The sequence below is a fragment of the Meriones unguiculatus genome, chromosome 14 (assembly GCF_030254825.1).
Source record: "Meriones unguiculatus strain TT.TT164.6M chromosome 14, Bangor_MerUng_6.1, whole genome shotgun sequence".
Classification (NCBI taxonomy): domain Eukaryota; kingdom Metazoa; phylum Chordata; class Mammalia; order Rodentia; family Muridae; genus Meriones; species Meriones unguiculatus.
Genome location: NC_083361.1, coordinates 44,364,900 through 44,479,688, shown reverse-complemented (window position 1 = coordinate 44,479,688; position 114,789 = coordinate 44,364,900). Strand labels below are relative to the sequence as shown.

General features: G+C 41.6%; 2 protein-coding genes across 5 annotated transcripts; one reads left to right on the top strand and one right to left on the bottom strand.

The window, feature by feature from the left end:
- The first annotated feature begins 6,318 nt into the window (after window positions 1–6,318).
- Window positions 6,319–29,616, top strand: Nipa2 (NIPA magnesium transporter 2). 3 transcript variants are annotated; one of them, XM_021652636.2, is made up of 7 exons: window positions 6,319–6,987; window positions 7,642–7,762; window positions 19,723–19,953; window positions 21,338–21,394; window positions 22,763–22,853; window positions 24,926–25,086; window positions 27,382–29,616. In XM_021652636.2, the coding sequence occupies exons 3-7, from the start codon at window positions 19,815–19,817 to the stop codon at window positions 28,011–28,013; spliced, it is 1,080 nt and encodes a 359-aa protein (XP_021508311.1). In that variant the 5' UTR covers window positions 6,319–6,987; window positions 7,642–7,762; window positions 19,723–19,814; the 3' UTR covers window positions 28,014–29,616. The 3 variants fall into 3 exon arrangements, with proteins under 3 accessions (XP_021508311.1, XP_021508312.1, XP_060223215.1); XM_021652637.2 differs by having other exon boundaries at window positions 6,319–7,138; XM_060367232.1 differs by lacking the exons at window positions 6,319–6,987; window positions 7,642–7,762 and adding an exon at window positions 8,647–8,665.
- A 758-nt stretch (window positions 29,617–30,374) lies between these two features.
- On the bottom strand, window positions 30,375–109,633 carry Cyfip1 (cytoplasmic FMR1 interacting protein 1). Of its 2 annotated transcripts, XM_021652631.2 has the most exons (31): window positions 109,480–109,633; window positions 79,384–79,501; window positions 79,217–79,306; window positions 77,982–78,059; window positions 77,746–77,847; window positions 76,477–76,658; window positions 74,385–74,481; window positions 74,164–74,292; window positions 72,989–73,093; window positions 70,160–70,251; window positions 68,866–68,983; window positions 64,811–64,933; window positions 63,975–64,100; window positions 60,430–60,596; window positions 58,793–58,940; window positions 57,239–57,392; window positions 55,615–55,771; window positions 55,137–55,233; window positions 53,086–53,162; window positions 52,869–52,977; window positions 49,583–49,702; window positions 48,789–48,988; window positions 46,395–46,482; window positions 39,279–39,422; window positions 38,070–38,160; window positions 35,756–35,886; window positions 35,321–35,393; window positions 34,273–34,367; window positions 33,332–33,570; window positions 32,721–32,868; window positions 30,375–31,102 (listed from the first exon to the last, which is right to left on the bottom strand). In XM_021652631.2, exons 2-31 carry the CDS (start codon window positions 79,498–79,500, stop codon window positions 30,938–30,940), a joined length of 3,762 nt encoding a protein of 1,253 aa, XP_021508306.1. In that variant the 5' UTR covers window position 79,501; window positions 109,480–109,633; the 3' UTR covers window positions 30,375–30,937. The 2 variants fall into 2 exon arrangements, with proteins under 2 accessions (XP_021508306.1, XP_021508308.1); XM_021652633.2 differs by lacking the exons at window positions 57,239–57,392; window positions 109,480–109,633 and adding an exon at window positions 57,657–57,804.
- Between the last annotated feature and the right edge of the window lie 5,156 nt (window positions 109,634–114,789).

The following is a 114,789-nucleotide window of genomic DNA, read 5'->3' as shown; positions in this document are numbered from 1 at the left end:
TCTCTCTCTCTCTCTCTCTCTCTCTCTCTCTCTCTCTCCCTCTCTCCCTCTCTCTCAATAGGGCTTCTCTGTGTAGTCCTGGCTGTCCTGGAACTAGCTCTGTAGACCAGGCTGGCCTTGAACTCAGAAATCCACCTGCTTCTTCCTCCCAAGTGCTGGGATTAAAGGCATGGGCCACTACCTCCTGGCAGGAACTTAATAATGGATAGAAACCCTAACTAGCAAGGACTTAACATAGAACAAACAGGAACTTATTCTTAACTGTCTTAACTGCAAACATAACCATTAACCTGCAAAGATATATTTTTTCTTGTTTTGGCCTCCCATTAATGTGCAAAGTATATTGTTTCCTGTTTTGTTCTCATAATACCAGTTTAGGATGGAATCTTCCCCACCTTGTACTACAGTAACAGAAGTTTTTGTATGCTGATGCTTTCAAGGAAGCTTGCCCAGAGGGAACCATTCTTATTCTAATGATGAGTAGCAGACTTTTCTCTAATGGCACTAGTCTCTTAACTATTACAGCCACCTTTTTAACACAGGACTTGGTAGTAGCTTTAAGCTTTCTAGTGCTCCTTTCCTCTCCAAGGCGCACACTTTTCATTTCATTCTGCTCTGCTTCTTGCTCCTTTTCACAGTAGGTGTGCATAAGAGTGTTAGAAATTGGGTTGGCGTTGTAAAGGAAGAAACTATGACTCAAATTGAAGTGTCCCCATAAGGCAAAACTTTATTCTTAATCAAGTACAGAGAAGAGAAAGCACACACGAGAAGAAAGTGTATTTAGATTTTATTCTAAAGCAGGTGATTACTGTCTTTTCCCTCATTGGAAGGTCCAACCTCACTGTGGAGATTGGCTAGTTCAAAAAGAATTGACACAAAAGAAATGAAGGAAATGAAGATGAGCCTGATGCCTTTGCACAATCCCAGAGGATTAAAACCGTTGCATTAAAAAGTCTTACAAAGTAGGGGAGATACAAAGGTTTGAATCTTCTTAAATAGAAATTTTACAGTGTTTTTTAGAAAAGACTTTCTTTATAAGAGTAATTACCAATAACTCTATCACAATGTTATATTGTCTTGAAATAAAAATAGTCAATTACTTAATTCAGCCTCATCATGAAAATTCTCAGGAAACAGGCAGAATACAGTCAGACTCCTTACAAACATATCACAAAAATGGCCTTTAGCCCAGTTGCTAATAAAGTCCTTGTTCCCCTCTGAAGCCTCCTAAGCTGTCCTTTCACTTTCTGCATTACTCTTAGAACTGGTGTACTGCAGATTCCAATGACAAAGGTCCATTAAATTCTGCTTACATAAGCAGTTAACCTGTTTCCTAGTCTAAATCTCCAAGTCTCCCACATTCCTCCAAAAACTAACACAGGTTCTTCAGAGCAACAACCTTACTTACCTCATCCAAATTTCTGTATTGCTTACTTTTCTGTTGCTGTGATAAATTCCCATGACCAAAAGCAATTTAAGAGAGAGAACGTCAGCTTTTTGTTTCAGAGGGATAGAAACTCCATCATGGTAGGTAAGACAGGGCATGGCAGGAGAAGAAAGATACTGGTTGATCACATTTTTTCTCTATGCACACGAAGCGGAGTAGAATCAGGAAGTGATGCTGCTGTCACCAGTAACGAATTTTCTCCAGCAGCTCCACCTTCTAAAGGTTACATAGCCTGTCTAACCAAACACTGCCACCAACTCCAGCCAAGTGTTCAAATCCATGGGTTGGTTGGCATTTCTCATTCAAACCACAGCAGGAGGCATATCTATGATACGTAAAGGAATTCATCCTGTGAATTAATCTCCTTGTTCACAGAAATGAACAACTTACAGAAAACTAGTTCTATTATTCTAATACTTTTTCATATTTTGAGTTGTATATTTTATATTTTAAGCTCAGAAAATTACAGAACCAGTCCAGGTGCATTGGCCCATCCTTGTAATCCCAACACTTGGGGAGGCAGAGGCAGGCAGATTTCTGTGAGTTCAAGGCCAGCCTGGTCTACAAAGTGAGTCCAGGACAGACAAGGCTATAAAGAGAAACTCTGTCTCAAAAAACCAAAAGAAGAAGAAAATGAGGAGAAGGAGGAGGAGAAAATGAGAGAATAAAGCACATTTTAGTACTCAAAGCATCACTAGGAATTTTGCCATTAAAATCTTTCTTACTGTTCTATACAATTTTTGCTCTGTGTGTGTGCATACACGTATGTGTGAAAGATAAAACCAAGCCTTTTACACACATTGCATTTCTGTCACCAGTGTGCTTCACCTCCAATCTGTTATTTTAGTTAATGGGGAAAATAAATATCTATTCACCTCAAATAAGAAGGATGCAGAACAATCAAAGAAAGATTACAACAGTGGATTATGGTTACTTACAGGACTATGGACACATGACCATTTCCATCACCCAACCGTCACAGTCTCCCACACACTAAGCTATTTTATATGGCTGTAAGTTTAGAGCTGAACAAATATAAACCTGCATGCAAGACCCTTACCCAGTGTTAAAAGCAGTAGAGATGACTATACACTAAGACAACTTAAAGCATAACCAAAATCATACTTTGCCCTAATCAGATTCTGTTGGTCTAGGAAAACACTGTTCAGCTTTGGGAAGAATGACTTGTTTTGATTCAGGGTGCCATACAGAATAGCTTTAAGATGGTGTTACTCTGGCCAGGATTTGGACAAGTCCCGCTATAGACTTATATACTACTATTGTTTATTCTTATCATTGTTGTTATTATTATCATTATTCTTTGTGGTGGTGGTGGTACTTGGTACTGAACACACAGCCTTGGACATGCTACACCAGCATTCTACAACTGAGCTACATACTCAGCCTATCATTTTGAACCTTGACAGGGCTTTTTAGTTGGAAGGGTAGAGGGAAGAGTCAAGAAACAGTTTGAAACTGGGTGAATTCCTGTAATCATAGCATTCAGAAAGGATTAGGAGTTCAAAATTTCCTTCAGCTACACACTAAATTCAAGGACAGCCTAGAGGAGAAATTCTGTGTCAGTCATAAAACATCTTTGTATTTCCAAGAGAGAGGTTTTCAGCCAAGGATGTGAAAAGGGGCTCAGATTGGAACTGACTGTATCAATGGGTGACAAGGCAACCAAGTAACAAAATACAGGTAATCTAAGTAAAATAACAATGGACCAGAGGTAGAGGAAAGATCCAAATAACTTGCCTGTGTATAAAATTGTACCTTCTTATGTTTAGTTATTTGGGGATCTTGCTACCTTCTCTTCCCCTGAATTTGACATTTTGTTTGCAATAATAGTATGACTGTTTCCAATTACTACAGATTTTGGGGTTTATAGTAACATAGGTTGGTTACTATGCTCTGGAACTGAAAGCCCAATTCAGGTTTTATTCTGATTATGGGAGGATTAAATCATTTCTAAGGCTCAGGGAGTATCCATTCCTTGCCCCTTTCATATTTTAGAGCGTGCCTGCATTCTGTTATTCCTGCCTCTTTCCTTCATCTGTGACCACTTGTGACCATTCTCCCATTGTCATTGCACATTACATAAAGTTTGTCATTCTTACCCTTCTCTTAGACCTTTTTGATGTTGGACCTACTAGAAAAAAAATCAGAATCAATTTTCCATTTTAAGATGTTTAACTGTATCTGCATAACATGCCCTGTGATATTGCAGTTACAGATTGTGAGGACTCTAATAGGGACATAGTCAAATAGGCATAATTTTACTTTCTATTTTACCAAGTGAGACACTTACTAAAAGCCAATTCCTATCTTACAGGATGCACTAGTGGTATAGCAAAGTTTACTTGAGTTATTCCTACTTTCTTTTTTTCCCCACTGCAGCAAATGTTTTAGAAAAAATTCCTACTACATTTGAGGTTATCTCTGGCTTTGAGTAAACTAATATTAACTGAAAACATTGATATAATACTAATGTTTTAAATACTTAACAAAGCCTGTGGTTCACTTCCCCAACAGCTCCTAAAAAAGCAAATTAGAGAAAGGGAAACTCTGGTGATAGGTGTTGCTGGTGGAAAAGAATGTGTCTATTTATTAGACATACTTTTTTGTTTTTTTGAGAGAAACTCCATCTCTATGTAACAGTCCTGGCTGTCCTGGAACTTACTATGTAGACTAGGATGGCCTTAAACTCACAGATATCTGCCTGCCCCAGCTTCCTGAGTACTGGGATTAAAGGCATGAACCACCATGCCTGGCTTATACACACTTAAAAAAATAATATTTTAAGTCTGGATGTGGTGGTACATGCCTTTAATTCCAGCACTCAGGAGGCAAAGACAGTTGTGTCCCTGTGAGTTTGAGGCCAGCCTTGTCCACAGAGTGATTTTTCAGGACAGGCAGGGCTACACAGAGAAACCTTGACTCAAAAAACAAAACAAACAAACAAAAATTACTATTTGCTGAGTGTGGTGATGCACACCTTTTATCCCAGCACTAGGAGGCAGAGGCAGGTGGATTTCTGTGAGTTTGAGGCTAGCCTGGTCTATGTGGTGAGTTCTAGAATGGCTAGAGCAACCTAGTGAGAAGCTAAAAAACAAATAAACAAACAAAAAAACCAAATGCAAAACCAAAAATCTTTAATGAGTCTTGACTGTTTTTGTAGCAGTGACAAATAAGAGGTAATTGCTTTATTGAGGCCTAATTGGCACATAATTGGTTATAAACATATAGAGCATATAATTAATATGGTACATATGATGAAAATATCATCATGAGCAAAACTGTAAACAGTCATCATTTACTTTTGACACTTGAAACCTGCGTTTCTTGCCCATCCACTCCCACTTCTGCTGCTGTGTGCTACTTACCACTCCCTAGACTTAATGCTGGGTCATATAATTGGAGCATATTTAATCTTTTTTTTTTTTGAGACATGGCCTCTCTATGTATCTTAGGCTGTCCTAGAACTTGTTATGTAGAGCAAGCTGGGTTGAACTACGCCTCTACCTTCTCCGTGTTGGAATTAAAGGAATCTGCCACCACACCTAACTATATTTAATTCTTATAGAAGTTGTCAGCCTATTTTTCAAGGTTGTGCTACTTTAAATTCCATCAACAACATATAAGAATTACAATTTTACTAAAGTTTGTTACACTGTAACCATGCTGCCTTGAAACTCAGGCTAGTCTTGAACTGGTGGTAATCTTACTGTTTCTGCCTCTTAAGAGCCTTGAAAAATTAGCTTTTAGAATCTTAAAAGTATCCCATAATCACTGGATCAACATTCACAGAATAAGATATGGAGCATTATGCATTGGAAAAATGGTCTGGGCATTTAAGGAGCCTACATCATACTAAGTAGGCATGTGCATGTGTGTGTGAATGTGAGAGTAGTTCAAGGATTACAATGATGTAAGTAGATAGATGACATAGAGCAGTTCCTGGGATTGGGGCAGTGGGGGGAAAAAAGGTGCCATGAGTCAGTTCTTTTGGTTAAATTACAATGTTGATCCTACACACTCCCATTCAAGTGATCAACCAGTATTTTCATGCTAACCACCAGCTCTCTGGAGCTGTCTGTTGGTATCTTTATTAGTTAGTTATTGCTGCCTATCAATCCAAACCAAAATGAGACGGCAATCATTTATTCTTTCTCATATGCCTTGCTGATGTGGACCAACCTGACCCTTGCCTGCAGCTGTGAGTTAGCCAGGAAGTCAGGAGGGTAGCTTTGTTCCTGACCTTTTTCTTCATTGTTACCTCCTGCCCACCAGTCCAGGCTTCTTACCAAGGTTCATTCTAATAACTGGCATTATTCTTTGGTCAACACCATTCTCTAGGACAATGCAGATTCAGGGAGAATGGAGATGCAGTCACTGTAAAATGTGTGGACACAGGGAAAGGTGGAGAAAACTGGAGTCATTTTTCATTAATCTAAAAGATCATCAAAGTCCAACTTGCCAGTCATGATTCTCTACCTTCTATGTCATCTAGAAATTAGCTGAACCAGAGAAGTGAGCAAAATAGGACCCAGTTCCAAGACACTTGCGTGCCTGCTTGTCAAGTCCTCAGCATAGGAGCTTATTTAAATCAGCCGATTAGCAACTCCGGCTGTGTTTTAGGACATCACTTCCATAACATTAGAATAGGAAACAGGAAAACTATACTTGCTGTTTTTCTCTTTCAATAAACATATAATTCGTCTTTACAAGGATTTTCTCTCTTCCTCCCACACAGGCAAACAAGTGTTCTTGAGATTAGTCACATCCTGCAGTAACGTGTTCAAGAGACCTTCACACCTGTAACCGAGGATTTTCAGCAGGCCTCAATAAATTTTTCAAATTAGAAGCAGCCGAAGAAAGGCTAGTACTGGGTTTCCTGTGCATCCCGTGGAAAAGAACGCATGTCCAAGTGTAGCAAGACGGGCTCTTACCAAATCACAAGCCTTACCAAACCACAAACCTTTCCAAATTAACAGCTCCCTTTCCCCTGGAAACCTGCGTAAGGAGGTTCCCGCCCACTTCCGCCCTTTGCAGTCAGACCGACGGCCTTAGTCCCAAAGCTCCCACGTGAACGCGCCCAGAAAAATCAGATACCAGAGATACCAGAGGCACAGGGCTTGGTTTTTGATCAGCTGGTGGGCAAAGGCCTCCTTGGAAGATAACACTCCCCTCGTGAGGGCAAAGCGAAGCGCCGGGAGAGGCCTGCGGGGTGGGGCCTGAGCTGTGCCCGCCCCACGCGCGCGCGCTTGCGTCACTAAGCTGCGTCCAGGTTCTCGGCGGCTGCTCTGGTGCGGGCGGAGGTGCTGCCGAAGGCTGTCCCGAGGTAGACTCCTCTTGGCTCTCCCGAGGAGGAGGCGGCGCCCACTGCAGTCCCGGATGCACGAACTTCCCGCGGGACGTCGCCGGAGGCGGTGGCCGTGTGCGCGCAGGAGCGAGCTGCCCGCGTGCGGGTGTGAGCCGGCCCCCGGGTCGCGTCCCGGAGGGAGCCGCGTCGCCCGCCGGCCTGCGGCTGCTCGAAGGTAGCTACTTCCTGTAAGCGAGCTCGGGAGCTGAGCTGCGAGCAGTCTTGGCCGTGTTGGACGGAGACGGGCCCCAGGGGCGACTTTCTTTTTCGCGTTGTTCCGAGGTGGACGCAGCTTCCCTTAGTGAGCCGCAGTGAGGAAGTCCATGGTGAGACGGATTGCCATTCAATCCGGCAGAAGTCTGGCTGGTTGGCCCTGTCCGGTCTCGATAAGTTCTGTATATCAGTTTTATTTGCCCTCCTGAGTTTTTAGAAGATGGTTTCGGCTTGCTGTAACCTTTTGAGCATGCTTGTTTTAATTTTCCAGCACTTAAGAGGGTCGGCGAATCATCTTTTTCGTGCAGTTACACAAAACGCAATGTTTCGGGTTCATGCCTCTTTCATTTCTCTACTATTAGGTTGGGACTACGTCTTAAGTTCTGTTCCTTGAGCTATATCCCATGTGCCCTTCTGATACTTTATTATTGTATTTAAACCTAAAAGAGGAAGTCTGAAAGTAGAGAGGTCTTTTATTCCAGAACTGTGTGTAGGATCTCAGTTGACTAGATTTATAGTACTTGCTAAGCAGAACATAGACGCCAGTAACTATATTTCTGAAAGTATTTAGTAATTTTCATTTCTTTCACCTACTTCCGTATTTTCTTCTTTCTAGGGTGGAACTACTCTGCCATGGTTAAATACTTTAAATGGGAATAAAGGATAGCATTTCCAAGAAAATGAGAATGAATAAGTCGTCTCTATTTTTTAAAAGAAAGACCACATTAAGCTCACATGTAAGTTAAAACTTTAATTTCTAACAGTGTTGTTAAGTAAGGTTGGAGATTAGGTTCTGTAGTATTTATAAGTGTGAGTTTAAAGTTAATAGCCAAGGAACTGCGATGGCTCCCTTGGTAAAGTGCTTATAAAAAGTCAGGCATGTAGTAGCATGCATCTGTCCAGTAAGCTCCAGGTTCATTTAGAGCTTCTGTCTGGAAAAATTAGGTAGAGAGTGACTGAGAACGCTGGGTTTTCTTCAGTTGCCCACAGATGTGGTCTCACAAGGGAAGTCCCCTCTTCCTCCCATAAACCTACACCCTATGTGCTGGTTTGTACACACAGGAAAAATTAGCTAAGTGTAAAGTTAAGACTACTAAAAGCTTTAGATGTCAGTAAAAACCATACAAAAATAAAGACTTAAGAAGAGAACTTTTAGAACCAGCTCTGGTGGCACAGCACTCAGGAAACTGGAGTAGGAGAGTTTCAAGATGAAAGAGGCCAGCCTGGACTACATAGGGAGAGCCTTCAGCTTTAAAATGTTAAGATGATATGGCAGTCTGGAGAAGAGTCAGTCTGTTTGCTGAGTGGCCCTCTCCCGAGTGCCTGCATTGTGAGATGTGGTTTCTGTAACTGTAAAGGAGAAGTAGTCATATCTTCTGATATTTTGTAAAGTAAGTGGGAGCCCTTGTTACAGAGATAAGGAAAATGGTTCCACTTGCTTTGAAGCTATGTGAAGATATAAAATAATTTTCACGTGACCAAATGGTACCCCTTTTTCTATAGAAATAAAAAAGAATGTCACCTAAACTCTGACTAATTCATCAATATATGTTGTGGTATATCCAAGAACTTCTCCGTAGAGTGTGATCTGGTGATGGTGATGGGGTAAAAGACTTAGGTCAAAAGATGCAAGGTAACAGGTATGTAGAATAAGTTGTGAGATTTAATGTATAACATGAAGGTGAAGGTTATTGTTAATAAAAATTGTATTAGAGATTTTAAAAGTCCTTACTTGACAAACTACAAAGAATTCTATATACTTCTGTATTGTAGAACTAAACACATATTTCAGATTAAAACATACCCAGCTATAACATTTTAATTACCTAATTGTATTAATTTTGTGTAAATAAGTTAGAAGTTAATACTTATGTGATGTTCTTTGGTGACTGTCGGTAAAAATAACTTGTGGCCTGGCAAAACAAATGGATTGCAAGTGTGTTTTTGTCTCTTGGCTTTGGGTCTTGCATATAGGGCTTCCACATGGTCTGATTCGTGACGCTTTTCTATTGTGCTAGCTCACCTAACTTAGGATCAACCCTAGTACCCAGTAGTCTTTCCTTTCCCAGAAAACAGCATATTTCCTTTTATGTCAGAGCTTGCATTTGTATTGCTGCTTTGTTCTTTTTCCATCCCTTTCAAGTCTGCTGAGTGTGTTACCTCAAGGCCTTCTCCTTAACCCCTTAATGTACTTTATTTTTCACCACAGCATTTACCACTTTGCAGTGTCCTTTTATTTATTGTTTATCACTAACTCCAACTAGGAGGCAACTTTCATGAAGACGGGAGTTTTGGTCTGGGTTTTTTCTTTTCTTTCTTTTTTTTTTTTTTCCCATGGCTTTAACCCCTATTCATAATTACATGATGTACTTAGAACATTTTTGTTAGCTTAAGTAAATGTGACAGGAAAGCCAGTTCTTCACTGAGAGCCACAGTGAAGAAGGTTATGATCTGTATAATCTTAATACAGGTTAGAAAATACAGAGTGGAGCAGGCTGAAGACTAGAGAATTCATGAAACGACATTACTTTTGCTCCTGGAATTCAAACAGGTCTTTCTTACAAGACTGCTTTTTGATTGGGCCCTTTGCAATGGAGACAAGGTAAATAAACAAGGATACGTAGGAGTAGGTTAGAGTGGCAATACCCTGACCCTGGTAAGAATGCAGTGTATGTGAAATATTATGAAATAAGTTTCCAAAGTTAGGTATGAAACAAGTGAAGGGTCTTAGTTATTGGATTACAAAAGTAAGACTGGTAAATAGTGGGTAATCATTTTTTTTTTAAGTTTTATTTCATGTTTTTGCACATGTTAACAATTACTAAACCCTAAGTTTTTAAGCAGGAGAATACGATCAGCAGAGATGTTTTCTGTCCCAGCTGACAGCACTTATGGTTTAAATTGGAATAGTGCCAGGAGATATGGAGATACAGATCTGATTAATCAGAGCAGATGCAAGACCATGTTGTAAAAGTGGAATACATGTGGCATAGTTGTCTCTTTTGTCCACTTTGGGTCATGGTAATGGTGATGACATTGTCAGACCAGTAGGAAAATACATGGGGTAGAGAAGTTACCTACACTGGAACCCTGGTTTTAGCTGCCAGGTATCTGTTGTGACTACGAGACAGCCACTGGGAACAGGAGAGAACGAAAGATAAAAACCTGCATTGCATCCTGGTTCTGCTCCCTGTTGGTGCATGACAAGTTATTTAATGTCTCTGCCCGTTTTCTCATTCCTGACCTCTTTTACATATTTTCTCAAGTTTTTATGGAAATGGAATGTGAGAAATTGTCAATTTTAGATATATATTTGAGTTGGTGTAATTTTGATGGTAGTTTCTTCTTTGTCAGTTTGTAAAGAAAGTCTTAGTGTAGAGTTCATATATTAGAATACTACTATACCCACTGCCCATTCCTTACATGTTCTCTATAGTATAAGTAAATACAGATCAAATTTGTTAACTTTTCGAAACATATTGCACTTTGAACGTACATATACTGAAAGTTTACATGTTAAGTATGTAGAACCATACATACTTAAGAAATACATACATAATATGTAAAAATCACATACATAAATTGTGAAAATTTAGTTTGTTAAAATTTAGAGCAAGATTGAAATTACAAGTTTTAAAATGTCCTTAAGATTTGAATCGTGGCTAGTCACTTTAATTCCAGAACTTGGAAGGCAGAGGCAGACGTTTCTCTGAGTGTGAGGCCAGTCTCTACATAGCAAATGTCAGGATACCCACTGCTACATAGAGCGATCTTGTCTCAAGCAAAACAAAAGAAAAAGATCTGAATTTATTGAGCTAGGTGTGGTGGTGGTGTTGTACTGCTTTAATTCCTGCACTTTGAGGTAGAAGTAGGCACATTTCTGTGAGTTCAAGGCCAGCCTGGTTAATAAATCAAGTTCCAGGCCAGCCAGGGCCATACATTGAGACCATGTCTCACCACAAAAATTAAATTTATTATTTTCCCTATTTTTCATTTTCTGCTGTGTTGTCTTTGAACACGGAAACCTTTGGTGGAAGTTTCCATGGGCTTTTGAACTTCGCCTGGTACCTAATAGCTGCTCAGTACATTTACTGGAGAATCTCGTGTAAATGATAGTAACAGTTGGTGGCCATTGGCAGGTTACCAACTGGAGCCTAGATTTGCTTGGAAATCTAGTTGAAGTTAAATTTAGCAAGTTTTCTTTTTTCTTTCTACCTAGGCTGTGCAAAGGCTGTTGAGTCTCATTACCAGCTTTGAGATGTACCAGATTTGCACTGTGTAAGAAGGTACACATGTTAAAGCTTGAGGAAGGTGTTAAGTGTCCTGCTCTGTTAATCTCTGTCTTATGTCTTGATACAGGGTCTCTCACTGAACCTGTAGCTGTGCTGGCAACAAGCAAGCCTGAGCAAGCCTGTTTCTTTGCCTTCTCCCTCCTGTTCCCAGTGCTGACATTATAGGCATTGATGACTTTTTTAAACATGGATACTAGGGTTTGAACTTGGATCCTCATTTTTGCTAAGCTATCTTACATACCTCCTATGTTGTTCTCATTCAGCTGTCAATAAGCTTGGCCCTGTCTTATAAAAAATATCTCCATGGCATCCGCTCAACTGCAGGTGGTAGACCTTCAGTTACAGAGAGTAGTAATAGGGTGTGACCAGATCAGAGACTAGCAAAGCAACTCATTTATTTCAGGATTTTCACACATACATCCTGCTACTGAACAGTAAGTCCAGATGAGATAATCCATTTTCATAGTTTAGTGGCCGGTTGCTGCCTTAGAATTTTAAGACAAGCCTCCCATTCCTCCCCCAAGTGGTATATTTCCAGAAGTAAGCAAACTGAAAAAGCAACCTTAATTCTAGAAAGCCTTTTAAATCAAATTTGTTACCACAAATGAGTGTTTTTCTGGGAAGCCACCACAGATAACTGTACAGAAATTTTAATTTTGAACATGGCTGCCTTGGCTAGAGATCATATCTAAAGACCTAGGTTCGTGTAATTTGGCTGAAATACAAATACACCTTCAAATCCGGAGACATGCAAGCAGATCTAAGTTCAAGGCCAGCCTGGTATAGAGCAAATTTCTGGTAAAGAAAAGCTTAGGTGCAGGAGTAGTGGTACATGCCTTTAATCCTGAACAATGAAGGTACAGTTAGTTTGTAGAAGGAAGGACCCATGTTTGAAAGTGATGTTTAATTGAATGGCAGAAATAAAGATAAATCAGAGAAAGATTTGACAGAATAGGATATGCCCAACTCTCACAAGAAGAGAGGAAAGGGAAGGTACTTAAGGGACAATGCAAAGAGAGAAGAGGCAGTTTTACCGGTATAGTAATAGTCAGGTTGCAGAGAGAGGTTGAATTTGAGAACAAGCTAGGTCAACACAGAATGAGCCAGAGAATGAAAAGAAGCCAGGAGATTAGAAAAGACTGCTAAGCAGAGCAATTCAGAGGCAGAGAGAAAAAGCCAGATTTACTAAGTTAGTTGGGAGAGGAGTTTGAGCCAAAATAGTTGAGTTGTACCAGCCATCCCAGTGCTCAATAAGAACCTGAAAAGAGTGGATTTATTAAACAGTAAATCTCAGAGGCAAGAAACATTCTAGGCCTAGAGTAGATTGTATGGTAGCTAGAAGCTTTCAGGACTAGGCCTAGGTTAGCAGAAGGAGGCAGTAAGCCCCCAAGACAACAACTGAATCAGATGAATAAAAGTTACTTTTACAGGTAACCAAAGTAATTGTCTGTAAGGAGCTTAGTGGTTTTGAAGATGAAGAGGTTTGTGTTGTTTTTTTTGTTTTGTTTTGTTTTGTTTTTGTTTTTTCAGGGAACTTAGACTTGGCTCAGTGGTTAAGAGCACTGTTGCTCTTGCAGAGGACCAGCATCACAACCATCTGTAACTCTTATTGCCGGAGACCTGACACCCTCTTGGGTACTGGCGACACACATGGATATATGCATGTAGGGAAAACACTTACACAAAATAATTCTTTTAACATTTTTTTAAAAGTTTGTCTTCAAAGACAGATCAGTATTTGAGATTTTCTAAAACCACATATACATGATTGAGTCATCTTGCCCCCCAAAACCCTCTTAGCTTTGCTTGTATAGTATACAGATAAAAATAAAAAGAAAAGGGAAAATAGATTTTAAGCAGTGTCATGAAACTTTAAATTGTGAAGGAAATTTTTATATAAGGCATAATAGATGAAGGAGCAATTAACTTTTTTTTTTTTTTACCCCCTTGAGACAGGGCTTTTCTGTGTAGCCTTGGCTGTCATGGTCTCACAGTGATCTGCCTGTTTCTGTCTCCCCGAGTGATGGGGTAAAGGCATGAGCCACCACACCCTGCTAGGAATTAGCTTTCGTTGACTTTAGAATAAAATGAAAGGCTTTCTAGAATTAAGGTTGCTTTTTCAGTTTGTTTACTTCTGCAGATATACCAGTTGGGGGAGGAGTGGCAGGCTTATTTTCAAATTCTAAGGCAGCAACCAGCCGCTAAGCTAAGAAAATGAATTATCTCATTTGAACTTAAATGCATAAAAGCATTATTTTAATCATCCCTTAATCTTACTGGGTAGGGGGAGTCAGTTCTCATTTCACCACCCTGACACTGGGCATATAAGATAAACAGTTTCTTAGTTTCTTTTACTCAAACCAGAGAAAGAGAACATTGTACACACCATGCAAAGCCTCATGGGTGTGGTATTAGAATAGGATAAAGAATTTGGGAAGCAGTCTTTTTAATCAGAGGAGTATCTTGTGGTTCCTTAAAGAGTTGGGATGGTTTGATTTGGTTAAGTTCTTAGGCTGGCAAAGTACTGAAGCTCACTATGGGTTATAGACAAAACAGTGCCTGGTTACTGTGATAAAGAAATAGTTTAAATTTGGGATTTTTATCAACAGAAGCTGAGTGTGGAGAGGACTTTGTGGTCAGACAGTTCAAGGTTTTTCTAGCTGAATCAGACAAGGCAGGAAATATTGGTGGTGTTTGTATTCATTTTTTTTCATACTGTGGCTGGCTAATTTTATGTCAGTTTGGCACAAGCTAGAACATTTTGCAAGAGAAAACCTCAGTTGAGAAAATGCCCTTCCTAGATTGGCCAGTGGGCAAGATGGTGGTCCATTTTCTTATTTGTGATAGATATGGAGGGCCCAGTTGGCTGTAGGCCATGAACCCCCGGGGCTGGTGGTCCTGTAAGAAAGCAAGCTGAGCAAGCTAGTTAGCAGCACTTCTCCAGGCCTCTGCATCAGTTTGCGCCTGTTGAGTTCCTGCCCTGACTTTGTTTAATAATGGACTGTGAAATGGAACTGTAAGCGAAATAAACCCTTTCCTTCCCAAAACCTTTGTGGCTGTAGTGGTTTATCACAGCATGAGAAAGCTTAAGATATATAATACATTTTGATCATATTCTTTCCCCTCCTACCACTCCTCTTAGATTCCCCCAACTTCATATTCTTGTTGTCTGTCTCTGTCTGTCTCCCATAGCAACAACCAAAACCAATTTTAAAAAATCAGAAAGACAAAACAACAAAAAAACACATACAAAAAAAGTCCATTTTACATTGGCTAACTGCTCCTAGAGTGTGTTTGATATACATACTGTAACTCCATTGGAGAAATCTGACTTTCTTCCCCTTCTCAGTGCTGGGATTTTGTCTGGTTTGAACTTATGAAGTCTTGTGTGTGTTATTACAGTTTGGAAGTTCATATCAGTATCAGCCCTGTTATGTCTAAAGATGCTTTTTCCTTGGAGTCATCCACCACTTCTGGCTCTTAAAACTCTTTGGAGCCTAGGTGTGAGCTAAGTGTAACAGCTGTGAGGGCAGCCCTTATGTGAGGGGAGTCACAGAGGCTTGTCTTTTTTTTTTTTTTGAGACATGGTCTTACTATCCCAGGTTAAACACAGAACTTGCAATGATAATGATTTTTTTCTATTTGATATTTAAACACATTATAGCCGATCACAGCCCCCCCTTCCTCCCAGGCCTACCCTTATGTCCCCCCAGCCCTCATTTCTCTGCTCCCTTTCTCCTCAGAGATTGGAAGAACCCACCCTGGCACATCAAGTCAAAGCAGGACTAGAGCATCTTCTCCCGCTGAGGCCAGCCGGGCAGCCCAGCCGTGGGAAAGGGATCCAAAGGCAGGCAACAGAGACAGCCCCCACTACAGTTGTTAGAACCCACATGAAGAACAAGCTGCACATCTGTTACATATGTGTAGCATGCTCTTTGGTTGGTGGTTCAGTCTCTGGGCCTCCATGGGCCCAGGTTAATTTGCTCTATAGGTCTTCTTGTGGGGTATTAATCTGCTAAGCACATTAATTTTATAAAATCATGTTCTTGATTAGAACTTTTTCATACAGGGTCTGATGATTTCACACCCCTTATTCCAGTCTTGCCTCTTATCAGTCTTGCCTCTTATCACCCTTCCCAATGGTATCATCAAATAATCCCCTGTCTCCTTTCATGTCAATTATTTTATTATTACTAGCTTTTGTTAGTTTGTACAAGAATAAGTTTCATTATCACATTTTCATATAAATATATTTTGACTTTCTATTACTCTATAGTTATCCTTCCTCTTGCCTTTTGATCACTCCTCTTCCAAGTAGTTCTGTTTTCATCACACACATGTACACAAAAAATAGATTCTACATACAAGAGAAAATGTCTTATTTTTCTCAGTACCCTTTTTTGCTCCCCATTTCCTTGTCTTTTTTTTTTTCCAGGTAGTCCTCTCTAAAAAAATTTTTGTCACACATGTGCCTGTGTGTGTGTGTGTGTGTGTGTGTGTGTGTGTATGTGTATGTATGTATGTATGTGGAAATTAGAGGACAGCAGCTGTCCACCTTGTTATGTGACAGGAGTGTTTTCATAATGTGTGTGTTTTGGTTTTCTTCCAGAAACAGGATTTTTTTTGTGTGTGTAGCTCTAGCTCTCATCAAACTCAGTTTGTTAACCAGGCTAACCAGGCTGACCTTGAAATCAGAGATTCATCTGCCTCCACTTCCAAAGTGCTGGAATTAAAGGTGTTTGCCGCCACTGCCTTCCCAGACTCTGACCATTGTCATTGCATTTTGCTCATATCTAGTGTTACTACTTCCTGGCTTAACTTTGATATTTTTCAGTTCTCAAGTTTATAGGCTCTGATGATTGGGTTCCATATTACAATACTGATCTACATGATGAAACTATTTATTACATATTAATGGCCACTTCAGAATAGATAGTTTTTTAGGGGCAATTAATATTCATTCTATTCATCTGTATTGATCTAAAAAACATGAAGCATACTTGGAAGTTGCCAGAGAGCTGTGGGCATAAAAGGCCAATAATTTGCTTTAGGTGGCTTGCTTATAAACAAGTAAACCAGGCATGCTGAGTGTGATGGGAACAGTGTAAGCAGAGTTCTTTTTTAAGAAATTCTGATAGTGTATAGAAATCATTTTCCATCTTGATCAGAAATCCTACATCCTTCCCTGCATGTGTTTCTGTATGCATGCATCTCTGTAGCTAGTGGTTATGTCAGATTGGGCATAAGGAAGTTATGTTTAAACTTGAGGTGAGAGGTGTTTGAGCACATAGAGCAGTACCTTATATTGTTTAGTGTTTTTCTTTTCTTACATGTATCTGTTGTAATTGGAGCCTGACAGTCTCCAAACTCTTTACCTAGGACTTTATTTTTACATCTTGCCTTAGGAGCTGCAGAGGGAGAACTAGAATGCCCTTGGAAGAGCAATCCAGGAAGTGTTTTGTATAGGTGGCAGCTGTTCATTGAATAGATGAATGTTATACTGATGCTGCTGCCTTACCTGTTCTCCTTCAGAGGATGGACATTATCTTACACTATTGGGGCAACTTTGCTTTTGGGACCTGATAATGATTTTTGCCCTGATATTCCCGCAGCTTTTCAGTATTGAAGGTGTGTTTTAAAACATTTAATGTGGAAATACTAAGTCATGCACAAAAGTTTCTACATGCACATCTTTATTTTTCAGAAGTCAGGTGAATACTGGGTATGGTGGCTCTCTCATACCTTATAATCCCAATATTTGAAATGCTAACACAAGAGCTGTAATGCAGTTTTGAGGACAACCTGGGATATAGAATAAAAGCCTCAAAAATTAATAAAGTTCTAAAAAATTAAAATAAGTAAAAAATGTTGGTGGGTTTTATTTGATTTTGTGCAGTACTGGGTCTCAAACCTAGGGCTTTACAGCTAAGCCCTATTCTCAGCTCCCATGCTGGAAATTTTATATTTATTGTACAAAGTCTGTTGAAGTATTTAAGTCAGTTATCTTAGGGGATACATAGGAATAAACATCATTATAGCTCACAGGTTGAATCAGCTGTGATAATTTTGTATATTTCCCTGTGTGACATCAATGGGCTCTGTGTGGTATGCTCTTCACAAGGTGTATTGGTCAAGATTCTCTAAAAGAACAGAACTGTTTGAATGAGTGCATCTATTAAAAGAGGATTATTATTATTATTAGTTTTTCTTTTTATGGGTATTTTGCATGTATGTATATGCACTGCATGTGCTTCTGGTGCCCATGGAAGTTAGAGGAGGGTACCTAATTTCCTGAAGGCTGTGAGCCACCATATTGATGCTTGGAATCAAACATGGGTATTCTTTTGCAAGATGTCTCCGTTTGAGAGGGAGGGTCTCATGGGAGGGCTAGAGGGGAAAAAGGGAAGTTCAGAAGAAGTGATGTAGTTATGTATCAGTTAAAAAATACATTAAGGTAGGCAGTGGTGGTGCACACTTTTAGTCTTATTTCTCAGGAGGCAGAGGCAGGTGGCTCTCTTCAAGTTTGAGGCCAGCCTGATCTATAGAGCTAGTGTCATGACAGCCAGGGCTACACAAAGAAACTCTGCCTTAGACAAACAAACAAAAAGGAAAAAAGAAAAGAAAAATAGGAGAGGGGGAACCCCAAACAAAACTGAAATCCAGAGTCAGACAGACAGACAGATGGATGGGGGTGGGGGGTGGGGCGGGACACAAACAAAACCAGCTGGTTCCAATGTCAGTGAAAGAATGGCAACACTCAGATGCATGAACTTGCCAGAACAGATGAAGGCAAGCAGATGAAAAGCAGTTTCTTCCTTCTATGTTCTTTGATTTAGGCTGCCACCTTAAGATGTCACCCATGTTTATGGTGGGTCTTCCTGGTTCACATAGTCTGATCAAAGAAATCCCTTACAGGAGAGCCTGGAAGCTTGCATTTTCTTGATTTTAGATGCAGTAAAGTTGACAACTGAGATTAGCCACCACATGTGGCAGGATATAAAGGAACAAGCAAAGTGTGTGGGATTTTTGGTCCATATACAGAACTAGAAATGTGCCACATACATTTTCTCCCCATTTACCAGAGCAGGCCTTGTAGCCAAATCCAAAATAAGTGGGATGAGAGGTATCTTATTGAAGTGTATGGGAGTCATAATGAACCTCTACTGGTCTTTTTCCTTTTTTGGAGTGCTACTAACTCAGTGTGGTAATATTGTTTATTGTTACTATAGTACTATTTTGTCCTGTTTGCCTCCCTGTTGAAGACTAATCGATATCAATTTTGTTTTGTATGTGCATTTGCATGGGTGTATCTTTTGCTGGGGAATTAAACCTAAGGCTTAATTAGGCATGTGTTTGGCCCTGAGCGCCTTAGCCCTTACCATTTTATTCAGAGGGTTAAGATAATATTTAATGCCTGCAGCATACATGTAATAAATACTATTTGAACAGAGGTATTATGGGGCCAAGTATGGTGGCATAGATCTGTGATCTTGTACTCACGAGGGTGAGGGAGGAATATTTTTACTTCAAATCCAACCTGGGCTGCATTAGTCTGGGATGCAGAAAACTGGGAAAAAGTATGTTTGGGTTTTTTTTCCCTTCTGCTTATATATTTTAGTTTTTACACTAGTGAGATTCATGAGTTGGCTCACTGGAAAAATAAATGTTCCATCTGTCAGCTGTGGGCTGAGCGTTCTGGTGCCATGGTCCTTATGTTTTCTAAAGACCAACAATATTACACTCCATAGACATCTTTGTTAACATTGTTATCCTTTACTAACAAAATAGTGTGAAAACTGCCTTTTCTCAGCATGTTTCCAGATAGGCTAAGTAGATAGATTATCATATACTTTATATGTCCTTAGAGATCCTTTTCCATGCCCCTCTAGGGGTTTCTCCCTATGTTGTCAAAGCTGGCCTCAAACTTCCTCCTACATCTACCTCCTGAGTGCTAGTATTACAGGTGTGTATTACACACCTAACCTTATGCATATTTCTTAAAGTATAGTATATGTAGGAGAAAAATTTTAGTATCTCTATATAGAGATAAGTATATAGATAAGTATATTGGTAACCTAGATTCATGTATTGTTACATTTAATTTTTTTTGGTTCTTTTCCTAACAGCAGAATTATATTATGGACTATCAGTTCAAGTAGAAAAAAGTTAAAACAATACAAAGCCAGAGTTTATAAAATTAATCCAAACTTGACTTTGTATTACATTACAATTTACCATAATTAGAAGAAACATAATTAGGTTAGTGCTAAGTTTAGATAGTATATTTGTTTCTAATTGATAGCAGTAAATACTGTTTTTCCTTTATAAGGAGAGAAATATTTGAATTGTATTTGGGCTGTCATGATCATTTTGTGAAAATCTCACTTTATTTTTTTATCATTTAGATTTGAAGACTGTATCATCCTGTCTCCAGTACAAGCAGTTTTTCTCTGTTCTGTGATCAATGTCACTCACAGGAACTTAAGTAACAAACGAAATGAGCCTGGGGCGTGGAAAATATGACTTTTATATTGGTCTGGGGTTAGCTATGACCTCCAGCATTTTCATTGGAGGGAGTTTCATTTTGAAGAAAAAAGGCCTTCTGCGACTTGCCAGAAAAGGTTCCATGAGAGCAGGTAAGTTTGTCCTTAATAGGTATCAGAAAGTACATGTATATTCATACACTCAAGTTCTTTTGAGTATAGAAGACTGTTCATTCTTTGCCAATATATTTGAACTGTTCAAGAGATTTCTAAACATTAATGAGAAAAATAAGTTGTCAAAATCCTTAACTGCTTACTTCTATAGTTACTGTCAAAACAGGAACAGGACAAGTGCAGTGCCAGATGAGTCTCCAGAGCTTAAATTTTGTCGTGTTTGTTCAAGAGGAAATGGGATCTGTGAATAGAACTAGGCTTTTATTAGAGACTTCTACGTTAAACTTTTTTCTTGAAGATTTTAAATTGCACGAAGGAAAAAATAGTTTTGCTTGGTTTGAGTATTCCACTAATTGACCTGAATGGTGAAGGTTGTTTCCCCCAAATTGCTGATATGTTATTAGACTAGAGGATACTCAATGTAACTGAACTTGAGTTCAATCTATGGACATCCACTACATTTCCCAGCATTATGAGATATTTGTGCTTAAATTCTGTAGTCCTGAATATGTTTCATTTTAGATCTTATTGGACCACATCTTTGGCAGTCAAATGGGTCACTTTTCTTCCTGTGCTGTCTTTGTGGCCAGATCTAATTTAGGAATGTTAAAACATAAAACAGTCTTAAGTTTTAATGGATAAGGGAGAAACATACTAGCTTTTTTTCAATAGTCTTTTAACCTTGTTCTTAAGGTATCCCCTGTTATATTCCTAAAGCATAGGCTTGTAAAATTCATTCACTTTGGTTTTCATTGACAATGGCTGAAGTACCAATTGCTTCCTGACTTAGTTTGGTCAAGGGGAAAGCCAAGGAAAAAGTAGTTTTTTTCCTGGTAGCCTAGATTATGAGTAGTTCTCTGTTTTTGTAGGACCATAGTGTCTTCTCAAGTGGGGCTACATCTAAATAGCTTTCCTCTTTGCAGACTAACTCATTTGAAGTTGATCTACTTCTGCAATCCCCTCCTTTCAAAAAGAATCTTATTCTAATTCAGTCTCTCCTTGAACTTACTCTGTAGCCCAGGCTGGCTTCAGGCTTGTAGATGCATCTTGCTGGAGACTTCTAGGTGCTGGGATTGCTGGTGTGCACCATTCTGCCCAGCTTTGTTACTTTTTGTTGGTTCATTTTCTTATTTATTAAAGCTGCCTTTTAAAAAGGAACTAACTACAAGAGTTAAATTCTTTAACTCAAGAGGATAGTACAAATGTAAACATTTTTGAAGAATCTCCTGATCCTGGCAACCATGAAATACCAGAGAAATCTTATAATCAGATATTTTAAGATCTGTGATTATGTAATAATTTTTACAGGCTTTACAAGAGAATGATAATCTTTCAAAGAAATAAAATATTTCTTTGTTTACAGGTCAAGGTGGCCATGCATATCTTAAAGAATGGTTGTGGTGGGCTGGACTGCTGTCAAGTATGTATAGAGAACATTTCAAGAAAGCTATATGTTAAAATATTTACATATATTGTTGCAGTTCATATTTGCAAATTTTAAAACTTAATATTTTTGTTTTTATAAGTTAACTTCAAAGTAGATTTAAGACTATAAACGTAACTTAGTTAATTGCTTATTTATTTTGAATGATAAGATCTTAAGAAAAACTAATCTGCTTAAAACATTTTTGATAAATATTGCCTTTAAAAACACTTCCAGGATCAGTACGTTAAAAAGTGTGTGTGTGTGTGTGTGTGTGTGTGTGTGTCCGGGGAGGAAAGAATAGAGTACTTGCCTAACATGTAAAATACCCAGGGTTTGATTTCCCAGCACTGTGAAAAAGAAAAATAAATTGGCAAATGAAAGTTTGTAGGAAAAACCAATCTGATTTTTAGTTTTTTTCTTTATTAGCTAGCTCTCATTCCAAATTGAAAAGGAGGTATTTATTTGATAAGATTGTTCATGCTTATTTTGGACACTACCTTTATGAAGATGAGTAAAGGTGGCTGGAAAGGTGGCTCAGTGGTTAAGAACACTTGTGCTGCTTTTGTAGGCAACTGGATTCGATTCCCAGCACCCATCTGGTGGTTTACAACCACCCATAATTCCAGTTCCAGGGTCTTTAACACCCTTTTCTATCCTCCATAGGCACCAAGCATGCTTATGGTATACATACATACAGTCAGGTAAAACTCTCAAATACAAAATTAATCTTTTAAAAATGTGAAATAGGCTAGCAGTGGTGGCACACACATTTAATTCCAGCACTTAGGAGGCAGAGGCAAGCAGATCTCTGTAAGTTAAAGTCCAGCCTGGTCTACAAAGCTAGTCCAGGGCAGCCAAGGCTACAAAACAGAAGGAAGGAAGGAAGGAAGGAAGGAAGGAAGGAAGGAAGGAAGGAAGGAAGGAAGGAAGGAAGGAAGGAAGGCAGAGGAGAGAAGAAAAGAAATGGGTAGGGAAGCTGAGAGTGTGCACTTGGACTGGCAACACACCTCAAAAAAGAAAAAAAAAGTTGGGTTTTTAAAAAGAAGGATCCTGTAAAAACTTGTGAAGTTTACCTCTATACTGATGTCAGCTTCTTTTAGTTATATTTGTTGTCTTGGTTTACAAATATGTTTATTACCTTTACACTTAATTATATTTAAAATTAAAACTATAGATCTGTTTCTTACTGAGTTGGATACCAGATGTTGGTGATTTAAAGTCCTCATGCATACATTAAAGAAGATAAAGAAGTTATTGGACAACAGTGTAGCTGAGATAATATGTAGGGTTATATAAAATGCAGGCATATTCAGATTGAGTACATTCATGTCTGAGAGGGGTTTTTATTGTCCATTTCTTTAGTGGGAGCTGGTGAAGTGGCCAACTTTGCTGCATATGCATTTGCTCCGGCCACGCTAGTGACCCCACTAGGCGCACTCAGTGTCCTCGTAAGGTAAGACTCTGCATTTCACCTAAAAATGGTATTTTAGTTTATAAATTACTAAAGTGCTGATTATATGTCAAAACACTTGAATAACCTTGAGGACTTTTTAACACTCTGCAGTAATGTTTTTTCAGAGTTGCATTCTTTGCACAGTTATTGATTTGTGGGACAAAATCACTTTATACTTCTGCTTGTATTTAGGACCAGCATGTTAGTGATTTCAACTTTAGAAAACTCCAAGTTGCAGGCTGTAGAAATGGCTCAGAGGTTAAGAGTGCCAGCTCTTCTTCCAAAGGTCCTGAGTTCAATTCCCAGCAAACACATGGTGGCTCACAATCATCTGTAATGAGATCTGGTGCAGGCAGAATATGTATAAATAATAAATAAATAAATCTTAAAAAAAAATCCCAAGTTGCAACTTGCCCAACATTTACCATTCAGTATGCACATACTGTGGTTAGTAGGCTTCATTAACTATTATAAAACATCAGGTCTCGGTTTGGGTGGTGCAGCATGCCTCTAAAAACTGGCCTGAGGTACTTGTTTTGCAAGACCAACTTAAAACTTGTCCTGTTTTGTTATTGTAATGATTAGTACAAAATAGCTAAGCCTATTTGAAGTCTGGATTTTTATTACTATTTTGAAAGTTGAGAACTTTTAATGCCCTTACTAGTAAATTATATATAAAATGTGATTAGGCTAGAGAGATGGCTTAAAGGTTAAGAGCACTGGCTGTTCTTCCAGAGGACCTGAGTTCAATTCTCAGCACCTACATTGCAGTTCACAACTGTCTGTAACTCCAGTTCTAGAGGACCTGGCACCCTCACACAGACATGCAGGCAGAACACCAATTCACATAAAAATAAATAAATCTTTTAAAAAATTCTTTCTTTAAAAAAGTATGGTTATTTTTTTTATCCTTAACTTTTCTTGTATTACACTATGATCTTCTTTGTTTATTTTGTACTTTTTAGGATTGGGTTAAAAACCCTAAGACCTAAGATATAAAAACTTGTAGTTTATAGGTAAATTAATAATTAGATGGTCCCAGTCCATAGTTTATTGACTCTGTATTTCCAAGTAACTTAAAATGATTGTAGGCAAATCATAAACAATTAAATCAAAATAGAGGGGCTAGCAAGATGGATCAGCAGGTAAAAACACTTGCTGCCAAGCTTAATGATGAGTTCAATCCCCAGGATTTACATTGTGGAAAGAAGAGAACCTACTTGTGCAAGTTGTGTTCTACTCTTCACAAAGATAAGCAGAAGAGAGACAGATGGGGTGAAGGGGCCTAAATGAAATTTTAAGAAGGCTAATGTTAGTACAACAAAGTGTGTAAACTTGAAGCATTGGTTTAGATAGGTATTTTATTAAGACCTAAATTTTATAAATTAAAGTTCTTTATATTGCCTATTTCATATAGAGTCTTAATAGTAAAAGGATGGTAAATGCAGGTTCAGTGTATGTAAAGCAGGTGGTTCATTTTGCTTCAGGAGATTTAGGACAAAAGTCTGACAGGTGTAGACTAGATTCTGTGGTTCATACCAAAATGACAGTCTTAAGAGAAAAGCAGTAGAGAAGGCAAGACAGGAACTTTAATCAATATGCTTGAAAGGCAAGGGGCCAGTGTCTTCTGGGGTTACAGATATGAACTCCCAGGAAGCCAGAGTATTCACAGCCAAGCCATCTCAGTCAGTCTCTGATCAGGCTGATTGATTAGAACAGTACTTGCTTCTGTGGATTGTTTGGAAGATTGTTCACACCTAACCATGTTTATTGATCAGATTTGATCCTTCAGTCCAAGGTGATTGATTACAAGTTGTATTCACTGAGCAAAAGAGACAGGCGTAAAATGGAAGCAGAGGTCACATTGCAGCATAACAATTGGATGCTCACAAGTTCAGGTGAAGAGTCAGTGCATGCTAGCAAAGCAATGCTTAAGTCCTTGTTACAGTCTTACTTTCGAATGTACATTTTCTTTGTTAAAGCAAGAAGTATTTTTGTGTGAGCTCACAAGTCTTTAATTTTAAAAGTTTGAAAAATAATTTAAATGTTCAACTTATTATTCTTCCTTTTAGTGCCATTCTGTCTTCATATTTCCTAAATGAAAGACTTAATCTTCATGGGAAAATTGGGTGTTTGCTAAGTATCCTAGGGTCTACAGTTATGGTCATTCATGCTCCAAAGGAAGAGGAGATTGAGACCTTAAATGAAATGTCACATAAGTTAGGTGACCCAGGTAAGAAAGGCTTCATTAGTGTTACTGTACTTAATATTTTAACTTAATTTTTATTTTAATATATATTTTTTGTGTACATATATGAATTATTTTGCACAGGTTATAAGAAAGTTCTCTCTCATGTGTCCCTAGCCTCTTGTCTTTTTTGTTGTTTAATTATGTTTTAAATATCCAAATAATATGCTTATATTACTGTTTCTTTGACTGTAGTCATTATCTGGAACCTATTATATTATACCTAAATAGATTTAGTTCATTTCTTCATGTTGCCCTTACAATAAAAATTTTATTCTTAAACATTATGATTATTTCTTTTTTTGCTGCCCCCCCCTCCCCGACAGAGTTTGTCTGTTTGTCTGTGTAGTCTTGGCTATCCTAGACTCACTTTGTAAACCAGACTGGCTTCACACTCACAGAGATCCGCCTGCCTCCGCTTCCCAACATGCTGGTATTAAAGGTGCGCACTACCACTCTCAGCTTTTCCCTCTTCTTTTATTTCCACAAAATTTCACTTTATAGCCCAGGCTAGTGCCTAGTGTCTCAAATGCTAGGATTTTAGGTGTACATTACTACTCTATCTTGAAATTTGCCTCAACTGATAGTTATCTTACTTGCTTAGTTATTTAGAACTCTTTCTGGTTGTCTGGTTCTGCCCTAAGTTATCTTGAGGCAGCCTGGATAGACTATAACCCAGTTGTCTGGTTCCCGCTCACCTTTCTATTGTTCCACAAGGTTGTAGCATGAGTGTTCTCTGCTCCTGAGCCATATTCTGATGCAGTATGTAGAATCCACCTTTGTTTGTTTGGAGACACACAACTCTGTTCTGCCTGGAACTCTGTACACACTAATATGGCCTCAGACTCAGAGACCCACCCACCTCTGTCTTACAGGTGATTAATGGCGTGCACCATTCTTTCTTTCCTTGTTTCTGTCTGCTTTAATAGCCAACCTCCATTTGTGGAGTTTGAAGAAGCAGAATGATTTTTCGTAGTCTTGGTATGTTTTCTGTTTTTTGTTTTGTTTTGTTTTTGTGTGTGTGTGTGTGTGTTTTCCTTTCTTTTTGGCACAACCTCTGATAGCCCAGGCCAGCCTTCAACTTTTTATATAGCCAAAAATAATCATGAGTTCCTCCTGCTTCTGCCTCCACTTCCAGAACGCTAGGGTTACTGGTATGTGTTCCCATTCTCTGTCCTTTCCCCTTTTTCATCTTAAAATTTATGTATTAGCTGCTGTGGAGTACAAATTGTTGGGAACTGTGCCTGGCCCACATGAATTTACAGTTGTCAGGTAGGATGATTAACCTCTAGTCTCTGTAGTCAACCAGGACCCCAACAGTATTTTTATGTCTCTTAATGACTTGTTAATTATTCTGATACTAGTTTTGTTTTCAGATGTGTCCTTTTGAGGGAAAACAATTCACAACTACAGCTTTTAAATTTCTTTGGTTGTTTGAGACAGGATTTCACTGTGTGGTCCTGTCTGTGCTGGAACTCACTCTGTAGACCAGGCTGGTTTTGAACTCATAGAGATCCGTCCTCTACTACCACCTTGCTATATAACTCCTGATTTTTGCAGATGCAAATTGTTGAACATTCAAGGGTACTTCCTTAGTTTACACTGACATCTGCTTCCCTGGTCTGATTATCATTTTCCTGTCCTTTGTGATTTAGAATACTTAGTACGTTTAAGAGACTACTTTTAAAATGGTGGCGGTGCAAACCTTTATTCCCAATGCATGCAAGGCAGAGGCAGGCAGATCTCTTGAGTGCTAGGCCATCTGGTGAACAGAGTGAGTTCCAGGATAGCCAGGGCTACACAGAGAAACCCTATCTCAATAAACCAAATAAAGATGTAGTGGTGTATGGTTTTGTTTTAACTATGAAGCATATTTTAATTTCATACTATATAGTTTTAAAGTGTTACTAAGGACTGAACCCAGGGCTTTGCACATTCCAGGAAAGCACTCTGCCCCCAGCCTCCAATGTGTACTTCCGATGTATTTGTTCAGGTGTGATTTTGCTAGAGGAATAAGAGAAAAAAACTAATTTTTGTTCTGGGTGACAAGTCACCACCTGAGTGACTTTCTTGGAGTCACGGTACCTCTCTTTGTTGTGAATGAGCTATTTTCAATTAGCAACTTGCAAATTTCTTAAAATAATATTTCAAAATTAAGTCATCAAATAGTCAATTTAATAGGCAAATCTAAGGATACAGCACTGGAAGATAGTAAGAAAGGTATATATGAGTTTGTGTGTGCATTATGTTTCAGTGTAGCTTTTTCTTTGCTTCCTCCAGGTTTCGTGGTTTTTGCGACATTTGTGGTCATTGTTGCCTTGATATTCATCTTTATAGTGGGACCTCGACACGGACAGACGAACATTCTTGTCTATATAACAATCTGCTCTGTGATTGGAGCGTTTTCAGTCTCCTGTGTGAAGGGTTTAGGCATCACCATCAAAGAGTTGTTGGCTGGAAAGCCTGTTCTGCGGCACCCCCTTGCCTGGATTTTGCTGCTTAGCCTTGTGGTCTGTGTGAGCACACAGATTAATTACCTAAACCGGGCTCTGGACATCTTCAACACTTCCATTGTGACTCCAATCTATTATGTGTTCTTTACAACTTCAGTTTTGACTTGTTCAGCTATTCTTTTTAAAGAATGGCAAGATATGCCTGTTGATGATGTCATTGGGACTTTGAGTGGCTTCTTCACAATCATTGTGGGGATATTTTTGTTGCATGCTTTTAAAGATGTCAACTTTAGTCTAGCAAGTCTGCCTGTATCTCTTCGAAAAGATGAAAAGGCAGTGAATGGCAATCTCTCTAATATGTATGAAGTTCTTAATAATAATGAAGAAGGCTTACTCTGTGGAATTGAGCATAATGGTGAAAATATCTCCCGTAGAAATGGAAATCTGACATCTTTTTAAGGCTATGATTGAAAAGCTAACCTATAATTCTGTTATAAAGTGATTTAAAATGAGTATCAGAATGTATCTGAAAAAAACTGTCCTCAAATAATGTCCTCTAAAGACAATCTTTTTTAAGTTTCCACTAATTTGGATCAAGAAATTACTTTTCTTATATTTAAACAATGGTAGCTCACTAAAATGACCTCAGTACATGGCTAATTTCTAATAACATTGTATTATTATAAAGGTATTTTTATTCATTCTCCAGAAATCGAAATGCACTAATGACAAATTTAAACCTATAAAAATGTTTTATTTTTTTCATTGGTGATGAACATTAAAATGTATATTGTAATCCCATCCCATCAATCCCTCCTCATACTAAGGCTTGTTGACTATAAATATATATGTGTGCGTATGAGATTCCAAGAAAATAATTCTCAGGTGGTGTTTTGTACCCAAACATCTGGTTTCCCACTCAAACTTGATGGCCTCCTTTTTGGAAAACACCACTGTGCTGTAGTCAGTACTTGCTATGTCCATAGTGACTAGAGCTCTGCATCATCTAGCGTGAGCTCTTGGACCCTTCCAGTGTATGTTTATAGTGGGTTAGTTGTTATTCAGCCTTTAACAACTCTGGGATGTCAAGACAACTTCTGTGGTTTGTTTAGAAACTTGGCTTGAATGAAATGACATTAGAACAAAGTCCTGATTCTGATTCCAAATGCTTAAATTTAAAATGTTTGTAAAATGCGGTCTCTGAACCAAGAGGTTTATTTTGCTTAAGAGTTTGAACCTTACACATTTGGTTTTTTAGAAACTGTGAAAAGTGTTTATAAAAAAATGCAAATAGTACAAATGCAAAAAGTACAAAAAGCAAGGCCAGTGTAAGGAGTACTCTCCAGCTTCAGACCTGCCTACTTCCGAGTCATGTGTTGGTCTAAAAAAAAAAAAAATCACTCTCCATCTGACCAGCAAATGACAGAACTGAGGTTTGGGCCTATACCTATTTCCTGTTCCTTCCTATGATTGCATAGTGACTTTGTACTGGTTTTGTGGGGGAAAATTTTTTTTTTGGGGTAGCTTTATTATCACCACTCTAAAGAGCCCTTACCTTTTTTTTCTCTGACTGCCTCTTTCTGTGTAACTCCTTTTTGGCCAAATACTGAGCTACATTTCCAACCTTCTTATATAACTTAAATGCCAGAGATAATAGGACCTCTCCCACCCCCAGATATATTGTATCTGTTTTATGTACTGTTATCTATCTTATTTTGCACATAAAAAGCCAATGTTCATTCCCTTGGGGATGAAACATTTCCTCTTTGAGAATGTGGGTGTGTACGTACAACACTTTATATATATATATAATCTTGTAGGTAAACATTTTATTTGGCCTATCAATTGGTAATACAGTTATTGACTTTTAAAATCTACACTTCATAGGTTCAGTACAGATGCCATTATGACTGACTATTCATATCAACAAAAATATTTTAGGTAACTTTTTGATAAATAGGCTTGTTAAAGATGTAATTCAGGTTTACAGTACAGCAGAATAGTACTTGTGTTTTATTTTCTGTGTAAAATAAAGCTCAAAGCTTTTAGACTTTGTTTCCCAGCCAACTTTGTATATTTGTTTTTAAGACAGGGATTTTGCTATGTTCCTCAAGCTGTCCTTGAACTCCTGGGCTCCAGTAATCTTCATTCTGCAGCTTTTCCCAAATAGATGGGATGTCATTTGCACATTACTGTACCTGATTCTCAATTCCCATCTATTTTCATATTGATATGAAAACAGGGTTCTTGTTTTTCACTTGAAAGGTCCCACGGACCAACTGGAGTTGGTATTACCTGAGTGAGATAATTCCTACAGCAGTTGAACAGCCCAGGAATGCCAAGGGCTGTTGAAGACAGCACTCAAGTTCTTCCCAGACCCTTTTTTGAAGTAGCCACTATCCCATGTCATTTTTCCTCCCAAACTGTTGTCCTTGCAGAATAGAAGCACATACCAGAGACGTGCTGGTGTCCCTTTCATGTTCTTTATGGACAGCACAGCTGCTGTCTTACATCTTAACTGCCCAAACCTGACTGTAGAGTTAAATGTGTACTAGTTGTAGTTGAAAGATACCATGAGCTGGGTGTGGTGGTGCATGCCTTTAAACCCAGCACTTGAGAGACAGAAGCAGGAGGATCTTTCACAGCCAGGACTTGGACAGCCAGGACTTGTTACACAGAGAAACCCTGTCTCAAAAAAACAAAAACTCCCAACAACAAAAACAACCCCAAAAGATGTCATGATCTTGCCCTACTTACTGAACTCACTTTGTGAAACGTATTTAAGGAACTATCCTGCCCATGTCAATGAATAAACAAAAATAGGTTGCATTAATTTTTATTTCTCTAATCTTTTAAGTCCTTTCTTACAAATCAAACTTGTCACTATTAGACTTAGTGGAAACAGGAAACAATTTCACTATCTTGGCATAAAAGGTAACAATGACTTAGAAAAGATTTCCTAAAAGACCATCAAAAATCTCTAAACAGAATAAACTGTAATTAAAAAAAAAAATCCCTAAACAAAGCTAGTTGTTAAATTTAATTGATAGGAAATTTTCATTTTAATACAGTTAGTTGGTATGATGCTTCTTATGGGATAATGAATGAATTCTCCATTTTATAACTAGCTACTGGAACATTCAACATGAAAATATTTGTTAAGACCATAATGGCAACAACTAGTAACCATTACTTTCAGACTTTGCAATTCCAAAGGCATATACAATTTTAGTATAGAAAAATAAGTTTTATAAAGTTAAGCTTTCAGATCAAAAAGCACCCTCTCAAGTAGGTTCAGACATAATGGAAAATAGCCCCTAAGATTTAATACAGTTTACGTAAACACAAACATGCCTCATTACTGGATGCTGTGAGCTTGGCCCTTAGCTGCTGGCTAGGGATTGGTGGATGGGCGGCTGGAAGCACCGCACATGTTCCACAGGTGTGCTCTCCCCATCGCCAGATTTCAAGTACTTGTCCAGGATAGTGATGATTTCATCATTGAGAATCTGGAACTTGCGGATCCTCTCCACCATCTTCTTCAATGGCTACAAGTAGATCAGCCTGTTATTTATTGTGCTTTAAAATGCACGGATTCTACTTCAGCAAATTTTATTGACCCCTACCATCTTTCTAGTATCGCTACTGGAATAATGAATATTTCCAACTTAAATTCACTTTGTGATTTGGAACTGCTAAGTTTAGGCCTGTAAAAATTAAAGTTATGTCCATTCAATTATCAGTTGTCTATTGGCCAAGAGTGGTAGCTTATATCAGTTTTCTATTATTCAGGATGAAGCAGGTTTACTGTGAGTTCAAGGCCAGCCTGAGGTACATGGTGAGTTCCAGGTCATGCTGGGTGACCCTTTTCTCCAAAATTCAAAACCAAAAAGAACCTAATGAGCCAAAACCCAGAATATTAACATAAGCACAATATTTTTAGTATACAAAGACTAATAAAATATAAGTTGTATATTTCCAGTTTAACAGTTCTAGGGAGAAGATGCTTTGAATCTTCTCTGTAAGACTGGATACAGATCAGACATAGAACTTGAAAGCATTGCTGGTTCTGCTTGGTAAGAAGAGTAGACTGGAATGAAGAGACAGCCTGGTCTATACCCAGGGTGCTAACAACTAACAGTAAACAACTGCAGTATAGAAGCTTGTCACGGAGCACAAGATGCAAGAGTTACACACCTGCGTCCAAGGCCTTCCAATAGAACTAGAATTAGAATATAAAATAACAAGAGGGGAGCATTCCAATTTAAATATACCTGTCAAGATTTTAAGAACCAAATTGAAACTGAGAAAAAGAAATACGAGTAAAAAATCCCAGCTAACTTAACTGGAAATGAATTAGTTACCTTCCAAGACACAGAAGAAGGAAAATACTCTGGCTATATTCCAGAGAAGTATGGAGGGTGGCATTACCTATCAGACATACCCACACTGAATTCCTTTGCACCTATGGATATTCTCTTTAAGGACTTCAAGAGAGCTGGATTGTCTAGGCAGACCCAGTTCAATAATCTAAGCAGAAGAGTTTCCTAAATTGTTGACAGGAAAGATGTGGCAAAAGTGGGTGGTCCCTGTTGCTTGAAGGGGCCATGAGGAAAGCATGTGAGGAAATGAACTGACAGCAGGAAACGGATCTGGTTTCTACACTTAAAAGAAACTGAATTCAACCAGTGACTAAGGAGACTGAAAGCACATTCATCCTTTAGGGCCTCAGGGGAAATGCATTCCTTTTAGTGAGACTAGGTAGGGGAATCAGCTGAACTATGTAGACACTGAAAAATACTGGTGATATTTCTGTCAATAAGCCTATTGTAATTAGTCTGGGAACAACTGAAAATTAATACAACGGAGTAAGTCATGTGGAAAGAGAAAAATGGCCAAGAACATAATGAGTATTTTCTATAATGTAGTTGTGGGGAACATCCTAAGATGACAAAAAGCGTGTCAAGATTTGGAAGCTCGAAGACTAGAATAGTATGCCAATCTGAAAATGTAGATCTAATTACCTGGAAAAAGGAAATAGAACAGATTTTAAAAACTTTCTCGGTTGCTTTTTGTACAGATTGCTTTATGTTTAACTTAAATTTTATGTTAGGATAAAAAGCATTCCTCCGCAAAACAAATGTATAAAAGATTTTGTCCACATACCACATTTTTGATAATCTCATCTTTGCCATCATGTTTCTGAACTTTGAGAAGATGGTAGCAGAAATCCAACACTGCAAAGCGCCGCTGCTGTCCAAGCAGCACAATGATCATGCAGCCAGCCCAGTGCAGCCCATCTCCAAAACACTGCCTATAAGCACCAAGCAACAAAGAATGAATAAACAGACAAACTCTCATGAGTCTGTCTACAAAGGTCAGTGATCCAGCTACATCCTTTTGTTCACAGATTCTCAGACATGAGGATAACGGGCACGAGCAATTTGCCAGTTTTTGATAATGCCACTTTTGGGTTCCTCTAGCATGGTGTTTTGTAGGTCATAGACCTATGAAGAATGATTTACGGACCTCCCATTTAGAAACAGGAATGGCCAATTTGCCTTCAATTGCTCTGGATTCAGATAATTCCCAGATAATAATCCTGAGGCATTTCTTTGGCATCAAAAAAGGAACAACACTTCAGTGGCATTAAACCAGTGCAACGTTTGTGCATTTTCTAAAAAAGCTTTGTCATTTGTGCTGCCTTTGCTTCTTTCAGGAGCCACCTCTCCGCCAGTTCTCCCACTCTTACAAAGAGTCACAGAACACACACTTACTCCACTGTAAACTCGTGTGTCCCTACAGGGATGCAGTAAACAAACTGCATGGCACTCCATAGTCTGTGAAACTCCACACACTCATCCACATGCATGACCCCATTGCTGGGCAGAGGCCCACGCCAGATGGGATCATCCAGAAAGGTCCGGATCCGTGTCAGGATGACTTCAAACATGGACAGACCACAGCAGAGCCGCTCCTTGGTCAGCAAGTCCCCCTCTCTTGCGATTGCAATTTGCTGCAGGAAGTATATGGAGTCTTTCTTATAAATCATGACAGAGTACTAAAGGGCTAAAACAAACTACCATCAGGTCTACTTATGGTGGGCTAGGTAGAAAATGCTAAGCTGGCAGAAGAGGGTTTTGCAAGCATCAACAGATTATCAGCAACTACCCATGTCCTAAAGATTAAAAAAAGAAAAAAAAAAAAAAAAGGCAAGAGTGAAGTACGGTTATTCATAACTGCAAGCAATTTAGCCTCCAGGTCATATGGCAATTTCACCCAAGATCTAGGGTAAATTTCATTCTGATATCTTGCCTTTTGTCATTTCATCTAAGAAACCCTATTTAAAAAGCTTTGTTCAGCTGGATAGTGTGGTGTACACTATTAATCCCAGTACTTTGGGAGGCAGAGGCAGGCAGATCTCTGAATTCTAGGACAGCCTGGTCTACAGAGGGAGTTACAGGCCAGCCAAGGCTACACAGAGAAACAAAAAGCTTTGTTTATGAAAGGGTGGCCACATCTGAGTATACCTTTGCTCCTGAGGTAGAGGTTAAGCCCTTTCCACAAACCATTTCTAATCCTCCCAACCTCCAGCTGATGGGAGATCTGAGCAGTCTTTTTGACCTCACAATAACTTTTGGCTGCTTCCAACCCATACACTGGTCCGATGTGGATTTCCACCCAGTTCGCAATCTATAGCAACTACAGCACCCCTTACCTGTGGGGTCCCCAGCCTTTCAATCAGTGGAACAAGATGCAATGGAGCATACTTGGATTCTAGTCTTTTCATTTTGGCTTCAACTCTCTCGCCCTCTGGATTGGAAAATAATCTATTATGCTCTGTCCTTATGCACAATTAAACAATTGCAAAAGTTTAATTTTTAAAAGAAATTTAAATATTCAGTTAACTCCATGGATGCAGATTCTCTTGCAGAAGAGTCTATTATAGTATACTAAAATACATTTTTTTTTCTGGTCTTTTTGAAACAGGGTTTCTTTGTGTAGCCTTGGCTGTCCTGGAACCAGGATGGCTTCAATCGAGATCCACCTGTCTCACAAATGCTGAGATTAAAGGTGTGCACCACCACTGCCAGACATTTTATTGGAATGGAGGGGGGGGATATACAATATAGTAAAAAAGCTCATTTGTAGCTTTAATTCAAGTTGACAGATTAACTTATGCAATGTAACCATTTAGAATCTACTTTCAGCTTGGACTAGTGTAACTCTTTCATGAAGTTATCAGCCAACAGAATAGGGGTAACATGGAAGAGTGTATTTAATGAACAGTTTTCAAAATTCACTAAAAATTCTAAATGTGATCTAAAGCAAAACAGTACAATGATGGAAAGGGAGCTCCCCTTTTCTGAAGAAGAAGTGAGGGGGCAAGAGGGTAGAGGGAGGATAAATAGGAGGAGAGGAGGAACTGGGGCTACAACCAGGATGTAAATAAAAAAAAGTAAATAAATAAAAACATATATGAACCTCTTTACTCATCATCCACTGTGACAACTATCAACTTAATGGTCATTCTTTATTATCTCCACTTTCCCATTTCTGTGTTATTTTAAAACATCCCGTGACATCACTATAGTCATAAGTACTTGTGTTAATGAATACTAAACAGGTCAGACACTCCCCACAGGGACCCCCTGTCTATGACTGAACAGGCATCAACACTGAACACTGGCCTTTTGCCCTGGTTGCACAGTGTAAGTACGAGTCCTCAAGCGCAATGGGAACTCTGGTTTACAATGCAGACTCACCTTTTACATGGACTCGTGGCAAGATGTTCTGGAAAGGGGCTGCATGTAACAGGTCACAGACTTCCTCTAAAGACTAAAACAGAGTAGAGGAAGTCATCCCAGGAAGGGGAACAGAGTGAAAAAGATTACAAAGGTCTGGTGTAGAAAAGTTACACCTTTCCCATTTAGAATAAAATAGAACACTAAACAGTCTGTCCACACAATTCCCTGGAATAGCAGTAATGTCCCATTGAGCTACTTCTCTGGCCCACTAGAAAAAGTCTTGAAACAAACAGTACCACCCCCCCAAAAAAACCAATAAACAGCTGTGGGAAAACGATGATACTTTACAACACTTCCCATCTCATACCCTTACTAAAGAGCTCCCAAAGGGGGAAAGAAAACAAACCCTCTGTCACCAGCAGGCCCAACTAGGGTGGGCAGACCTGAACTCACCAGGCTCTGCTCGATGAGCAGGCAGAAGAGGACAGCATTCCCCACCTCCCGCAGGTTCTGGAAGCACACTGTTTTCAGCTCTGCGTACTCCACAATGTCCTTCAGCTGGTGGTGGAAGAACTCTAGGATGCCTGTGGCAGGGGAAAGAAGTTGCAGGAACAGCACTAGCACCTGTCATTCTGACACTGCCTGGTCATGGAGATTGCCACACCTTCTAGCAACAACGGTTTCTATCACCTGGCACATCCTTGACAGACCACAGGGCCTAGCCTCTGACACCCTCTCAGTCAACTCAATATGTTCAGAGACAATGACGACAGAGAATGCCACCATACTAGAAAAATAAAGTCCAGAGCAACATCTCTAGTGGCTTTCGATAAGGCATTGATAAACTCAATGTATCTCTACAAGCATAGAAAGTAGTGTGCCTAATTTGATAAAGAGTATAAAAAACCCTGCAGCTAACTTCATATTGGTGCGAACACGTGGCATACTAGGCATCTTTGCTAATGCCTAGTCAGTGTAACATGGCACAAGGATACACAAGCCAATACGGCTAACCCAAGTCACCCACACAATGCTAATCTGGTCAAATTTGGACAGGTCACTCAGACAACCTAGTAAGCACTCAAAATACCCTAAGAACAAAGTTGGATTTAACACACTTCAAACCATGTAACAGGCCAGCCCTAAATGTTTTCTCAGGGATCCACCCTCCTGCCACCTCCTGCCATCTCCCACTTGTGAGTACCACCATCTAGCCATGCACTGTCGAGAAGACCCTTTCATCTGGGTCATCCCTTAACAGCACGAACAAAAGCTAATGCTGTGAACTATGTGTGGCTCTGTGGTCAGCCAAGACTCATCTGACCTAATGGCTTTCCCTTCAGCACTTAATTTTCCGTCTGTAGTTTTATTACCTTCAAATTTTTTACTGCTTTCTGTCAATGAACTGAAATAGGATTCTTCTAAGCCAGTGTCACACTGATGGCTACTTTCTTTACTGATGGTAGAATAGTTAAATGGCAAGCATATCTTGGTGCTCAGCCACATGAGCAGGCTACTCATCAGGATGGCAGCATGAGTTACTCATGCAGAGGCTCAAGTACATTATCAAGACCAGAGGAGCATGAGGGGAACAATAGTGAAGCATTCCCCTATGCGGACATGGTGTGATCGCTACATTATTATGATCTAATGAACAAAGCCATCTCCTAATAATGGCATTACTTGGAGGTTAGGTAAGATGGTGCCTGGCTGGAGGAAGCAGGTCACTGGGAGGATGTCGTGGGGTGCTGTATTTTGCCATGGATCTTACATATGCCCTTTTTCTGCTTCCTGTATGCCAGAAGGCAAACAGCCTCTTCAGTATGATTCCGCTATCATGTTTTTGTTAAAACATGGAGCTAAGTGTTCATGAACAGAATCATCTGAAACTGAGCTGAAATAAACCTCTGTTCCCTTAAGTTGCTTCTCAGACGTATTTGGTCACAGTGATACAGAAGTAACTAACTGATGGCATTTTGGGAGAGAATACTTTCAGAAGGAGTTTATAAAGTGCACTCTTTTTGTTTCCCCCTGAGACAGAGTTCTCTATGTAGTTCTAGAACTCGCTGTGTAGACCAGTCTGGCATCCAACTCACAGAGATCTGCCTGGCTCTGCCTCCCAAGTGCAGTGATTAAAAGTGTGCACCACCACTGCCCAGCCACCACTGTCACTCTTAAGTGACAAAGGTTCATAGAGCAACACTGCAATCGTTACGGGTATTTACTTGGATGGCCTCATACGAGCCTGCAGCAAGGCATGTAGGCTTATCCCTAAGTATACATCTCAGGACTGTGGGTGAAGTTCTTACAGTCCATGAGCCAGAAAGGGCAGAATATTTTCCAGGCGAACAAGACTATCTAATGGGTAAGAAGCCAGAGGGAAGGTACAGGGAGCCAGGCCTTGTGGCAGCTTTGAATGCTTTTTTCCATTAAGTTCTAGAGAGCAAGAGGACCTGGGGGTTAAGCTCCCTCTGCCTTTTTTGGTAGGTGATTCTTTTCAGGATCTGGGATAGCAATGTGTTCAACACCCCAATATCAAAACCTTTGCTAGGTGATAAGCTGGGTCCCTCAATTCTTTAGCTGCACACAGTGACCCCAAGGTAACTTCTTACTCCCCAATTGTAAGGTGCATTTCTTTGTTCTACTCTAAATGGGCAAACTCTGGTTTGGGCTTCTTTCCAATCTGATTCTTTTCAGCAGCTTCTAACTTGATTCCCTTCTCTTGGGGGATGCGCCCATGATGGGTAGTCCAGAAACCCTTGCTCACCAGGAGAGCCGTACTCATGTCGGGGAAGGCGGCAGATCTTGGGCATCACTTCCATCAGAGTTTTCACATACTGCAGGATTGTGCCTTGCAGCTGCATGAGACAGAGGCTGGGTTAGCTATCACCCCCATTCTCATAGAAGGCCCTGGTATGTGACCCACTGCCAACACCAAGAGTGCCAGCAGCACCGGGAGCAGCAGCCCTCACAGGACAGTTTCTCCTTCCTCTGACAGCTTGGGTTGGCTTCCAGGGAAGACCACGTCAACTTTGTGTTCAACCATAACAAGTGTGCATTCCTAATTTTTTTTCCATCTTTCAAGTATTTTGGGCAGGTCAGTCCGTAACTTATGAGTGGTTCATAAAGTCATAGCTGTGCAAATGACATACTCTTCTACATTATAGTTAAGCATGGTGGTTTGGGTAAGAATGGTCCCCTTCGGCTCATCTATTTGAATGCTTAGTTACTAGGGAGTTGGACTATCTGAAAAAGATTAGAAGAATTAGGAGGTGTGGCCTTGTTGAGAGAAATGTGTTGTTGGGGTAGGCTTTGAGTTTCCAAGCCCATACTCCATGACCAGTGCTGTTCTCTCTGCCTGCTACCTGCAGATCAGTATGTAAAGCTCTCAGCCAATTCTCCAGCCCCATGCCTACCCATTTACTGCTTCACTCCCTGCCATGATAATATCAGATTAACCCTCTAAAAGTTTAAGCAAGCCCCCAATATAATGCTTTATTTTATAAGAATTGCCTTGGTCATGGCGTCTCCTCTTGGCAACATAAAAGTAAGTCATTAATCTTTAATATAACCTGTATCTTACAGCTCTATAACTTCTCAAAGTTCTGTCAGCCTTTGCTATGTGCTAAGTTCAAGACAATGTCATGTATTTGATGGATTGAGCCTGTACTCAGGTGACCCCAAATTCAGATTCACACTTTCTTTTCACTAGTGGGCTGAAAAGCATAGTTTGATGTCAACTTAAAATGAGCTAGAATCATTTAGGAAGAAAAGACTCAACTGAGACAATGCTCCCATTAAGTTTGGCCTGTAGGCAAGTCTATAGGGCATTTCCTTGATTGATGACTGATATGGGAGGGCCCAGCTCACTGTGGGCAGTACCATCCCCTAGCCAGAAAGAGAAGATCCCCATGGCTGGCTTTGTCTACCCCACTGAATCCATGCTACAGAGAAAACTAGCTCCAGAGCAACTCACCAGGCTCTTGACAACCTTCAGCAGCTCCTCCATGACCACTGCAATGCCTTGGTAGCCAAGCAGCCGACAGATCACTTGGAAGTGAGGAGGCCCCACAAAGTTCCGGTAGCTGCCATAAATGCTGGAGTAGGCTAGGTTCAAAGCCTGGGGAAAACATGACAAAGTTTTCCACATGGTTCACGTGCATACATGCATGCAGATGGCATCCAGATGCACATGGAGATGTGCTCCTATATACCCCATCTTAGATCAAGAGAACCAGCAGATTTCCTTGTAACATAGACTGTCCTTACTGACATATGGAAGTTTTCACCCTTTCTGAGTGCAAACTGTAAGCAGAGAACCTACCGGGACAGTGGAGGTGGTCCTCTTAGGGAGGCAAAAGGCATTTTGGAGCTGACAGCAGCAGTCCCCAAGAGTAGGTGATGAAAGATTTTCACACAGAAAGGGCATCTAATCTTGTGGAAGGACCATATGGAGAGCAGGGGGATCCCTAATGAAAGGATTTCCTTTCCTTCAGTGCATCTTATAAATTTCCCTTAAAACTTCTTTGATCTGCCAGTTTTCTTCACAAAACATTGTGGCAACAGCTGCTCTATGCCCGTGTTATAGGATGGCTGCTGGGGACTTGAACTCAGATACTCATGTTTGTACAAGAAGCACTCTTAACCTGGAGCCACTTCTACACCCTGCCTTAAGTTTTAAAAATTAATTTCTAGTTTGAATTTGCTTTGTGTATGATTTCAACTCCAGATTTAAGTTTTGTTTATTTTGTAGCTCAGGACATGGTCCAGCCTGGTAAACTTCCACATCCATTTGAAAAAGTACCCTGCTGCTGTGCAGTGTTATGGTTCGGTTCTTCATTGTTGCTAGTTTTGTTTCAACACCACATCTATTAATTACTAACAAAAGAGTTGATGTTCTTGTGTAGATCCTCTGAAGTATCTTTTTTTTTAAATTAGTTTTTGTAGCCGGACTTGGTGGCACATGCCTATAATCCCAGCCCTTGGGAAGGCACAGGCAAGCGGATCTCTGTGAGTTCAAGGCCAGCCTAGTCTACAAAGCGAGTCCAAGACAGCCAGGCCTACACAGAGAAACCCTGTCTCAAAAAACAAAACCAAATTTAAAAAAAATAGTTTTTATTTCTGTATAGAAGCGCTCACTGGCATATAAGCATGCAGGATTGGTATAAGTATCTTGCATGGTAATGTCCTTTGCTCTGAAGTCTGACTTATCTTGGATTAATATAGCCACACCTGTTTTGTTCTGATTGATACTTTGATACTTGTATCACACGCCTTTTTCTATTCTCACCTTTACCTTCTGATATCATTGATAGAATCTGATGCAAGTTGAGCATATTGTTGAGCTAAGGATTTCTGTTTATTTCCTGAGAATCAAGCCCAGGACCTCATACATACGAAGCACACATATACTATAGGATACACACTGGTCCCAATTGTCTTTTAATCCATTCGGCCAACTTTTATCTTTTAAATGTATTTAGGCAAAATAGTTAGACATATAAAAATCTTTAAATACAAATATAAGTTGCAAGAAAGAAATGATTATGACATTCAACCTAAGTTATGAAGAGAAAAGACACAGAGAAACATGTAATAAAAATAGATGAGAAAACCTGTGGTGAAAAAGTCAGTAACAAGGAACGGAAATTCTGAAAGAAAACAGACTGAAAAGAAAATAAGAGTATTGGAAACCAAAAAACTCAATGACTCATAAAAACAAACAAACAAAAATCCCAGAGAGGTCAGGATCATAATCAGAGTAGCACAGAAAGAATACAGGGATGAATACAAGGTCAACAAAACCATTCAAACATTAATACAGAAAAGAAAGAGTAATAAACATGACCACAATGTCTAAACTTCAAAACATGTTTAAGAGGCCAAAACACCAGACAGAAATAGCTGCGGTAAGCACTAAAGGCATGAAGAACCTACTCAATGAGATAATACCAAAGTTAGAGAAAGACTTCTAAACACAAGAGCTTTAGAATTCTACAAACACAAGACCAGAGAAGAACCTCTCCTTGGCACATTTACACACAAACTTTAATTAATTAAAATAAAGGCTATAAAAGAAAAAGACCAACCAACCAGAACCTCAGCAACCATATAAGTAAGAAAAGCAGGAGAAAGCCCTGGAAATAACTGCCAGCCACAATGGCTACGTTGGGCAAAGCTGTCTTTGTGAACAGAAATAAAGACAATCATCTTCTAAGGTGATCCATTACCAAGCCAGCACTGCAGAAGATACTTAAAGGAATACTATACACAGAGAGTAGAAAGAGCCCATAGCAATCACAAAAGCACAGGAAACAACAAATTTAACGAGCAAAACAGACAAATGACCTAGAGCTAGAAAGGAATTTGTCACATCGAACACAATAAAACACAAACCTCTAACACAGGGGAGAAATAACAATAATCCACCCCAAAGGAAAACTAACCAACAAAATTACAACAATTAGTAAACATCTTTCAATTATCTTAAATGTAAGTGGTTTCAACTTACCAATTAAAAAACATAGAGTGGATTTAAAAAGCTACAACCAAGAAGCATACTTTGGGCTCAGAGGCTAAGAACACTGGTTGTGTTTCCAGAGGTCCTGGATCCAATTCCTAGCTCCCACATGATGGCTCACAACCAAAAAATTCCATTCCCAAGTGATCTGACTCACTTTCTGGTCTCTGGACATATGTACAGGCGAAACACCCATGCATATAAAATAAAAATGATGAAAAAAAAAAAAAGCACACCTTTCTGGTTAAAAACAGAATCAAAAGACAAAAACCAATCTATTAAACAAATGTAAACTGAAAACAAGCTGGTGTAGTTAATTCTATTAATGTAGACTTCAACGCAAAATTAGCTAGAAGTAACAGAGGTGACTACATATTAGTAAAAGAACAATTAATAAAGCAGATACAACAGTTGTCAAACTCTCAGGGCTGGAGCAATAACTCAGTGGTTAAAAGCGAACCTGCACAGAGGCTCACAACATCTGTTATCCTAGCTCTAGGGCATCAGATGCCTCCTTCCGGCCTCCACAGCCATCAGACACACACATGGTGCACATGGACACACACGGGCAAAACACACATGCCCATTGAGTATATCTTTTCAGTAAAATCAGGAAGATCTCAAGTAACCCCAAGACCTAAGAAAAACAAGACAAGTCCAATCCCCAAATCAGTAAAAAGCAAGAAATAATAAAAAAATCAGGTAGAAATTATTTAATGAGGATTAAAGGAACAATGCACAGAACCCATCAAACTGTGGGTTCACTGAAAGAACTAGATCAAACTAACTAAAAAAAGAGAAATCCCGAATTAATAAGATTACAGATGAAAAGGGAGGGAGGTTACAGTAGGTCCTAGTGAAATCTAGTGCTGTGAGTGAATTATGTGAAAATTTATATTACACAAAACTGAAAACTCTGGAAGAAACAAAAACTGCTGTGAGATGTACAGGCTAAGAGAATTAAGCTAAAAGTATACACATAACCAAGACACACCGGTAACAATCACTGAGAGACAAAGCAAGGAAAAATTCCAACGCAGAAAAGCCCAGACATACAGATTCACTGCTCAAGCTACCAAAACTGAAGAAGCCAAAAGCTATTCACTGCCCCATAAAATACAAGAGGAAGGGAGTCCAGCCTCATTGCGAGATGCACGGAAATGCAAATGGCCACAATAACCAAAACTAAAGACCAATTTCCTTGGTGAAAAGAAAAGTAAATCATTTCAAAAGAATTATTACAATCCAAATTTAAGAACATATTATGAAATATATATCGCGAACAAGAAGATTTCATTTCAGAAACGCAAATCTGGTTTAACATATGCAAATCAGCAAATGTAACCTAGGACAGAACTAGATCTAAGGACAGAAATTAGAGTGATAATCTTTTTTTTTCAATGCAGTTTATTCAGGAACATTGAACAATCCTCGGACCCCGGGGAAAGCCAGCCCACAGCTTAAATAGCCTCTGGGTAGCCAACCCAGGCGTGCCACGGGGGCAATGCAGATAGGTCCACATACATGGAAGCAAGCCAGATCCTCAGCCTTAGCCAAATGTGGAATTGTTCATGACAGAGAGCACTCACCATCGGGAAGGTGGAAGGCGGAAACCAGCTCCATCTTTAAGGCATAGCATTCCGCAGCTCTCTACAGTTCCCCCTTTTTGTTTTAGACACATCAGGCAAGAGTAGAGGTCTGATCTCTGATATTAGAAATAAATTGGGACTTTGTACAGATGTTCATTTAGGTGTCATCCACCCAAAGAGCATCAGACCCGTCCGATACCTTTTTCTCAGAGGCGGGACCTGGGGCATCAACCCGCATGCAATCAGACATGCTCTTCTCTGGGTCCAAAGTGGCTGACCCTGAGTGCAGTGCTTAGCCTCGCATCCTGAGCGTATCATTTTAGCTTTTTATGGTATCCAACCATGCTTGGGGAGAATGTCCTGCTTCAATGGCTGTAAAGGCTAGAGTGATAATCTTAACTGATGTAATGTAATTCCCTTCAAAATCACAATGAGTCTTCACAAAACTAGAAACAACAAATAAAAATTCAAAATAATGTAAAATTCATATGGAAGAAAACATAACTCAAATAGCCAAAGCAATTCTTAATAGAAAGAGCAATGCTGGAGGTATCACAATCCCTGGTCTCAAATTGTATTACAGTGCCATATTAACAAAGACAGCATGATATTTGCTCCAACAGAACAGAACAGAGTAGAGGAGTAGAGCAGAGTGGAGAAGAGCAGAATCGAATTGAATAGAACAGAACAGAGCAGAGTAGAATAGAACAGAGCAAAACAAAGACGGAATGCAAAAATATAGCCCGCATAGCTCCAGCCATCTAATTTTGAACAAAGCTATCAAAAACATACATGTAAAACTGGATATGCATGTGTAGAGGAATGAAAGTGGATCCGTCTCTCTATGCAGAACTCAACTCAAACTTGGATCAAGTCTTGATATAAGATCTAAAATTCTGAAAGTACTTGAGGGAAACAAGTTAAACATTCTAAAATACAGACCTAGGTAATTCTTTTTGAAAAGGTCTTCAAAGACACAGGAAATAACAAATGGGATTAGACAAAATGTCTCTGCACAACAAAACAAGACATAATCAGTATGAAGAGACAGGCTATAGCACTTTTGCCAACTATACCTCACGTAGGGGATTAATATCTAGATTACACATAGAACTGAAGAAAGTAAAATTTAAAATAAACTAATCGATATATAAAGTAATAAAATGACAACAAATGCTGGTGAGCAGGTTTGGAAAGAGCCCTCATCTAATGTATGTCTATAACGTGGTACCAGCTACTGTGAAACTTTATCAGAACGGGAACACAGCTATATGATCCACCTCTACCACTCCTAACTAAAGACCCAAAGGACTCTAGGTCATTTCATGTTCATTTCTGCATTATTCTTAAGAGCTTATGGAGTTGGTCCTGCAGTCAATCAATAGATGGGACAGACAGAGAATGTGGTGTGTGTGTGTATATATATATATATAGAATTTAAAGAAAAATGGGTAGAATTGGAAACCATTATATTAAATCAAGTAAAACTGACTTAGAATCACAATTACTGTGTTTTTTTTAAACATGGACTCTGTATTTAAGGTTATCAGTCTGCCAGTCTGCACGACCCCCCCCTTGTGTGTGTGTGCATGTGTGTGTCAGTGTCATGCTATGGGAAATGTATTCTTTCTACTAAACCTTACTTCAAAAAGCAACAGAGAAGTCATTTAGCGGAAATTAAAATTCCTCCAAAATCAGCACTTCTTGAAAATAAAATACGTGCTTTAGCTTTCACTCAGTGCTAAGAACTGCATTCTCAGGGCTGGAAAGATGGCTCAGTGGTTAAGAGCATTGTCTGTTCTTCTAGAGGTCCTGAGTTCAATTCTCAGGAACCATACTGCTCAAAACCATCTATACTGGGATCTGATGCCCTCTTCTGGCATGCAGGTGTACATGCAGATAGAGCACTCATATATGTAAAATTAATAAATAAATCTTAAAAATTAAATAAATAAAAAAGCATTTTCTTTACCAAGCATGCTACTTAAAATTGGCTAATGTGAGAGCATGAAGCTGAGCCCTGACCACTCAGAGTGAGACATCAGACCCTTTAGCACTAGGAATAACACCAGGCTGGACTCTTGCCTTCTTGATTTGACATGCCTATGCAGCCCCCTGCAGAAGTGAAGCCTTGCCCAAATACTTTCGAATGTGTAGCTATTTTCTTTGGGCCCCAGACCCATCTCTCACATGACCAGAAAGGAGATCATGAAATAGAGGATGAGATCTAAGTTTTGTTGGGGGTGGGGGGAAGCATGTCCCAGAATATATGTGATATGAAAACAGACAGGGCAAGGAAAGGTACTAAGCAGAGAGGTAGGGGGCACCAGAGAGAGCAGCAAATCAGATCAAAGTATAATGACAACAAACGTATGATAATGCTATAACAAATTCTATTATTTGTATGCTATGTTAAAACAATTAAAAATAATTCTTTTTCTGGATAGGTATTAAATGTTAGTGGTCCTTGTTTTTGTCTTTCTGCTTTTTTGTACTTCTACCAAGGAAATAAGAAAAGGATACTTCTGAAAAATGTAAAGCTAGATTTCCTCCGGAAGTCTAGCTAGCCAATTAAACTATAATCCAAGATTCTTCAGAGAACTCAAAACTAAAAAGGAATACTTTTCTGTCTCAGTTTCCTGTCAACTTGAGACAAGCTAGAGTTAATATGGGAAGAGAAACCTCAACTAAGAAGACAGTTTGTGGGTTAATGATTAATGACTGATGTGGTAGGGTCCAGCCCACTGGGGACAGTACCACGCCTAAGCGGGTGGCCTTGGGTGAACAAAGAAACAGCTGAACAAGCCAATAAGCAGTGTTTCTCCATGGCCTCTCCATCAATTCTTGCCTCCAGGTTCCTGCTCTGACTTCCCTTCACGATGGACTACAACTGTAAACTGAAATAAACCCTTTCCTTCATGATTTTGGTCAGGTGCTTACCACAGCAACAGAAATCTATCATTACACAAACAAAACAACCCACCTTGGATCCATGCAAATACTGGGGCTGTGCGTTAGGTTGTTTGTCTCTCTGAAATTCCTGAGAAAATGGTAATACTGTCCGAACAAACCTAAATGAGAAAAGTAGAAGGGAAGTAAAGAAAACCAAATGTAATAGCCTTTCTTTAGCTACAATTTTTTTTTATAATAGATCTTTAATCTTTTCCCTGTTAAATGGTAGCATCAACTGGGAAAATTCTAGTAAATCAAAATTCACAGAATTAAATATATACAAATACTCTAAAATACCACAGATAATAGTAAGTCCAAGCCAGAGCAGGAACTTGTTGTCCTCCTACCTATAAACACAGTCTTCTAGTTCACAAAGATTCTAGCCTGGTAGCATCAAAACCATCTGGGGTCTAATGCAGTCCTCGATAACTACAATGAACACACATTGGCTTTGCTGCATCCCAGAAACAGGGTGAAGACACTAGTCTACAACATGAGCTGTATAGAAATAAAATACATACAAGCACACATGAGTACTATGAGTTAGAGTCTGGCCATCCAGAAGATATTTTCAAATTCCTTGTCCACTGCATAGAAGGTACAAATAGGGTCATTATAGATGTACTTGCGATGACAAGATCAAGAGCCGGGAGTAAAGCCCCTGATCCATATAGCTATTGTCCTTATAAGAACGAAACAAGGGTCAGAGAAAGAGATTCAGAAGAAGAATACCACGTCATGGCAAATACAAAACCTGGAATGCTACTGCTATAAGCCAGGAAGTGTCAGGAACTGACAGCTGCTACCATAAGCTAGCACGAGGCAAGCAGGGATTCCACCCGGAGTTTAAAAAGGAAGTGTGGCTTGCTGACAATTGATCTGAACTGTAAGAGAACACTTTTCCACTTAACAGCAGCCATAGAAATCTAAAATGGTGAGCATACAAGTACACCCTACTGTTATTAACGAAGCAGTCTAGAAACAGTGACATCCTAGTATCCTAGTATCAGTGAGCACACCAATTACCAGACGCCCCATCTTGTGGTACAGAAGATAAAGTGGTACTTAACAAAGTGGTGGGAATACAAAAGCACACAGACGCCATTGTAAAGGGTGCTCACTACCCAAAGATGATTACAAATACCTGAGACGGAATCCCCGATTATACTTATAACCATCAACAAAGGAGAGAATGGTAGCATATAGAATATCCATTAATATTTGCAGAGAAAAGAAGGAATTAGAAAAATCACTGCTCTTCAACTATCCAGGGACAAATGAGATTAAGCTAAGCATTTGTCATAGATGCTAAAACCAAGTGGGTCAGATTCCAACAAGGTATGACTATTTCTGTAGTCTCAGTTGATCCCTTATGAGTGACTTACAAACTTTAAAGAGAAAAGTGGTAACATGACAGTGGGGAGACTTGGGAACAACCGCCTTAATCAGACACAGAAGTCAAGCTTGGATCTATCTTAAAGGCACCTCTTATTGCTGGTAGTCTTCTTACAAAGAGACCAGACTGAATCTAAGGAAATTACACTACACTGATCAGTGTAGACATTATGATACCCCCAAATTCGCTACTTCTTTCTCATTTACACAGCAGCAAAATAGTAAGTGGGAAGCAAGCCATTCCTACACTCTCACAGTCCTCAATATTTCAGACAGAAACATGGGATGTAGAATCACCTGCCATAGTCAGACAACAGGGAGACTTAAAGTAGTCAGAACAGTTCCAGCTGCCATTCCAATACACATGAGATTCTGCCCATGGTCACAACCAAGTGTGCTGGCAGGACCGTGGCTCTTCTGCCTCTGGTTCCAGCCTTTGGCTAGTCATTCTATCTCTATGTGCAAAGCAACAACCATCCGCCCAAGTGCTGGCCCAGGGCTATCCTTGTAAAATAGAAGAAACAAGGAAATCCTGAGAGACCAGAACATGAGAAATTATGGGAGAACTACGATGGAAAGTCTGTGCCTACGATCACCCACTGTACATGCACCTCAACAGAGAGGAGAGAAAGAACCGAGGGGGGAGAGAGAGAGAGAGAGAGAGAGAGAGAGAGAGAGAGAGATATCCTTAAATCTAATTTCTTTCTTCTGGTTTCTTCTTTGAGCACAGCTTTTAATAAACCACAACCAACCCCCCTGAATGGCCCCAGCATTTATATGCCTTCTGAAAAATTCCCAGAATTCCAAACATCATACAATTGCAGAAACTATCTGCAGCTGGCAAAACTACACTCTCTCCTGGAGCATGAGGCAAATCACAGTCAGCTGCTGCAAAGCAGCCCCATAGCCCCACACCTGGGATTAAAATGGACACATAGTCTTATAATATTTGTTTTTTAAAGAAACCAGAATTCCAGAATTCTTACTACAGGGTCTGCAGTCATGTCTGTGATGCTAATGGCATGCTTACCGGTTGGTGGAGCCGTTATAGCAGTAGTTGGGCAAGAAGTCATAGTTTAGTTCCCAGAAGACATGAAGGGTGATTCTTCCATAAGGAGCAGACACGTTGTGGTTGGCTTCCCGGAACATGGCATCAAAGCTGTCTAGCGTGAGGTACCTGCTCAGCAGCTTATGTGTCATACGGTTGATTTCCAAAAGCCCATCTAGCTCCTACAGGACCAGGGACAAGGGCGTTGAGAACAGAGGTGGGCCACAAAGGAAGTAGGTATTTACCTGCGGTCTGTAACCCCACCTACGCTATGTGGTCTCTGAGAGGTCTAGCATATGAGGAGATACAGACAGTGAAAGATTGCACTGAGGTGGCCACCAACATGTGGGTCAGAACCACATGAAATAGGACTTTGGTAGGTGACCAGAATTTGTTACTGAATTTGAACCCCTGGGCCCTGGTCTTTCCTCCTCTGTGGTCACTTCTACCTCAAGCCACCACCTACCTTGTACAAAGGCCATTTGGACAAATTACTACCTAACACTACTACCTGTCAATGTACCAAGGTCTGTCTCCTAAGTCCTAAGGCCTGTCTCCATCATCTGCACATAATTACTTGGGTCAGTTTTCCCAAGTAATAAACTTATATGGACAAACACAGGAAATAAATAAATATATATATATATAAATGAATTTACTATATTCAACCTCTTGAATATTACCATTGTGTAGGCCAACTATTGTCTATACAAGAAATGACCTACTATTATTTCAACTTATCAATAGAAAAAATACAAATTAGTTCTAGTACTTACAACTACTGATGTCAAATCTTCACTTTCAAATCGTCCAATTGCCAGTTCTAGAGATTTGTACATGGCTGCTGAAACACGCTGCGTAATCAGACGATTGAGGTCAATGGATCTCCCAAGCAGCTAGAGGAAGAGAGAGGGCAAGGGGTATCAAGGTAAAGAATAAACACAAGGCCTGGAGGGATGGGTCAATAGGTAAAGACACCTAAGGCCAAGCCTGACATCTTCAGCTCAATCCATGGGATCCAAATAATAGAAATAAGAGACTCATTCAAGTTTTCTTCTGATCTCCACATACTCCTTGAAGCCTTCACCAAATACAAAAATATACTTTAAAAAAAAAGGAAATGCAAATATCTCTAAAACAACAAACAAGCAACAACATAAGACACCTATTTCAAAGGAGAATACAAAAAACTCTGTGTGTGTGAGAGAGAGAAAGAATGCATAGACACATGTTCTCTCACAAGCATACACACAAGCAATCCTGAAGATGGCACCAAGTCTTCATAGATGCTGGGCAAGGACTCTAGCGTTGAGCTAGATCCTCTAACCAAATGGTACTGGGACTACTGCTGCAACCAAGCAAGACATTACTTAGCACACTACTATTTATTGTTTTTAAAGATAGAAAACATAAGCACTGCCCATCTTTTTTTAAAAAATAATTTATTTTTTATTTTTTTATTTTATGCACATTGGTGTTTTGCCTGCATGTGTGAGGGAGACAGATCCCTTGGAACAGGAATTACAGACAGTTATGAAGGTACTGAGAATTGAACCCAGGTCCTCTGGAAGATCAGCTAGTACTCTTAACTACTGAGCTATCTCTCCAGCCCTTAGCATGGTCTATCTTAATAAAGTCCTTTGCTTAGGCCAAGAAAAACTTCACCTCCGATTTCTGTGATACAAGTCTTCTCACCTCATTCTATTTGTTTACACAGTTTAAATTTATTTTTAATTAAAATTTTGTATCACAAAATAAGTCTCCTAACACTTCCATACATGTATATCCTTTGTTTACAGTCATCCCCCTCCCAACTGATCTGTTCTTATCCTCCCTTATGGTGGTCCCTCTTTTGCTTTCCCATCAGTCATATACAAAAATAGGAAATATAGATTCTGTATATGGAAGAAAACATGCAATGCTGTTCTTTTTTAATCTGCCTTATTTAGCTCATATGATTTCCATTTCTATCCATTTCCCTGTAAATGACAGGATTTCATTCTTACTCTCAGTTCAATAAATTTCTATTTTATATAAATACCATTTTCTTCAGGTCACAGGCTGGTTCTCTATCTTGGCTATTTGAATAGTGCTGCAATGAACATAAATGTACAAGTGTTTCTGTGGTTGTGCTCGTTTAAGATTCCCAGCTTCATCTTTATCACGTAAACGTCTGAATTTGGGGCTCTTGGAGAAGGAGCAATTCTTCCAGAAAGGGTCTGTTTCCTAGAAGCCAATCAGGGTTCAAAGAGCTCTAATTTCACCCCTGTGGTTAAGGTTGTCCAATATAAAATGTAACCCTTTTATACGAAACATGAGCATAGACCTAAAATCTCAGGCTAAGGGAGAAAGGTTGTTCAAGCCCAGTGGTGAAAGACTAGTCTAAGCACGTGGGAAGCCTCTTCTCCGTTGTTTGTAAGGGTCATCCAAGAGACTCCCAACACATCCCAAGCAATTACTATTGCCTTTGTGCCCACGCCCACAGAAGGTGGAAGGTAAGTCCCTATTGCTGAAGATACCATGTACTTCAAACACAAGGCCCAGAGGACCTGAGATGGATCTGACCCAAAATCCTTCTAAGAATGAACGATCCATGCTATCAGAATATGACATGCATATTTTCTAAAGGAGGGAAGCAACCAACAGCCCTACCTAGCATTAACACCTATGAGCCACAACAACCAAAAGCATGCCATAGTACCCCTAAGGGTGCATAGTGGCACACATACCTTGGTGGTAACCAACTGCTCTCTAATTAGACTTAAGATCCACTCAACAAGAGGTAAATCATGCAAGAGGAAACAAGAGGAAACCTGAAACCTAACCAACTACACAGAGCTAGTGAAGTCATGGATCTTGGAAAAGAACCTGTAATGCCACTTTTCTAAACCAAAATAATCCCTAACTAAATTTTAAATATTCATCCTTATGCCCAAACACAAGTGTAGTTTTCACCCCTTACCAAGAAACTTCTCTTTGAAACAGACAGAGGCCATTACAGGAAAGCAGAACCAATGGGAACATGGAGTCATGGAGCCTACTCTCAACTAATATACCTACAACAGAATTCCTGCCCCTAAAGCTCAGCAATCACTGTGAAAGAGGGGTTAAAATGACTGTCAGAGACTCAGAGGAACAGGGGATTTGCTGTGAGACTATATCTCCTACAAATGTCAGAGAAGCTATACCACGAAGTCTCACCAACATGACTGCCTAAATCTAACCGGAACAAGGATGACACAAATAGACAAGCTAACACAGATAAGGGGGAAAGCTCATGAGGCCTGAGTCCTATACAACTAAGGAGTGCTGAGGATGGAAAAAGTGGTCTTCCCAGGAAAGGGCAAACAGACTAGTTAAACAGTATCAAATTGTCAGCCCTGAAAAATATGGGATTTATTATTTATTTGCATATTTAGCGTGTATGTCTGAGACCACAGTTAAAGAAAAAAAGAAATGAATTTTAATTTAAAGGAGCAAGAAGAGGGGGTATTTAGGAGGCCCTGAAGGAAGAAAAAAAGGGAGCTGATGCAAGTATATTATAATCTGTGGCAGTTTGAATGATGATGGTCCTCATGGGTTCACAAGCTTGGATATGAATACTTAGTCCCCTGTTGATGGGAAGGCTTGGGAAGGACTGGCTTTGTTAGAAATGTGTCATTGGGGGAAGGCAACCTGAGATTTCAAAGGACTTGCGCCATTCTCAGGGTCACTCTCTCTCTGCCTGTGGTTGTGTCTCCAGACGTGGTTCCTCAGCTACTACTCCAAGATCATGCCTGCTGCCATGTTCCCTGCCCTGACGGTCATAAACTCTAACACTCTGAAACCATAATCCCTAAATAAATATTTTGCTCTCCTATGCTGCCTTGATCATTGTGTCTTATTGTAGCAATTAAGACTTAAGCTCAAAAAGATGACAACGCCTAGCCTGGAAAACAGCAAGATCTCAGAGAGGAGGAGATTATTAGGACATTCACACGCCGTGATACCTGTAAGAGTCGGGTTAGCTCTAAGAAAAGCCCATCATTTCCAAGGCACACTTTACTGAGTCACTTAGCTCACCTGCACGTGCCTCTGCTTCAACAGCGTCTCATAGCGGTTAGATGGCGGGAGGTGGATCGTGGCTCCCTGATTTTTGCATTCTGACCTTAACCTTTTGTCAAGAAGCAAACTGGTGCAGGAGAAAGGCAAGATATTTGTCACACATTGTGAATCTTAATAGAAATATCAGGTCAAATTACCCAAGACTGTACATGATAATCACAGATCATACACTTACCTTCCTGCCATAACCTTGTAGTATGCAAATATCTGATCTGCCAGTTTGTAAACAAATTGATCAAAACATAGATTCACCTGGCAAAAAGGACACCATGTTAGATCTCAACTCCTGAAACCAAGATCAAATAAAAACTCAAAAACAAACATCTCTGCTTTTCTTTACTTGCTTATGTTGTTGTTGTTTTAAGCAAAGGTTGTTTCATTATGTAGCTTAAGCCAACTCTGAACTCAAGAGTCTCAAAGCTCAGTGTCCTGGATCCTGAGATTACACGCATTAATGCACCACTATTCATTCCTAGCATTCAAACTATTGCTTCAACACAAGGTGAGGCTCTTGCTTGTTTTTATTTTTCAAGACAGGGTTTCTCATCAGAAGTGTGGTGTGGTGAGGCATTCTACTTTGGGGAGATCCATGGAGAAGTCTGTCCATCCAACTGGACACCAGAATCCCCTGTGACCAAGCCAAGTCCAATAGCTTCCAAAGAGTACGCTGAGAAGGTACATCAGGTGGTCATCCATGTCTGGTGTTCACCGAAGCTTCTCACGCCAGAAAAGAGCCACAGCTGGGATCCGTTCAATGCCCTCAAGATTATTTATGGATGGCAAAACCGCATCATGTCTGTGTTTATAAGGACTGTTCCACAGGCTCTGTTAGTAAGACGGGCTCAGGCTCTCTCCCTAAAAGTGGCTAGCTGCTTCCATAGCTGTCCTAACCATCTTGATGGCTAACTAGCTCCCACAGAGCTTGATCCCCAGCGTCTTCAAAGGGTAAATGGTGCTCTTCTAGAGGTCCTTAGTTCAATACCCAGCAACCACATGATGGCTCACAACCATCTATACTACAGTCTGATGTCTTCTTCTGGCCTGCATGTGTTCATGCAGTCAGAACACTCATATACATAAAATAAATAAATAAATCTTAAAAGATACACAGCTAGCCTAATAGTGATCTTAAGACCACCCTGAATTATACAAGACGCCGTCTCAAAACAATAACAAACAATCAAACAAAAAGAACCTTACAGAGGAAGCATAACACTCTTGTCCTTTCAAATTCAAACGACTATGAAAAAGTCCCTCTACCATCTGCTCGGGGGAAGGGACCATGCATCAAGTCCTGGTGTTTTAGGAGCCACTGTCTGAAAGTGCATCCCATGTTCTCCCTGGAGCAAAGACCGGTGCACTTCTCATGACGCTGTCAAAAACACCCTGGGACCAATAACCTCAGCTGCAGGTAGTCCTTCTTCAGAACCATAAGGAGACTGTGTGTGTTCAGAGGCAGAGAAACCCAAGGCACACAGACAGAACCAAGAGGGTAAGTCTGTACCCACGCATCCTGCGTTGCCTGGGAATCATGACATCATCCCCCAAGAAACACTGTGAGAGGTTGTCTGTGAGGTAGTGGAGCTGCCCAGACACAGGAAGTGATCTCTAGAGGTTAATTTCTCTTACATCTTATGCTAAAGAATGAGAGATATCCCCTCGTGTGTGTGTGTGTGTGTGTGTGTGTGTGCATGTATCAACCTGTACATTACCTCCTTAAGAAATACAGGCAGATATGATGGCTACTCGAATAATCCCAGTACTCAGGAAGCTAAGGCATGAAGACTGTCCTGAGCCTATGGATAGCCTGGGCTACAGAGAAAGGGTCGGGTCAGGGGTTACACACAACAGTGCACCTGCCCAGTATAGAAAAAAAAAAAAGTGTGTGTACCAACAAATTCAGCAAAGTACTATTTTATTACCCCTAACTTTAAAAAGACCTAAAGATATATTTTCTTGGTTGGTTCGGTGAATTGAGCACCCTCCTTAATTGAAACAGACAGGGGTGCAGAAATTTGGTAAAAAAAAAAAAAAAAAAAAAGTCACATCCACTTCCAATGTATAAACTGAGGAAGGTGAAAAAAAGTTAGAAGGGCTTATACAAAAAAGTACATTTCACCATTTAAACCACTCTACACTTGAAGTTTAATTCTTTGAATACTCAGGGGGAAAAAAAAGTACAGTTTAAAAGGTATTTGATAAAAGGAGCTGACGCTGGTCCCTTACCTCTGCCTCGATCTCATCATAGAGAAACTGCTTGTTGAATCTGGTGAGCGCATAGTGAGCACTGTCGTTGTACAGGTCCAGGGAGTAGAGGACGTACCTGCAGAGGATTGACACCAGTCAATCCCCAGCCACCTAAGCCAATGACCTGTGACCCTCACAGGCTGCCTACTTTGGAGAAATTTAACTGCCATATGAAGAAAACCAATTTCTTACTTCCCATGGTATTTGTACAAAGCTGAATCCTACGGGATCACTACATATCACCAGGTGAGAGAAAGAAAGGCACTTTATATCCCACATGAAGGATGCAAAGGCTACCCAAAGGCCTCCGTGACTTTACCTTCTCTATATTGTGGTTTAAGGTGTTTTATTAGCATCAGTATTCGGCACCTTTTTTTCTATTTAATCTTGAACTAATGTGTGAAGGTATAAGCATATGAGTGCAGAGGCCTCAGAGGTGAACCCATAGGACACTCACTCCATCATTGATGCCTCCTTGGTCTCCAGGATATGGTCAGTCAGAATCCAGGGCATAGACATCTCAATGGGAAATTGGATCCTCCTGCCCATAGTCAGCTCCAGGAAGAACTCTCGGAACCACAGCTGTGAAAGGTCACAGCACTGCTGCAGTGTTTCTTGAGGGATTCAAATGACATCAGGTTATCTTTCATGATGAGCAGAAAACGACTCGGTACAGAGGAAACAAGAGGTGTTGCATACAGGATGTGACTCCTCTATGCTTAGCTCCCAGCCATGCAGCATGGATGCAAGCAGGAAGGGTTCACTAGACACTGCATGTGAGAAACAAGACTAACACGGGTGTGCTGTAAGTATAGGTCAGGACCCTACACCTCCTGAGCGGCTAGTGTCCTCCTGCCACCAGGGACCTTAGGGACCCTTCTTGGCAGGAGCGGGGGACTGCAACCTTTTAAAAAGGAGAAGTAAAAACAGGACCACAGGTTTAACATCCCTTATCTGAAAACCAGAAATCCTAAATGCTCCAAAGTCTCCGTATGTACGATGTGATGTTGTAAGTGAGACATCCCACATCCCATCTCATGTGAGGGGCTCAAATCTAAATGCAGATACACAAAGACCATGATAATGCAGTGTCTAGGGACAGGGTCACACTCTGAGATGGTGTGACAATAGTGTGCTCAGATGTCGACACAGATTAAGATGAGTGTGACATCACTAGGCAACATCTGCAACTGACTGAAATATGGTTATGCAGCATATGAAGGTTTAAAATCATTTGCAGACCATGTGTATGAGGTGTATAAAAATCAGTGTATTTAGACTTGGATCCCATCCTCCAAAATTTGTCATTGGACATATCTGGCTACCTTCCCTCCAAAGACTCATAATCTGAAGCATTTCCGGTCCCAATCATTTCAGATGAGAGATACTCAACCTGTAGTTCCCTTTATGTAGGACAAACACCAGTGTCTAGAATGGACACATGCATATTCAGGAGTGGTTCAACCAATACAAAACTAGAAACAGATTTAAATGATAAAGATTTGTTTTACATTCTCAGAGCTAACATTAACAGTATTACTATTTACTTGACTGCCTGCGGCACCCCAGGCAAGGCACAGACACCTCCTGCTCTAAGCAGGTGATGTGAACAGCTGGACGAGGCCACAGGCAGACTCAGGGTAGAAAGCACCCACCAGTGCCAGGTCAAAGTGGCTGGTTATCACCTAAATGGTGACTAGTATGTCTCGGAGCACTTTTGCTACCTGGACAGTGGGGCCAGAAGGGCCCTATCTTTACACCAATGCCTGGATCTTGATCCACATGAGAGGTTCCATGTCCCTGTTCTGTGATCATGATTTTGTGTTTACACAGCAGGGCCTACCAAAGACCTATTGTCCTTGTCCTGCCAAAGGCCATGTCTGACAGAGACCATGGCAGTGGCAAGGGACTTGGGGGCAATCTCCAGGATGTCTGGCCACCACCACAAAGGTTAGGACGTGGCACCATGTGGGTGCGTGAAGAGATGGGCAGGAGGATGGTCAGGTAGGCAGAAGCGTCCAGGGTGGTGTTAGCAGTGTTAGAGCATGCCAGGCCGGATTCTGGTCAGCACTGTCTCTTACCACTGAAATTTATCAAGTGAGTGTAGAAGAATGACTCTCGATGAAATTTTTCTATGTCCAATATGGTGGGCCCCTCAAGGCTACTTCTCAAGGTTTTCTTGGAACCACTTTTGTCTGCAATGAGGGACTCTAGCATAGTTCTCACCATGTAAAGCTGTATTATCCAAAGAGATATTTGTAGGGAAAAAAATATAAATGGTACATTAGTTACATCAAATGGGAAAGTCTATAGGAGAAGAACTGCTCCGCTACATCTCAACTGAGTCCCATGCCCACAATCAGCCTGCCATAGACAGGCTGTCCAGAGGGCCTGGGTATCCACATAGCCAAGATGCTGCTTCTTAGGATGAACTCTGTATAGAGGAGCAGCTCACCTCCGTGCCATAAGCATCAACAAGAAAAACAAACAATGTCTTACCACCAAAGGTTAAAAGAGGTGGATAGGTGTACGACTGCCTCAGAAACGCGTTTACCACATGCAAGAGCCTTTCCATGCCCAGAGACTTGAGCTGCCTCAGCAGCTCGGCAGAGTTCAAGGACTCAGCCATAGTGCGCACCAGGTAGAGCTAGACATGGACAGACAGGGAAGGAGAAGCGGGAGAGAGCCGTTAGTCACATGATGCACAGGTCTGGGTGGGGGCACAGGGACAGGCAAATGGAATGGAAGAGCGAAAGGCAGTGATATGCCTCACACAGACCCCAAGAATGGCCAAGAGCCTTTCTCTTGATCTTCAAGAGGTTCCGTACAGACCCAGCCATGTGTGCTTTGTTGGTACCTTTCTACAGGAGTGATAGAGATTATGAAGCCTCTAAGAGAGACATGTAAGAAGGACAGGTTCCAAAGCAGAGGAGCATATAAAACGGAGTGTGAGTCAGTGAGAAGCATCTCAAGGAAGGCCTACATACATTGGAAGAGAAAGCAGCAACAGTGGCTTTAGACCATGACATATGAAAGCAACATTTCATTTTCAGAAACACTCAACTTACAGATTCAACATGAAAATTACAATTGTAACATTTAAACATTGATAGAGAAACACGGACGTGCTGGTACATGTCTGCAATTCTAGGAGGCTGAAACTGGAAGCTGAGTTTGAAGCTCACCCTGAGCTATACAGTGAGTACCAGGCCAGCCACAGCTATAAGAGCCTGTCTTTACAAACACGAAAGTGGTGCTGGGGGTGGTGGAACACCCTATAATCCCAGCACCCAGACAGTGAAGGCTGTACAATCAGAGGTTTGAGGCCAGACTAGGTTACATGAGACCCTGTCTCCAAAAAACCAAAAAGGAAACAGTATAACTATGGAAATGGAGGCATGTATTTCACAGACAGAAGTAGAAAGGGCAGCAAAAGACTTCTGCAGTTAAATGAACAAACCAGATACTCACAGGAATGTCTCAGTTAAGGTTTCAAATTCAGTTGGCCAGAGCATAGGAGAAGAGAAAAAAAGCCTCAGGCACAAGAGGATCTGCCCGAGCAGAGAAAGCAACCACTACCTCAGTCCTGCCTTGTCTGCGCCCCCTTAGCCCAGTTCTAGGAGAAAGATGAGAACCTGTGTGCTGGAGGGTCCCACAGCACGGCGTGGCACCTTGATGTCAAAGCCACTCTTAGGGTCCTTCTCGCCGCGCAGGGCTGGGTCGTTGAAGGGTTCGTGCCCAGTCTCCCAGTCACATACAGTCTTCCTGATGGCCTGCAGGACACTAAACAACCGCATCGAGTCATCAGACTGGGGTTTCTACAATCACAGCATCTCTTCACCTAACAAACTGCCAACGCACAAGGAAAATCCTGGCTGAAGTAACATGGAAGAGTCTGGTTCATATGAAACTTACAAAAGCAGAGCGCATCCTTTAACGTGCTGAATGTTCCCAAAAGACTTACCTCAGATGTAGCCTGCTCCAGTCACCCAGGAAACAAGGTTTAACTTCGTGAACACAGCCAGGTGGTCAAGCCAGGGCAGGGAGAAGAGAACTCTCCAAAGCCCACCCCGACAGCAGGGCTCTACCTGGCCGTGGCCAATCATTCTAAGTGAGGAATGTGAAGCCATCACACAGCTCAGGAGACTGGACATGTGCCTACACTCACTGGAAATTTAACCCACTGCTAACAGGCTGTACTTAATTGTATTCCATCCAAAGGTGTGGTACAAGGTCTGGAGACATCTTATAGTGACTCTGGTCACCTCTATTGGAATATTTTGGATAAAACCCAGAGTACAGTATACATTCTGTAGACTCTCTGGCTGGTGGGACAAGTCTGGCTGTTGTCTATATCCAATGTATCTCCAACAAAAGTGTCTTTTATCTGAAATGCTGGAACCCGTAGAATTTAGGATTTCACATCTGAGGTTGGGAAAATAAATTTTCTCAGGGGACAAGATACAAGTCTAAACAGGATAATAATTTGTTTTACATACAAGTTATACATATAGCCAGATGGCAATTTTATATAATATTTTGAATAATTTTGCATATAAAATTATCTAATATAGGATGTAATTTTCTACTATGGCATCACATTGTCATTTGTAAAGTTTTGGATTTATAAGATTCAGTAGTAGGCGTATGTCTAGTATGTGCAAGGATCCATGTTGATCCCTAACCTCACACACACATGCATGTGTTTACATGTGTCCACATGCGCTAGCCCGCCCTCCCTCCCTCTCCCGAGACTCTTAGAGCACTAGAATGTACACACAGTACAAAATTTTGTTATTGCTAAAAACCATATCACCTTAGGTAACAAGCATACCAACCACAAAGGAACTCTGGTGGGTTTCATCTGCACATGTTTCTTTTTAAGTCACTTTATATAAAAAGCCCACATTAGAAACCCTCAAGATGTCCAAGTTTGACAATTTTTGCCAGACTTGTAGGACAATCTAAAAGTCAACTGCTACAGATGACATATTTGGGGGAGGGAGAAGAATGTGGGGCCTATACCCCTGAATGCTTGGTGACTGGAATATTCTCTTGACCCTGCGTCTCCATACTCCTTAATGCTCAGTAGTAAGCTATTTACTGTTGACAAGGTTATTAACAGGCCCCACCACATTCTAGGTAAAAAATATGAGTAGGAGCCAAAGATAAATGTACTGAGCCTACTTTGGAAAGCGTGACATTCCGTCTGTCTGAATCTAAGCTTCATCCATTGCTTTGGGGCTGTGAGGGAGAGGTGTGGGAGGCTGACCTCTGGATGACGTTCTTTTTCTTCTTGATGGCCTGTCTCAGCGGTTCCCTGAGGGTCACCTGGGAGAAGTCTTGAAGTGCAGCATAAACGGTGTGCCTGATGGCATGATTGAACACACTCTCCATCCTGCCCATCAGCACCTGCAGGCCTTTGATCATGGCGATCACCTGTAAGGACACAGTTTTCAGTGCCTGAAGGGGGACAGTGGACAGTCCTTCATTGCCTCGGGGATCTCTTTCTCACACACAAACCTTCTCCTGGCTTCCCTCCTTTCCACTACAGAGCTTCCCTCTAACACCACCTTATTCCCCAGAGCACAAGACTAGGTGTTCTCTGAGGCTACCTGGAACTGACCTCATCTCATCTGACCATGCGTACCCTGAGGGCAGCAGAACATCTGACTCAGGAACACTGTCTATCACGTCCATCCCTGATGGACTTCAGATGAGGACGTAAACGCTCAAACATGAAAGGAATCAGAAAGGGGAAAAGATACACGAGCTTGTATATTAATTCCCACTTGTTAAACAACAATGGGACGCTGACTTAAGGGCCCTGAAGAAAAGGAAGCCAACTGCTTGGATTCTGACTTTGTGATAGCTCCATAGGTGTTACTATACATTTCCCTCAAGTCACATGTAGGGTTTCCATGTGTTCATGATAGAGAATGATTTTTTTTAAAGATATATTTATTTATATATATGAATATTCTATGTGCATGTATGTTTGCATGCCGGAAGAGGGCATCAGATCTCATTAGAGATGGTTGTGAGCCCCATGTAAGTACTGGAAATTGAGCTTAGAACCTCTGGAAGAGAGTCAGAGCTCTTAATCCCTGAGCCATCACTCCACCCTACTGGAGAACTAATTGATGAATTTATATTGCTGTTTTGATTAAAACTGAATAAAAAAACCTGAAAACTTTTACTTTTAAGAAGTGTATAGGTCAATGGCTAGAGAGATGGCTCAGCAGTTAAGAGCACTGCCTGCTTTCACAGAGACCCTGGGTTCAATTCCCGGCACTCACATTTTTTTAAGCAAAAAAGACCAAGTAACACGTAAAGGAAGAGCCATTAGAATTGCACTTGAGTTCTCAATGTAGACTAATAAAAGCCAGAAGGGAAGAAAGCAAGCTAGAAGGAGGATCCTGGGTAAGATGATCAATCCTCACTCAGAAAGGCAAATGGAATGGATATTGGAAGGAGAAAACAGGAAATAAGTCAGGAGCCTACCATGGAGGGCCTCTGAAAGACTCTACCCAGCATTGTATAAAAGCAGATAATAACCAAACTTTGGGCAGAATGCAGGGAATCTTAGGAAAGAAGGAGGAGATAGTAAGACCTGGAGAGGACAGGAGCTCCAAAAGCATAGAAATAGAACCAAAATATCTGGGTACAGGGGTCTTTTCTGAGACTGATACTCCAACCAAGGACCGTTCATGGATATAACCTAGAACCCCTGCTCAGATGTAGCCCATGGTAGCTCAGTATCCAAGTGGGTACCCTAGTAAGGGGAACAGGGGACTGTCTCTGACCTGAACTCAGTGGCTAGCTCTTTGACCACCTCCCCTGGATGAGGGAGCAGCCTTGCCAGGCCACAGAGGAGGACAACGCAGCCAGTTCAGATGAGACCAGATAAACTAGGGTCAGATGGAAGGGGAAGAGGACCTCCCCTATCCATGGACTTGGAGAGGGGCACAGGAGATGAGGGAGGGAGAGTGGGATTGGGAGGGGAGGAAGGAGGAGGCTACAGCTGGGATACAGAGTGAATAAAATGTAATTAATATAAAAAATAAAAATTTATTTAAAAAAAAGCCAGAAGGGCCTAGACAAATGCGTCACAGACTTGAAGAGACCAGAGATGTCAGCTCAGACTACTATAGCCAGCAAAATTTCCAATCACCATAAAGGAGAAAATAAGATATTCCATGATAAATCAAATTTAAACAGCCCTACAGAAGGTGCTAGAGAGAAAACTCCAACCTAAGGAGGTTAACTGAACACATGAAAACACAGGGGAATGAATAATGTTACAGAAGCAAAATCAAAAGGTAAATACATGCACGCACACACACACACACACACCACCACCACCACCAAACAACGGCAGCAGCAGCAACAGGAACTTAGAATCATTGCTCGTTGATAACTCTCAATATAAATGTTCTCAATTCCAAAATAAAAAGACACAGACTAACAAAATGGATGTAAAAACAGGATCCATCCTTCTTCTGTATCTGAGCAACACTCCCCAAAATAAAGAACAGATGCTAGGGAAAAGGGTTGGAAAAAGACTTTCCAAGCAAATGCACCTAAGAAGACTTCAAACGAAAACTGATCAAAAGAGATAGGGAAGGACGCTACATATGCATCAAAGGAAAAATCCACCATGATGTGTCAATTCTTAACATATATGCTCCAAACACAGGGGCACTCAAGTAACACTACTACAGCTTAAATCACACATTGTCCCTCACATACTTCAATACCCTACTCTCACCAATGCACAGGTCATCCAGACAAAACTAAACAGAGAAATGCTGGAGATAAGCCACCTTATAAACCAAATGAACCTAACAGATATTTACAGAACATTTCACCCAAACACTAAGGAATATACCTTCTACTCTGCACCTCTATTGATGAAATAGAATAAACTTAAATCCTCACACTGACAAGAAACTGATTTTCAACAATTAATAAGGTGCCAAAACAGCTGAATGGGAAAAGGATACCTTTCCATTAAACACTGGGACAACTGGATGTTCACATGCAAAATAATAAAGTTGGGGGTCCTTTACAGTCAGAGTCAGCAAAGCTTGGGTTGATTATGTCCTTGTATATTACAAAAGGACTGTGGCTGGAGAGATGGCTCAGTACAGGGAGATCCTTGCAGAGGACCTGCATTTCCAGCTTTCATGTCAGGTGGCTCCAAGGGAACCAAAGACCCCTTCTGATTACACAGACAAACCCCTTACACACACATGTGGCAGTCACTCACAAGAAATATACACAGAAATAAGAATGTTATAATAATTTAATAATAGTAATAATTAAAAATAAATCTTCAAATAAATACAAGTAAAGCTTCAAGAAAGAAAGGTCTACCTATTGGTCACTAAGCTGATGAGGTACTTCACTAAGTCCTAAGCAAATCATTAGGTAATTTAATCCAGGAATAAATATAAAGATAGCATAGTGTAATCAAGATGATTTGGTGAAAAAAATATATAAGGGTAGTTTAACAATCAAAAACAAAAACTTGTATACAGACTCTATAAAGAGCTCTTAAAAATCAATAATAAATCAATTAAAAAATAGTAAGGATTCTGTCTTCTCACTTCTGGTCACAAGCTCTCACAGAGGGGCTGGCTACCCTAGTCTGACGGGCTGTCAATGCACACCTAAGAAATTAACAGCCACTCTTGCCCTCTGACAGACGCAGTGGGCTGCCCACCACACAAGCAATGGCATCACATGACACTGTGCCCTCGAGAGGCAGCAATGTGAGCTGCACAGAGGAATACAGGAAGCGGGTATTCTCACCTCCACCAGGGCAAACTTCTCCTCAGTGGTGTAGTTGTAACGTGTGGCCCGCTCATACTCCTCAGCATTGTCGGGGCAGTCCTTGTTGGAGTACTTGTCCGTTGGATGTACAAGCTTCCAGGAATACTGACGCAGTCAAAAAGAGCAAAGACATTCCAGACTGAAATCAAAACACTTGATTTCGGACTGACAAAACTACGGCTGAATCCAACAGGCGGTGAGTCTTTAAGCATATACTGCTTTCTGAATCTCTCTCTCACACACATACACACAATCTCCAAAAAATCAGCACATACTCAGTCATATAAGCAAAGCTTAAGAACTAACCCAGGCAAAATGTCCAAATTACTGTATGCTGAATAGTAAAACTTTAGGCTACTTGTATTTAAAATGAAAATGTGCCTTTCAAACAACCATGTACTTACTCTTCAAAATAAATAATTTTTATATGACTAAAATAATCTTTTAAAAGAAAAAAGTATGCAATTTATAGTTCTTTACATTTTTATACATTACCAGAAACATTTTACTAACCCTTAAGACACTAATGGTTACAACTTCAAAGAGTAAAATGTTGCACAAAAGAGAAGAATGAGGGCTCGTGAGGTGGTAAAGGCACTTGCCACCGAGCCTGAAGACCAGAGTTTGATTGCTGGTAAATGGTCTTGTCATTGCAAGTTGTCCTATAACCCACCCTGTACCCCCAGTTTCATTGATCTCTGAGAAAACGGGTCCTTTTTACGACACTGACAAGTTCTGAGGACAAGCTCTCCTAAGCAATCAGGAGTGTCCAACGTAGTTACTCAAATTTCCAAATACAAGAATGCCACGCCTACCACTTCCATGACATGAGCACTCCACTGCGACAGAAGCTGCAGGCCCTGCAGAGCCAAGTCGAAGAGCTTCCGGTACTCAGCATCTGTCTTCTGGGCTTCCTGGCGGCCAGACCCTGTGACTACCTAGGGCACATAGGCAAAGGCGTTAAAAGACCCCATCCGGCTTCCCTCCGCACTCACTGCTGTGCCACACAGCTCTCTGGGCAGGCCATTACCCCTGCCCAGCTGAACTCCTGAACTCTCTCAGGAGACCTATTAACACGAGGGCTGCATGAGAGGTCACTGAAGACCCTGCTCCTCCCCTCAGGTTACTGAGTTCAGTCATATCTAACTATCTGTAAGCCATCCACATTACTGCAAGGATCCAAGTTAAACTCATCAGTACATGAAACTAGACTTGAATAAATTTGATTCTTTGGTTTGCCATTAGTGTACTACCTAGAATAGACACTTGTTCATCTCCCCCAGGAAAGCTCACATAGCATCAGAAATTCTACTCTAGAAACCGATTTCAAAGTCACATATGCATAGACATATAAAACGAGCAGAGTCTGAACATGCTCCTGCTACGTAGCTGCGACTGACGTGAACTCACTCCCAGTGTGCACCTACTTCCTCGGCGCTGCGGTTACAAGTTTGTACGACTTTCATCTTTTGTCGTTCTTGTCTTGTTTGCCTGGTGTTGGACACGGGGCTCACACACGCTGATACTCTAGTGTTGAACTATAAGCTCAGTCCTGAATAGACCTTTGTACAAAAGTGATATTCAACTGTCCAATGAATACATGAAAAGGTGCTCATCGGTATCAGTCAGAGGACGACTGGAATCCAAACCCACTGAGACCTGGCTGTGCTCTGATCTAAGTCACGTCACAATGTTAGAGACAGTGTTTTTTCAGACCGTGCCTCATCTAATAGACTTCATTTTACAAGCGGCATCTGGCTCTGCTGTGAGTGCAAACACAGTAACAGGTTGATTCAGACACTTGGTAGGCACAAAAGTCTGTACAGCCATGCACACAAAGAACACACGGATAAATAACTGATTTCCTAAAAGTAAAAAGGGGGCCATCCCATTAACTTGTCAAACCATAAGAAAACCATATGAATACACGAGCAGACCAAAATCATAGGAGAACCAGGTCTGAGAACTTATCTGAGCACAACAGACCAAGGAAAGAATTTACTCCCTCACCTAGATTCCATAAAGAGGTGGATACAGATGCCGTGGGAATGGCCTGCATAGGCCTATCACCTGACCACCCAGTCTGTGTGTCAAGAGACGGTCAACTGTCCCAGGGCCTTCAGCTCAGCTTGGTCCTACGGTTAACACAGCTTACTCACCCCTCCCTCCCATCCATTTATCTGTCCATCTGGAACTGCTACCTCTTCATCAACCTGGACCTTAAAGCCCTCTGGACCTTCCAGCCCTCTGGCTCTGTACTCTCCATGGTCCTGAACTTTGCTTCTACAACTTGACTCAGCCCCAAGGCTCAGCTCAAACCTGTGACCTCAAACATTATCTGAGCCTCCAGTTGACCTCAAACATTATCTGAGCCCAAGTGAGCCCTGCACATCTCCATTAGCCTTGGGACTGCCTCCAGTCAGGCTTCCTTTCCTGAAACTACTTCAACTCCAGTGCAGCCTCTTTTATCCTTCCTAGCCATTCTTTAACCTACAGTATTTATGTGTAAATGTATATTGAGATACAGTGACTATCTGATTTGTAATATATGATCTGGGAGTTAATATTAGCAAACTAAGATCAGAATTTAAAAAACCACAGCTATCAAGGACTTTGAAACGTCACAGCAAAATGATTTCTATGAAACCAAAAATTCGTGAATGTATCATTATTCAATAAATTCTAACACTGAATGATGACACAAACATGTTCATCTATGCTCCTGATATAGCACACTCATGGTAAAACCACAACTAGAAACCACGTGAGATTCCAACAATCAGGCTCAAAAATAAAAAGATTGGTGTGGTGGTACATGCATGCAGGAATCCCAGCATTCAAAAGGCTGAGGGTTCATGTCTACCCACAAACAAAAACCCTTATCATCTTCTTATAAAGATATTAAACCAGGCAGTGGTGGTACATGCTTTTAATCCTAGCACTTGGGAGGCAGAGACAGGTAGATCTCTGTGAGTTCAAGGCCAGCCTTGTCTATAGAGTGAGTTCTACGACACCCAGGGCTACACAGAGAAACCCTGTCTTGAAAACAAAACAAAAACACAAACAAAAAAAGATACTATCACAGAATCTAGGAAGACAGGAAATGAATGCTGTAAAATGCATTGAACTGTTGCTCTCCATTCCTCCAGATGTTCATACTGTCTACAAGTTTCCTATTAACTCCTTTCATAAGCCCAGCCTGGAGCCATGTGGAGCTAGATCCACCATTCATTTCTACACGGCGGCTGGACTCACTGCAGGAATGGCGGTGTGGCGGTGTGGCGGCACCTCTTCCCTGGGGAACTATCCCAATCCCTTTATAGGCTGTATCCTGAGAACAGCAGACAAACGGAGACGTTTGGAGAAGCAGGCTTTTTCAGTCACTTAGGTTCCACGGCTAGTGCTATGAATCTTGCAGTGTGTATGGCCAGGAAGCACCTGTGTTAAAAGTCCTCCTCTGAACCTGAATAACCGACCAGTTCCCAAAACCAGACTAAGACCTGCATTCCTCCCAGTCAATCTCACATACACACAAGGTGTGACTGCATTACAGCCTTGACACCACCACCAGGCCTACTAAGATTAGAAGTAGCTTCCCGGCTCCTCCTAACCAGACCCTCCCAAAGGCTGCCTTCCTGCCTATCCCACAAGCCAAGTGGCCATCTGGGTAGCTAAAAGAATCTGAGTGTCCAAAAGAAGGTCACGGCAACCTGACTGCAGAACTGTAAAGAATGATAAAGACCCCATTTCTGTGGGCACTCATCTTTCTAACTCAGCTCTAAGACCACACTTCCCAGAGGACACCTACTAAGGAACTAGGAATTAAATAGATCCCTGAGAAGCCAATAAAGGTACCACAAACTGATAGCCCAGCCTTCCTAACTTGAGATGAAGACCTAGCAGAGAGCCAAAGGGCTGACAGGCTTTTGATCCACTAGCAAGGTCCTCGATAGGCAGACCCATCCAACAAGTTCAAGGCTGGACCAGAACCCATTTACCGAATGCTGTGGGTGTATCAGTTTCCCTTTATTTAAACTGACCAACTCTAAATAGGGGAAGAAAATTCTCCCCATTTCAGCACACCAAGAACCCTTAAAATCTTTACCCCTTGAAGAGAAACCAACTCCAGAGTCTGTCCTCTGCTTTCTAGGGAATCTTTCTGTGTGCCTTGCTGTTGTGTATGTATATTCATCTTTAATAAAATAGTGTTTTCTACTGGCTGATTATGTCTGAGATTTCCCCTGATACTACCTGTTGTTCTTGCTTTTTCCTGACTTTTAATTCTTTAGCCGACAAAAAAAAAAAAAAATGAACCCAATTGAGACCAACAGAGGATATCCCCTGTACCAACCGAGAGGCTCCGGTTATTTTAGGCCTTGGGACTGACTTCCCTACTAAAAATGACAAGGCCCACAGCTCAGAAACCTCTCGTTTGCCCATCCAGCTTCTATTTCTCCATCCTTTTCTTGATTTTTCTTTTGGAATCCCTATCAGGATTTTCCCCCCACCCCCTCTCCTGCTCCTACCCCATTCCCCTCCTCCCTCCAAGCCCAGCTATATACGTGATGGGCAAGTGTTCTCCCCACCCCAACATTCCCACTGTTTTCCTGATGCAAAGCTATATTTAATGCATCTGAGTAGATACAGACAAAGCTAACTGCACTGATTACTCAATTATGGGGGTTTTGTTTTTTTTAAGTATTTAGGTTTGGGTTTGGAAGATCTTCCCCTATTTAGGTTTGTTCAATTTAAAGAAATGAACTTTTAAAATTTGACATGAATGTTAATATTTGAGTACGAGAGAATAAAAGCAAGGCGTGGGTGTCTGTGTGGTTCAGAGTGCTGCCTAAACGGTGCAGTGGGTGTGTACCTCGCTGTTGCTGTAGCGTGCCAGTTCGGAGATGAAGCGCATATGGTCTTCACGGATCTGGATCATCTGCTCACAGATGTTGTACTGTGGGCTGCTGCTTGAGGATGTGCAGGTCCACCTGGGCATGGAGAGAAAGCCTGCGTGACCCAAGGCACCAGCACAGTGCCTAGAAACAGCCTTAGCTGCACTGTTTGTGGTGCCAGGACCATTCAATGAGTTTTACATTTTCAGTTTTTAGGGTTTTGCTTGCTTGCTTTCATTTTTCAAGATAGGGTTTCTCTGTGTAGCCTTGGCTGTCCTGGACTCTCTTTGCAGGCCAGGCTGGCCTCTAACTCACAGAAAACCACCTGCCTCTTCTTCCTCAGTGCTGGTATTACAGGCGTGTACCACTGTACCCAGTTAAGTTTTACATTTTCAAAAGAGTCGTTTAAGGGATAGTTGACAGGAACCATCTGAGGCCTATAAAAGCTGAAAGATGTACTGCATAGCTTTAACTAGGAGAGGTTTGCCGAACCCCTGAGGGAGAAATATAAATATAAATGTAAATATAAATCAGAGCTAAGTGGTAAATACAGGTTGGGTATTTGCGCTAAGGATTTGAGCACTCAAATCAGTAAAAACACCTGAGCTATTCAATGGGCTATGTGAAATGTACAATAAGTCAGACTGTATACATATAAAAGTTGTAATGATGAGCTACAGAATCCTGCAGGTGAGATTATTCTCCACACACAAACAGTAAGTACTTCAGGACCTGTGGGCCACGATGTCTCTGCCACATCTGTTACAGTCAGCATCCTTTTTTTTTTTAACCGTTTCCATTAAAAAGCATTTAAGACCACTAGTCTCAGCTCTAGGGACTTACAAACAGGTTGGATTGGTTTAGCCCTCAGGTGACAATTCTGTAAACTCTATTAATATACATGCAGAGCCCCTCTCTTTCCTGGGTTGTCAACCAACTGGGTCCGGAAAAGTATTTTAATATTCACAACTAGTACTGTACGGTAGAAATCTTGGGAATGATAAAAGTATTTTAAGTCTGTACCGTCCAACATCTAGTCACTGGGCACTGAACATTCAAAACGTGGTTAGCTTTACTAAGGAAATTAAAATGTTTAGCAATTTATCAATGAATTCAAACATGAACAGCCACATCTGGCAAGGGCAACCATACAGGACATTTGTTTCCACACCTGTAGGAATATCAGAGTAATGACTTTAGATAAGTAAACACACACTATGGAAGAGCCGAAGCCATGTACGAAGAAGCGGGGGAAGCTTATTCACTTCCTACCGGGACTTATTCTCTTCATAGTGAGCGCTGGTCTTGATGTATCTCGCCAGCTCTATCTGCATATCTCCAAAGAGTGGAACCACTTGCAGCTGCTGTATGTTCACGTAACAAAAAGAGAAAGTGTTACAATGTACAGCCAGCCACCAAATAAATAGCTACACGGAAAATAACTAACATTAACTATTAGCTTAGGTTGAATCAGCTATAAATCATTCAGCATGTAAATATTGTCTTTGGAAAGAAAATACAAATTAAGAAACTACACATTAGAAAATATGTTTAAAAACAGCCTACACCCACAGCTGCATTTTTATGTATTTGTAATAAAGACTTAGAAGATGAAAATTTATAGGCAAACAGTTTACAACAAAGCCAGATACTCATGAACAAAACATTTGTAAAACCTCAAAGCAAAAATGTATAAAAAAAAAATCTATAAAAATTCTAGAGAAAATTCTCAGTGGATGGAATAATTTATCATGTTTATGTATTAGAAGGCCCAATAGTTTTGGGGGATTTTTGTTTGTTTGTTTTTTTATTTGTTTGTTTTACTTTTTTGTATAAAGTACAAAATCCAAGATCATGACATGACTGTTCCATGGTATGGTTAATGGAAATTTTTTTGATTGTAGATATGAGAGAAAAAGAACAGTCAGAGTCATCTGGAAGAATCCAGAGCAGAGAGAGAAAAGGGCAGAGTGGACATGGCTCGAGCTATCTCTGCAAAAAAAGGAGGAATAGCAGAGGATAGAGAATAGAGAAAACATAGTGAGAAACAGGAGCAGAACAGAGAGACGGGGTTAGAGAGAGGGAGAACAAAGACAGGGAGAGCTTGAGCACATCAAAAATAGCAGGGTTATAAGGAAAATGAGTAGCTGCAGGCAGAGAAGCCCAGGAGCTAGACAGAGTTTACGGTAGGGAGATGGTGGGAAGAGCTAAAATGCTAGCATGAACTTTGAACTATATAACAGGTACTTGTGATACTGAGGGAGCCTGGAAGCCAGCATGAACATTAGTATGCTGATAGGTACCACACTGATAGCCATCTGTCCCTTCCGCCTTTTGGAATTTGGGAAATGGAGTTTCATTTGAACCTGATAGTTTTTGTTAAGTTTATTCTTTGTGGTTATTGTTGCTAGGGATCTACTACAAAGCTATACTCCAGCCCGGACCTATATTTAGGAACTACCAATCAATGTTTCAGTAGGAAAATGCTTTGTTTCTAAACCAGCAAACCAGTTCTAAAACGTATCTCCAGCTTCTCTTTCCACCCAGGCATATGGAGCTCCAAGCTTGGGTGTTAACCAATTCCACTTGGATTGTAAGGACTAAACTGCCTCCTGGAAGTTTACCTTCAATACTGACTGCCTGGGTTATAAAGGTCAGACATTCTTGTGGACAATCCACAAGAAGCCCTGTACAATCTTTTTATGGATATTTGTTAAATATGCTGGGCAAGACATCTAGTTTTAGCCAGGTATTGACTAAAAAAAACATGAGGTGACTATCAGATGGCTCTGATCAAAGCTCCATGAACCACAGAAGGACTTATCGAGGGTCTCAGAGTACACCTAACAGCCACCAACCAGAAATGGCCAGAGCAACCTCCTTAAGATGCTATTGTTTTGGATGATTGCTTTTTCTGATTTACAAAGCAATAATCAAACACTCTAAACCTATGTAACCACTAAAAATAAAAATCAAGCAACAACCCAGTGTCTTAACCAATTCTTCGTCGAATCTTAGGAATGGACAATGTTTAAAGCTCATCCACATTACATAATCAACTGGCAGCTGGCACTGAAAAACTATTCAGAGCTGTGTGAATTGCGTAACTGATTGTCCTACATGCACTACTTTATTTAAAAAATAATATCCATGGAAAGGGAGGATGGGGAGTATACAATGTATACCTGTATAAAAACTTAAAAAAGAAATTACCTTTAAAAATGTTAGCTAATAGTTAATATGTAGTTCAAAAGAAAATCTATGTGTGTCTAACATAAATTACACACCTACAGTTTTTTTTTATTAGTACTAGACTTCAAAAACATAATCTCCTGTTACTGCATGCAACCTTGAGCTCCATCTCTGCAGGGGTTTCTCTGTAATTAAACAAGTTATAATTATATGGAAAAATCCAGAGCTACTGACTACTAAGCTGCACTGAAATTTCCTAATAAAATGTCTCTAGACAAGAAGAATGAGAAGAGAAGCAAAGGGACACTAAATTTATCTGTAATTTAGTCATTCCAGCTGGCAGTAAGGAGACACTGGTCAAATGCACATAAGAACTTTGAAACTGAGCTAGATCATTGTTACTGAAAGACATATAGTCACAAGCCTTTTTCTTCCTGGATCTGGCAGACATATTTCATTTATTTGAATGGTTCTAGCACAAAATAAAAATAAGCAAATCTATAAGCTTGCCCAACAGGCTCCCTGAAGAATACGTTTCAAAGAGAAGGTTGGACATATGCAGCCAGATGTAAAAGAGAAGAAATCTTATGAGTCCATATCTACATTATGGACTCAGGCAAAACCAAGGCAAGGAGCAGGAAAGGGAAAGCAGCCACCTTTTCAGAGGAGAGATTAAGTCTCAAGACCCTCTCTTGCCTTACTACATCCTGATTTGCATCACAATCACTCACAGATTCACTGGGCAAAAACTCAAAGCATATATCAATAAATAACATTTATTATCAATGCTAAGAACTAAGCAAAAATCTTTGTCAAAAAATTTTACATGTTTAAATTCATTTGTATATAAACACACACACACACGTGTGTGTGTGTGTATAAACCTATGTACAGATATTTAAAACTCACCTTGAAATATTTGTCTATTTTGGATAAATTTATTCTTTTCTTGGCATCTAGTTTGTAGATGTTACTGACACTCCCATCCATCAAATACAGACCAAATCCCATGACCTGAAAAGTCACAAAATGATGCAATATAACATTTAGAGCTGTGAATTTACCCACACAGATGCACACTGCCAAAGATGGTAACTCTGAAATCACAAATTACTCTTTTTTTAAATGGTGTTACAAATTAGAGGTATTCTTTCACATAAAACTTTTTTTCTTGTATATGTCATCTCTGGTGGCTACTTCAGCTTCCTCCCTAGACAATGAAGTATCAATGCCTGCTGAGCAGGGTACAGGGCAGGACTCAATGTTGGCAACTGCACAAGAGAATTAGAAGATGGCTCCTCAATAATGCCATAAGTTCCATTCTTAGAGAATAACTTCATACCTACTAAGTCTAGGTGCCAGAAATAAAGCAGTCCCCAGAGTATGAACAAGAATCGGCAAATGTTCACGCAATATTTAATACCTGGAATGACTCATGGTCAGATGCAGTAGTTACCCAGCTCACAGCAAGTGTGACAGTGTGTGTTAAGTTGTATAGGTTTTAAGGTTTTATTGTGATTTAATACGTTATTCCAAGTCTGGTGCTTTGAACACATTTTTTTTCCGTTTACTGAAATTAGGTTACAAAGGATAACTTGGTTTCCAGACTAGTTGCTAAAAGACAAAGCAGCACTGACTAGCCTAACCTGAGTATCAAGACTTTTGCAGAACTGTGCTATCCCAAACACATTCAACATAAGTACTAAACTTGACTGACGTTAACTGACAAATTCAATCTGGTAACAGCCAGGTACACAACCCCAATGCACCCTAGTAACATGACCAGGGCCTTCTGCATCAGCCAACACAGTCATAGTCATGATGTTTCGCTGTCATGGACCACCCATCACCTCATGGTGCTCTGACAAGGATGTGTCACAAACTGGGACAGCAGGCATATTCAGCAGACAGCACCCCAGACCAGCTGTGTACAGAAGAGATGAGCAAAGCAAAGCCTGCAGGTTGTGTGCACGCTCAAGAGACATTACCCACATACACGACAGCCTAACAATAAAAACAGGCTGGCAAAGGGTCCCAGACTTCATCCCCAAGAGAGGCTGTCAGCCCCTTCTCCACACACGTACTTTAAGAAGCATGTGTTTTTCACTGGGCGTCAAGTACATTCTGTTCTCATAGTAATCCACACACAGATTCACGATGTCTGCCAGGAGCTCTTCATAGCCAGAAATGACCTCAAGCTGCTGCTGCAGAGACTGAAACATGAGGGGAAGATATAAGCTACCGGCCACTCCCGTCTCTCCCGCAACATGGGCCATCAATGGGGTGTGGAAAATACAGGCCTTACTTGTGTGATCTTGTTGTGGTTGGCCAGGAACATAGACAAATTCTGTGACTCTTGGATGGACTGTGGATCTGCCATTTTACGCAAAAACTGAGCAGCCCTAGAAATAAGAGAGTCAATTCGAAAACATCTACAAACTGATTTAAAGGGGTGGATACTTGAGGGGAGAGGGTGAGGATTCCTCTCCTCTACCTGCAGTTAACTGCAGAAATGTGTGTTGCAAAAGATGCTTACGGTTTAAGCCTCTTGTAGCATCTCTGATCTTGACTCTAGAGGAACCATTTGCCAAATTAGATGTACCTTACACAGCTCCAGAGAGCTTTTGTGCTCTATTGGCCATGGCCAATGGACTTCATCAATAGGTACCTATACTCTGGTCTCTCCTTTACTAGGTGAATGCCCACCTTTATCTATGGGGCAAAGGACCCTAATCTCTGTGTCAGAGAAAACCTTGTCTCTGCATATTCTGACTCCAAAAGACCCTAAAATGCATTGTTAAGGATCCTTCCAAAACCTCTCTGGGCTACCACTATTTCCAACAAGAAATGCCTCTCCCCAACTATTCTGTCTCAGTCCACTAGTACTGTAACTTCCCAGGGTCCTACAGGGCTTGCACAGTAAAATCCTGGAAGGCAGATGTGAGTCTTTGTAGAGAAAGAGTAAGAGATCTTTACATGTAACAGAAACTGCCCATAAGTATTTATCTGTGAAACTTAGAATCTTAAGCATTTACTTTTCCATAAGGAAGAATAATATCCATACTAAATTCACTTCCTTTCTTTCTCATCAACAACCTGAAATTTCCAAGAAATGGCAAAGTATCTCCCTTGTAGCTGGCTGTGGCTAGGTACCCAAGGGGTGCATGATGCAAAAGATTATCAGGAGCTTGAACGTTTACTTCTAAGAAAGAGCACAGCTTCATGTTTTCTTTCCTCCCTGTTGACCAGAATGTAAATTGTAGGTAGAACTCAAGCAGCCATACTGGACTATGAGCAATATGTCATAACTCCTTAATTAAAATAATTGAATCAGAATTTTAAAAACTGGTATTTTGAAAAGTTGTATACAGTTCAATCATATCATTGATATAGTAAACACTCTTTTTAATGCATTCACCTTATTGAGTTCAGTAGATGCTTGAGTATAAGACATGGCAACCAAGAAAAGAATGAACTTAGGGCACTTTTTTATTTCAGTCAAGGCTTATCACAATTCTATGAGTTATTTTTGCATTTTACTCAGAATATATACTAAAAGTTACCATCTGAGCTCAAAAGAAATGAGAGTGAATGAAAGAGAGAATATCAATGAAAATGAATGAATCTGAGGATATAAAGGGTAGTGTGATTACTAATCTTACTGTCAACTTGACTACATCTGGATTCGGGTAAAACCCAAGCCGCTTGGTATGCCTGTGAAGGGTTTTCTCGATTGATCGTTCACGACCTAAAATGATCCTAAACCTGAACCTCAGGTATTTTACCACAGCAGCAACAAAGCCTGATTAATACACCCCTGCTGGCCTCTTTCCAGAAATGTTCTGCCTTAAAAAGAGAACGTTGAAGTTGCCATAGAAAAGAACTAGTCGTCCAGAGTCCCTGGAATGCTCAGTGTGATCCTAAGATACCTGCCAACAGTGCATGGGCCGAGATTGTACAACCTCCTGTCTGCAATGAAGTACCACGTCAGTCAACACACACAGAACAAGCAAGGGGGTTGCCAACTTCTCCAAGGACTGCAGCTCAGCATCCGTGAATGAAAAAGCCATGTTCCCCACAATAAGAAGTACCCTACGCTGAGCACCTACACACAGAGATAGATGCACACTGTTTATTGTCTCAAGGGTGCTAAGCACCCAGATTCCCCCAAAACCATTTGAAGCTCACCAGAAAGCTCCAGGCCACTGAAGATGTGTAAAACTACCAGAGACCATTAAGCTTTCAGCTAGCCCTGCACCTTATTCTTGGCAGCATGTATTCAAAGTCCCAAGACTGACTGATGATTTTAGCTTGTAGGAGACATGTACCTGCTATGTGCAAGGCTGACACAGGCCCTCTGTGGGTAGACCCCACAGACACTGCAGGTCTGAGCTCACCTCTTATATGCTGAGTGGTCATTCTTCACACTGCACTTCATGTTCTTCAGCTCATCCAACACAGCAAACATGTTGATAAACTTGCCCAAGGTGATCAGGTAGGCTTCAGACACAAAGTCCTTTCTCCTCTCAGCATGACACAAGCGTCTCACTTCCCCACAGAAACGCTCAATGGCATTTCTCTGAGCACAGAAAGGGGAGGGCAGAGAGCTCTAGTCAGCAGCTCATCGAATTCATGTCCAAGCTTCAAGGATGGTCTCTCATTCACTGTCACTCACTGAAGCTCTAGGATTCACCTTCCATCTCACAAACACCCTTGTCTGTGCAATTTCCATGCCTTCACTCTGTAAACGTCATTATTTATTTTGACGTTTATCAACTATATATCTTACTAAAGTAAAAGAATTTTGCTGCTTATTCCAAAACTACTGTGGCGGTTACTGCTGGCTGTCAACTTGACAGATCCAGAATCACCTGGGAGATGGGTTTGCTGGCATGCCTATGGGGGATTACCTTGATTATACTGACAAAGGCAGAGAGACCCACTCAGCCATTCCCTGGCTGGGATTCTGGGCTGTAGAACTGGAGAAAGGAGCTAGGACACAGTATACATCCTTATCTCTGTGTCATGGAAGTGACATGACCAGGTGAGTAAAGCTCCTACTGCCTTGAGTTCCCTGCTATGATGAACAGAACTCTTGAACTATGAGCAAAACAAACCCATTCTCCTTTAAGTTGGCTCACTGGCGTATTCTGTTACAGCAACCGAAAACAACTGAAGACAATTACCAAGAAAAATGCTCCAAGAAAACATCTCCAATACTGACGCTGACTGTCTGAGGGGAAAGTGGAGAGGATTTTCTTCTTGGGAACTTTTAAGAGTAAGCAAAAATTCAAGGAAAGCTACAGTTAAGAACCACTTTAAAGAGTCAGAGAGTCTCTTCCACTGGCCTCTACCCCCCACCACCTAAAAAAAAAAAAAAAAAAAAATCTGGCCCAATGGAAGGATCAAAGGAGGTCAAACCCTTATCCTCCAAAGGTAAGGAAGTACCAGGAAGTGAAAAAACTAGACATATACTGCACTTGGAAGTGATAAAAGCAAGATTTTGCACAGGATAAAAATTAAGCCTAAAAGAGAGACGAAACACAAAAGAACTATTTACTCTGAAGAGTGTGGGAGCCTTAGTCCTCTTCTGCCTGAGCAGTTGTTTTCCTTTAGGTTACACTGTCCTTAATACTTAGCATTAAACTCCTCTAGTTATGCTTTACCTGAAAGTACATAAAATTCATCAGTTTTGTGACCTCGGGTTCAAGGACTTCCACAGTCTTCTCATAAATTTCAACTCTATTAGGCTGCTCGTTGCACTTCACCTGAGTGTAAAGAAATAAATGGAAAGTAAGGTTTTCACCAGGCCAAAGGAGTCATTCCCATAACCACAGAAGGTGGACAAGATGGTGTGAGCTGGCAGGACTGGGGACAGGTGTGGCAGAAAGGGGCAAGGCACCTGCGGGATGGCACGGGAGCAGCTCCTCCACGTATACAGCATAACAGCATACTCTTGGCCTTCCTCTAGCATCTCGTTCTACAAAATACATAGGACAAATCATCTGCAATCAGGGCAACAAACACGAAAGGAGATGCAAACTGCTGGTAGTTCCACCAAATGCCCTACCTACCTCTTTGAAAGACTGCAGCCTGACACCACAGACCATGTACACTACTCCAAACATCCCCTACAGCTTAGCAGGCTGCAAAGAACTCTGGGTGACAGTGTAGCAATTTCTCAGGAGAGCCACCAGAGTGGTACATCTTGGCCCCACCCAACCCCGAGTAAGTACCTGCAATGCAGACCTGAAACTAGAGGCAGGAAAGCCTGGGCAATAGTATACAGCATCCTCTTAGTGTCCAGGTCACACCAAGCTTTCTGGTTCAGATGAGGTTCAGAAATAGAGCTGCTAGTCCAGGATATACGGGAGGGAAAGGCAGAATACTTCCTAGCACTAAAAATTCAGGAACAGCGTCCACATGAAGAGGGCAAGCATCATTTTTTGGTGTTTTGTTCCATTACTTCTATATCATTTGCTTTGGTAAAAATGTTTAAAAAAAAATCCATAGGTGTTCTTTAAGATGTGACTGGAAATCTGGCAATGGTCTTAAGATGCATTAAAAGTACTGCTTTTCATCTCATAATTTAGAAATATGTTCATCACAGCATTCTTTATTACACAAAAGGGGAAATAATAATAGGATTCATTTAGAAAACCTAAGTCCTGTCTGAGTATACACCTAACAAATTTTAAGTAAAGGCATGAAGAAAGAAGGAGCACTAAGCAAAAAAGGTATGCTTGCAATGCTGCCAAAGACTTTCTTTCTCTGCGCCAGAGATTAATTAGTTAATTAATTAATTTTGTTTTGTTTTTCCAGACAGGGTTTCTCTGTGTAGCCCTCGCTGTCCTGGAACTTACTCTGTAAGTCAGGTTGGCCTCAAACTCAACAGAGATCAGCCTGCTTCTGCCTCCCGAATGCTGTGATTAAAGGCATGTGCCACCAGCACCCATCTTGAGATTAAATTTTTTTTTAAAGAGTATGCATTGTATTTTATAATAAGAGCAAAGACGTCCTTAAAACTGTGAGACATTTGTTTCTTTTTTTCTACCTAGTCTATCAGGAAACATGCAGTTTATTTGCTGTTCAAATACGGCACCTGCTAGACAGAAACAAAGAAACAGACAGCATTACCATGCTGGAGTGGACAGTTGCTTGTTCGATGTATCTTGCAATGCCAGTGACAAATGCATTTCTGTCTTCAAAGTTGGTGTTGAAATTTGGCTAAAGGGAAAGGAAAAACAAAACCATCACTTTGGGGTCAGAGCAGCCAGCTGTGTCACATCTGCTCACAGGCCTACCTGATATAGCAGTGAGGACGGTGGAGGCTCAATGCAGGGCTGCTGGTCAGGCAGAGGCAGCTCCTCCAGGAGGTCCACATTGGACAGCGCATCCTCGAGGGTCACTTGGGCAGCCATCCTGAAACAGAGCAAAGCACAAAGCCACTGGTGAGGAAAGACAGGGTCTAGAATGCACAATGGGCCTTCTGAAGTGCATTATGTGGGCTTCTAGTCCTGTCTTATCTTTCAAGGACACTGGAGACAGACAAAGCACAATGGCCTGGCAAATACAAGTCCCTGAAAGACCTTTCCTTTCTCCAGGCTTTACAGGAAAGCTCTCCTGACCTGCAGAGTACCCTGGTGTAGTAGCTTGAATAACAACAACCACCCCACCCCCCAGACTCATGTGCTTGAATGCTTGGCCCATAAGGAGCAGCACTATTGTTGATATGGCCTTGCTGAAGTAGGCGTGGCCTTGTTGGAGAAAGTGTCACTGTGGAGGCAGGCTTTGAGGTTGCCAATGCTCAAGCAACACTCACTATGACACACAATTGCTTCTGCTGCCTGCCAATCAAGATGTAGAACTCTCAGCTCCTCCAAACAACCACATGTACCTGCACTCTGCCATGTTTACGACCATGACAATAATGAATTAAACCTCTGAAACTGTAAGCTAGCCCCAATTAAATGTGTTCCTTTATAAGAGTTGCCATGGTCATGGTGTCTCTTCACAACAACAGAAACCCTAACTCAGACACTGGGTACTACAGAAAATCCTGGCTAATACAGGTTACTACATTTGCCATCACTTCCTGCCTCCTTTCTATAGTCTTAGCTGTTCGTCCTTAGGGTCCCAAAGAATATCCTCTGTGCTAACCCTTCACGTGAATAGAATAGGGCAGCAGCTCCTGCATGGTTATTCCAAATATTTAAGAGACAAAGGTAGGTTACAAGAGCACTGCCCTTGGCCATCAGCAAGCAGCTACACAGACAGGCTGGAATCACAGGGACTGTTACTAGAGAGGTGGAGTGTGTGCAAGGTGAACTAGGGTGATGTCTGTTAAAAGCATAAACCCCAAAGCCAGTACAGAGAGGCAGAGAAATGCAGCTGTAACAGCAATCTTCTATTCTAGCTACAAAAGGCAGAAGGAACACAAATATCCTGCCTCCCACTGATTGTGTTCTGTCCCTAGCAGGCTTATGAGTATAAACATGGTTTTGTTTTAAGCCTAGGTATGGGATATGGGGTGGATTCAGATAGTCCACAGCAGCAAACTATTTGCCTCATGTGGGCTCTGAGAGGAGCATTGTTAGCTGCATAGAGTTTAATTCTGAGGACTCTGGAGAGAGAAGAAATGTGAGCCCAGAGAGTGTGGAGAAGCTCTGAGAAAGAACAAGGCTGCTGCTGCTTCCCCTGCTACAGCTCCTGGTTGTTGCTGATGCATGAGACAAGAAGTTGGAGATCTCCTGAAATGAGGATTGGACTGGCTCCAAGGACCCCAATGACCCTAACCAGCAAGAAGCAGCTAAAAGAACTGCGACTCCCCTCCCACTAACCCTTTCTCTCTACTACCTGGTGCTGAGGTATTGGAAGGAATTGGGGTGGAGTAGGGACAGAGAGATATAAGAAATGTAAATAAAAGAGTTTTTAAAAAGTATGACAATGGAGTGGTGGATTAGATAGTCCACTATCCTGGAGAGGAGATGTGAAGTACTGGGCTCTGTCCGTAGATGGAGCCACAGGACAGGTTGTATTCTAAGAAGGAAGTAACACCAATGAGCTAAAGGAAGCGCTAAATAGAAGCCTCAACAAAATGGCAGTGTGAAAGATAAAGACAGACAAACCTTGCACGCTGCTCTTGTGTCTGCTCAAGGGTCAGAGTTACATCCCAAGACAAAAAACAGAAAAGGGACGTTCCACAGACCCAGTTAAGTCCCAAGCCAGTGTGGAGGAACAGAGTCCACAAAACTGCTCTTGAAATTAAAGATGAGTATCCTGAAAGAACATGAGTATAGAGCTAAGACTGCATACTTATGAGACCAAAGGCCATGTGAAACATAAGGGACAGGTCTCAGTGACACAGAAGTTGAGAAGTGGGACTGACGGAACCACAGCCCAGAGAAGACAGGCTGTCTGCCTAATAAAGTAAGAACAGCAACATCCTCCAATGGTTTTAGGAAAACCAAAGATTCACCAATATACAACGTGCTCACTTTCTATCCAAGTTACTCAGCACATAAAGAACTCTTGGCCAACAACTTGGTGCTACCGAGCCACGGATTATTGGTGTATTTTTTTTAAGTCTTTTACATATATATATATATATATATATATATATATATATATATATATATCTTTCTCCCTACTCTACCCCAATCACTTCCAACACCCCAACAACAGGTAGGAGAAAGGGATAGTGGGAGAGGGGGCACAGTTCTCTTAGCTGCTCCATGCTGGTTAGGGTTGTCAGGTTCCTTGGAGCCAGTCCAATTCTTGTTTTACGAGATCTCCAACTTCTTGTCTTACTGCACAACCAGAAGCCACAGGGGGGGAAGCAGCGGCAGCCTTGTTCTTTCTCAGAGCTCCCCAACATTCTTTGGGCTCTGGCATTTATTCTCTCTCCAAAGTCCTCAGATTTAAACTATCTGAGGCTGACAAAGAGCTTCTCTCAGAGCCTGCACAAGGCAAATAGTTTGCTACTATGGACTATCTGAATCAGTCCCACATCCCACACCTGGGAAACAAAAACATGTTTATACCCACAATAATGGATCTTAGAAGAAAATCTACCACTGCCACTTTTCTAGTTCTGCATAATTCCTAACTACATTGGCAATCTTATTGTTGTACCCAAAGACAAATACAGTTACCACCCACATCAAAGAAGCTTCTTCTTAGAGCAAATGGTGACTGTTGTGCTCTACCTGAGATAGGGTGCAGTTGGCATGCCCTGCCCTCTACCTAGGGGTGGGGCTTCCCCTCGCCCAGAGGACCTTCACTATATAGTTCAGACATTTTGGTTCCAACCTGCCCTTTTTGCCCTTGCCCTTCCCTCTCTCTCCCTTCCCTCACTTTTCGCCCTTCTCTTTCTTTTTCTTTCTGTGTCTCTCCTCATCTCCCCTCTTTCACCCTGCTCAATCTTTTCCCCTCTCTCTCCCCCTCCAACTCTGCTCCCAATAAATCTGCATTTATATCATATAACTTCGTTTTACCACTAGCTCATTCCGATATTTAATCAATCAGAGACCATTACAGGAAAGCACAACTCAACACAATGCAGAGATCAATGGATCCTGGGGAACCCAGCCACAGTATATCCTGTATCTATGGTTCAGGAAACACTTTGGATTCTAAGAGCCAAAAAAACAGGATATCTGCTGTGAAACAGTGTCACGTAAAAATGCTTGCATAAACAAGACGAACAATGGTAATATCAATTAATGTGCTAAGGCAGGAGGCTGTCTTAGTTTTATTGATGAAGAGACTATGACCACAGCAACTCTTACTAGGAAAACATTTAATTGAAGCCGCTTACAGTTTCAGAGATTTGGTCCATTATCACTATGGTAAGAAGCACAGTGTTGCTCAGGCAGACATAGTGCTGGAGAAAAACCTGATCGCTCTATATCCACTTGGGCAGGAAGCAGGAAAAGAATTGAGCCACATAGGCCTGCCTTCAGCTCCTGAAACCTCAAAGCCCACACCCAATGACATGCTTCCTCCAACAAGGCCACAACTACTTGAACAAGGCTAATAATACCACTCCTATGGGGGCCTATGGGGACCATTTTAATTCAAACCAGTGCAGGGGTAAAATCTCAAGGGGGTCTCTGTAGGTGTCCATGAGAGGTGTGACCAGTGAATGCTTTATACTTTTTACATATTTAAGCACAGTGCAACTTTGGTAAAGAAAAAAAAAAGTTTCCTTGTGACAGTTATTACAACAACATTTAAGGCAGGACTACAGTAAAACTCCTTTACGAAGTACATGTATTTTGCATGTTCTATTGACTGAGAAACAATACTCAGCGTAACTAGGTAGGAAGAGTTTGTAATTAGCATAAGAGTACACTCCTTTGCAAAGTACACGGGACCTTTCCTAAGGAAGGGTTCTATTGACAGAAAAACAATCAGTAGTCTGGGGGTTTCCAAGCCTGCTACAGAATAGCAGAGATCACCAGGCTATTAACAACATCCACTCTCAGCCTGCTGGGTGGGGAATGGGTGTACATCCCTTCCCTTAAAGAGAAAGCCTGCATGTAAAACCTTTATGGTTTCCCTAACACCACTGGTGAACATGAGGACCCTGTGCCCTTTCATAGGTCCCACACCTAGACAAAGAACTGCTGAGAGAAGGAGAATTAGCCCCTCCTGGGGATAAGCCTTCTAAATGGTTACCTAGTGGTCAGCCTGAATCCAAATACACACACACACAACAAAAACAGACTCATCAGATTGTATTTATATATTTATGCATACATATACATATATCTATATGTAACAGTGATGGTCAAGAAAAAGAGGTTATCAGTTTAAGAGTAATGGAGAAAATGAAAAAGTCAGAGGGGGTACTTGAGGGGGCTGAAGGGAGGAAAGAGGGAAATGGATATAACTGTATTTTCATTAAAATACATAATGTAATTATATAATCAAAAGCAACAAGTCACAATTCCCACCCGACTTCAAAGCATCAAATGTGAAAATCCCAATAATCCTAACGCTCTCCAATCAAGTGAACTACTTCAGGATGAACAGCAAGCAAGCCACAATGGAGATTTTTAAAACCGAAAGATAAAACGTTGAAAACTTGAAAATTGCCCATGTGAGCTTATGCACCCAGGCAGCCAGAGAAGCAGGGCAGGGTTTTTTCTCTTTGCCCCTGGACTTCAAACCCAGGACTCATGCGTGCTAAGGAGACACTCTAGTGGGTGTCTGCTCTACTCTCCACACCACACTCTTCAGCCCAGCAACACAAGTTTTAAAGTTGGAAAGCAGTAGCTATCAAAATCCTCTTTACAGCCACAGCAACCATCCTCAGATGAAGGAGAATGGAGTCTAAAGAATACAAAACAAAGACAAGCTAAGCACATGGGAAGAACAATCATCCCCTTAATGAGCTAAGGTACTTACATAACCCAGAAGCCCCTCCTTCAGGGTAGCTGCTTGCAGATCTTCTCTGCTAAGGCTGCCCATTAATTGTAACTTCTTTCTTTTTCTCCTGTCTATCTCTTCTTTGAACACCAGCCAAAATCCCAAGCAGTTTTTTTTAACAGCTGTTTATAGACATCCATTGATGACCCTAAGTCACGGAGTATTTTTTACATGTCCCTTTTCCCTGTCAACTGCCAAATTAGTTAACCTGCTCTGCTGTGTTTTTTTTTTTTTCCACAAACTCTAATAAAATGGTTCTCAAGCAATCATTTTATTGTTTTTGTATTGTTATTGTATCATATTGAGACACTGAAAAAAATCTCTTTTTCAATTATTTCATTGGGATTAAAAAGGAACAAAAGAGAACCACAATTCAAGAAAACCTATATGGTGGTAAGATTTCCATATTCTCTAGTCATAACAAATTACAAAAAGTTAACATGCATGTACTTAGGAATCTTTACAGCATCGACTAAAAGAAGTAACTGCTGGGTTTGAGATTTAGCTCAGTGGTGGACTATTTTCCTTAAATGCACAAAGTCCTGAGTTTAGCTCGCAGCATCACCAACCCACAAGAGATGGAGGGGTAAAGGAGAGTGGAAATAACTATTAAATAGACACACTTGGAGATAAATTAAGATGGAATACTACCAAATGTTCAACTTCTAAAAGACGGCAGGAAGAGGACAGACAGTGTAGCTCAGTGATAAACAAACCAACCAACAACGCAAAGGCATAAAAGAGAATAAAGAAAAAGAATTAAAGAGTAGCCGTAGGCAGATGTGGTCGTGCACACACTGACACAGGGAGGTGGATCTCTGGAAGTTTCAAGCTAGCCTGGTCTAAGTAGTAAGCACCAAGCCACAGAGGGCCACATTGTGAGACACTGACTTAATAACAGTAATAATATCAACAACAATAAAAATAGTGCTGAATCCAAACATATCAGTAATTACATTAACTATAAATATTGTAAAAAACTTACAAAGATGATTAGATAGATCTGCTAAGTGAAAGTAGAACAGAAACAACAAAACAGGTAAGAACTAGTTAAATGGGAGCCGGGGTGGCCCTGGGCACTAGCCTTCAGAGATAAAACATTACTGAGGCTAAACAGTGGCCTTATATTATAAAAGGCACAACACCCCAAAGACAGACTGCATCTAGCCCAAACACTTTAAACTCCACAGCAAAAACGGACAAAATCGGGAGGAAAACTAGGAAAATGAACATCTCCAAACTGGAGACTGACAGCAGCAGGTCTGCTAGCAGGCTGGAAGGCAGCCTGTTTCCCTGGCAACACACTAATTTCAAGGAACAAGTCCCTAGTGTTTGAAATAGTATGTAAAAGCGGCACAGCTGTCCCTCCCCAAAACTGAAAATGTCATTCAAAATGGTGGAGGTCCATCAAGGAAAAGCTGTCTCCTCCTAGCAAAGCAGGACTATCACAGATTTTAAAAAATCTACTCTTACATGACTTTTAAAAATCCTATCAATGGCATATATATTAGCCCCAGAAGCCCAGTCTTTGATGTTTATAGACCCACTATTAAGCCTGCCTGAAGCAGAACGTTCTCTGCTCCCTCTATCTCCCAGTCTACATGTTAACTGCATTCTCAGGTTCTCTGCATTACCCAGCCTCCCAGCCCACAGCCTCCACCTCTGCCGTGTATGCAATCTCATGTCTCCATCACTGAGCTTGTCTGCGTTCTTGAACTTTAGTTTACATAGCATAGCTTTCCAGCAGCTGCTGAGATCTCCCTCTTACTTGTCCTGTTTATTTTTCTCTACTGCTAAAAGAGAGCCAGCTTCCTTCTACGTCCTTTATACTATGTCCACAGGCTGACAGCAAAAGGTGTGGCCCAGATTAAAGGTGGATTTTTCCAGCCTCAAAGATCTGAACTAGAAGTGGGTCTTCCCACTTCAAATGATCTGATTTTAAAAACTGTGTCTGGTTGGAGAGATGGGTCAGTAGTTAAGAGCACTAGCTGCTCCTCTAGAGGACCCAAGCTCAATTCCCAGCATCCACATGGCAGCTCACATCTGTCCATAGCTCCAGTTCCAGGGGATCGATCGCAGCAGGCATGATATGGTGCACAAATCCATGCATGCAGGCAAAAAGCCCATATACATGAAATAAAATAAATTTTCAAGAAAAAAAAAAAAGCCTCACAGGTGTGCTCAGTTGCTTGGGTTTTGAAATTCCGGATGTAATCAAGCTGACAAACAAGAATAGCCATCAAAAGTCCACTTGTTGTCAACTTGACAATCATATCTCCTTATGTCATACTTAATCTTTAAATAAAAACAATAACCAAGTCATAACTATACCTAACATAATATAGCTATCCGTTGATAGCTGAACAATAGCAAACACGTTAGAAATTTAGAATAGGTGGCAATGACCCTTGAGAGATATTTTTCAGTATCTCAAATGTAAATATGATAACCACTGGATATTCTCTTAATTGATGTTACATTACATGATAAAGAAATTCAGGAAAGAAAACAAAAATAACTGTTACAACTACCTTCTTCTACTACCCCTCCTGTATTTCCTTCTCCCTCAACAAGCACCTCAGCAGATCTTAGCTCTTTTTCTGGAGAAGTGACCCATACCTTCATTCCTGAAGGAGCTGTGCCTGGATGAGCTTGCTGTAGTTTCCCACTGACTTTAACCACAGGACACAGTAGCACCACGAGATGCCTTAAAGCAGTTCTCAACCTCCCTAATGCTGTGATCCTTGGATATAGCTCCTCATGTTATAGTGACTCCAAACCATAAAATTATTTGTTGCTACCTCAAAACTGTTATTTTGCTGTTAGAAATTGTAACGTAAATATCTGTGTTTTCCAACGATCTTAGGTAACCTCTGTGAAAGGGTTGTTTGACTCTTAGAGGGGTCATGACACATGAGTTGAGAGCCACTGCCCCAAGGAATCTCCTGCACCCAGACATAATCTTTCTTATCTCCATTGTGGAGAAACAACAGTTTCCCTTGGGTAATCTGGATCAATCATCTAACACTGTTACTCTTTTCTTAGCCTGTTGTCTTAAGGATATCAGAAGACCATTCAAGTTCAATGGAGTATTTGTTGTGGCTACTAGCAAGAGTACTTGCCTCTCTGGAACCAAAATTTCTAGGCCACCAGAACTTAAGATCACAAAACAGAAAGCAAAATTTTCCTAATATGTCCGAGGGATAATAGTGAGTAGAACTATTCCTTCTCCACCCCTTGATTCCTGGACATACAGGTCCTGGATATGGGAGAGACCATACCATATACTGGATGCTGATTCAAAGCATATACTGCCTTCTGGAGAACCTAGCCCTCTAGGCTGCTGCCACCTAATTGACGCTATAACTATATCTACAAAAGGTTAATCCATCTTTCTATCAGGCCAGCTGTTTTAGGATGGTAAGGAACATGGTAAGACCAGTGGATTCCATGGACCCACTGTCACACTTCTCTGGCAGTGAAGTGAGTTCCATGGTCAAAAGCAATACTGTGTGGAATATAATGGCTGTGAATAAGGCATTCTGTAAGTCCACAGATGGTGGTTTTGGCAGAAGCTTTATGTGCAGGAGAGGTAAATCCATAACAAGAATAAGTATCTACTCTAGAAAAGACAAAGCACTGTCCTTTCCATGGAAGAAGTGATCCAATATAGTCAACCTGCCTACCAGGTGACTGGCTGGTCACCCAAGGAAATGGTGCCATATCTGGGGCTCAATGTTGTTCTCTTCTGTTGGCATATCTGGCACTTAGCGGCAGCTATAGCCAGATCAGCCTTGGTGAGTGACATTCACGTTGTTCAGCCCTTGCAAGACCTCATCTCTGCCACCATGGCTACTCTGCTCATGGGCCCATTGGGAAATGATGGGGATGGCTGAGGAAGGAGGCTGACTGTTCACAGAATGGGTTATCCTATCTACTTGATTACTGAACTCCTCAGCTGACATTACCTTGTGATGAATATTAAATGGGACACAAGTATCTTTACATCCTTTGCCCATACAGAGTGATTTATTCACATACTTCTTCCCCAGATGTCTCTCTCACCAATTTTCCAATCACGCTATTTCCAAGTCCCTGACCATCCAGGCAATCCACTGAATACATCCCATGAACCAATAAACACTCACACATCTGGCCATTTTTCCTTCCAAACAAAATGTACGACCATGTGTACTGCCTGAACTTCTGCCCACTCTGAAGATTTCCCTTCACCAGTGTCTTTCAGAGTTGTCCCAGAAGGAGGTTGTAATGCTAAACCTGTCCACTTCTGGGTGGATCATGTATATAGCACCATCAGCAAACCAGTCTTCTATTCCTCACTCAACCCATGCTAGAGCACAGTCCATGAAGCTGTAAGTGCACACTTGGCAGCAGCCAGCATTTTAACAGGAGCAGAAACCATAGGCATTTGGGAAACTTCTTCACATAACTTGCATGTGCCTTCAGGGCTTGCTTGGGCCTGATCATGTATATACCACTTCCATTTTATAATGGATTGTTGCTCTGCAATGAGTTGGTGGGTCAGATAACACTAGGCTCATAATGGGCAGCTCAGGTTGCAAGGTAACTTGGTGACCCACTGTCAAATGTTCAGTTTCCACTAAGGTCCAATTGCAGGGAAAGAGATGTCTCTAAAAGGAAGAATAGTTGTCTGCAGATGATGATAGAGCCTTGCTCCAAAATCCCAAGGTCTCTTCTGTGATTCACCTATAGAGGCCTGCCAAGAGCTCCAGATAGCATCCCTATCTGCCACTGACACCTCAAATACCATTAGTATTTGACTGCTGGATCATATGGTCCAATTGGTAGAGCAGCCTGCACAGCAACCTGAACCTGTTGAAGAGCCTTCTCCTGTTCCAGGTCCCACATAAAGCTAATAGCTTTCTGAATCACATGGTATACGGACCAGAATAATACCTAAGTGAGAAATGTTCTGTCTCCAAAACCCAAACAGGCCACCTAAATGTTGTGCTTCTTTTTTGTGGTGAGAAGAGCCAGGTGCAATAACTTATCCTTCACCTTAAAAGGAATATCTTGCACATCCCACACCACTGGACTCCTAAAATTTTCACTGATGTAAAAGGCCTTTGAATTTTGGTTATATTTATTTCCCAACCTTTGATGCACATACGTGTTACCAACAAATCCAAAATGGATGCTGCCTCCTGCTCACTTGGTTCAATCAGCAGAATGTCATCAATATAGTGCATCAACGTGGTATTTTGTGGCAGAGATAGATGATCAAGCTCCCTTCTAATTGAGTTATGACAAAAGGCTGGAGAGTTAATACACCCCTGAGGTAAAACTGCAAAGGTATACTGCTGGCCTTGACCACTGAAAGCAAATTGCTTCTGGTGGTCCTTACGGACAGGCACTGAGAAAAAGGCATTTGCTACATCAACAGCTGCATACCATGTACAAGGAGATATGTTAGTCTGCTCAATAAGGATACCACATCTGGTACAGCATGTGCAATCAGAGCTACTACCTGGCTGGGCTTTCGACAGTTAACTGTCATTCTCCATGATCCATCTGTCTTCTTCTCTGGCCAGATAGGACAGCTAAAGGGAGATGTGGTGCCATTATGGTTGGGAATGCTAAATAGAAGAGTTGACTTTGCTGGGAAAAATACTAAATCAAAAACAGTGTCGCAACCCTGGAGGAACTGCAGAAATTTAGTGCCATCATCTTCTATTTAGCATTCCCAACCATAATGGCTCTCACTCCTCAGGTCTGCAAACCAGTGTAAGAATTCTGCCAACTTCTAAGTGTATCTATCACAATTACACATTCTGGATGGAAATAACCACAGGGTGAGCTCAGGCACCAATTGGACCTACTGTGAGTGGGATTTCAGTCAAACCTCCATTAATCACCTGGCCCTCATAAGAGCACTACAGTGTTTCTCAGGATCTCCCAGACTCAGCATCAATTCAGAACCAGTATCTGAGAGACCCCAGATTGTTAGAGACCCCAGACTGTTTCCTTTCCCCCAGTTTCCTTTTACAGTTACTTTTGTAAGAGCTGTAGGTGTCTCTGGGGAAGGACTGGAGAAAGTTTAATAAATGTTAAACGTATTTTATAAAGTCCTTCCTTGGAGGAACCTGGCTATCCCTTCATTCAAGGAGGTCTATAAATAATTTCTAGCTCAAGTCTGGAAATTGTTCACAAGCCAAGACCCCCTTTTGCCATGATCCAACAGACCATTAAGAAAATGTCCCTCAGGCTTACTTACAGCTTGATCTTAGAGAGGCAATTTCTCAGTTGACAACACAAGCTTGTGTCAAGCTGACGTAAAACTAGCCAGCATAGATGCCACGATAGGAATGTTCCACAGCAAAATTTAAATCACATATTAGAAATAACTCTTATTCTGCTGCTGCTGCCAACAAGCAGATGGCTGTTCAATGACGAAACCGGAACCATACACACAGATGTCCACTCCTTGGGTCTGGTCAGAACAGCACATCATGTATGATCAGAGAGAATAGGAGAGACCATGTTAGGACAGTGTTAAAAGGTAGCAACCTACAAACCAGTGTTAAAGGAATGAGGCAAAAACCAGCCCTATTGCTACCTTGACCTTTGACTTCTAGCCTCCAGAACTGTGAAAGGTAAGTTCCCACTGATCTGTGGTACTCTGTAGGACAGGCCTCACAAACATACACAATCACGCAGGCAGGGTCCAGATGCCCTTTGGCTGTGAAAAAGTATGCGCTGTCATTTTGCCATGCTGGGAAACAATGCATGCTCAATGTCCACTCAAAGGTATGCTGCTCTCGCAAGCAACCACCTGCTCAAGCATGGCCCATAAAGCCTGGCAGGCATTCCACATGTCCAAGCTAGAGGTGCTCTAGCCTCCTCCAGCCCTCAACTGTCCACAAATAACAAACACTTCCGTGGTTTTGATGACTAAGCAGTATTAAGGATGCTTTGCTTCTCTGACTGCGTTCTACTGGCAGCAGTTCAATGCTCACACGTGTTTCTAAATCCTACACTTACTAAGTTACAAAAATGAATTTAACTATGGTATCAGACCTGGTATTTTGATAAGTCATCACTTCATTTTTGTTATAAAGCATTCTAAAATATCTTTTCAAGTGATTTTCCCAATGTCCCCAAAGTTAATCACTAAGTTATCTTTGTGGCACAGGACGTACTTGCTCTGGGAGGCTAGATGGTAATTTGCACAGAGCAAGCCATCAGCATTCAGTGAGTGACCCAGTTTGAGCTTGGAGCTGCATAAAGTGTTTGTTTACTTCACTGCTTAATGAAGGGACCACAGTGAGCATCAGAGGGCACCAAGCAAGACCAAGTAGCGCCAGGGTACGACAGGTAGACAGGAGCTGTTTCTCAGTGTTCCCACAAAAAGGGAAGTAAGTGTTCATCAGGCTGGAAGTGTCACGGCTGCTGAGCATCTTCCCCCCTCCACGTGTCACTCACTGACCACTCCTTACGTTCATGTTCTCAGGAAGTCGTTTTCATAGGCACTCCCATTGTGGGGTCATCTCAGGATACTGATAAGATAAGCAGAGTGAAGGTCAGAGGCCCCCAGCTCAACTGAGAGCCCTAGGCATACTCACATACGTGCACACGCGCAAACACACACAGATCTAGTGTTGGATAATGCATGTCTATATAATGGACTTGTGGGGTCAAAGCCAGAGTTAACAGACAAAACTGGCCCAGGCCTAAGGGTCAGGAAAGAAGCAGTGCCAAGCTTCCAGCAGACAGGTCCATAGAAGCTGCCTGCAGCACGAGAGTTAAGCGCCCTGCCAGTCTTCTCCTTCCTGGCCCTCCTGGGTCCTGCATTTGCAGGAAGGCTAAGAGTGAGCCATGCCCTAAACAAGATGTCCCATGAGAATGCCTGTGCCAACCTCCAAAATGCAACTTGGGATAGTTCCATCCAGCCCTGAAGCTGCACACTGTGCTCACAGGCCAGCATTTGACATCCTCCCACTCCCAACTCACCAGCTATGGGAACCACCCGGGGAGCCACAAAGTCAGCACCAGGAAAAAGTGAAATGGCTTTTGCAAAACTTAACAGACAACCACATTTTGAAATAAAGAACTGTGAATAATTAAGCTGTTGTATTTTTTTACAAAGCCGATGATGGGCTGATCATTTTCCCTGTCTCTGGGCAACTTCAGGAAGATAGCTGAGAACACAGATGCTCTCGTGTTTAGGCAAGCCGTCCTTGGAAAGTCCAGGCTCACAAAAGAGCTACTAAGGTCCAGCCTTGTCGAACAGGCCTGTAATCCAAGCTACTGGACTGAAGCAGGAGGATAACAAGTTCAAGCTCTGTCTTGGCTACAGAGTAATTTTAAAACCAGCCCAGGTAATTTGTCAATCCTGAGATGCACTGAAGAAAAACCAGTTCCACCATTTTGAGCCAAATTTGAAGCAAGCTTTATTAAATACTAACCAAGATGGACTTTGGTCAGGACCACTCCCTGGAATTCCCCGCTGAGCGGCCCTAGACACATGCTGTAGTGGCTTCTATAGACAAAACAATAAGCCACCATACTTTCCCATGAAGCTTTGTTATTTTCCAAGAACTATAACTCCCTGCATCCCTGGTCCTGGGCAGGTGAGGCTCCCAGGTTAATTTCAGGTATTACAAACTTAGCAAGATACTGTCTCAAAAATTGAAAAATAAAAATTCCTGGGCTGTAAGCTGCACAAAAGAGTAAAAATCACGCAAGACTGAGGTTCAACCTGTTTGCTGGCACAAAAGTAGGAGACTAAGAGGGAAAAAAGAAAACAGTCGAGGTAGATCCTCAGTTGGACAGCAACCCCAGGAGACATAGGATTCCATCAGAAAACCAGCCAGAGATAATTTTTTAAGGGTGACCAGACAGGCATTGCAGATCAATGCCAGGTCTTCTGGCCTTCAAGGGTACTGCACATATGTGATTTACTTATATATACGCAGGCAAAACAATCACACACATAAAACAAAAATACACCTATGCACACATGTGGGTCTCAGTATGGGACACCTATGAAACTAGAAAGAGACACCACAGAAAGGGAAAGAAGTATTACTGAGGAAGTAGGGAGGCCAACCGGAGACAGAAGCAGAAAGGAGACTGCTGGGAAGTCAGACTGCTGGGAAGGCAGGCCAAGAGACTGGGGCAGAAAAAACAGGGAGGAAAATCAACAAAAACAAATTATTATGTTGGAGTGCCATGATGAAACCTAGTACTTCATACAATAATTTACAAAAAACAAATTAAAAAGGAAGTACTTTGCTTGCCTAACTATAGCACACAAGAAAAGATAAACGAAGACATGTTTCTGTCAACATGTGCAAGGTGTCAGAGGATTTTCTTCCTCTTCTATATGCAAATGATAGCCCTTCTCAGAGAGGCGGAAACTCCCAGGGTTTGTGCAAGCCTGCTCACACTCGTAAGAAATCACCTCTACAGCATGTCTAATTGTACTGTTTCTCTTTCTCCCACGTGCTAAAATGGCTAAGCCAGAACTGAGTCAGGTTAAGCAAGAGCCACCGGCTACCACTTTTATCATAAAGGTTACTGCTATGACAAAGTGGGTAATATGCTTATAATTAAAAACCATCGGGCCAAGTGCGGAGGTGCGTATCTTTAATCACGGCACTCAGGAGGCGGAGGCAGGCAGATCAAGTTCTAGGCCAGGGCTACAGGATGGAGACCCAATCTCAAACAACAAATGAATAAACCAAGGAACAGGAGAAATGACTCTGTAGCTAACAGCACTTGCTGCCCTTGCAGAGAACCCAGGTTCAGTTTCCAGCATGCACAGGAGAACTCATATGGCTATTAACTTCAGCTCCAGGGGATCTGATACCCTCCTCTGGCTTCAGCACATATATACATGCAGACAACACTAATATACATTAAATAAAAAAACCAAATCTTTAATAACCAAAACATACCCTCACCTAGTTCTACTAAAGAAGAAATTCACTTTCAGTAGACAAATGTGCCAAATTTCAAAAGCAGCAACTCAAAGGTTAAACACAACAGCTTCAACAACAGCAACAAAATCAATTTGGCTTGAAATATTACAGGACTGAGGCAACGAAATTTGAAACAGAAGGCAAACAGCAATTTCCAGTCTTCTAGAGCACACATCCACTTCCCACACAAAACTGGCCCTCATTCTCAGTCAACAGCTACAACAGCCACTCCCATGCCACAGCAGTCTCTGCCTCCCGATGCTCCTGTGCTAGGCTTTTTGACACTGCCACAAGCAGCCTGGTCACTAAGCAGTCTGGGTCACTCCAAACTGCCATTCTTCCTTTTTAATTTAAGGGTGTAATGCATAACCCTGGTCATGCCACGCTCCCAGCCTGCAGCTTCAACAGCTTTCTCTGCCCACAGCTGTGGTGTCCAATTCATGTTCCATGGAATTCTGGTAACACCATGGCAACAAGTACAAATCTCCCTTTGTCTAATTCATTCATTCATTCAGTCACTCATTCATTCAGTGTGTGCAGAGCTCTATGTGTGTATGTGTGTGTGTGTGTGTGTGTGTGTGTGTGGTGTTTGAGTGTGGCACAAATGTGGAAGTCAGAAAACAACTCTGCAGAGTCAGTTCTCACCTTCCACTTTGTTGAAGCTGTCTCTCGTGTTTCTGTCTCTGCACTGCTAACATGCTAACACGACACTGGCTGGCTCACAAATTTCCAGCTAATTCTCTTGTCTCCACCTCCTTGCCTCCCATGTTCAAGTAGGAATGATGGGATTACAGACACCAGCCCCATCCCCACTCCCACTCTAGCCCACACCTGGCTTTGGACATCCAGAGATCTCATCGGGCTCTCACGGCAAGCACTTTTACCCACTGAGCCATCTCCTGAGCCCTGCCTTTGTCTATTATTTCATATACTGAGACTGATTCCAAGAATTTACATGAAAAAGTTGTTTTAAAAAAGAGAAAAGGCTGGGTAGTGGTAGGACACACCTTTAATCCCAGCGCTTAGAAAGCAGAGACAGGTGGATCTCTGTGAGTCGAGGCCTGCCTGATCTATAGGGCAAGTTGAAGTGGGGGAGACACAAAGAAGGGCCACAGCATTCCACAGGATCGAGTTAATCACTCGTGTAATAATCAGTCCGGGCCTTCTCCCGCTGCCTCCTTGGTCATCCTCTTGTTTGCCATGCCAGACACAGCCACAGTGGGGTTTCCAAGCTAGGCTTCTGCAGTTCCCTTTACTCTCAGAAAGAAAACACTAGCAAAATTCTAGAGGCTGACCAATTTGACAGAAGCTTGGCAAGGGTCTCCCTGGTGGTGGTGTGGGGCACTTCCTGCAGTGTGGGACCCAGAGAGACAGCGTGAATTACTAACTACAGAATGTTTCCTTTTGACTATGGCATTCCTTCATCTGTAACACAGCACACTGAAGAGACGAAAGAGGAAAACATCCAGTTCATTTAATTCTAACATTAGAATTGTTCCTCCCCTGGTGGTCTCTTGTGCTCAGTGTCTGGAAGAGATTTCTGGGTAGTCCTCATTTACAAAAAGGGGAAGCTGGACCTTGAGGCTTTTAGTTGACTGCTCCAGTTATCCAGTGAGCAGCTCCAGGGCCAGCACAGGTTCCCAGGGCTCCCTTTCATCATGGACCTTCTCCATAACCCTGACCACTTATGCTCAGACAGAACTACAGCTGCTCCCCCCAGAAAAGCAGGTATACACTCATGCACCAGGCACCACCTCGACGGTGTAACCAGGTACCCCCTGTGCCCATCGCTGCAGTTCCAAGTTATGTCTTCTCCCAGCTCCTGCTACCCAAGGAAAAGGAACAGCCTGATGCCTGCGCTAACATGCTTGTGTATCTGCCTGCAAGCTCCTATGCTTAGCAAGCACACAGCTAAGAGCTTCGTCCTACACATGATCAAAATGGCCAAATCCCCACTTCTCCCTTGCTGTCCTCACACCTCCCCCAGAGCAGCAAACTACAGGCTTTGCTACACAGCAACCATCTGATTCATGCTCTGGTGAACTTCTTGTCATCTTGACATACGCTAGGGTCTTCTGGGAAAAGGGAACCTCAACTGAGAAGATGTCTCTATCAGACTGCCAGTAGGCAAGCCTGTGGGGATACTTTATTGAGTAATGATTGATGTAGGAGGGTCCATCCCACTGGCTGTGGTATCACTCCTGGGCAGGTGGTCCTGAATAGCATAAGAAAGCAGGCGGATCTCTGTGAATTCAAGGCCAGCCCAGTTTACTTAGTGAGTTCCAGGACAACCAGTACTATCTCTTAAAGCAAGGAGGCTGAGCAAGCCATAGGAGTCCTGGGTCCATATTCCTGCCTTGAGTTCCTGCCCTAACTGCTCTCAATGACAGGCTGTGACAGAATATGAAAGCCAAACAAACCCTTTCCTCCCCAAATTGCTTTTAGTTACAGTGCTTTATCACAGGAGCAAAAAGGAAACTAATACAACGGTCTTCCCCAGGCAATCACACTGCTGGTACATGCCCCTTCTTTTTGTCTTGTCCTTCCTCTTACCATAAAAGGCAGTTTTATTGGACAGTCCAACCTCTACCAGCCTCAGCCAGCCTCTTCTCTCTAGGCACAGCCACAAGACCTTCAGCCCTCCATGGTCCTAGACCAGCTTCCATCCCCCGAGAGCACCAATAACCCATCCGTAATCCCAAAAAAGGCCCTGGCACCCCTACCTATTCCACACCGTTTCCCAAATGCCTACCAAGTTTCCTGCCCTCAAGCTATTTGGGTTGAAAATGTCCATCAACATCAATGCCTCCTTCTTACAGGCACCAAGAGACTCCACAGACCTCACAGGGCACAGAGTCTTGTGTCCTCAGTTGTCAATGGGTGTTCACAAGAGACTGTCCCAGAAATGCCAACACTACAAGTGCCATAGTGCACCTCCCTCCAACAATACAGACTATAAGGGACTCAAGCAATTTAACAGAAAAGAAAATAATCTCATTTTGAAATGGACAAAGGACATTTAGACAAAGGACAAACGGGAATTTCTCAAAAGAAGTTATGCTAATAACATCACTAGTCACCAAGGAAACGCAAATCAAAACCACACTGAGGGATCCCCCTTCCCAATGAAAATGACCATTATTAAAATGAAAAATGCTGTGAGGATATAGAGATATGAGAATCCTTAAATGGTGGCGAGCTGGTACAGTCACTTACAGAAAAATATAAGGTTCCTCAAAAAATTCAAAATAGGTCTACCATAAGATGCAACTACCCCACTACTGAGTATTTACCCAAGGAATTAAAACCACTTTGTCTAGAAAAAGAAGGGCAAATAAAAGGGGGCATGAGGGTGGGATTGGGAGGAAAGGAGAGGGGCCTGGGATCAGGCTGTAAAGTGATTAAATAAACAAATAAATGGGCAAAAAAAAAACCTGTCAAAAAGCAACTAGAATCCTCTTTATTATTTTTATCACTGCTTATAACCTCTTTAATTTGCATTTTTCTTACAGCCACTATGACTGAGAACATTCCTATATGGTAACCAGCCTTTGCTTTACCACCCCACTCCTTTCTAATGACCTGCTGCTGTAAGCTGCTTGCTTCCCTGCTTTGACTCCTCTTCTTCACCAATTCGTGAAGTCATTCACTATACCAATGACATTAAAACTAACACAATTGCAGCAAACGTTTTTGCAGGTCAAGCTATTTGCGTTTCCATTTTACTTACTTTTTTGGAAACCTAACTTTGGTCTTCTTGTGGAGTGCAGGGTGGCCAAACAATGAACTGAGGAGATACTGTAAGGTCTAATGTTTTTACCATATCAAACATTTCAGCCTTTCATTCTGGAATTTCCTCTTTCATTTCTAAATTTACCAAGTAGTGCCAGCCCCAGGCCTAGGAAGGAAGTGGTTCCTATTAGTCCAGGACTCAGCAAACTGATGTCACTCCCAGAAGCCAAATAAAAAAAAGTATCTCATGTGAAACACTGTAAGGCAATGAATAATCACATCTAATTCATTTAAAAGTAACATTTAGATCTACATAAAGTTCAATAAATTGATAATGAGATTTTCTTAAGGCAGCTTTTCAATAAATGATACCAGCAAAAATGGATAGCCACCTGCATTAGAATGAAATTAAAGCCATATTGTCACTTTGTACCAAAAGCAGTTCAAACTGGATCAAAGACCTTAATTTAAAACCAGAACTATGAGTCAGATGTGGTGGCAGAGGCCTTGAATCCCAGCACTTGGGAGGCAGAGGCAGGCTGACGTCTGTGAATTCGAGGCCAGCCTGGTCTACAAGCTGAATTCCAGGACAGCCAGGGCAAACAGACATAGAAACCCTGATTGGGCGGTGGAGGGAGCTGTGGGGATGTCGAGAAACAAAGAACTACAGAAATCAGAGAAATATCACGGGTAGAGGTCAAGGCAGGACATAAGCAGGGCAGGAATCTGGAGACAGGACTGAAGCAGAGTCCATGGGAGATTTACACTTATGGTTTGCCCCTTGTAGCTAACTTGCCTATTTTCTTATGTAACCCTGAATGCCCAAGGAGGACCCTCAGTAGACTGGGCCTTCCTCATTAGTCAACAATTAAGACACTGTCCCACAGACATGCCCAGAAGCCAATACGATGGAGGCAATTACTCAACCAAGATTCCCTCTCTCCAGATATGGTCAAGCTAAGAAAAATTAACTGGCAAAACTGTAGACATGTAAACACACACAAAAGTCCTGCCTGTTAATAAATGAACAAGTAAAATGAAGATGGTTCTCAAAAGAAGTACAAATTGTCAATAAATACTTGTAAAAGTATTTAATATTCTTAACCATCAGAAAAATGCAAAGTTAAGCTACTTTGAAATTCTATCTCACCCCAGTCAGCATGGCATGGCTACCATCAAGTAAAAAAAAAAGGGGGAGGGGGTTTTCCAGAAATGGCTCAGTGGATAAGCACCTGCAAAAGATCCAAGTTCCCACTCCTGCCAAAGACCACCGCGAAGTTCAGTTCTCAGCACCACGTCAAGCAACTGACAACCACCTACAACTCTAGCTCCAAGGAGTTCTGATACCTTCTTCCGGCCTCTGCAGGCACCTACAGTCAAGTGTACATACTATAATTAAAAATAAACTAAACTCTAAAGAAATGACAACAAATGCTATTGAGGATGTATGGGAAGAACCCTTATTTAAAGCCAGTAGGAATATAACTGTTATAGCCACCACCCTATTCTATACCCTACGAGAGATACTTGCTCATCCATTCTTACTGCAACTCTTTTCACAAAAACCACGAAATGGCCCTGATGTCATCCATTTACAGAGTAAAAGATAATAAAAACATGGCATATATAAACAATTTATTCAGCCATTTAAAAAAGTGTAAAATTTGCAGGAAAACAGAGCAGCAAATTCCTTTCTTGTTCTTTGAGAATTTCATACAATGTGTTTTTATTACGTTCACCTCCAACCCTCTCCCTAAGTTCAACCTTCACCTCCTCGGCCCACCCCCAGCTTTGTTTTCTGTTTTTCTAAATAATCCACTGACTCCAACCTGAGCTGCTCACATCCTCCTGGGGTGGAGCCATCCACTGGAACCCGGTCAACCTACCAGGAGCCACAGCCTTAAAGCAAACCAACTTTCCCCCAGAAGCCACCACAATTCCTCAGTTAGGAGTAGACACTTTTGAGTCCTGCTCACTCTCTGTTAGAATGGTGACCGGCTTGATCTTCTCCAGGCAGCTGCAGCTGCGGTGAGCAACTGCAAAGCCATATAGTAAGTTAAGTAACCCAGGCTCAGAAACACAAATACCACCTGATTGCTCCCATACGGACATCCTAACTTCTGAAGGTTCTACGTGTGGCCAGGCGACAGAAGAGGGTGGGAACACACACCTTTAGTGCCAGCACTTGGGGGGCAGAGACAGGTGGATCTTTGAGTTCAGGGCCAGCCTGGCCTACAAAGCAAGTTCCAGGACAGCCAGGGCTACACAAAGAAACCTTGTTGGGGGGGGGGGGTGCTATATGTGTGTTTAAATGAGAGTAAGTGTAGGGAGAACCCAGAGAACTAAAAAGGAGCCTGTGAGACAGGACAAAGGAAGTGAAGATGCCAAGAGAGCAACAGAACACATGAGATAAGAAAGGGGAAGAGGGGAAGACTGGGAGGAAGGGTACAGCAAGAAAAGTGGGACAGGGAAGTGGGGGTTCACAGCCTCTCAGAGCTTGTGTGCATGGATCTTCTTTCTGGGGAAGGGAAGTTAGTCATGCAGTTTCTTCTCAGCTAGACTCCAGAAAGACCAGCAATCCAGTGCACCCCACAAAAGGAACCCGGTATCTATAGGAGGTGGCAGTTCTCTAAAACACAAGTTATTATAATACCAATAATTACCCCTGTGACAACTATCTAGAAAGTTCACCGTCAAAGTCAAATTCTAGTCTAGACATAGTTTTTAAATGAGATAAATATTAAAGTCAGTAAACTTTAAGCAAGGCAAGCTACCCTAATTTAGATAGGTCTCATCCAATGAGTAAGAGGTCTTAGGAGGGAAAAAAAAAAAAAAAAAAAAAACACTGATAGCCCCCAAGAGAGAGAATTTTGCTTTCACATGGTCTTGGTCTCAGACTGCAGCATTAAGTCTTCTCTGAGGTTGGTCTGCTCTGCAGGATATGGACTTGGCAGTGTCCACAGCTGTGCGAAGCAACTCATTAAAATGGATCTCAGTTTTTCTGTCTGCCACCACACATGCACACACGCACTCACACACACATACATGTATACACTCACACATACATGCTATTTGTTCTGTTTTTTTTCTAAAGCGCTTAATGCCACCCCCCACTCCTGCAAACAAGAAAACACAAACCTATCTGTACAAAATCCTCTGACTCTGCTTCATGGGACAGAAACAAAGCTGAATTTCAACAGCTCTGAGAGTCTTGTGTACAAGTGTGCTCACAGTCAGCAAATCTCTGAAGGCAGCTGAGCCCAGGGAACCAAGTGGAGAAGTGGCGTCCCAGCTCCCTGCTTTTGTAGAGACTGCAGCATGGTTTGTGGGTGGTAAACAAAAGAAAGTGCTTTAAAATATTAGAGTTCTCAGCTGGGGTGTTCTTTAGTGCTGCAGCAGCACCAAGCAAGGGCCTGGGTTTGTGATTCCGAGGCAGGGCAGGGAGGTGGGTTAAATTAGGGGCACATAGGAAGGGAGACCTCATTGCAGAGCCACCAGCTGAAATCCAACAATCCCAGCACAATGAACATTTGCTGTGAGGGTTACAGAAATAGAGACAATGCTTCCTTTATATAGAGAATGTTAAATAGCAATGAGCCAGGCTTAAGGCCTGAATGTATATGACCTTGGGCAGATTCGTTTCTGTTGCTACAACAAATACACCGAAAAAAGCAACTTGGGGAAGAAAGCTTTTATTTGTCTTCCAAGTCCAGCTAACCGTCTGTTGTCTCAGGATAATTAGATGAAGAAAGCATCATACACACTGTCAAGAATAGAGACAGAACAGATACACATACCCTTGCCTACTTCCTCTTGGCTATCTTTCACCTGTCTTTATACAGCTCAGGATCCCCTGAGTAGGGAATGGTGCCACCCACAATTAGGTTATGTCTTCCCACATCAATTAAAAATCAAAACAGTACTCCACAGATGTGCCCATAACTTGATCTAGACAGTCACTGACTGAGACTCCCTTCTCAGGTGACTCCAGGTTTGGCAAGTTGAAAAACTAACCTGCATGGTAGGGCCTCACTCCAGTCCTGGATATCATCCAGAGATATCACCAAACACTATTAACTTCATTCACTGTACAGATATCTTAACTCCCTGTATCTGTGATCTAGGCTTTTACTTATCAACTACAATCATGTCAGGTGCACCTAAGGAACCAACTGTAATGTCCTTTACATCCCTTAGTAAGCTTCTGAAGATAATAACTTGTATCACCAAAATCCTGTACAAAGCTATCGTAAGGGCAAGTAAGCATGCCTCTGTCTCTTAACTCGTGTACTGAATATGCAAGCTCAATTTTTCTTTTAATAACTTACAATCTTTGCTTCACACTTGCTGGTCTTGATATTTTGGCAAGGATCTGGTTTTACCTGCATCAAGATCCCCAAAATATTAAGGGAATTCAGTACCTGTACCTGTACCTGACCTGTGTTCCCACTGACAAGTCTTCAGACCAAAGTGTGCTTCTTTCAAAGTAGCTTCAAGGAGAAATCCTATACCCATGCCAACTGTTGCAGTCAAGACAAGAACTCACAAGCAGTCACATTCAGGAACAGAACCCACTTCTATCAGTTTTTCTTCTCTGTGGAACAGAATTCCAACATGAGCTTTGGGAATGCAAAGTAAAGAGCTTGAAAAGTTTGCCCAGGAGAATACCTGTGATATCAATACAAATCACAGGCATTCTGGATTCAAAGTCATTGTAGTTATCACTGCATATCTGTTTTATTCACACCTCACAATCCTGGAAGCTGAAGTTCAGCATCCACCATTTCTGCCTCCACTGCCAGGCGTGAAGAAGCAATTATAATAAAGTTGGCTGGGGGTGTGGGGGGTACAAATAGGAAGATGAACAATGAGTTTCTGCTAGACTAACCCACCCCTTGCCCCTGACCTCTGCCACCTGCCCAAAAACAGAAGCACATCTCAGTTTCTCTGGGACAACCTGCTGAGAACCCATTAATGAAAAATTTTAAAAACCTTACAAATACAAATGTTCTGTTTGAAATATTCTGGAAGCCTTATATTAGATAATTTGCAACCAGGCCAACACAAGCTTTGTGTTACAAGGCTACTTGTACCCATCAGTTCTCCAGATAAAGAAAACAAACAGTAAAATAGCTGACATAAATCATAGTATGTACCTAATTTGCATTCAATGTAAACAGATAAGATTCTCAAACTGAAAGGCAGAAATGTGCAGAATGGTTAAAAAGCAAAACAAAACCCAAAGGAGGAAACTATATATTGTCCATGAGAAACACATTTTAAAGACACAAAGAAGGTGAAACAAAAGAATGAAAAAGGATTCACCAAACAAGCATGGTGGCATTAGGTTTTAATACTAGGACTTAGGAGGCAGATGCAAGTCGATCTCTGTGAGTTCAAAGCCATGGTCTACATAACAAGTGCCAGGCCAGACAAGGATACACAGAAAGACCCCATCACAAAAATAGCAAAGACACATGAAAAGCAAAACCAAAAAAGAATGGAAGTAACTATCCTGATATACAAGAAAAGGGACGGGAAGACAAAAAATTATTACTGGAAGAAACATAGCCACACATAGTGGCACTTGCTGGTTAAGGCTTAAGCAAAAGGATGCCTGCAGTCTGAGGCTATCCTGGACTACACAGTGATACAAGACTAGCCAGGGCCTCGGCAGGGTGGGGAGGAAAAGGCATTATGAGGAGTCAACCCATCATTGTGATATAACAATTAGAAACATACAAGTACCTCACAACCCAGGCAACACATATAGCTACAAATGACAAGGAGAAAATCCTTGGTTGCATAAAAGCTATTAAAAGAGTTTTTTTTAATTTTTTTATATTAATTACAATTTATTTACTTTGTATCCAGCTGTAGCCCCCTTTCTCTTTCCCTCCCAATCCCATCCTCCCTTCCTTATCTCTTCCCATGCCTCTCCCCTAGTCCACTGATAGTGGAGGACCTCCTCCCTTACCACCTGACCCTAGCCTATCAGATCTCATCAGGATTGTCTTTCATAGTCTTCCTCTGTACCCTGGTAAGGCTGCTCCGCTCAGGGGGAGGTGATCAAAGAGCCAGCCACTGAGTTCATGTCAGAGACAGTCCCTGTTCCCATTACTATGGAACTCACTTGGACACTGAACTGTCATGGGCTACCTCTGTGCAGGGGTTCTAGGTTATCTCCATGAATGGGCCTTGGTTGGAGTATCAGTTCAGCAAAGACCCCTGGGCCAGATTTTCTGGTTCTGTTGCTCTCCTTGTGGAGCTCCAGACACTTCCAGATCTTTTTGTCTCCCGCTTCTTTGATAAGATTCCCTGTATTCTGCCCAAAGTTTGGCTAAGAGTCTCTACTTTAATACCCTGCTGGGTAAAGTCTTTCAAAGGCCTTCTGTGGTAGGCCCCTGTCCCTTATTTTCACAAAGTTGCAGGATGTAAAACATGATTTTTAAAAAAATAGCGTGTAGTTACTACTGCATGCCAGTTTAATAAATCCCCTTTCATAACATGTACATACTCTAGAAGAATACAACCCTAATTCATTTCTCTGCAGTTGCTGCTAAGTGAAGCAAATCAAAAACAGTGATTTCACAGATGCCAATGAGAGGGACTTGGAGGATAGCAAGAGTGAAGAAGGTACCCTGCTATTATGCTAATTCCACAGAGGCCTGAGGGTCTAACATTTGGAGGACAGTATTTTGCACCTTCTTTCTAATTTTCAAATTCTCAAGCTTAAGGATCTGATGGGTGAATTCAACACCTGGCTTCTCACGTGATCTTGGACTCCTACTTCATCTGCTGACTCTTCATCCATGAAGTGTAAATAACAACTGTGGCTATCTTGAGGAACTGTGAGAATAATTAATACATGAACTGAGGTCAGCAAACTGTGGGACCTTTTCTTTGTTTGTTTGTTTGTAGAAAGGGTTTCTCTGTGTAGTCTTGGCTATCCTGGACTCCCTTCATAGACCAAGCTGGCCTCAAACTCACAAGAGATCTGCCTGCCTCTGCTTCCCTGAGGGCTAGGATAAAGGCATGCCCCAGCTCGGCCTGCAAGCTTGTCTTTTTATGTAAATAATTTTCCTGTCAACCAGCCACATCCACTCTAATGCTGCTCTATTGCTATATAGCACATAAACAAGAAAACCCACAAATCCACAGTTATTGATCTTCACCTTTACAGAAAAAGAAACACTAAGCCACAAAGATGCCTAAACATAGGAAGAAAGTGAGCACAACTTTCTGTGCTGGTTTGAATAAGAATGGTCCCCACAGGCTCCTCGATTTGAATGTACAGCCATCTGGGAGTGGCAGTATTTGGGAAGGATTAAAACAGTGGTTCTCAACTTTAATGCTATGACCCTTTAATAAAGTTCCTCATGTTGTGACCCTAACCACAAAATTATTTTCATTACAACTTTATAAACTGTAATTTTGCTACTGTTAAGAATCATAATATAAATAATTCTGACGGTCTTAAGCAAACCCTGTGAAAGGTAGCCCAGGAGGAGGAAATGTGTCACCTAGGCTGGCCTCTGAGGTTTCAAAAGCCCATGCCAGACTCAGTCTGTGTCTCCACCTGTGGATCAGGATGTAGCTCTCGGCTACTGCTCCAGTGCCATGCCTGCCACAATATTCCTGTCATGACAGTGGGATAAACCTCTGAAAATGAACATAAGCCCCCAATTTAATGGTTTCTCTTAGAAAAACTGCCTTTGTCCAGGTGTCTCTTCACATCAATACAACAGTGAGATACCTTCGGAATGATGAATTTGAGCATGCACACAAGATATAGACACAAGTATCAACTGGAATGGAGAGAAATGTTAAAAACAGTGTCAGGGGCTGAAGAGATGGCTCAGTGATTAAGAGTACTGGCTCCAGAGGACCCAGGTTCAATTCCAAGCACCCACATGGCAGCTCATAACCATCTGTAACTTCTGTTCAGAGGGATCCAATGTCCTCTTCTGGAATCTTCTAGCACTGGGTGCACGCATGGTACCCAGACACTAACGTCAGCAAAACACCCAGAAGACTGATCAAATATATTATAATACATACACACGTTGTACATACCATGGCACTCCTAGCACTGTATCACGTAATTCATATCCATGACTATTTTCACTCATCTAGTTACACTCTGATGCAGTGATGGAATTGTGTTGATACACATTAGAACATATCACTATAGTTCAGCTACACATCACTGTATGATACACCCAATTAAAAGAATGACTGTTCTCTTCATATATAGCAACATTTCAGGATTGCCAAGATGGTTAACCAGCTGAGCATCATTGAGTGAAAACATGTGTTATAGAAACCCTTGAGCAGAATGCCACTTTCAGTACAAATATAGTTGTATATAGTTCTAAGCTATTTAAAAATTATTGAGGTAGAGTCTTGTATATGTTCACCTTCCAAAATACTATTCCAGGTTACATTGTAACTTATTTCTGTAAATCTCAGCACTCAAGAGGCTGAGATAAAAAAAAAGGATGATGTTCAAATCAGCAATCCCAGCACTCAGAAGGTGGAGGCAGGATAATCAGGAGTTCAAGGCTTCATGAGAGGAAATCTCAACCCACTTCTCCTCTCTACACACAAAAAGCTACTGTAGAAGAGCCATGAGTTCAAGTTCGTCTGAATACATAATAAAATCCTGTCTTGGGCTGGAGAGATGGCTCAGAGGTTGAGAACACTCGCTGTTCTTCCAAAGGTCCCAGCAACCACATGGTGACTCATAATCATCTATAGTAAGATCTGGTGTGCAGGCAGAATATTGTATAAATAATAAATAAATTAAAATAAAAAAACCTGTCTTAAAGGGGATGGGTGGGTGGAGTAAGTTTAGAGATGGCGCCCCAGTTTAGAGACTTTCAGAAGTCTTGCACATTAGTAGCCTATTAACTCCTGTTCCAAGAGATCCAATGCCCTCTTCTGGCCTCAACAGGCTCCCACATGAATGTGGTCATGCAGGCAACAAATACACACAAGTCAAATATAAAAATAAAGCCTTTTTTTTTAAAGGTAAGATAAAGAAACTGAGGGAGGGGGCGGGGGAATAGCATTTTAGCGATTCTTTGTATCTAGAACTACATTTTTTTCCTTTTAGGGAAGTACTTATTCTTTGTGTATGGTGTGTTTGGGGGTGTGTGGGAGGGATCTGGACGTCAGAGGACAACTTTCAGGAGTTAGTCCTCTCCTTCCACCATGGGTTGTAACTAACTAGGTTGTCAGACCTGTGTGCCAACTGTTTATACCCACTAACCATCTCACCTTCCCAAGGCTCTGCTTTTCAAAGCATTGACTTTACTGCTTACAGACATATTTGAGTAGAGTTTTTGTAACACAAATACTACATATGTTAGCATACATTTTAACTTAACGGTGTTTGGCTGGTAAAAGACCTTGGAAGGCCTTCAATGTAGCACCCCTCTCCCCAACGCCCCCATACTTTTTGCTGACAGCATAGTACCATCTCAAACGCAGATTCAAAGATTACCATAGGACTTTCTGGAGAAAGCAAAATAGTATAATGAAAAGATCAGTGGTTGCCAAGAGTTGATAGCAGGAAAAGTCTAACTACAAGGGACACAGGAGAGAAAATTTTTTGTCAATAAGAACTGGTTTTGCATCTTGGTTACATCGGCAGGCACCACTCCAAAGCATGAATTTTACTATATGTAAAGTTAAAAATCGCTCAAGTGCCAGGGAGATGGCTCAGTGGATAACCATCTGCCACACAAATGTGAGTACAGGAGTTCAGCCCTCCAAAATCCACAGAAATGCCAATGGGCGTGGCGGCCTCTCTGGCGTTTCAGTGCATCCAAGGCAGAGATAGGGATCTCTGGAGCAAACTGGCTCACAAGGCTAGTCCAATCCGTGAACTCTGGGTTCAGCTGAGAGACCTTGTATCAAAGAATAAGGTGGAAAACAAAGAAAACTCCAATCAGCCTTCGACCTCTACATGCACAAGCAAACACTTTCACACAGCTGTGCACACACATACAATGCTTATTAAAAAAAATTTTAAAAACTCAATACACACTTCCTCAAATCACAAACACTTGGTCGATGTGTTTTCTTAGAGGGACTTTTCAAATGCAATATTTTACCAGTGTCACAGTGAGTATGCTGTTCCGGAAAGAGGGCAACGGAGAATCATTCCCCAAAACATTCCTACTGAATCCTTACAATGCATGTCTGCAGTCGTTTACATTTATTTAAAAACCGGGTTAATTCTTTCAGGCTCTGCGCCTATAGATCCAGGCTTTTTATTAAAAACCATAACATCCGCGGGTCAAGGGGGGAGTGCAGGTATTCAGGCATACCACCAGTTTGGAGTGCTTCAACTTCCAGCCAGTGAACTTGGCCAGGATCTAGCAGCAAAATCCCCACTGCTCTCAGTCTACCTACAGGAGTACCCAGGAACCACTGCTGCTTCAAACGATTCCTCTAAGCGAGCTGTTAGCAGGCGCCCTGTACCGTCCCAGGTAACACACGGACTGCCTGATGCCTCCCTTTGCCAAACCCCACTGGCAAACCTCCTTCTTTTCTCAAAATACTCACAAAACGGTGCAAACTAAGCAGACGCATTGGGTTTAAAGTGTAAAATTCGTTATGAATGCGCGGCGGCGCACCACTGCTCCTGAACAATCCAGTTTCCTTAACAAAGCGCAAAATGCCTCTCTCCAAGATTCTGAGACCATTTCCCTGGACTGCACTCTCCTCCTTCCTTCCCTCCGAAGGCAGGACCATGGAGGACTAGGGTTTGTCTTCCCACTTTCGTGCAACATTAACTACCCGTCTGCTCCTACTCTTCAACAGTAAAATAGTAAACACTAACGTTGCCTCTTCCTCTTTGGAGCTAAACCTCGTGCCGGAAGCGCGAAATCTGGGATCCTCCGGGATCCAAGGATCCAGGGGTGAGCCGGGGCGGGCGGGGGCTCGGGGGTTCAGGACTCGGGGGCCGGGTCACCGGAGTGCAGGCTGCGCACCGCCAAGGGAATGGGGCATCAGCCCTGCGGAGCCCGCGGCCCGAGGATTCTGGAATGTGACTCCCGGGAGGGAGCCCTGGAACCGCCGGGCTGGGCCGGGAGTCCCGAGCTCGCGAGCTGGGCAGCAGAGACCGGGAGACTCGAGAGCCCAGCAGGCAATCCCGGGAGGCCGTGCGGTCCCGAGGCTGTGCCGAGGCCGTCTGCAGGCTCGCCCCACCGGGCTAGGAGGGGAGCGGGGACCCCGCGGCCGGGCGACCGCACTTACCTGGTCTGCGCCGCCTTCGGGTGTCCAGGGCGGGCCCCGAAAGCCTTCCCACCCCAGTGAGTCACTTGGGCGGGCCGGGAATGCACCAGGAAACACCCGGCCTCCTCCCCTTCCTCCGGGGCGGTGCTCCACGGCTCGGCCTCTTCCTCCCGGCGCTCCTCCCTCCTCCCGCTGGCCGCCTTGGATCCGGCTGCTGGGTCTGCCCTGTCTGTCCCGAAGTCACCCGAGCCCCGCCTGCCGCTGCTGCTCCGCTCACAGCAGCCAAAGAAGCTGGGATCTGCTTGGTGGGCTCCAGCGGTCGAGCCGCTGGGTTGATTTGTTGGCTGGAAGAGGATGGAGACCCGGCTCCACACTGCCAGGCTCAACCAGCCTCCGGAGTTTTCCGTGATTTGGGGGAGAGCAACTCAGGCGAAGGCCGGATGAGGAAAAGAATTCCAGGACTAGCCAGTATATGGAGAGGCAGAGTTGGAAATTCACTAAGGAGACTTTCTTTTTAAAAGATTCGTTTACTTTATTTTATGTGTATGAATATTTGGCTTGCCTGTGTGTCAGTGCACCCGCGTGGGTGCCTGGTGCCTTATGAAAGTCCAAAGAGTGCGTTGGATCCCCCTGGAACTGCAGTTGTGGATTGTTGTGAGCCTGTGAGCAAATATATGGGTTCTGGGAGTCGAACCTCGATTTTCTGCAAGATTTTCTCGATTTTTCAACCGAGTGGTTGATTTTTATATAATTCGTCCTCAGTGCTATTGAAAAGCTTCGGTAAATGAGTTTATCTTCTGCGTGTCCCCCAAATTTTCAATGCCCTTCTGTCGTGACTCAGGTTGAACTTCAAAACAGACATAGGAGGTACAACCATGACAAAGAAGGGGTGCATATATGCATTAAATAAATGGTGGGAGCAAGAGGCTGGAGACATGGCTCATAGTTAATAGCACTGTTTGTTCTTCCAGAAGTCCTGAGTTCAATTCCCAGCAACCTCATGGTGGTTCATAACCATCTATAGTGAGATCTGGTGACCTCTTGTGGCATGCAGGCATATAGGCAAGCAGAACACTGTGTACATAATAAATAATCTTTTATTTTTTAATGACTTGAGCATGTACATTCTACCAGAGCCAAGTAAGAAAATAGGCTGTGACCTGGCGAGGTTCCCCCAAGTCTGCCCACTGAATACAAGCAAACACAAGTTGAGGCTTGGGAATGGCGCACAAAACAAAGCAAAAAACACTTGACCTGAACTTGTGTCTGTCCCTACCTCTCCCCAAAAACCCCCCAAAGGACAGGTTAATCAACATGCATCATAGGAGAAAAAACTTCCTGCCCTTCTTCACCCACGACGACCCTCCTTACCGCCAAGACTGAGCAGTTTGTTTTTTCATTGAGGTTTGACAGTAGGTAAAGTAAGCTAACCTTGAACTCCTGATCTTCCTGCCTCCATCTGTCAAGTGCTTCTGCATTGCAAGCATTCAGCAACATGCCCAACTCCCACACCAGACTGTTTTTCCCTCAACTTTACAGAAATAACTTTATTAAGTAACTTTTAATATCAGAAAAATAAAACTCATGTAATTCTATTTACAGCAAACATATCGGTGCATTGACCATCTTAAGTTAGTAGGCCTTTTATAAAATATGTGGTGTTAAATTTAATGTATAATTTCTACAGTTTCTCTACATATACACAGCAAAAGGGTAAAATAAAATTAACAAAAACTAAACCATAATGATACTACCTCCAAATGTACCATGTTGATTCCTTGGCTAATGATTTCAGTGTATGGTACAACAAAATCCAAAACACAGGGTGGATGACATTCCTCCACTTCTCCAGGATCGGTAACCTAGAGATTAGATTTCAATATGACATTTAACTATCTTACAAGCAATTCGAATTATGTGGCTATATGCAATCAAGGCAACTTTTTTATACTGAAAAAAGCAAAACAAAAACCATTTGTAAACGTTTATATGAACTGTAACTCTTTAAATGGAAATGAAAATTAAAATTTACCTATTTACTATTGAATACACATAAGATTTCATTTTTTGTCATGATAAAAAAGAATTGTTGGGAAAGCAATTCTTCAAAAAATAATTTGTAGAAAACCCACCAGTGTGTTTTGTCCTTTCAATGCCAGCAGATATGGGAACACATTGAAGGAAAAATCTCACAGACCCACAGGTGAAATGTACAAGTGTATTTTAAAGAAATCTTTGCTTATGATTTGAAAATAGGTTTGAAATGATATAAACTGATTGGAGGTTGTCACAGCTGCTTCCATGAGTTATAAAAAAGCCAATATAGATAGGTCCACCTCTGGGCAGGGACTATGAGAAAATAGGCTGGAAAATCTGTGAGGAGCTAATTGGAGTTATTCCAGGTTCCTGCCCTCACTCCCATCAGTGGACTATGATATGAAAGCTAAGTAAGCCAGTTCCTCCTGATCATGGCATTTTGTCAGAGCAATAGAAAGCACAGTCACATGAGCTTCATCTTCTAGCCAAATAGAACCCCAGCTTTGGCAATTCTTACACAAGTTATATAGGAATCGGTAGGATGGTATTAATAATTCAAATCAAACTAATAGACCAGAGGCTACTTAGGTGTAAGGAGCAGATGAAGCCCTAAGTAAGTAAAGATGAATCAGTGTATATGAAAACTGCAATGGCAGTTTATCCCTGAATGTGTACAGCCTGAGAGTGCGGCCTACAGAGATCTGGGAAGACTAGCCAACAGCTGAATGACAAGACTTTTCCTGGGAAAATGCTACACACATCTACTCACCCCAGATAGGGAGCCCACACAGGCCAAAGTACCGATATCACTAATGTCCAACTTGGTGAGCCAGTGAGTTTGATTGAGGTTATTAACGGGGATATGGGTGGTGGATACTTCTGGAGCAGAGGTGACTGAAAGACAGTTCCACCAACAACAGTTCCACCCCAGCCTGAGTGACAGCTCACAAAGGCTGGACCCTGCAGTGCACTGCACAATCAGCAGGCAGCTCAGCAGACTGGAAGAGTGTCCTTTCAGGTGCTGCTGTTGATCTAACCCTGTTCCAGATAGCTCAGCTGGTTTCAGCTCCCAGAGTCTTCCCTGCAGCTGGGCTTGTCTGGGAGTGACTCTTTGTGATCGTCATTGTTTTCTCTTAAGAGAAAGGGTCTAGTGAATCTTGTCAGTTTCAGGGGCTTCCGGAACTATTTTGGGTTGTTTACCTTCTGTCTCAAGAAGTTTCATATCGGGTGGAATCTTTCTTTTTTTTTTTTTTTAATTATTTTTATCTTATGTGCAGTGGTGGTTTGCCTGCATGTATATCTATGTGAGGGTGTCAGAGTCCCTGGAACAGGACTCACAGACAGTTGTGAGCTGCCCTGTGTGTGCTAGAAAATTGAACCTGGGTTCTCTGGAAGAGCAGCCAGTGCTCTTAACCACTGAGCCAGCACAAAATGTTTCAAACTTGGAATTAAACTGCCATACCACAACTCCTTCCACAGTGCTGTACATAATGAACTCACTGAGGTTCCCAGATACAGCAGTCTTAGGTGTGGCTTCATCAGTACACAGCCCAACAGCTCCAGCTTTTCTGTACATATATCTGGGTGTCTGTCCTATAGACATATTTAAAAACCTCTTTTACTTGGGTTCTTTTATCTACCACCCTTTCAACCCTTATTCCTTTACTAGGTGGGAAAGAAAGAGGGTCAGAGGGGAAAGGGGGCATAGACCTCTTTAAACTACTTCTCGATGATTAGGGACATCAAGTTCCTTAGGGCAGTGTTGATCTTCACCATCAGGTAGCCAATTTCTTCTACCTTGTCTACTTGACAAACCTCAGCAGCAAACACAGGAGGATGAACCAGCAGCATTGGCACAGGGGTGGGGAGGGGCTGCTTCCGAGGGAACAAAAGCCACCATAGGCCCTCTAGGAGTTCTTGCACTTATGCCCTTTCCAGAGTCCTCAGATTTAAATTATCTGCAGCTGGCAAAGATCATGTCCCTGCTAGTGCATGAGGAAAATCATAATCACCTGCTGTGAAGCAGCCTCTTATCCCACACCCGGGATTAAAACAAAAGCATATTCACATAACATAATTGGGTTTTTAAAGAAATTAAAACTCCCACCTCATTGTCCTTTCTTCATTCTCTCACCACTCCTATTCAGGGTTCCAGACTCAAGTTGTATCAGTTGAGGCACTTAGATTTAGTGTTACTGTCTTAGTTTTCTATTGCTGAGAAGACACACCATGACCAAGGCAATTTATAGATAAAGGGGTTAATTGGGGCTTGAGTTTGGTTTCAGAAGGCTAGTCCATGTCCATCCTGGTGGAGAACATGGCAGCAAGCAGGCAGGTATGGCACCGGAGCAATAGCCTCTATCTTATCCACAAACATATGGCAGAAAAAGAGGGAATGGGCCCTGGTTGGGCTTTTGAAACCTGGAAGCTTTTCCCCAGTGACACATTCTTTCCAACAAAGCCATACCTCCTAATCATCCCCAATCAGTTCTACCCACTGGGCACCAACCAATCAAATATGTGAGCCCATGGGGGTGTGACAGCTCTTCTTGGGTGTCAACTTTAGGACATCTGTAATTAGCTAAAACCCAAATGGCTAGGTACACCTGTGGGGTCTTTTTTGTTATTTGTTTGCTTTGTTTTTCTTAACTAAGCCATTTGAAGTGGCAAGACCCAGTTCTAATTGGGATCTTTGAGGTGGGGAGATAAAGCTTTAATCCAGCTCTTTTGAGGTGAATGTATCAGCTCAAGATACTCCAAGACCAAGTTCTCAGAACAAAGGAGATTTATTTGTCCCTGAGGGTAGTATAAGGGAGAAACACAGGAGAAAGAGGAAGAAAAGGAAGGAACAAGGGAGAGGGATCAGGGGTATGTGTCCCACAGGGACAAAGGACTGCCTCTGCATAGGGAGGAGACAGATATGGCCTGTAGGCAAATAGACGTTTATAAAGATAAAAAGGGAACCCCTGTGTTAGGATAAGGTGTTTACTTTTAATTGGGCATGTTAATTAGGGGAGCTGAAGGGGACTTTTGATTGCTGGAGTTAAATTCTTTGATAGTTGGTCCTAGGTAGTCAGCCTCAGGAAGAAAAAGTGGCTAAATAAGGGGATAGATCTCGGGGCCTAGCTTTAGGAATGTAATCTAGTGGTTTTTAGTGAAATATTCAGACTGCAGGTCCCCAAATGACTGGGGCTTTGAGTCCAATGTAAAACACACGAGTGTCTTTTATTACAAGACTGGGTGGCCACCCTGTACAAGAACAAAGGGGCAAGCGACCCCCAACTCTGGGAGAAC

Coding starts and splice junctions, on each gene's coding strand:
- Nipa2 (XM_021652636.2), top strand. CDS start 19,815: ATGAGCCTGGGGCGTGGAAAATATGACTTTTATATTGGTCTGGGGTTA. Junction 19,954..21,337: donor AAAAGGTTCCATGAGAGCAG/GTAAGTTTGTCC, acceptor CTTTGTTTACAG/GTCAAGGTGGCCATGCATAT. Junction 22,854..24,925: donor GCACTCAGTGTCCTCGTAAG/GTAAGACTCTGC, acceptor TCTTCCTTTTAG/TGCCATTCTGTCTTCATATT.
- Cyfip1 (XM_021652631.2), bottom strand. CDS start 79,500: ATGGCTGCCCAAGTGACCCTCGAGGATGCGCTGTCCAATGTGGACCTC. Junction 64,101..64,810: donor GTGCTCATGTCATGGAAGTG/GTAGGCGTGGCA, acceptor TGACTGCGTCAG/TATTCCTGGAAGCTTGTACA. Junction 34,368..35,320: donor GCCACGAGTCCATGTAAAAG/GTGAGTCTGCAT, acceptor TTTCCAATCCAG/AGGGCGAGAGAGTTGAAGCC.